Source organism: Leptopilina boulardi, unplaced genomic scaffold, assembly GCF_019393585.1.
Source record: "Leptopilina boulardi isolate dan_hultmark-lab unplaced genomic scaffold, ZJU_Lbou_2.1 LbouV2_362, whole genome shotgun sequence".
Lineage (NCBI taxonomy): Eukaryota > Metazoa > Arthropoda > Insecta > Hymenoptera > Figitidae > Leptopilina > Leptopilina boulardi.
Window position 1 is genome coordinate 4,263,907 of NW_026137932.1, and position 144,179 is coordinate 4,408,085.

Below are 144,179 nucleotides of genomic sequence, written 5' to 3' on the forward strand. Positions count from 1 at the left end.
ATTATATACAAATATGAAACATTTTTCTGTTTTAGTATATAAATAATGAAATATCTAGGAAAAAAGTGAAATAAATACCTTCCATCTTTAATATTTCGAAGTAATATTAAGGAAGTTAAGAAAATTACTATTATTATTATTATTATTAATATTATTATTATTAGTTAATAAAGATTGAAACCATTAAAAAGAATTAAAAAATATTAATATGTTTTTCTTTTTGTTCGACAATGAAGGGAAAAAAATAAAATTAAAAAATTCGAGTTATTCAAGTTTGACTACACCCAGAGAAATAATTTCTTTGATTTAAAGAAACCAATTTTTACTTGTTTTCTTTCATTCAAAATAAAATTTTCTTTGAAACAAAAAAAATATCTTCTTTTTGAAGCAAGAAATTTTCATAAATTTCTGAAAGAAATTAAATTAAATCAAAAAAATTCTAACATTGATATAGAGTTAAAGAAAAATTTTTATTTGAATTAAATAAAAAAAATTTCTTTAAAACGAAAATAATTTTTTTTTTTTTTTAAATCAAAAATCATTTGTTTGAAACGAATAAATTAAAATTTAGAAAGAGAAATTAAAGAAAAATTTTTATTTGAATTAAATAAAAAAAATTTCTTTAAAACGAAAATAATTTTTTTTTTTTTTTAAATCAAAAATCATTTGTTTGAAACAAATAAATTTTCTTTATATTAAAGAAAAAAAAAATTATCAATAAAATTAATTTCTTTGAAGAAAAGAATTTTTTTTTCTGTGTGTGCGTATTTTTTTTTTAACAAATAAATTTTTTAACAGAAAAATAATAAATCTATTCTAAATATTTTCTCTAACTAATATTGTAAAAAAAAAAAATCGGATAATAAATCTCTAGAAAAATATAATTCATAAAAATATCAGGTTCAATTTTACACAGGCTGTACAGTAGAAACAAATTAAAATTAGAATACAAGTATTGTATACAATTATTTTTGCAATTCCTATTCTAAAAGTATACCTATATTATCATTTTCACAAGATCCATTAGGCCCGCGAAATATTATAACTTTTTACAAAAACGATTATAAAAATAGTTCTTGATACAAATATACAATTTATTCACAAAAAACAAATTTAAGAAAATCTGGAAAACACGAGACATTTCTCGTATATTGTCGAGATCTTTTGTTTAACAAATACAAATTATCTAACTAATACAATAAAATATAATGCAACTAAATTAGTGGAAAAGAAAATAATATCAACTATTATATAAAAGACTCTAAGTACGATGATAATTCGTTAGGTATTCTCCGCATTTCTGCTGCGTCTAAAAATGAACATTTTCAAAAAAAAAAAAAAAAAAAAAATTGGAGGAAGAGGGGGCCTAATGGCTGCGAAAAAAAGGTATTTTTCACCTTTTCTCACATAATAACCTGATTCTACAACGAATCACGTAAGTATTTTCATTTCATTTTCATTTTTTTCTTCAATATTCATACATTATCCGAAGGATTGATGATTAGAGCTGTTACCGCAAAAAGTAAAAACACAATTCCTCCAATTAGAGTTACTGAAACAAATTTTTTTTTTTATTGTTAAAACTAACTTTCCTAACTTTTCTTAAGAATAATTTATAAGTTATTTCACAAATTTTTTAAATTTTAGAACTGTTAAAATTATAAAATACTGTCAACCGGGGGCTATTTTACTCACCCATGGGGCTATTATACTCAGTGCAAGTTTTTAATTAATCAAATATTTATATTGAAATAATAATTATTTAATTCTTTTTCTCAGACGCTAGACGAAAATTCGTGACGCATAAAAATCAATAATTCGAATGTTCATTATAAAGAATTTTTTTTTTTAGAAATCTTAATTATTTTTTAGACGAATTTTTATGTTTTCAATTAGCATTTGACAGAATTTCTCTTTTTTAATGAAGGTTTAATAAAATTTTTATTAATTCTTTTTTAACAGTCATTTTTTTTTTTACTTGACTTTTTATTTAAGAGAATTTTAATTTAAGAGCATTTGAACCTTCGTGACGTCACAAATCATGGCGCATGACACGCAAACTTCTCAGGTATGTGAAAAGCATAATTTTGAATATTTTAAAAAAAAAAATCTTTTGGAAAATGTTCAGACAAACATAGACTATGTCTGTTATGTGCGAAAAATTCAAAATTTTGCGTATAAAACGTTTTTTAAACAATGCCTACATATAAGCAATTCGTGTATTTTTCCTTACTTGTGACAACCAACTTAAACATTGTTTAAAAAACGTTTTATACGCAAAATTTTGAATTTTTCGCACATAACAGACATAGTCAATGTTTCTCTGAACATTTTACAAAAGGTTTTTTTAAAAAATATTCAAAATTGTGTTTTTCACATACCTGAGAAGTTTGCGTGTCATGCGCCATGATTTGTGACGTCACGAAGGTTCAAATGCTCTTAACAAAATTCTCATTCAATCGAATTTTACATGATTTGAATTTGTAAATTGACAAAAAATTCCAATTAATCTAATTTAAAATTCGTCTCAATTTTCATTTTTATGAATTTTTAATTCATATAATTTTTAGAACGCCGAATTTTCATTTGTTCGAAATTACAATAATATCCAAACAAACAATCGACAGAGAGATTTCGTCGCAATTTTTTAAAAATTGACCAATTAGAAATTTTACAACTAAAAAATTTTTTTTTAAATTGCGCCAAAATCTGTCTATCGATTTTTTGTTTGGTTATTTGTAATTTCGGACAAATTGAAAATTTGGCGTCTTAAAAATTCTATTAATTCAAAATTCGTTTAAATTAAAATTCGGTGAATTGGAATTTTTCTCATTTAAAAATTCGAATAGCATAAAATTTAATTGAATGGGAATTCAGTTAATATTGAAATTCTCTGAAATAAACAGTCATGTTGAAAAAATGATTATAAAATAATAATTCCGTAGCTTTAAATTTTGTTATGTAAAAATTCGTATAAAAAGAAAATCTGTTAAATTTTAATTCGAAAATTGAAAATTCGTTTAAAAAATAATTATTTCTAATAAAATAATGTAAAATAAAAATTACAAATTAATGATTTTTATGAGAAACTCATGTGTTTCTGCAAAAATTTTTTTGTCCTTTTGTGTAATATATTGAGTTGTTTTACTTAACCTAAAAAATGTTAACCTTTTTTTAATAAATATAGATTTTAGTAAAATATCAATGTTTAACTTTCAAATTTGTTAAATAATTTTTTTTCCTATTTTTTATCATAATCTAAACTATCTGCAAAAAATATTTCATTTATCTAAAGCTGTATAAAAAAATGTTAAGGATATTTTATAAATAAAAAAAAAAAATTTGCTGAATATAATAGCCCTAATATAATACAAGAGTAGAATTTTTTTTATTATTATTTAAATTTTGAATTTTGTTGAAGAATTAAGTAAAAAAGTAGCGTTTTTTTTTAGTATAATAGCCCCGGCTGACGGTAGTCAAAAATAATTTTTTTTTTCAATAATTTAGAATAATTCTGAATTCTAAATAATTAAAAAAAATAAATTTATCACATATAAGTAAATTTTCAAGGGTTAAAATTTCACCCTTCTCTTAAGGCAGAGAAATCGAAAAAAATTTGAAAACCTGTAAAGACTTTAAAAATATAATTCACGGGCGTGTTTTCAAATGTTGAGTTTTCTTTATCAAATTTCAAAAAATAAAAAAAAAATAAATAAATAAAGACAGACAGAATTAATTATATTATTGTTGCTAGAAAAAGCGTTTAGTAAAAAAAAAGAAAAACATTTTTTATAAGTACAAAAAGTTACCTGTTCGTATAGATATTTTTTGAGCTATCATTCGTCCACCAAGAACAGCCAATCCTGTACAAAACGAATGACCTAAAATTCCTCCAATTATAACGCCATAAACATCCTGTAATTATAAATATTTACAAGATTTATTATTATTATTATTATTATTATTATTATTAATATTTTTGAATTTACAAGAAAAATTATCCAATAATTCAAAGTATTTCGTTTTTTATAGTACTTTTTTTGAAATAGTCTAATGATTTTTATGAAATAATTGAGTAGCTGCCTGCAATAACTCGCCGAGCGCTTGGCCGATCGCTCCAACGCCAGTCAAACGTTCAAAAACGTGAAAAAAATGAAAAATGAAAATTTTGATTTTTGAAAAGTGCAATCTTGTAGGACATAAGATGGCGCATCTTTTTTTCCTTTGAGTTTTTTTTTATAGATCAAAAAATAGAGTTAATATATGCAAAACACTTAAAAATTTTATTTCACAAATTTCATTCAATTTTTAAACATAAATCATAGTATCTTTGACAAATTTCAATGAATCTTATTGAAAATTAATATACATACGTATTTAGGTCCATAGAAGACGACAACATAATCAAAAATATTAAAATCATCAATTGTTTATTTATAATTAATTGTAAATGAAGACTTGTCAATAATAATGTTTACTTACCTTTGTCGACATAAAGTGTAAAATTGAAAAACAATTTATCAACAACTTTAGAAAATATAGAACGTTTAAGAAAACATGCGCGACGCGTTAGCGAGTCAATTTTCAATAAGATTCATTGAAATTTGTCAAAGATACTATGATTTATGTTTAAAAATTGAATGAAATTTGTGAAATAAAATTTTTAAGTGTTTTGCATATATTAACTCTATTTTTTGATCTATAAAAAAAAATTCAAAGGAAAAAAAGATGCGCCATCTTATGTCCTACAAGATTGCACTTTTTAAAAATCAAAATTTTCATTTTTCATTTTTTTCACGTTTTTGAACGTTTGACTGGCGTTAGAGCGATCGGTCAAGCGCTCGGCGAGTTATTGCAGGCAGCTACTCAATTATGCGCTTCAAAAATATAATTAAAAAAACGATTTTTGTTTTCTTAATGTAAGGAAATGGAAAATTTAAGAAATTATACAATAAAAATGATTAAATACGAAATTAATTTAAATAAAATATAATTTTACTTCAAATCAAATCATATTTTAAACGTACTTAAATAAAATTGAAAATAAAATTCTAGAATTCAATTAAAAAATGTTGTATTATGATTATGTTATTAAAATGTTTTTTTTTTTTTAATTTTAAATGATTTAATTAAAATTGTTATTAAATTCAATTTTAATAATTAGAAAATAATTTAAATCATTTTAAATTATTGAAATAATAATTTAAATATTTAATTTATAACAAAAATCAATTTAAAAAAATTCAATTTATATTAAATTAAAGAAATGTAATATTGTAAAATAAATTTTGGAAAATTCTAAAAAATAAGTAACTTTTAGTAGCACAAGGCTGAAAAAATTAGTCAAACAGTAGCAAACTATAAAAAAGTAGCAAATAGTAGCTTTTAGTAGATAAATGCGAAACCCGTTATTATTATTATTTTTTTTATGTATAATGATAATAATAATTATTAATTATTAATTTTTTTTATTTATGAATAATAATAATAATATTATTTGTATTAATTACATTAAGGACTTTATTTTTTTAATTTTGTAGAGAATTTACCTCACGTGCTGCAAGAAGAATTGTTGTGAGCTGAGAACGATCTCCCCATTCGGCAAGAAATGTTAATGTAAAAGCTTGTAGAAAAATCCTCGACAATACCATCAATGCATTTTTCTTTTGTGTTTTTTTTATGATTCCAGTTTCTGGATCTTGAACTAATGTACTTTCCGCATCTTTCTCAAACTATAATTAATATTTATTTATTAGAATAATTATTTTATTTTATTTTATTATAAATAAATAAAATAAAAAAGTGGAAAAATTACTTCATCTTCTCGTTTTCTCAGATCAGATTGAACCTCTTCAAGTTCTTCTTGTCCCTCATTAGGTGACATATAATAACTATCTCGAAGCATTTTTAAACCAAATAAAGCAAATAATGCTGTCGAAATATAATACGTATAGGCTCGGGGAATTATCGTTGCTGCATATCCAAATACAACTGTTAAATCAAAATTATTATTATTAATTATTTATTTATTTATATTTAACAAATTGACGGGAATATTATTAGTGTATTTTTTTTAGACATTTAAAAAATATTAAAAACAAATTTAAGAAGGTAAAAATTATTTTAGAAAAAAAGTTTGTGTTTTTAAATTTTATTAAATTAAATAATAATTAAATAATTTAACTAATTAATTTAATTTAATAATTTAATTTGTTCAAAAAAGTTTTTCTTTATTGTTTTTTTTTTATTTTTCAAAAATAAACCGTTTTTTTTGGTATTTAATTTTTCCATAGGAAAAATGCATTTTGTTTCAAGAAATAAAAAAAATATTTTTTTTTTTTAAAACAAATTGTTTAAAGAAGTCTAAAACTTTTTTGCAAAATCTTCTTAGTATTTCCAGGTAAATGTATAAAAATAAAAAAAAAGTAAAAAAATCGGTTCCAAATTTTAAAAAATTCATAACTTGAAAATTTATAAAATTAGTATTTTAAAAAAGATACTATTTTTTTCTACAAAAAATTTTTTAAAAAAATTATCCGAGTTTAAAAGGTCATAGGTAAATTTCATGTGGAATCGCCCATATATATTAATATATATATAGAAAAAAGATTAGATCCCAGAGAATCTTTATTCACTGTAAAATCAATCTTATCATACAAATTTATTGTTGATATAAGTAGATCAAGATAGGATTTAACTTTATGATAATGTATTCACATTACGTAGATCAATAATTATTATTCTAGAAAAATCATAATTCTGTATTTTTTTAAAATTTTTATTAATTTCTTTTTAGATGCTTAAATTAAAAAGAAAATTGGAATTTTTTTTTTTTTTAATAATTCCCAACGACTTTGTATGAAATATAATAATATTCTGACACATATTTAATAATTTATAATTTTTTTTATTATTATTATTTTTTATTTTTAATAATTTAATAATTATTTATAGAGAGTTAAAAAAAAACAATTCTAAACAATTTAAACATAAAAGAAAAAAAATTTAAACTACACATTTTTTTGCTCTAAAATCCAAGAAGTAATTCGCCAAATTACGAAAATTTAAAAAAAATAAAATTAAGTAAATAGCATACTTATTAGTTTTCAATTGCTCTCTACTATTATAAATAAAACGCATCTACTTCCAAGAATTTTTCAAATATCTCTTTTTCATTTTTTTTTTATTTTGCATAAATAATTTATTAAAAATACAATTATATAACAATGATTTATGCACTTTAATACTTTTTTCCATCACAATTATTATTGTTAAATTTTACTTTTCAAATAAATGTGAGAATTATTAAAAAAAATTAAAAATCTAAAATTTATCAAACAGTTAATTTACATTTATTTATTTGTTTCTTGAAATAAATTCAACAGTTAAAATGTTAAACGTGTTAAATATTGAAATTCATATATTTAAATTTCAAAGATATTTTGTATTGTCGTGCGGAATTTTGTTTTAAAAGTAGTTATTGAACAATCAATAACTTTTGAAGCTAATTTAAAAATTACATAAATTATTTTTGAAGTTTAATAATATTTTTTAAAATTTAAAATCTTTAAAAGTATCCAATTTTTCAATTTTCTCAATTATTGGATGTAAAAATTTGAAAAAAAAATTTAATTTTATTAAAATTGTAAAAAAATAAAATAAAATAAAAATTTAATTCAATTAATTTAAAGAAAGACACTAATGAATAATGATAAAAGTTAATTTATTAGAATGTTTATCCTTTTTGTCAAATAATAATTCGAATAAATAAAAAATTTATCTGAAAGAAAAATCAATGTAAAGAAATTCTGATGAATAAAAATTTGTTTTAATCGTTATTCAATTAAATGGGAAATTCGAACAAATATTACGAAAATTCTATGAAAAAAATTTTCGATTAGGATATAAAAATTCTGTAATATAGAAAATGTATAGATTGAAATATTATTTTTGAAATTGTTTGTATCTTTCAATTTTTTTTTCTTTTTAAATTTACAAAAAAAAAAAAAAATTAAATCCTGGTCCCGTTTAAAAAAAAAAACAATTTTTTGTTTTTAATTTTTTTCGAAAATTTAGAATATTTTTCAATATTTATGGGTTTATTGCATTTTTTTTTCTTTTGAAATTATGAAAAATTTTCAAAAATTCCAAAAAAATGTTTAAAATTTTTTCTCTATGACGGAATCAAGCTTAAAATTTTTTGTAAATAAATGAATAAATTAAATTAAATAAACGTTTGAAATTAATCATAAAATTGTTAATCAAATAATTAATTTCCAATGTTATGATTAAAATTAATATATAATAAATAAAATAAAATTAATAATTCAAAATATCTTCAATATTGCTATTTTTTTTGTAAATTAAACCATTAAATGCAATTTAACTAAATTCCAAAGAATTCAGTCTTCTAATCAACTTCGAAGAATTATAACGGCATCTTTGTAACATAAAAACTAAACCTTGAAATGAAACTTATATGTGTGTCAAAAAAAAAAAAAAAAAAATTGCAGTAAAGCAACTTGCTATTAGTTTTAAATAGTACTTCGTTAATTATAAGAAATAAATCATTGTTCACAAGTAAACTATGAATTTCATTTTACTTTTATTAATACCGCGTAAACGTCATATTTTACAGATGAATGATATTTTTGGTAATAACAATTTTTTAATTAATTATTCAAAAATAAAAATTTTTTTAAAAGATTTAAACGTTGAGATAAAAAATAGTTTTCAAAAATATAAAACGATATTTAGACTATAATTTATTATTTAAGAATTAAATTTATTGCTTTATCAGTCGATTGCAATTACTATCTGATTTGTTCTATATACCAGATGCAAAAAAAAAAAAGAATTAAAATCAGGCGAATCTTTTTCAAAGATATCAGTAATGTAAAGAATCAATGATTTATTTACACTGCAACTTCGTTTAATTTTAAGTAGTTTGGAAAAAAATATATTAATAAATGAAACTACTTTTTCAATAATAAGTTATTTAAGTTAATGGGTTTTTTTTAAAAATTTTTTTATTAGCAATAATAATTACCCTAATAGTAAATTAGTCGGAAATAAAAGTTGCTTTTATCAAAAGAGAAGAACAATTTTTATTTTTTTAATAAAAAATTCTTTTAATGTTTACATCGTTATAAAGAAACACATTTCGATCAAAGACGTTGCCGACTAATTTAAAAAAATGATATAATACTTTTAAAAATAATTTTATTTGTTTCCAGAATACAAAAAAAAAAAAAAAACAAATTCACATGAATTTCTAAAATTAGAATTTTTATTTGATAGGAATTTCATTAGATATAATTTTTTTTTAGCCAAATTTTTATATGTTCGAATTATTTTTTGACAAGATTTTCATTAAAATAATTGTCGATATTAACAACATTTTGATAAAAAAAAATTTACTTCACAGAATTTCCAATTGTTCGAATTTTTATTTATCAAAATTTTTATTTGTTCAAATTTATCATTTGTCAAAATTTTTCTTTTTTTTTTCAAATTTTCATTTAACAGAATTTTTATCTGATAGAATTTTCATTTTTTCGAAATGATTTTTGTCAGAAACTTTTTTGGACAAGAATTTTAAAATTAACCAATCAAAAATTATACATAAATTTTTTTTTTATTAATTTTAAAATTTAAGTGAAAATGTTTTTGACGAATGTTTATTTATTCAAATAAATGTAAGGTCTGTCAAATAAAAAATCGAATAGAATTATTTTTAAATAAATTTTTGGTTAAGTAAAAATTTTCAAAAAAAAAAAAAAAACAAACAAACAAATCTTGTACCAAATTGTATAAAAGTACAATTTTATTTATTTTATTTGTTTTTATTTATTTTATTTATTTTATTAATTTTATTTATTTTATTTATTTTATTTATTTTATTTATTTTATTAGAATTAAAATTAGAATAAAATTTATATAGAAAAAAAATTTTTTTTATTACCTGAAAGGATAGTCATAAAAGCGAGTGCACCTATTGCTCCGGTAAAGACGGTAAGTCGAGGATATTTCATCGCCATAATTGCAGCGATAAAAAAAGTTTTGTCTCCCAATTCAGAGACAACAATTACAGAAAGTGAAGCAACGAAGGCATGAAGAAAGCCCAGGTTGCCCTGGGCTTCCTGCCCCAAATTCGTTGTCGCCTTCTGTAAATAAAAAAAAATTTCAATAATTTAAATTAGTTAGTCACTGAAAAATGGCAGGGAATTTTTTTTTTCGTTTTCATTAATCGCCAATTTATAACGTTAGTATTTTTTCAAAAAATGCTGAAAACCTGTTTTAAACAGTAAAAAAAAAGAATAATTTTTAATTAAATAATAAGAATTTAATTTTTAATTTAATAATAATAATAATACAAATTGAATAATTTTTTAATTTAATAATTTTTTAATAAAAATAAAAATTTTGTATTATATCAATTTATTTTTTATTTTTACGTATATCTTTCTTTTTTCAAAAAACCGAATATTCATTTATTTGAATAAATTTATGTATAAAATTGTAAATATTTTCATGGTAAATAAATAAATGATAAAATACGATTATTAAAAACATGTAATTTTTTCAGTGTTTAACGTCATGTGTCCTTCGAGAAAAAAATAGATTTATTGAATACACATAAATAGTAAAAAAAAAAAAATTTCTTACCTATACGAACAACCGTATTAAATTCATAAAGAAATGTTGGTGATTTTTTTTCTTTTAACTGTAATTTCTTTTTATTAAAAATCATCCTTTTTCCAATTTTTAAAAGAAAAGTAATATTATTATTATTAATTGATTAAATAATAAATTAATTAAAATTTTTAATTATTACCAATTTTACATACTTTTTATTTTAATATTTTATATTTAATTTATAAAAAATTGAAAAAAAAGAAATGAAAATAAAAAATGTAATTTTAATAATTTTTTTTTTATTGTTTTTGCAAATTTTTGAAAAAGTCAATTTCGACAACGAACATTTTTAAAAATCATTTAATTTTTCTAAAATAAATAATTTCCTCAGGAATTAAATTAAAATAATAATAAGAATCTAGTTTCAATAATTTGTGTTCGTTATTGTGAATAAATTTTGTATTGGTTAATTAATATTTTACTTTAAATAACTAATGTTATTAGATATTAAATTAATTTTATTAATTTTGTAATGAGAATAATTCTATAGATATAAGAACATTATCAAGAATTATTAGAAATAATTGAATTTTAAAAGATTTTGTTAATTTTCAGAGAATAATTAAATTTTACAGATATGAAAATAATTTATGTTTTAGAAAAAAAAAATTGATTTCACACAGTTAAATTTTCGAAAAATTAAATTTTAATTGTAATTTATTACTATTGAAAATTTGGAAAATAATTGAATTTTAATTAATTCAGAATTGAAAATTTTGAAAATAATTGAATTTTCATTAATTTGAAATTGAAAATTTTGAAAATAATTGAATTTTAGTTGATTTTGAATTGAAAATTTGGAAAATAATTGAATTTTAGATAATTTTAAATAGAAAATTTTTGAAAATAATTCAATTGTAGTTAATTTTAAATAGAAAAGTTTGAAAATAATTGAATTTTAATGGAAAATTTGGAAAATAAATGAATTTTAATTGAAATTTTTGAAAATAATTGAATTTTAGTTGATTTTGAATTAAAATTTTTGTAAATAATTGAATTTTAATTGATTTTGATTTGAAATTTTTAGAAATAATTGAATTTGAAAAAATTTTTTTTTTTCAAAAATATAAAAAAAAAGTCGAAAAAGTCACATTTAATTAAAATAAATCGAAAAAAGTCGGAAAAAGTCGAAAAAGTCGTATAATCCAAGGCCTGCGTATTAAATAAATTGTATTTGAACCAATAATTGTTGTATTTGAAACAAATACCATTTTTATTAACTCAAATAAAAATTATTAGGTTCAAATAAATATTTATTTGATAATAGTCAAGTAATTAAGTATTTAAATTAAATAAATTTTCTTTTTCAGTGAAAAATTATAGAAAATTAAAGAAATTCCCTGACTTTTCCCTGACCGTTAAGCACCCTGATTTTAATATTTTATATTTAATTTACAAAAAATTGAAAAAAAAAAAGAAATGAAAAATATACAATATTTTAATAAATTTTTGAAAAAGTCTATTTCGACAATGAATATTTTTAAAAATCAAATATTTTTGAAAAAAAATTATTATTTGCCATTAAAAGGAAATTCAAATAATAGAAAAAAAATAGTTTTAATAATTTTCGACAAAAAAAATTTTTTTAAATTATTTAATTTTTTCAAAATAAATATTTTCCTTAGGAATTAAGTTAAAATAATAATAAGAATTTAGTTTCAATAATTTGTGTTCGTTTTTTGCGAATAAATTTTGTATTATTTACAATTTAATAAGATTTATTTAATTTTTTTTTTAAATCTTGATTGTAATTACGAATTTTTCATTTAAAAAAATTTTTTTTACTAAATAAAATTACTTTCAATAATAATTGATTGAGAAAAAGGATATTACAAAAAAAAATATGTAAGAAAACAAAAAATATTTAATATTTTGTAATTGCGAAAGATGAAACTAAATTTCTCAGAAATTTTTAATTGACATATGTGCAACTTTTTACAATAATAACAATCGAAAATACATATAATTCAAAAAATAAGGTTAAAATTTTTTTTATTTCTATTTATAGTGTAAAATTATCAAAAAAAAATAATTTACGTTGATTAACTTGAAAAAAATACACAATTTTTCATAGACAATACAAAATATATGCAATGGAAATTATTTATTAAAAATAAAAATTTAATTGATATCCTTTTGTTTACATTGGATAAATGTTTATTTTTCAAGAATGGATAAGGAGAATTTGATTTAATTTTAAATTAATATTTAAAAGAAAAAAATGTTTAACAATCTTTTTTATTTTCAAATAAATTAACATTGGATTTATCAATGAAACTTTAAATGTCAATATAAATTATAGAATTCTCTCTTTTAGTTTAAATATATTATTTCTTTTTCGACTTAAAAGTAAAACAATAATTAATATGAAGTTTCTATTATTATTATTATTATTATTTTTTTTCTAAACTCACCATCGATGTTGTAAAAGAATTTTGAAATCCTCCCACATTAAGGGATAATTTATCAGCTGCTGTTGCACTACTCATTAAACGATTCATCAGTAGAAATAAGGCAAATAAACCAAAATAAGAACAACCATGCAAACTGACGTATTCAAAACAGAAGGGACAACTAATTCATAGTGTAATTTAAAAAACACTAATATTACATCACTAGATAATTACTAGGCTCAGGAATGGGTATGTTTAATGTAAACAGTGATGGGTTGTAATGCTATGGTTTTTTTCTACAATAGAACCTCCAAAATGTTACATCGTATGTCGACAGTTTCATGTATTTTTATCTACATAACCCTGACAGTAGGAGATCTATAATTCTTATATGATCTATGGTTCTTTTTTTACTTCTGTGTTTATTTTTAATTCAATGACAGAAACTAACCTTATTTTAAACCACTGAATGTTCGTTTTTTGTTCTTATAAATTCATATATTTTGTAATTATTGAATAATTGACATATGTTTATATTATAAAAGTGTTAACAAGTGATTGATAAAATGCAATTTATCCAGCATTTATGTAGGTACATTTTTATTTATTAAATAATGACAATAATTTTCTTATTTGACATTTCCACTTTTGTTTTGATTTTTAAAAATTAAAAATTTTGTCATTATTTAGTAATTTACATTATTTTTTTCCAATAATAATGAATAATTATTTATTATTTTTAAATTTAAATTGCAATTGATAGGAAATTGAATTTTTTTTATAAAATTTTTTAAAAATTATTTTTTCTGATCTTTCTAGCTATTTAGTTTCATGATAAAATATAGTGAGGTTAAATTATTATTCATTTTGTTAATTATTTTTAAATATTTAAATATTTTCTCTAGCTCACTGTAAATATAGATGTTAAAGAATTTTGACGAATTTAGGTTATGTAGTCCACTCGTCGAAATGTTTTCCCTTTGTTTTTATAATAAAAAATAGTTTTATTATTCTTAGGTAATTTCTTGTACTTAATTATAAATTTTTAGTTAAAAATTTGTTTTATTACATAAAAAAGAACAACTAATGAGAAATACCACATTTATTTTGATTTCTTTAAATTTTAATGATCGCATTTTTTTTTTTTTTTTTTTTTTTTTATTGAAAACATTTGGGTTCTAAAAACATATAATGTGATTAAAATAAAGAAAATTTTACTTTTTTTACCGAAAAAAAAATAAGAAGTCTTGAAAATAATAAGATTTTTCAAAATTTTCACAATTCAGGCCTCGAATTATACAATTATTTATAATTTAAAAAAAAAATCAAATAAAATGACAAAAAATTTCAATTTAAATCCTTTTAAAATTTAATTATTTTAAAAATTTTCTTTCTCAAAATTTTTGAAATTTAATAATTTCATTTATAACTTTTATGAAATTCAATTATTTATTTTTTTTAAATGATTTTTATAATAATCTTCGAAAATTCAATTATCTGAAATCACTTTTTCGATTAAAAAATTAAAAAATTTTTTTTTTTTCTTTAGTTTTCTTTCGCTAAATTAATTATTTTCAGTAATTTAAATAAAATTCTTCAAAAATTCAATTATCTAAAAATATTTTTCAATTACAGATTTGTTTGATAATTTCAAACCAAAAAAAATTTAATATTTCAGTAAATAAAATTAATAAAAATTTCCATTCATAATCACATTAAATTCAATTATTTCAAAAAAAAAAAAATTTTAATGAAATTTTTCAAAAAACAATAATTCAAAACATTTTTTTAATTCAAAATTCTGCAAAAATTTAACTATTAACAGAAATTAAAAAAAATTTACAGTAATTACAATTTTCAAAAATTTAATCATAAAATTTTACGAAATTCAATTTTTTTAAAAAAATTTTATCTAAAAGTAATTGTGTAAATTATTGTCAGCCAATAATTTTTATCAATTTAATGTAAAATAGTTATTAACCAATTAAATTTAATTAAAATAAAAAAATTAAATTATTTATTTAAATTATTAAATTTGTCTAAAATTTAAAAAAAAAATTCTTGAATAATTATAATTTTGAAAAACTTAAAATCTTTTGAAATTCATTTATTTCTAAAAAGTTTCAACTGTATCTCTTTCAAAATTCAAAATTATTATTTCAATTAAAAAAATTTTCAAATACAAATTTTGTCTGTAATTTCTAATAAATTCTTTTATCAACAGAAATCATCAAAAATTTTAATTAAAAATCACTTTAAGTTGAAATAATTTCAAAAATCTGTAAATTTTTCGAAAATTCAATTATTTTTAAAAAAATATTATCAACAATTTATTTGATAAATTATTTTCAATTCTGTAAAATTTAATTATTGTTTGAAATTTAAGAAAATCTTTTGAAATTTAATTATTTCTAAAAATTTCAAACTTTAATCTTTCCAAAGTTCAATTAGTTTTAATAATTATTTTAATATTTCTTTAAAAATTCAATTATTTAAAAAAGTTTCAAATAAAAACTCTAAAATTGAATTGTTGCAAGATTTTTTTTTTTTTTAGAAATTTGTTCTACTTAATTAAAATTTTTTAAATTTACGACTTCTGAAATATTGGAAATAAATTATCTTAATAATATTCCTATAGAATTATTCTTATTAAGGAATTAATAAAATGGATTTAATATCTAATAATAAATTAATTAAGTTAATAAATAAAGAAATAGGGTCAACTGGGGTAAATCCGAACGCTTTTAGTAAGTTTCAACAATAACATAAGTTTTTTCTTTAAAAAAAAAATACTTCCGGTATTCTGGTGCATGAAGTTGTTACTTTACTTCCATAGAACAATTTTATAGGGTAGCAAAAATTTTTGATAAATTACAATCGCAGGAAACTTAGCGTTCGTATTTACCTCGATACTTTGCAACTTTCCTAAAATATGGGGGTAAATACGAACGCCACTGTATTTCAGAAAAATCTTAGGGAAAATAAATTTAAAGTATTGCAATTGTTAAACTTATATAAAAACTCAAAAAAAATACGATAATAAACCTATTATGTAATAATGCATCATATATAAATACAAAAATCAAACAGGTTAAAAATTAAAATGCATTACACAATTAAAACCTTCAATAACTTTATCAAATCATAACGGATTTTTGCAAAACTTGGTACAGAAAGTATTTTGGAGTGATTGAATGTAAATACAAAAATAAAAGTCAAATTTTTTAAATTCAAAATGGCGTACTTTCCTAAAACTTATTTTTAAAAATGATCAAATTTGCTAATCCTGAAACCCCCCGAGTAACAATTTTCGAGCGAATTCAATGAATTTTTTAATTCTCGTCCGCCATTTTGAATTTTGAAAAACTGACTTCAAATTGGTAATTAGCGACCCCAAAAACCGTAGAATACCAAATTTTATTAAGATCCTGTAAAACTTTTTTCAACAAACCATTTGGCAAAAAAAAGTGGAACACTCCTTCGAGAGAACAGAGATTAAGTTTCTGCTTATTAATTACTAACGAGGATACGTATAGAAAGAAAAACTTTTTTCTATGTACTTTTATAATGTTAAAATAATAGTGTAATCAAATAAAAACAATTTTGTGTGGCTTTGATGTAAAAAAAATTATTAAAAATACCGTTCGGATTTACCCCAGTTTTCCAATTTTTTTGGGTAAATACGAACGGTCTGATATTATTAATAAAATTTTACAGAAGGCAAAAATGAAAAATAGTTTCTGTTCTAGTATTCATAACAAACAATTATAAATAATAAAATGAATTTTTAGCTTCTTTTTCTTCAAATACGAGACAAAATACTGAAAGAGTGTCATCTTTGATTTTCAATCTTTTTTGCAATACTTGTTATCTTTGTTTATGCTGTTGCTAATTAACAAACAAAAAATGGGATAATACTTAGAATCTCTTCAAGAGGATCTGAGGTAAAAATTCTCATATCGAACTTATTTTTAAAAATTTTAATTAAGCTGAAATAATTAGCGTTCGGATTTACCCCCCGTTCTGATTTACCCCGACTGACCCTAAATAAATTAATATTAGTTATTTAATGTAAAATAGTTATTAACCAATTAAATTTAATCAAATAAAAAAAATCGACTTTTTCGACTTTTTTTTTTAAATGTAAATCTATTAAAACGACTTTTTTTGCGCTTTAAAGTCGATCCGAGGCTTGCAATTTGGAATATTTTTCATTGGCAATTTTTTTAAAATAATTTTTTAGAATCTCACATTTGGATTTCCAAAAAAAAAAACACATTTAAATAAACGTGTAAAAATTTAAAACGTATTTAATTTTATAAACGTGTAAATTTATAGAAAGGCAATTTTATGTTTTTTTTATTTATTGTGAAATTAATTGTTAATAATGAAAATGAAGCAAAGAATTTTGAATAATTTAAATTGTTTAATTTAATTATATTTTATCTAAAGTCATTACGGCCTAATTTTAGAAAATTCTTATAATTTCATAATTATAATTTTTGATATTTGTAAGTATAAAAAATTTTATTAAATAATTTAAAAAAAAATTAATAGTGCGGCTATTTATATAATTTGTTTTAATAATAATTTTTTTTTTATATGGAAAAAATAAACGTTTACCTATTTTTTTTTTTTAATTTTTATCACAAATTTCGTATTTTTCGGTTTTTTGTTCAAAAATTTTGTATTTTATTCAATTATTTATAATTTAAAAATAGTTGATCGTTTATTGAATTCTCAATTTGTAGAATTACAAATTTTTATAAATTTATTTATAATGAAAGGTTTAATTTTTGAATTAAATTTATTTTCAGAATGGAATTGAAATAATTGAAATGTCTAAGATTTCAAATGGAATAGAACAAAAAAAATAGTGAATTTAGTTGAAAATGATAAATATTTTAAAAAATTTGAAATGATAATGTCTTCCACTTCTATAATGAACAAAGAAGAATACACCAGTACATGCGGTGGGAGTAATTCAAAAAATAAATGGGAATGCCTTAAGAAATGGATTCACTGCATATGTGTTGTGGCATTTGATCTCGAACTAGGACAGGCAATTGAGGTTTCATTTTTCTTCTATTATATTTTTACGTTTTCCAAACCTATTAGCTTTACAGTATTACATTACTAGACACGCAGGGTAAATTTTCATTGCAAAAATATATATATATATATATATAAATTAAGAGCATAAAACCTTTTAATTTATATTAACAATAAGATAATAAATAATTAACTGTAAATACTTTTGAACGTATAGAATTGAAAATAAAAATAATAATGAATAATCTGTATAATGTTTCAATATTAAAAAAATTTATAAAATTATTAAATTTTTATAAAATAAATATATTTCACTTAGGAATTAGAGTAAAGTAATACGAAAAATGTAATTTTAATAATTTTTGATCATTCAAAAAGATGATTTTGAAACTGAAAATTTTTAAAAATCATTTATTTTTTGCAAAAAATTATTTTTTTTATATTTTTAAATTAAGTTAAAATATTTAGGTAAAATTTAATTTCAATAATTTTTTCATCGTTTTTTGGGGGAATTTTTCAAAAAGATGATTTTGAAACTGAAAATTTTTAAAAATCATTTATTTTTTTTCTATTTTTAAATTAAGTTAAAATATTTAGGAAAAATTTAATTTCAATAATTTTTTCATCGTTTTTGGGGGAATTTTTCAAAAAGACGATTTCGAAATTGAAAAATTTTGAAAATCATTTATTTTTTTTCTATTTTTAAATTAAGTTAAAATATTTTTAGGAAAAATTTAATTTCAATAATTTTTCATCGTTTTTTGGGGGAATTTTTCAAAAAGACGATTTCGAAATTGAAAAGTTTTGAAAATCATTTAGTTTTGTAAAAATTATTAACATTATTATCAAATAGTTACCTTAATAATAATTATATAATTGATTATATTGAAGGAAATTTTGAAAATTAATATATTTTCTAAATTACTTCAGTGATGTTATAAAATTAAAAAAAAATTATAATGAATCGAAAAAAAAAAATGTTAGAAAAAAATAATTTCTAAAAATTGTTTACAGGCTATTTATCCGCCTCATATTAAACTTTCTGAACAAGAAAGATCAAATGTTTGCTATTTGGCATTTCCTGATTCAAATTCAGGATGTATGGGCGATACTCAATATCACGTAAGAATTAGACAAAGTGGAAATAATTCACAGGAGAATTCCACTTTAAAAAATTATGATAAAAATGCTCCAATATTTTTACGCTCTGACGCTTATCATTATTGGGGCTATGTTTATTTTCGTCAAGTTAAAGATAGAACACTGCCAAGAGGATACTTTCAAAAAGTAAGTTGATAAATTAAGAAAAAAAAAATTTCACATTATTTAATGGAATTTTTTTGTCTATTTAATTAAGTAAATATAGTTTAAGTTTTTTAATTTAAATTGAAAGTTGATTTTGATTCATATTAAAAAAAATATGAAGATAACTTTTTAAAATATGAAATTATTTTCAAATATCTAAATTATATTTTTTTTTAAGAAATTTAAATTAAAATTTTTTTAATCAAATATTAAAATTTGCAGATAAAAAAATCATTGCATTTATTGCTGTAAAAAAAATTGACTGCTAATTTGATAAAATTAAATTTTTCGATAAGTTTTATAAAATTCCCTTCACAAATTTAAGCTATTATAATATATTTTCAAATATTTTAATGGAAATTCTTTAAAATAATCAATTATTTTAAAAAAATTTGCAAAATCAATTTTTACAAAATTTCAATTATTTAACATTCTTGTAATGAAATATTTTCAAAAAATTAATTATTTTTATAATATTGTAAATTTAAAATTAAAATAATTCTAAAGAAATTCTTTGAAAATTTATAATTACTTTTGAAATTTTTATTTTTAAATCATTTAAATTAACGTTAAAACATTTAACTGCAACTATTGCAAAATAAAATTGTGAATAGTGAAAAAATACAATAATAATAATAATAATAATATTAAATAAATAAAATTAATTGATTACTTTTAAATATTATTTTTTTTTTGCAATACAGTTGTTATATTTTTTTTTCATTTAATTTGTAAATAAATTTTATCGTAAAAATAATTCATCATTCATATTATAAAAAAATACTTAACATATTTTTCTTATTTATTATTTTCCGTGTAATAAATTTTGTTAACAATAATAATAACAATAATAATAATAAATTTTACAGAGTGTTATAGTGATATCAAAGCTTCCATTTGTAAATTTTTTCACTGAAGTAGTTGCGTTAATAGCTCCTAAATTTTTTGAAATGGGAAATAGTGCAATGGAGGCAATTGTTAATGAAATTGCCAATTGGCCGTCTCCAGTTCCTGGCGATGTTATTAATTTACCTCTTATGGGTGTTTTATTTCAAGTGAGTTTTTACTATATAATTGTCAAAAAAAAAAAAAAAAAAAAAATACTTACTGACTTAAAGAAAAAAATTGATTTGTTTCTTTTAAAAAAGTTTTTTTTTTAAATTTATTTTTACAGGGTGTCTAACGGTCAGGAAAAAGTCAGAGAATTTCTTTAATTCTCTGGACTTTTTTTTAGAATAAATTAAAGTAACTATTAGTTTCAATTTTTTTTTTACTTTTTTCCCGAAGCAAATGCAAATTAAAAAGTTGTCCTTTACACTCAATTATTAAGCATGTGATATATCTTATATTCATTAAGAAAATAATTATTTACTACTATTTATTGAATCTAATAAATGATTTTTTAAACTTGGATAACAATTAATTAATTTTTTTTAGTGAAATATTTGGTTTTTTTTATAAAAATAAAAATTATTTGATACAATTTTATTTTATCGGTTCAAATTGAAATAAAGTAAATTATTCATTAATATACGAATAATTTATTATTTAATGCTATTATCCAAATTTAACTTATAAAAATTTTTACGGCGTCGAATATTAAATTATCGAATTTCTATTTAGCAAAATTGTATAAAGTGGATTTTATATTATGCAAAATTTTCAATTTACATTTAACTAAAATTCGATTTAAAAGAATTTCTATTTAGCAGAAATCTTATAAGGCATTTTTTCTAATACTTTTAAAAAATTTTAAATTAATATAATTTCAATTTAACGAAATTTATGTCTATAAAAATTGACAAAAAAAGAACTAGATAGAATTTTTCTTAAATGATAAATTCTGTTAAATAAGAATTAGTTGGAATTAAAATTTTCTTTAATAAAAACTTTGTTAATTAAGAATTTTGTTAAATAGAAATTTTATTAATTGTGGATTTATTCAATGACAATTCTGTTATGTAAATATTTTGATAAATCGAAATTTACTAAAATAACAATTCTGTTGAAAAAATATTTCTTTAAGCAATTTTTCTTGAAATAAATTCCGTTAAATTTAAATTGTATTAATTTGAAATTCGATGTAGGGTCAACTGGGGTAAATCCGAACGCTTTTAGTAAGTTTCAACAATAACATAAGTTTTTTCTTTAAAAAAAAAAATACTTCCGGTATTCTGGTGCATGAAGTTGTTACTTTACTTCCATAGAACAATTTTATAGGGTAGCAAAAATTTTTGATAAATTACAATCGCAGGAAACTTAGCGTTCGTATTTACCTCGATACTTTGCAACTTTCCTAAAATATGGGGGTAAATACGAACGCCACTGTATTTCAGAAAAATCTTAGGGAAAATAAAGAAAGTATTTTGGAGTGATTGAATGTAAATACAAAAATAAAAGTCAAATTTTTTAAATTCAAAATGGCGTACTTTCCTAAAACTTATTTTTAAAAATGATCAAATTTGCTAATCCTAAAACCCCCCGAGTAACAATTTTCGAGCGAATTCAATGAATTTTTTAATTCTCGTCCGCCATTTTGAATTTTGAAAAACTGACTTCAAATTGGTAATTAGCGACCCCAAAAACCGTAGAATACCAAATTTTATTAAGATCCTGTAAAACTTTTTTCAACAAACCATTTGGCAAAAAAAAGTGGAACACTCCTTCGAGAGAACAGAGATTAAGTTTCTGCTTATTAATTACTAACGAGGATACGTATAGAAAGAAAAACTTTTTTCTATGTACTTTTATAATGTTAAAATAATAGTGTAATCAAATAAAAACAATTTTGTGTGGCTTTGATGTAAAAAAAAATCATTAAAAATACCGTTCGGATTTACCCCAGTTTTCCAATTTTTTTGGGTAAATACGAACGGTCTGATATTATTAATAAAATTTTACAGAAGGCAAAAATGAAAAATAGTTTCTGTTCTAGTATTCATAACAAACAATTATAAATAATAAAATGAATTTTTAGCTTCTTTTTCTTCAAATACGAGACAAAATACTGAAAGAGTGTCATCTTTGATTTTCAATCTTTTTTGCAATACTTGTTATCTTTGTTTATGCTGTTGCTAATTAACAAACAAAAAATGGGATAATACTTAGAATCTCTTCAAGAGGATCTGAGGTAAAAATTCTCATATCGAACTTATTTTTAAAAATTTTAATTAAGCTGAAATAATTAGCGTTCGGATTTACCCCCCGTTCGGATTTACCCCGACTGACCCTACTAAAAAATCTGCTTTATATAATTTTACTAAATAAAAATTTGATAATTTAAGATTTGACGCCGTAAAAATTCTTTAAAATTAAAGGTTGAGAATATTTATACGTCCCCCCAATTAGTTTATTTATTTCACTTAAATATTTTATTTTTTACGAAACATTATTTATTTAGTTCAAATACATGGATGATTCTTCGCGTAGCGCACGATTTAGTGTCTGAAACTTTAAAAATATTTTTTTATCAAAATGATAAATATCAATATATATTTTTGAAGATAAAGTATCAAGAAATAAATATCCATGGTGGGCCGAAAAATTTTTTTTATAATTTTTTAATTTTTTTAAACAAATTAAGAAAAAAAAATTCTTTGCTTTTTGAATTCTATAAAATAGTTGAAATTTGATTTAAAATGTTTATAGAAATTTTTGGGGTAATTCACAAAAATATATATATAGCGCGAATGACAATTAAAAATTTTGATTTCGGTAATTTACGGAAATTTTCGAGGTAATTTATGGAAATTTACATGGTAATTTATAGAAATTTTGGCTATAATTCATAAAAATTTGTAAAGCATGGATCACAATTAAAAATTTTAATTTTGGTAATTTACAGAAATTTCAGCGGTAATTTATGGAAATTTTCGCGGTAATTTACAGAAACATATATAACGCGAACGATAATTAAAAATTTTATTTCGGTAATTTATGGAAATTTATATGGTAATTTATAGAAATTTTGGCTATAATTCATAAAAATATGTAAAGCATAAATCGCAATTAAAAATTTTAATTTCGGTAATTTAAGAAATTTTTGGGGTAATTCACAAAAATATATATAGCGCTAACGACAATTAAAAATTTTGATTTCGGTAATTTACGGAAATTTTCGAGATAATTTATGGAAATTTTCGCGGTAATTTATAGAAATTTTGGCTATAATTCATAAAAATTTGTAAAGCATGGATCGCAATTAAAAATTTTAATTTTGGTAATTTACGGAAATTTCAGCGGTAATTTATGGAGATATTCGCGGTAATTTACAAAAACATATATATAACGCGAACGACAATTAAAAATTTTATTTCGGTAATTTATGGAAATTTATGCGGTAATTTATGGAAATTTATACGGTAATTTATAGAAATTTTGGCTATAATTAATAAAAATATGTAAAGCATAAATCGCAATTAACAATTTTAATTTTGGTAATTTACGGAAATTTCCGCGGTAATTTACAAAAACATATATAACGCGAACGACAATTAAAAATTTTATTTCGGTAATTTATGGAAATTTATGCGGTAATTTATGGAAATTTACATGGTAATTTATAGAAATTTTGGCTATAATTCATAAAAATATGTAAAGCATAAATCGCAATTAAAAATGTTAATTTCGGTAATTTACAAAAATATATATAGCACGAACGACAATTAAAAATTTTATTTTGGTAATTTATGGAAATTTAAACGGTAATTTATAGAAATTTATTTGGTAAGTTATAGTAAACTTACCGGAGCTATGATAGTTTATAATAAATATTTTTAATTTCGTTTGTTTCATTGTGTATTAAACTTGCACTTGTGACGGTCGAAATTTTTTTCCTAGCAGTTGTTAGACACCCTGTTTTTTTTTTTGTTGAAAATTGAAAATATTTTTGTTTAAAAATACGTTTGCTCTTTATTAATTTTGAATTTTGTTTTTCCCGTTCATTTATTACAGACTTATATTCCAAATCATTATCGTAAATTATCAGTGTCTGATGTGGCATCAAATTCTACTAATCCACGTAAAGAATCGGATAGACTACTTGTTTTAACTTCAGTGTATGAAGATAATATTTTTCAAAGTCTAGCCGTTGTTGTTACTCATATTCATTTATTGTGGGAACTTGTTTTATTGGCTGAACCAATTGTTGTTATGGCCTCGTCTCCTACAATGTGCTCAAAAATGGTTCAGGCTCTAACAGCGTGAGTGTCGTATTTTTTTTTAAATCCCACTCTACATATATATATTTCTTAATCAAAAGAAAAGTAAATAAATTTGAAAAAATATAATTTTTTTCTTTTAACAGAATGATAACTCCATTAAAATATAATGCTGATCATAGACCATATTTTACAATTCATGACTCTGAATTTAAAGAATATACAACTGACACACAAAATCCACCAGCTGTTATTCTTGGTGTTACGAATCCTTTTTTTGCCAAAACACTACAGCATTGGCCTCATATTGTTCGAATTAATGATACCGAATATTCTGGTAAATAGTTATAATTTTTATTTATTTCCTTTTAGTAAAATGTAAATAAAAAATTTTAATTCAAATTTTTTTTTCTTAGAAAATTTTAAACACAGAATAAAAAAGTCTGAGAACCTGAAAATACTCGATTCAAAGCCAGGTGTTTATACCGAGTACAAGCCATTTTTGCAAAAGGATAAAGCAATTATCAAAAAATTACTTAGGGGAATACAGACAAAAAGACCGGGTGAGGCTCAAACAATTCTTCTAAGACGACATTTAATTGAACTTACTGAAAGTTTTATGATTCCCCTTGAGAGATATATTGCGAGTCTTATGCCATTGCAGAAAAATATTTCACCATTTAAGGTAAAATATTGTTATTTTTGTTTTTATAGAAAAAATTTTAATGTAATTTTTTTCTATAAAAAAAAAACACATTTTTCAGGCAACACCAATACCTAATTTATTTGAACAGGAGGAATTTTTATCTACATTAAGTAGTTCTGGTCCTCAATTGACTAGCGGTATCAAGGGAGATTGGGTGGGACTCTATCGACGTTTCTTTAAATCTCCAAATTTCTCTGGATGGTTTCATACGAGATATGCGGAATTGTCACAAAAAATTGAGGCAATTCATCTTGAAACACTTTCCCAGGCGGTAAATAAATTTTTATTTCATAATAATTTATTATATAATAGGAAAAAAAAGCGCGAGTAGCTTCTCATTTCATTTTTTCATACTTAATAATTATGAGATTTTTTTCCAAAAAGATACGAATTTATTTGCAAAATTTTTATAAAAAAAATACGTATTTTATACTCTTATTGGATAAAAATAACGGGAATAAAACCGAGAAAAAGCAGGGACTGAACTATTATTTCAGAAGAATTTTTTTTTTGGTTCCACCTTTATTGATTTCTTATTTTTTATTTGAATATAAATAATATATATTATATTTATATAATATATGATTTTGCTTAAGCGGATCACGGTATTCAGAAAATAACATCACGAATTACGCGGAAATTACATTACGGTTTTCGCAAAATTAAAATTTCGATATCCGTGAAATTAAATCACAGAATCGTAAAAGTAAATCACGATATCCGCGAATTAAATCTAGATTTCCGCGAAATTAAATCATGGATTTCGACAATGTAAATAACTGTTTTCGGGAAATTACATTACAAATTACGTGAAATTACATCACTGTTTCTGCTCAATAAAATCACAGAATTGCATAATTAAATCACGGATTTCGGGACATTACATCACGAATTATGCATAATTAAATCATGTTTTCCGAAAAATTAGATAACGGTTTTCACGATAGAAAATTGCGAAATACGTGATATTTCATCACGATTGCCGCGAAATTAATTCACGAAATTGCAAAAATTTAAATCACGGATTTCGGGACTTTGCATCACGAATTGGGTGAAAATACATTACGGTTATTGCAAAATGAAATTATGATTTCTACGAAATTAAATCACAAAATAGCATAATTAAATCATGATTTCCGCAAAATTAGATAACGGTTTTCGCGAAAGTAACTCACGGATTTCACTAAAATTAATTACTATTTTCGGCAAATTACATAACGATTTACATGAAATTAAATCACTGTTTTCGCAAAATTAAATAACGGTTTCCGCAAAAGTAAATCACGAACTATGTGAAATTACATCACGGATTACGCAAAATTAATTATGATTTCCGCTAAATTAAATCACGGAATCGTATAATTTAATTATGATCTCCGCGAAATTAAATCACGATCTACACGAAATTAACAGGGATTACTCAAAATTAAATTACGATTTCGGCCAAATTAAATTACGATTTCCTCGAAATTAAATCACGCATTTCGGGACATTTCATCACGAATTTCGTGAAAATACATTACGCTATTCACAAAATTAAATTATGATTTCCGCAAAAGTAAATCACAGAATTGCATAATTAAATCATGTTTTCCGAAAAATTAGATAACGGTTTTCGCGAAAGAAAATCACGAAATACGTGATATTTCATCACGATTGCCGCGAAATTAATTCACGAAATTGCAAAAATTTAAATTACAGATTTCGGGTCTTTGCATCACGAATTGGGTGAAAATAGATTACGGTTATCGCAAAATTAAAATTTTAATTAATTTCCGCGAAATTAAATAACAAAATAGCATAATTAAATCATGATTTCTGCAAAATTAGATGACGGTTACCGTGAAAGTAAATCACGGATTTCACTAAAATTAATTACTGTTTTCGGGAAATTACATTACGAATTACGTGAAATTACATCACGGTTTTTGCTTAATTAAATCATAGAATTGCATAATTAAATCACGAATTTCGGGACATCACATCACGAATTACGCATAAAATTAAATCATAATTTATGCGGAATTAGATTACGGTTTCCGCGAAAGTAAATTACGGATTTCACCAAAAATAAATGACAATTTTCGGGAATTTACTTAACGAATTACGTGAAATTACATCACGCGTAACGCAAAATTAAATTATCGTGAAATTAAATGATGCATTTCGAAAAATTCAATTTACGTGAGAGTCAATTACGAAATTCGCGAAATTAAATTACGGATATCACTAAAGTAATTGTACGTTTTCATGAAATTAGATCACGAATTATGTGAAATTACATGACGGATTACGCAAAATTAATTATGATTTCCGCGAAAGTAAATCACGATCTCCGGGAAATTACATCACGAATTATGTAAAATTACATCACGGTTTTCGCAAAATTAAAATTCCACAAATGAAATCACGGAATCGCATAATTAAATCATGATTTCCGCGAAATTAGATAACTGTTTCCATGAAAGAAAATTACGTAAAGTAAATTTAAATTTAAATTTAATTAATTAATTTAATTAATTTAATTAATTTAATTAATTTAATTAATTTAATTAATTTAATTAATTTAATTAATTTAATTAATTGTAATTTAAATTTCGCCAAAGTAAATGACGATTTTCGGGAAATTAAGTCACTATTTACGCGGAATTAAATAAGAAATTTGCGAAATAAGTTACGGTTTTTGTGTAAGTAGGTAAAGGTTTTTGGCAAAAATTGATCACGGATTCCGTGAAACTAAATCACGGTTTTTGCGAAATTAGATCACATATTTTGCAAAATGAAGTCACGGATTTTGTAAAATTATGTCGCAGATTCTGTGAAATATTATATTACTGATATAGCGGTTATTCACGGTTTTTGCAAAATAAGATAACGAATTTTGCAAAATTAGATCACGGATTTTGGGAAATAAAATACGATTTTTGCTAAATTAATTTTTATAAAATAAATTTTTTCTTTTTCGTTTGGTAGAATCATTTTCATGATCAAACAGAATATTTTATTAAAAATTTTATTAAACAAAAAAAAATTAAATTTTCATGCTGATTTCACGAATTCTGATCCAACTCGAATTTCACATCTTTCGACAAAAAAAAAAAAAAAATATTTCATTAACGTAAAAATTTAATATTAAATTTTGTATTTTAGGATTTAACAACATGGGTTCAAGGTAAACAAGAAGTTGAATTAGTCGATATGATTCTACGAATTAGACAAAAACTTCAAAAAAGCCATGAATATGATGTACCTGTAGGACATTCCGTTCAAGACATGTTGCGAGAGAGAATAAATGACATTACGCGTACACTGCCCGATGATTTGAAAATAATTCTCAATCACAATTCTTGACATTTCAGTAAAAATTTACTTTTTTCTATTATATTATCTTAACCCAATTTATCATTTAGAAAAAAAGAATTTTTATCCTTCACAATATAAGTGAATCTTAGAAAATTTTAGAGAATTTTTGGAAAAGGATTCTTTTTTAATTTATTTTTTTTACTCTTTTTAAGCTTCCTCTTTTTTTTTTAATTTTTAGAACGTGTGTGTGATAAATTTCTAATATTTTGATGAATTTACATAATTTTAAAAGAATTTTGATAGTTGGGAAATGGGATTAGCAATTTTTTAAAAAAATACTCTACTCTTATTTAAGAGGTAAGATTATAAGTCATTTACTCATTTTTTTAAAAAAAGTTGTTTATTCAACTTATTCATTTAAAACTGCACCTTGGGTTCTTCCATATAAAATAATGATAATAATAATAATAATAATAATAATGTAAAAATTGTAAAAAAAAGGTTGTGAAAAACTTTTGTTACTAGGAGATTAGTTCAATATAGAGTGAAGCTTCTCTTTAAAAATCAGCTCTAAAATGCAGTATTTATCTATTAGGTAACTTGATAAAAACGTAATATTTTTTACGTAAGTTGCTAAATTAAAATTAATTGTATAAATGAATCTCAATGTTAGTTATAAATTGTATGGCAAGTAGATTTTAAATTTAAAAAAAAAGTTTCTGTACATATATTTGTACGCGGTTCAACGTTTCATATTATTTTGTCCATAAATTATTGTAAAATGTCATAAATCAAGGGGAAAAAGTATATCATCTATCGTTAAAAATCTTTCTTTATGGAAAGTAATATTTAGAATTTAAGTGTCAATTTCTGTATTTGTTAACAAATATATTTTTCATAAAAATTATTGTATAAATACATATATATATATATTGTATAAAATTTAAATTAATATAAAAGAGCAACAATCATTGGAATCAAATTTTTATTATTTTTTGTAAACTAATACATTTAACCCTAGACAGATTATAACAAAAGTACCCCAAAAAAATTCAAACTACGGCCCTGGCTCTGTTGGCTTAACTGTCATGGCGGCATTCTAATCTTAATTCAGTTTAGTTATAATTATTCTTGTTTAATAACAAATCTGTGCATACAAGAGGAATTACGTAGAATATATATCCGAAGTGAGAAACATTATGACAAACCTGAATTAAAAACTAAACGTAGAACATTAACCAATCGTTTAAGAGTTGAGCAGTTACTTAAAGAAAGAATTGACAACAAATCGTCAGTAGGAGACAAATTTCGGCAAGCTTCTTGAATCAAAGGGAGAAATAAATGCATATAGGTTGGACATGTTAATAAAATGTGATACAAATCCTCATTTACCAAATTGCAAGCAGGACATAATGAAACCGGATGAAAAGAAAATTTTTTACAATCAAAAATAATTCGCGAAACATGATTATATACAAAAGTCTGATTTGAATAAAGAATTTTTTAAAAGATGTAATTTCAATTGCACAAACCAATTAAATTTGTTATCAGGATTTTTCTTTTCCAATTTCAATAACTTAACCAAGCATTGTTTAGGTAACCGAGAAATGTCAATTTTTAAAATTTTATTTATCCAAGACAAAACAAACTTAAAACTAATTAAAAAAAGGTGCAAAGAGCCAGTTTCCAATCTGACAAAACGCTCAAAAATAGGCTCTCAAACAGTTCGGAACATGTATCTGCTTGGAAAGAGTGTATTAATTTTAAGGTTGAACTACTTATGGGGCCCTTATGGATCGCCCTCATGCCATGAGGGGCGCATATGGATGATCCATAGGGGCCCCTCATGGAAACGACATGCTCATCGATGAGGGCGCCCGCATTAGCGATCCATGAGGGTGCCCCTACGGGCGCCCTTATGGGCCCTCACGTTTGCCCTCATCTTGCCCTCAAGTTTGCCATAATGTTTTTTAATCAATAATATTAATAATAAAAGTTAATTAATAATAAATAAGCTTAAGTTATGAATAAATAACATATTTATTTAATAATTATTCAATTTTAAATTAAATTCTTACTCAAATTCAATTTATTAATTAACGTTCTAATTAATTAACTGTCGGATATAATTAAAAGTAATAATAAATTAATTAATTAAAAAATTAAAAAATATGTAATTTATGCATACTATTAACGGATATTTTCATTTTTCAATTAATTCATACATAGAATTAATGATTAAACGCAAACCTGAGAAATAAATAAATCTAACGCATGGGGGGAATCGAACCTACGACCTACAGACTATGAGTCTAACGCTTTACCAACTACGCTACGCACGCTACTTCAAAACGAATGCTAACTTTTTGATGCTATTTAAACTTCAAAAATACCTAACAAAGAAAAGTGCTTAACATCATTTAGTTAAAGTTAAGATATTAAATTATATTTTCCAATCAAATCCAATTTATAAAATATAATTAATTATATGCTTTATGATTATTATCATGAATCATCTCAGGTGAATTTTCAAAAAAAGTGTAAATATATTTTTATTAAAAACGCGTTTTTCGTTGTTCTGAATCATTGGAAACATTCATTTTGTGTTGATGAAAAAATATTTGAATTTTGGACTTAGAAAATTTTGCTAATCGATGATGAGGGCGATCCATGCGGGGCCCCTACGTTGCCCCTCATGGATTCGCCATATGGATCAGCCCTCATGGGCCCTCGAACTCTTGAGGGCAAGATCGTGGCTTTTTCCACACGGGTATTTATTAATATTTTAAGCCTGAATTCGCATTCAATAGCTTGGAAATATAATCGAATCGAGTTGTATAGAAAAATTAAGAATTTTATTTCAAAGATTAAAGCTAATTTTCAATTGCTAAACAGAAGCTTAGATCATCTTAGGATACAAAAGGGGGAGTCTAAAGTTCAAGCTATTTCTAATAGATCGAGGCAAAATTCACTTTTTAAACGAATTTTCAAAATTACATTAAATTATTTATAAAATACATAATTTTATAGGATTATTTAATTATATAAAATTGAAAAATTTAAAATTTTGCATACACACATTTATATACATATAAAAGAAAAATAATTAAATTTATTTGTATATATAATTAAATGATAATAATTATCAAAAACTTTTTATACACATAAAATTCCTTTTACTTATAATCTAAATAGTCATCATTCTTATATAAAATTATAATAATTTTTAAAACTTCAAAATTAATTTAATTTCTTAATTAAAATTTAATTAGAATTAATTTATATTCTTGTAAATTTATTATTTAATTGTGAATAATAAATTAATTTGAAATTTTAAACATTAATATTTAATTAATTAAATAATTAATTAATAATTAATTATTAATATTATTCTTTTGAAATATCAATTAAATGGTTTTGAAATTTAATTTCTTTAGGTTTTCACATCGAGTTTCATAATTATAAACAAATTATAATTATATAGAGATTTAATAATTTGATGATAAAGATTTTAGGTTCATTGTATTCAGCCAGAATTAGCCGTGTCGGGAACATGATTACTTATCCAAGTACGATATGTATATACATTAGTATATATTCCTGGAATATTTAATTTTCCACAGCCAACACCCCATGATGTTAAACCCACAACTTGAAATTGACCTTCAGCTATTTGACAAACAAGGGCTCCTCCACCATCTCCCTAAAATAAAAAAAATATTTAAGGAAAATTAAAATTTTATCTTTACGTTAACAATCGCTCATATCTAAATTGCCAGCTCTCGCTGGTGACAGATGTTTATCAAGATTATTGTAAACAAAGTTATTAAAAAAATTTTAAATTCACATCATTTTATCAAGTCTAATTCTTTTAGTTTTCCTTGTATCATTTTGAATCACATTGTAAAATGACAGACTTTTTTTTATCACTGTTAACACACTAACAGACTGTATACATCTTTAAGCCCCTGTAACTGGATCTATAATTTTAGTCTCAATTAGATTAAAAATTGGAAGTTATGAAATTTTCGGAATTATATTTATTATAATTCAAATTATAATTAATATAATTAGTAATTAATTACCAAATGAGGATTGGATTAAATAAAGTTTAGGTGAAATAGGATTTATGTTAAATGAAGATTAGTCTACATCAGAATTAAACCCTGGTAAAGATTAGGCAAAATATGAATTGGATTAAGTACAGATTGAGATAAATACGAATTGATACAGGTAATTAATTAGGCCACATGAAAATTAGATCAGTTATAAAATTTTGATAAATAATCATATCGAATGGAGTTTATGCCACATAAGAATTAATCCAACTGACGGTTGGAACAAATATCAATAAGATTACTGTAAGATTAGTTCAAATGAGGGGCTGAATATGATAATTCAAATGAAATGAATCGCCGATGGAATTCCTTATTGATTTACAATTCATATATCGATTTAATTATTTTAAATTTTCTAAATGATATAACTGTGAGTTTAGAAGATGCAATTTATGAATAAATAAATGAATGACATTAAGAATTATTGTATATTATTAAAAATTTAATTACAGTACAAGCATCTCTTCCAGGTTCGCCTCCAGCACATATGAAGCTACTTCTATCTAAGGTGTAATGAACTCCAAGTCTTGTACCTCTCAGTCTATATTCACATGTTGAGAGTTCCATAATAGGAACTTCAACTTCTCTTAGTGGATTTTGATAGTTATCACTGTTAAAAGAAGTTACTCCCCATCCAGCCGTCCAACATCTGCAATGTTTAAGAAAGCAAACATTATGGAATATTTAAATAAAAATAGAACAGCATTAAATGAATTGAAGTTATATATTAATTTACCATTATTTTGAAATGAAAATAAGGCCTTATAAGTTATATGATTCCTGGCGAATTCAGAAAACCTGATTTTGAAACCGAATGCAGTTCAAATTTGGTTACCTGTGGTTAAAAGTTAAATTATGCTGCTAAACTATTACATGTTCAGAAAAAACAATTGATACTAATTAATTAATTAAAGCTTAATTTAACTGAATCTTTGGCGAATTTAATTAATCTAATAATAATTTATCAGTATCAATTGTTTTTTTCATCACATTTCATCGGATTAGCAGCAAAATTTAATTTTGAACCAAATCTGAGCTTGACTACAAACGCCACTGACTGGGCGTCACATTTCTGAGAAATGTGATGGCTTTGTCAGATTTGTGATATTTTTCAATTACTAAAGTTACATTAGAAAATATAGACGGTGTTTTTAGAAATGGCACAACTTTCAAATTTCGCCTGGGTTTAACCCAGTCAGTTCTCTCGAGGGTTAGGAATAGGAAAAAAAGTTTATTAAATTAATTTAGAACCTTGTGCCAGCAGCTGGAGTACTGGTTGGAAGACATGCAGTATTAATATTAACATAATTAGTAAATGGAACTGGTCTATCAAGTTGAATAATAGCAATGTCATTTTGAAGAGTAAATCGATTAAAATATCCATGTTGCATTGTGAACACGGGATTAGCCTCAAAGTATGGGTAAGTGTTAACTGATAATGTCCATAGGCCAAGTCTAATTCTGAAGTTATTATTTCTGAAAAAATAATATTATTTATTTATTTAAGTTATACACGGGTTTACAAAATTATACCCTTTAAAAAGATAAAAAAAAGACATTATCTAAAGAGAAAAGAATAGAGATTACAATACACGAGCGTGATCATTACATTTAATTCATTTGACTTATATAATCCGAAAGCTCTTGCGAAAATCTGCTTTTTGAATTATTGAACAAATCGATACATTGAGCATGATTTGCTTCACGACAAAGACGTGTGAGAGGTGAGTTGCTACCAAGATTTGTCCGGTAAAAGGGCACTTTAAAAGTAGATCTATTTTTTAACGAGATGTATGGAACCGACAGCGAGATTCCGGGCAGTAATGTCGGACAATCTACCTCACCATTAAGGATCTTATAAAGGTAACTGCAAATCAAGCTTCAAAAATCTACTTTGAACAGAAGGTATCTTCATAATCGATCTCAATTCCGAATAATCATGACTAAAATAGTCGTAAGTTATACTGAGTTGTCTGGCAGCAAATCTCAAGAAAATTTTTGTGAACTCTCTCCAGCCTCAATTTCTGGCAATCATACTGAGGAGAATAAATAATAGAAAGAATCTCAAAATGAGGCCTGACAAGAGAAAAGAACAAACTCTTAAGAACGCGAAGATTAAAAAAGACTGAATCGGATCTTACAATTTGACCAAGAGTGTTTAACGATTTTCTGATAGCAAGTGCAGTATGATCATTATAGTTAAGGGCAGGATCCAACATAAATCCCAAATCACGCTGTCGATTAACTCTCACAAGCGGTGTTCCACAAATTATAAAATTAAATAACTGTATCATAAAGAATTTATAAAAAAAAATTATTTTTCAATTCTTTTTAATTTTTCGCTATTCCTACTGAGAATAGATGCGGATTTTGATGTTCAAATAAATCAGGAGATTGAACCAACATTTGTCCAGTTGTGTAATTATTTATAAAGTAATTAATAATACTGCTTTTATTTTACTTACAACCGAAATACTTTGTGTGCTGCTGTTAGTATAAATGTTGAACTAATTACAACTCCTGCACCGATGTATTGATCAGTTAGGCGTTCAAACATTGCGGCCTGCCATGGATAAGCTCCGTATGGTGCTACATTACGAACTCTACTAGTTATTAATACTTTTCTTCTTCCACATACTGGATTTGTTGGTTGTGGTACTCCCGAACAGCAAAGTATATAATTAGTTGGACATGAATCAGAACCATCTGGGGCCTTGAAAATAGTTTTTAATCATAGCGATATACCTGCTAAAAATTCCGGACTGTTTCCCGACTAATTTGGAATTAGTTCGAAACAGTCCGATTTATTGTCATTCGGAATTAGTCCAACTAAATCCGAAATTTGCCTGACACATATGTTCGACAATTATGATAAAATATTTATCATTCAATTTGAGTTAGTAGTTTAATTTTGTATAGAAAACACTCATTTTAGAATTAACAAACTTAACAACTACTTAAATAATGAATAGAAGATTTATTTAATGGATGAATAATATTCAACAATAATTAAGCATGTAACGCGATAATTGATTACGAGTTTCCGTGAAAGGGTCTTCTCTTCAATACGATCCACAATCGACTGTCTAATTGACCGCCAACTTCCCCTAGATCCCCTGATCCATGAGAGGGGCGCGTTATTTTCCTTCATGGTCACCCCTATCGCTCCATCCTTCTCCCTGGGTGATTTTGTCGGCAACTTCTCGGAAAACCTAGATAACGACCTAGATAACCAAACAGCTGACTGATTAAGAGGTGGCAAAAACGCTAACAAATACCAACCAATATAAGTAACGATTTATATCGTTACACAATTTACATGGCTAATTATTCATTTATATCCCACACTCTTTCGTTTCCCACTATTACTCATCATTTACACTCATTCACCTTACGTATCATTACACAGTGAATCCGGAATGAAGATAAGTCAAAATCAGTTCGATCAAACGTAACGTGAATGCAGATTCTAGATTTACTGATTAAACATGCCAGATTAATTTCCGATTAGACTGGATTTACTTGTCATTAACCGGACTAATTCCGGTTAACAGAAACCCGACTCTAAAGCAGACTGTTTCGGATTAATTCCACATTCCCAAATATTAACCAAACTAGTGTCAGTACTTAATCCGGATTGTTACGAATAGTTTACATAAAAATTCTGAATTATTCTGGACTCATTTTGAATTGTTTTTTTTATCTAATTAAAATCAATTTGTTGCGGGTTAATTGCGGATTTATTTCATGTCAATTTTGGACTATTCCTGACTGATTTCGGATATATTATTTCATCCAAACTGATTGTTAACTAATACGAATTGTTTACCTACAATTTCTAGATTAATTTGGATTGATCTGTCTGTATTTAATCTGAAATCAGTCCGAAATTTTAACCAGGAATATTTTTAACATTAACACTGTTATATTAAATACGTTTGGTTTTTAGATTTAATTTCAGTGGGTAAAAAAACGCCTAATGTTCCAATGACGTGCCTAAATCATTTTTAGCAAGTACATGGTCATGAAACATTTTCAGAAGGTTAATTGAACAGATGTTAACTTCCTAAAAATGTTATTGGAACATAGAACATTTTGTGTCAACTAGGATCAGTAGTGGGATATTCTGATCGTTAACAAGATCACCTAATTAAAGACTTTGTTTGACTCAAAATTTTATTTGTGTGCACTTAACAATATATGTAAATATATAACAAAATTCTACTCACATAATTCACAATACGAGTATTAAAGTTGTCCTTTCCTTGTATTAATGGTGATCCAGTACAAGTAGAAGTCAGCATACAGTAACATTGATTATCTATATTGATGATTTGTCTGTCATTATTGCTTAAAAATGGTGCTGGAAAATAAAAAAAAATAATATATTTTATAAGTCGTGATGTTAATTTAAAAAGGCGATATTCGCGCTATTTAAGATTTAATTATAAATAAAATAGGGACATAGACTTCTTTTTTTAAGTGTCTGATGATCAGATTCATTGTTGGATAGAGCCAATTTCTAAAATATGAAAAAGTTGTAATTTAAGTTTAGAAAAATTTTAATATTTTTTTAATTAAAAATTTGCTTTATACATACTCAAATCATTTCCACTTTGAGATCCAAAAATTGGTGGTTCTTGAGGATTTGTATTTTGTAATCCAAAAATTGGCGCAATCTGACCAATAACACTTTGACAACGAAAATGCATTAACATTACAAGTACGTAATAGTTCATTTTATTGATATATTAAGATATTTTCTATATTCTAGATGAATTTTTTAAATTTTCAGAACAAATAGTTTTTTTTAACTAAGCTTTTTAAATTTAAAATTAGCCATAATCTTATATTTATTCTCAAATATGTGCGCAACGTGAAAATTATATATATAGATATATATCTCTATGTAATTTACGTTTTATTATTTTTTTTAATTTAAACGTACGTGACATTGTCTCGAATTATGAGCCGCGACAAGAATAATGATCGACCTTCCTTGTTAACAAATTATTATTTTGACACAATGTAATGTATATTGACGAATAGGTTAAAACGAAAATTGTTTCCTATCATTAAATTAATTTAAATTAAATTTTCTCATATCTGCTTGTCACTCTTCTTGTCGCTGTGTGTAGATTTCCCAGAATACAATTTCATGATTTACTATAATCTTCCATTCAATAGAGTAACATAGAGTATGAGTATAATGAGCGATACAATTTTTGATGAATAAAAAACATCTTTATAATTATAGATAGGATGTAATTAAAAATTTTAAAATTTATAAAGGATAAAATCATTTATAAAGGAATACCTTAAAAAAGTATACTTTCTCATGTACATATATTTCCCATAAATTTTAAGACCCAAGGAGGAAACAAAAATGAGAGTACTTTATAAATTTGACAATAAATTTGGATTAGGCTGAAATTAATTATTTATATAATTTAGTAGAATAGTAAATATATATTTGTATAAAATATTATCCTTAGCAGTAGATTTATAAACTTTTATTTGCGAGCTGTAAAGTTGAACGATCTTAAGGAATAATGTGTAATTTAAATGTAACATTTTGATTGCATTGTCCGCTATTTAAATTCAAATAAACATATAATATATTTTTAAAGAAAGAAAATCCGCTTTGTTTTATAAATGTTTATTCAAAATAAAATCAATTTTTAAGTGAAAAATAATGGTACACTGGAAAGGATAAAATCAATACATCAATTTTGTTTTTATTTTCATCAAAAAGTTACATTTTTACAATAAGTAATACAGGAAAATGTTGAATTCTAAAACAAATTTTTTAATTTTTCAACTTGTTTGCTTGAAACATAACTTTTCTATTAATTTCATTATTAACGACAATCATTTTATTATAATTTTTTTTTGTATTTGATTTTTAAGTTATTAATTATAATAATAAGAGTAATTATAATTATAAAGGGCGAAGTTGAAAAGTATTCTTTAACTTTTGTGAGTTTAAAAAAATACTTTATAAACTTTTGATGGCAAAAATAAATATCAATTTAAAGCTAAATTTTAATACAGTTTCATACGAAATAATACAGAGGTTTTGTAAAATTCGGCTTTTAGGATCAATTGGCAGGTTATAATGGTAGACTTTCGCGTGTTAATAAAAACCCGCGTGCGCCGTCCACATTAATCGAACACAAAATACTTAACTGAAATTACGCTGAAATAACCAAAGGGAGATTTCGACCAAGAAAACCCATCGGTGCATAAATGATCCCAAAACAAGATTAACCAAGAAACCACTCACCAACGTTGAAATGACGACACTAAGGCGACGTTGAATGACGCTGATAAATATCAATAACAAATACAATTACATATAGTTTAATTAACATATAGTTCCTCATTCCTTTGGAAAGCATTGGTTTCAAACTGGAATTTATAAAATCTTCTAAGGTGTCCATTTTAATCTCAGTTTCATAGTTAACGTTTAAATCAGTACAAACCTCGAATATGCCCATTGACAAAATCATCGATGTGATTAACAAAAAAACATAAATAATCTGATCAACAGTTTTTTTCGGCTCTTTGGCATCAACGATTGTGAAGATCATTCTAAGAAGGACAAATAATTGCCATACATCTTTTTCTAAGTTCAGAAATCTTGCTAGAATCAATAGGAAAATAATCCTATATTTTTCTAAATGATTTTGATTTGACAAGAAGAAACCAACTTTAACTTAAATTGTTTATATAATATAGTAAAATAAGTAGTATCATATATGTATTGTTTTATAATATTTAGCAATAGATTTATAAACTTACATTCCAGGTGAACAGTTAAACGATATTAGTGGAATACTGGAATAATGAATTAAAATGGAACATTTTCATCGGGTTGTCCAACATATATTTTCTTATAAATATATATTTTTAAACAAAAGAAATCCGCTTTGTTCTATAAATGTTATTTCAAAACAAAATCAATTTTTAAGTGAAAAATAATGCTACACTTGAAAGGTTAAAATCAATAATTCAATTTTGCTTTTATTTTTATCAAGGAGTGACATTTTTACAATAATACAGAAAAATTTTAAATTCTGAAATATATTTTTAAATTGTTCAACTCGTTTCTTTAATACACCTTCTTTATTAATTTTATTATTAACGACAAGTATGTTATATTATAACGTTTTTTTGTATTTATTTTAAAAATTATTCATTTTGATAATAACAGCAATTATACTGAGTGACGCATTAAAAAATAATCTTGTAACATTTGTGAGTTCAAAAAAAATTTCATAAACTTTTGATGAAATGAATAAATATCAATTTAAAGCTAAATTTTAAAACAATTTCGTATACGGAATAATTCAGAGGTTTTACTAAATTCGTCTTTTAGGATCAATTAGTAGGTAATAGTTGCAGAGAAAAGTAATAGTTAAGAGTTACAAATTTTGATTAAAAATGTAAAAAGAAGGACTTTCTTTTTAGCAACTTCTTCTTGTCATGAATATCTCAAAAAGAAAGACAACAGTTGTCAAACAATTTCCGACAAGGAATACAAAGAAAAAAATTCGTATCAGTTTACACATTTTTTCAAGTTCTTTTCTCCCTAAAACGAAATTAATTGGTTCATTCAAGATTTTTGCTTTTTCCTGAAAGTGTTTTCGAATTCCAACTTCCTGGATTCTCAGAAAAAGCTGATTGAATCGTGTTGCATACGGCGATCCTTGTTCAAAAAACATGTAAAACCATGAATCGTATATAGGTTCTGGAATAAGTTTCAAAAGCGATTCACCTGACTGATCTTTGTATTTCTTCATAGCATAATCAGCAGTGACAGAATTAACAATGCAGCCGACGTTACGATACTTTACTAATTCCTCTAAACAAACAGCCTGTTGATTTATATCTCCGGTTTTAGCATTTTTTAAAATGATTCTTACCGATCCATTACTGAAAGGAAACATATAGTCCCTCATTCCTTTGGAAAGCATTGGTTTCAAACCCGATTTTATAAAATCATTTAAGGTGTCCATTTTAATCTCAGTTTCATAGTTAACGTTTAAATCAGTACAAACCTCGAATATGCCCATTGACAATATCATCGATGTGAGCAACAAGAAAACATAGATAATCTGATCAGCAGTTTTTTTCGGCTCTTTGTCAGCAACGAATGTGAAGATCATTCTAAGAAGGGCAAATAATTGCCATACATCTTTTTCTAAGTTCAGAAATCTTGCTAGAATCAATAGAAAAAGAATCAATGTAATACTTGCGGCAATTGTAAATATCATTCTTCCAGTAATAATCCAAGTTGAAACCTTGATTTTCTGAATAGGCACAAGTACTTTTAAGATAGCATGATCTACTTCTCTGCTCATCTCAGTCCAAATATAATCATTTACAATTTTTCCTACAAGACTATTAGCCAAAATATTTAATTCATTTCTAGATAACATTGTCGTTAATCCCTGACGCTTTTCGGATTTAGGATCCTTAATATTGTACGGTCCCATACTCGTATAATTGTTTGGAATTAATTCCAGGGAGAAGTTTATTTCTCTTGCCATAAATTTGATGATATTTGCATCTACTCCTGAAGATTCAGTTACATGTCCTGAAGCATTGCGTGATACATTGGCCAGAGGAAAAAAATTCTGAAGTGCTACCATCAAACGGCTTTGATGCAAATTGCGAAGTTTGTCTGGAAACCACACTGATTTTGATGACAGTCTCGTTTTTGTAAATGCTCTCGAAAATGGATTGTACTGGATAATTGTTGCATCTTCAATCATGCTATCCAGAAAATAATTGTCCACAAATGATTTTTGGTCAATCTTGAGGATAGTAGCATCCAAAACTTGATTGTTCCACATTTGGTGCAACAGTTTCTTGTAAGAGACTTTGTTTTTCTCTGTAGAAAAGATAACTAGAAATTTTGGTCGAGTTCTACCTTTTGATAAGGTGATCAAGAAATCGATTACATCGATAGTTTGTCGAATGCATTTTGATACGTTCCGTGATGGAAGGATGATATTCAAATTTGTTTGTCGTGGATCTTCGGGAAACTGGTGATAATTTTTCAAGCAATTTGTTCTAGATTCTTGCAAGCAATTGAAATTGACTAGCTGAGTTGGAAAGTGTTTTGCTATTTTCAAAACATGATTTGTTCTATTGTCAAGGTCATCATTGTTAGAGATTAGGAATACTTGATATTTCCTTGAATCAATTTGAATGTAATTTATTAATTTCTGAAACCATTCAGTTTTCGTTGCACTGCTTTGGAAGTAAATTATAATGACGTTGTATAGCAATAATTTGCAAGCCCACATTTTAACAGGAAATCTATTCTTCAAGTTAAATTCATTGAAATTTATTGGTATGTCGAATCATTGTTAGATATTTGCATCTGTAAAAAAACACAATGGTAAAAATACGTCAGAAATATCATAATTCTTATGAGTTTTTCGGATTAATCTGTAATTTGGTGATACTATAGTGTATGTTAAGAAAAAAAATTGAAGGATTAAAAAAAAATAATGTTAAAAATTACGTTGTATTTCTGGGCCTTGAATGTTAATAAAAATTGTGCTTGAATTAAGATACCGCAATTTCTATTTTCTGTTGTTTGTCAAAAATTTTTAAGAAGGTTGTCTATTATCAGTTAATGGTGTTCCTTAATGGCAGTGGTTGTCTTTCAAAAATTGTCTACTCGTAGGTGCATTTAATTTAAAAGAGATTTTTCTCTCAACTAGGATAGAAACCGAAAAATCAAAAAAAATACCAGTTATCCTGAAATGTTGTACTTTCATTTACGCACAAGAAATTGAAAATTCATTACGATAAACGACATCAGGAAGTAAAATAAGAAATTTTTTGTAACCGTCAAGTGCTGCCCCAGACGGTAAATTTCTGTACTACTCAAATGTTTATACTCTTCCTATTTTACTTCCTGTCGTTTTGTATGTGAATAAATTTTTAATTTCTTGGAGGCAAATGAAAGTACACAAACTCAGGATAACTGGTACTTTTCCGATTTTGAAATTTCTGTCCGAATTGGGAGGATAATATTTTTGAAATTAAATGTACCTCATCTTTAAAAGACAACCACTGCTTGCCATTACGGAACACCGTTAAATAAAGTACCCAGCACAAAATATATAGTTTTTTTTTTCGGTGAAATTGGCTAATACTTGAATATACTGTAGTTGATGTCATTCTGATCAAATGTTTCCTCTACCAAAATTAAAAAAGAATGATAACTGTTGAAACTTGATAGGTTATATGGAAATAATAACACGTATAAGATAAAAAAGATAGGGAAATTACATCAAATGAATTAACACTTTATTTAACATTTGAAAAATGGCTTATACACTTAAACAACTTAAAATCTGTCTTGAACTTAAAATAAATCTTAAATGAACCGTACAATGTGCAAACTGCAAGACCCTTTTCGTACGACTAAACCCAAAATGTGCTTAGGTACTCCAAGTACCTGGCTTTTCCCTTTCCCTTGGATTTTACTTTAACTTATTTGCTATATATATGAAAATAACATTATCGTTTTAATTCCAACAATAACTTTTAATGTTATCCTCGATAAAAGGTTGGAAACTCGTGCAGTATGGTTTATACAAAAAGTTAAATTAAGAACGAAAATAACAGATATAAAAAGTTCCATATGTAATTATTGATGTTTAGATGGATGAATGAATGGATCGAGGGATTTATTGATGTATAGATTGAAGGATGAATAAATGGTTGGATGTTTGGAAGAATAGATAGATGGGTGGATGGATACTGAGGTAATTAATCTTTGGTTATCAAGAAAAATAAATATAGAATTAACTTGACGCGACCGCTACGCCGAAAACCGTAAACATTCAGGACTGTACCATGAATAAAAAAGATGGGGGCTCTCACACAGAACGCATAGTAGATAAAGCAACTAATTGTGACTTATGATATGGTACATTTAAAGTAGACACTCCTGAATATTATTTTCTGAATGTACCCAGTAAAAAAGGATTTTTTGAGATAGCAGTTCGGACAATTGAGCAAGCCGTTTGCTCAATTGTCTAAAATGCATTCGGACAATTGGAGTGTTTGTTCAATTGTCCAATGCATTATGCCCAATCATCCGCAATATTTCTCGTGTCTAAAAAGCTGCTAAAATAATATGAAAAACTATTGAAGCATTGAAAAAACGGTAGAAAGTGCATAATTCTTGATATATACAGAAAAAGAAAGTATAACAATACCTCGATCGAGGAAAAGGAAAGAGTTTTCCGAAAAATCACTTTTTAACTGACAGTATACTGCTGTACTTGACATTTTATGGGTAAAGAAGAGAAGATTATGATAATGAGTGACACTTCATTATCGACTCTCAATATTTGTCGAATGGTAAAATATAATAGTATATTTCTTTCTGATTTTTTAAAAAAGGAATAATTATTGAATTAATTGAATTAAAAATTTTCTTACTTTTATATTTCATTTATTGTTATGTTTTTATTATATGTTTATATTTTTTTAGTACTAATTTAAATATTTTTATTTAAATTTAAATTAATTAAATTAAAAATTAGTTTAATTATTTCAAATTATTTAGTACATAAATATAATTATAATTATATATTATTAATAATTAATAATATTATATTAATATTATTTTTATTATGTATTATAATATATATTATAATTATACATCAAATAGATAAAATTTTAAAAATTTTTGGAAATAATATATATATATATATATATAATTTAAGAATGAATAGAAATATTTAAAGAAAAATGATACTAGTGCAGCATAAAAAATTGTAAAAATTGTAAAAAACAATAACTTTTAATTTGCTTAATTATTCCTTTTTTTAAAAAATCAGAAAGAAATGTACTATTATATATTACCATTCGACAAATATTGAGAGTCGATAATGAAGTGTCACTCATTATCATAATCTTCTCTTCTTTACCCATAAAATGTCAAGTACAGCAGTATACTGTCAGTTAAAAAGTGATTTTTCGGAAAACTCTTTCCTTTTCCTCGAGCGAGGTATTTTTATACTTTCTTTTTCTGTATATATCAAGAATTATGCATTTTCTACCGTTTTTTCAATGCTTCAATAGTTTTTCATATTATTTTAGCAGCTTTTTAGACACGAGAAATATTGCGGATGATTGGGCATAATGCATTGGACAATTGAACAAACACTCCAATTGTCCGAATGCATTTTAGACAATTGAGCAAACGGCTTGCTCAATTGTCCGAACTGCTATCTCAAAAAATGTAAGCACCTGAAAGGAAAACGGGAAGGGACGTTGACCACGCGACTGTTAGCGCCGATTAATCATGTGCATAAACATTTCTAATAAGATTTGACAAAAGTCACACTTCACAAACATTGAGCAAAAGAAAGAAGAGAAAAACCTATTCGAGAAGAAAGACAACCACTTTGAAACATTGGAAATTCATTTTATTTTCAGGGAATTATAAGCTGTAACGACTTATTTCGTCACAATAACAATTTGAATACTCACTTTCAGATCACATTTGAAGGGATCAAGTAATTATTTAAATATTTGTGCATTTTTTCTTCAACAATATAATTTCACAAAATTGCAAATTAATTCGAAAACCACATGCAAATTTAGATATTTTTGACGTATTCTTAACAAGAATTAAAAATAATTATAGGTTTACCTATGTTTGTACAGCATAAAACTTAAGATAATATTTACGTACCTTTGTGACTTTTTTCCCTTGCATGTATTCCTGGAACTTAAGAATGTTATTGACAATCAATCGAAATAAAAGTCTATTAATATGTCAATGTTTTGATTAATTAAATTTTGGTAGTAACATGATTTTTACAAAACGTCGAAGTAAAAAAGATTTCAGTAGTATTAGACAACTATTCTGACTTAGGAATTCATTTAAAATAAAGGCATTTCTGTAGCTCCTATCAAAGTATTGTATAAGTATGAATGCTATTTTACTTTTTTAAAATTTACTTATACATTAGAAGATTTCATCGCTCTATGGTAAGTATTATTGGATTGTTGATAAGAACTAAATAAACATAGTGTACACATAGAGAAAAAAGTTATTGATTGTAGCTTAATATGTGAATAAGAAAAAAATTTATTTCGCACAAATTAATATTTTGTTTGAAATTAATAACCATACAACATAAGAGTTATTTTTTCATTTATTCTTTAATATTCCTTGCAAATAAGTATTTATTGATTTCCGTATTTTTAAGAAATATTTTTGTTTTACCAAAAGAATTCTTTGTAATTGAATTTAAATGTAAAGTAAAAAAAATATTTTTTTACTATTATTTTTATCTAATTAAAATTTTTTTTTAGACATTCAAGGTAAACAATTAAACGATATTAGTGAAATAATGAATTAAAATGGAACATTTTCATCGGGTTGTCCGATATTTAAATTCTTATAAATGGGCAAATCCACGAAACTTTTAACTTTTATGACACCTGAATCAAACACTTAAAAGTCTATATTATTTTTAATTAAAACTTAATATAAAATTTTTTCTTGCTAAATTATATACAAAGTAACATTTTTGTACAATATTAGAAGAAAATATTAATTTGTCAATTAGTTTTATAAGTTAAAAAGTGAAAAAACACTGAAATTTCATGTGACACCGTCAGAAAAGTTTACATTCTTAACGAATTTTCTTTTGCGGCGTGTAAAATATCGCTTCAGCTGCAAAGGAAATATCTAACAGACATCCCAAGTAGAAATATCCGTAGCTCGCCGTAATTAAACACCGGCATGGTACTGATCCAATACTGGCTGTCGGTATTGACTTTCAGTACTGGCAGTGTACTGACTAATACACCGAATCAGTACTATGTCGGAGGTAAAAAAATATTAAAACCAGTACTGGCAGTACACTGTCATTCACACCGAATCAGTACTATGTCGGTGATAAAAAACATTAAATGAAAAAGTCTTTAAATTATTTCAATAGGTAGAAAACGATGATTTTTTATTTTAAAAAATGTATATTAATTTCTTTCGAATACTTTCCCTCAAAATTTTGGATGTAATTGTAATGTATTATTATATACCTATATAAAATATATTTATGTTTTTTTAGTTATTTTAGTACTCATTGAAATATGTGCATTAAGTTATTTATCATGCATACAATAACAATAAGTTGAGAATTTTTTTCTAATAGTTTTAAAAATAAAGCAAATGTAATTTTTTCACTGTAATTTTTAAATATTATTAATAATTAAATATTAAATTTAAAAAATTTTTCACCATTCATATTTTACAGTCGTCTTTTATTAACTTATTTTTAATTATGTAATTCATCAATCATTTTTGTCTGTTTTAATATTATTTACGGTAAAAATAATTTATTAAAAATATTTAACTGAAATTGATATCCAGTTTTATTTCATTAAATCTTTGTAAAAATTGAAAAAATTTTATGAGTTTAAAAAATTTAAGAATAAATTCATTTTATTTTCGTGATCAATAGATAATACAAACTTTGAAATCAAAACTTTTGTATTAGGTGAACTACTTCAAGTCAGCACTTCAAGCCAGCGCGGCTGTGCGGTATGCGTATCTGACTTGCGTTCTAAGGGTTTAGGGTTCGATCCCCCATGCGTGCGAGATTTTTCGTTCTTAGTTTTAAGTGTTATAAGTACAATATTTGTTCATGTGTAATATCAATTATTAAATAATTATTAAATTAAGTATAAGTGCAAAGTAAAAAAAATTAAATATTATGCATTTAAAAAAATAAAAAAATTTACAACACAAATTATTTTTTGTAAAATAATTTAATCAATATAAATGATAATTATTATTTTAATTATTTATTGTTAATAATATTTTATATATTCTAAATAACATTAACTATTATTGGCTTCACATTACCTGTTCGTGGTAAAAATGGGAGTAATAAGCTAATAAGGATGAAATTTGCATTGGAAAGCGTGTTTTAGCATTTTGTAAAAAAGTGAGATTTTAAGTCCGGATGAGTACTTTGCCAGTATTATGCCAGTATTATTCTAGTACTACGTTAGTACTGGTGAGCGGGACAAAATCAGTACTGGACAGCGTTACCAGCCAGGGTTGGTCCACTACTGGCCCAGTACGGCAGTCAGTACCGTTATACTGACTGGCAGTGTTGGGTCAGTACTATGCCAGTGGCACATTTCTACTTGGGATATTTTGTCAAAATTTTTTCACTATCCCATTAGTGTGCCCTCAATGTTAATAAAGATATGAAGGGTTGATTGAGTGACGCCACTTTTTGAGACAATTTAATTAAACATCTTCTTAAGGAAATATCTTGTGCGGCGTTCAATAAAAATAAAAGTTCAATGGATTTCTGAATAGAGAATGAAAAAACGAAAATTTTAAGACCTTTTTCATTGATGTGCCTCTAAATGTACTCCTGTAGGAGCAATTAGAAGATAATAAAAATCGTGATTTCATTTAAATTTATACATTTTTGAAAGGCACAACTGCATTTTTGCTTTAAACAGGTCAATCTATGGTGTGATCGAAACATTTTCATACATATATTTGAACACAAAAACGCCGCTTAAGTATTTTGAGTGAAACAAATTTTATTAAGTTAAGAATATGCTGAAAACACTTTTTTGGAGTCTTTACCCCCTCTTTTCTCAAAATCCTGACTTGCTAAGCAAATTTGGGTGCCAGAATCGTGTTCAGAGGACGAAAATACTTTGGAAACCACTCCGATATCAAAAATAAAAAAAATTGAATTTTTCAATTTTATATGTAATTTATTAACATTAAAGAGTTTAAAGAGTTAAAAATTGACGGCGCGAGCTAAAAATGAATCACGCATATAAATTTGTAGTGCTAAAATGTACTTAAACGTGTATACAAAGTGACATCAATGTGCCTGCAAATTAAAAAAAGAAATTTTCTTTTCTTGAAAGTTAAAAGTTTCGTGGATTTGCCCAAATATATATTTTTAAACAAAAAAAAATCCGCTTTACTTTATAAATGTTACTTTGAAACAAAATCAATTTTTAAGTGAAAAATAATGCTACACCTAAAAGGTTGAAATCAATAAATCAATTTTGTTTTTATTTTTATCAAGGGCGTTACATTTTTACAATAAGTAATACCAAGAAAATTTTGAATTCTGAAATATATTTTTAAATTTTTCAACTTGTTTGCTCGAAACAACATTTCTACTAATTTTATTATTAACGACAATTATTTTATTACAATTTTTTTTTTGTATTTATTTTATAAATTATTCATTCTGATAATAACAGTAATTATATTAGGTGACGCATTGAAAAATATTCTTATAACTTTTGTGAGTTTAAAAAAATCTTTCATAAACTTTTGAAGGAAATAAATAAATATCAATTTAAAGATAAATTTTTAAACAGTTTCCTACGGAATAATACTCAGGTTGTGTAAAAGTCGTCTTTTAGGATCAATTAGGTAGTAGATTATAGTTGCAGTAATCCTGATGAATATCACCAATCTGGACATTAATACGAATGTAACGTTCTATCAAATAAGGGACCTTATTTACTCTTGAGTTAAGGTCCCTTCTCTCGTTGAGCGTCACATATCCAGTTTAATCGTTGATTATAAATGCGAAATTTTCACATCCTTTTTTATTATTTCATACAAAAGATGATCAAACTTAACCTTTACATTCATATTTATTAATAGTTGAGAATTATAAATTTCTGATTAGAAATGTAAAAAGGACTTTCTTTTTAGAAACTTCTTCTTGACATAAATATCTCAAAAAGAAAGGCAGCAGTTGATAAACAATTTCCGACAAGGAATACAAAGAAAAAAAATCGTATCAGCTTACACATTTTTTCAAGTTCCTTTCTCTCTAAATCGAAATTCATCTGTTCATTTAAGATTTTTGGTTTTTCTCCAAAGTGTTTTCGAATTCCAACTTCCTGGATTCTCAGAAAAAGTTGATTGAATCGTGTTGCATACGGCGATCCTTGTTCAAAACTCATGTAGTACCATGAATTGTATATAGATTCTGGAATGATTTTTATAAGCGGTTCACCTGACTGATCCTTGTATTTCTGCAAAGCATACTCAGCAGTGAAAGAGTTAAAAATGCAGCCGACGTTACGATACTTTACTAATTCCTCTAAACAAACAGCCTGTTGATTTATATCTCCGGTTTTAGCATTTTCTAAAATGATTCTTACCGATCCGTTGCTGAAAGGTAACATATAGTTCCTCATTCCTTTGTCAATCATTGGTTTCAAACCCGATTTTATAAAATCCTCTAAGTTGTCCATTTTAATCTCAATTTCATAGTTAACGTTTGAATCAGTACAAACTTCGAATATTCCCATTGACAATATCATCGATGTGAGCGACAAAAAAACATAAATAATCTGATCAGCAGTTTTTTTCGGCTTTTTGTCAGCAACGAATGTGAAAATCATTCGAAGAAGGACAAAAAATTGCCATACATCTTTTTCCAACTTCAAAAATCTTGCTAGAATCAATAGCAAAAGAATCAATGCAATACTTGCGGCACTTGTACAGACCATTCTTCCAGTAATAATCCAAGATGAAACCTTGATTTTCTGAATAGGCACAATTACTTTTAAGATAGCATGATCTATTTCTCTGCTGACCTCAGACCAAATATAATCTTGTATTTGTTTTCCTGGAAGAATATTTGCCAAAATATTTAATTCATTTCTAGCTAACATTGTCGTTAATCCCTGACGCTTTTCAGATCTAGGTTCGTTTATATCATAAGGTCCAAAGTTGGTATAATTATATGCAATTAGTTTGAGGCAAAAGTTTATTTCCCTTGCCATAAATTTGATAACATTTGCATCTACTCCTGAAGATTTAGTTACATGTCCTGAAGCATTGCGCAATACTTTCGCCAGAGGGAACACACTCTGAAGAGCTACTTTCAAGCGACTTTGATGCAAATTGCGAAGTTTGTCGGGAAACCACACAGATTTTGATGACAATCTCGATTTTGTCAATGCTTTTGAAAATGGATTGTACTGGATAATTGTTGCATCTTCAATTGTACTATCCTGAAAATAATTGCCCACAAATGATTTCTTGTCAATCTTGAGGATAGTGGCATCCAAAATTTGCTTGTTCCACATTTGACGTAATAATTTCTTGTAAGAGACTTTGTTGTTCTCTGTGGAAAGGATAACTAAACATTTTGGTCGGGTTCTACCTTTTGATAAGGTGATTAACAAATCGATCACATCGATAGTTTGTCGAATGCATTTTGATACGTTCCGTGATAGAAGGATGATATGCAAATTTGTTTGTCGTGGATCTTCAGGAAACTGATGATAATTTTTCAAGCAAATTGTTCTAGATTCTGTCAAACAATTAAAACTGACTAGCTGAGATGGAAAGTGTTTTGGTATTTTCAGAACATGGTTTGTTCCATTGTCAATATCATTATTGTTAGAAATAAGGAATACTTGATATTTCCTTGAATCAATTTGAATGTAATTTATTAATTTCTGAAACCATTCAGATTGCGTTGCACTGCTTTGGAAGTAAATTATAATAATGTTACATAACAATAATTTGCAAGCCCACATTTTAAAGGGGAAATTTATCTTTCAAATTAATTTAATTAATTAAAACAACTGCAAAAAATTCACAATTTGAAATTATTTAAATTAGGTTTATATTTTTATAGCATAGAACTAATTTTGATTTTACATAAATAAATAAATATATATATAAGTATTCGCTTTGAGGAAGATATTTCTAAATCAATTACCTTGATGTGATTTGAATTTTCTTTTTATCAGTAAATTTATATTGTTACTATTTGATATTTGTAAAAACAACTTGAGTTTTAATTTTAAAGTTAGGAAAATAGTTCTTGAAGAGGACAGCTGTCCTTTTGAAATGTAAAAGAGAATTGTTTCTCTTTTACCCTATTTTACTGACTCGGAGAAATCTATAATATATATATCTGGCACGTATATTATTTAAATTATATACGATTTGTAAACTTTACCTTATGTTTATATTTAATGCCTTTAAAATTGTCGAATTGCATTTATTTTAATTTATCAACTTGAGTTATAAGTATGCATAACTTCATTTAAAAACATGACCATAAAGAAATATTTTATAATCTGAACCCATGAAGGAAATAATGCCAATATTGTTTGGTTTAATAATTTAAAAGAAATTGATTGATTTAAAACATCAATAGTTTGAAATAAAACATTTATTCCTACAGATTTTCAAGAAGTGTATTTTTATGGTTTATTATAAAAAATTATATTAAATTTTTTATGATATAACTAAATATTTGATAAATTCAATTCAACAACCATTTTTCAAATAATAAACTTGTAAATATTTTATGTAGCACAAAAACTTGATATTTTTATCCTATTTAATTTTTCACATTTGTTTATAAATAAATTAATAATCTCAATATTTGATATTTCATCAAATAGGATTTAAAGTTTGTGTAAAATTTTTAATTAAATTTTTCCGGTATTCTAAATTATGACCTGGGTCACTTCAACCTGGAATGCTTAATATTATATGGAATTAATATTATCGTTAAGTTGTGATTAAATTTCATAAATATTTTCCTAACATTGCAATTAGAATATTTCTGATTATTTATTATATATATGTACACTTTAAAGAAATTTTATCTTTAAGAATGTCTTAGACATTCAGGAATCTTTATGTTTATATTAATAAATAATTGATTTTGCTAACAATGAATAAATGATAGGACAGTGGCCTCGACTTGACACCTGTTTTCATGGGATTATAAATATGTTGCAATATTATATGATCCATGGAAACTGCATTCCTACTCCATGACAGAGTATTCATAAACCAAAGAGACAGGTAAATAGCTATTAAGACGATTGTAAGAGATCACTTTGAGCACGTACGTTTGGATAAGAAGAATTTTAAAAAATATCTGAAATTAATTCAAAGAGTTAGTGTTTCACTTATTCTTCATCGAAAGGATGACTCTAAATGAAAGAAGAGTTATTGTGCTTCTCAGTTTTATTGTCCTTATTGTCATTAATTATTCTGAAGCAAAAAATTCTGATTGTAAAAATACATTTTTGGAAATTATGTTAGAACTTTGTCATGGTTCACGGTTGAAAAGAGAAGTACATATTCCAAGGAAAAAATATGGTAATTTATTTACTGGACAGAAAGGAAGATATTCGTCAATTTTTATTTATTTTTTTTTTTTTTTTGAAAAACATTTATATATTCATCATATAATATAAAAATTCATCAAAATAATTAAAATTTTCATTATTAAGAAATCAGAATAATTTAATTTTTAAAAATGATAATCATATTTTATATTTACGATTGTTTATCTCATAACTATTTACTTACAGAAAGTGGATTTCACTTAAAATATCTTAGTATAGAAATATAAAGTAATTTCATCTCTCCTTTTTTATTTGCGTCTGTTTGATAAATTTTAGTAATTAATTATTTTAATATTTTAGGATTTAATTAAATCTTTTTGAAGGGGATACATTTTTTTAATTAATGGCCCCATTAACTTAATTGTTAATAATTAATTCATTTATTTAATTTGATTAATTTACTTAATTAATTTTATAAATTTTTTTAATTAATTTAATCAATTTTGTTAATTAGTTTCGTTAAGTAACTTAGTTAATTAAATTCTTTAATTTATTTGATTAATGTAATTAATGAATTTAATTAATTTAATTACTTTAGTTAATTAATTAAATTAATATTTATAATCTTCATTTACTTTCCCTGCCTTACTACTAATTAAATTAATTATGGATTATATTTTAATAAAACAATATATGTATGCAGTTAGCTATTTTATCATTCCTTTTTCTACATTTAGTATTAATTCTTGCATCCTCTTAAGAATTATATTATATATTAAAATAAAAACAACCCAAATTAAAATATAATAAATAATGCCAATTGGAAAATGTTTTAGTTATGGAAAAACGCTATAGAAATAAAAGAGAATCACTGGCTTACATTCGAGACAAATTAATCACATTTCAATTTACAAAACTTCCAATTGTAAGTAACGATATTACTATATATTCATTTTCTATACTCTTTCAATAAACGAAAAAAAATTTGTACATAGAAGTAAAAATTAAATTTTAATAAAATTAATGAATAACGCTTTATCATGCATGTATAGAATTGATTCTATATGATATTTCCTATTAATTTTTAGATAATTTTTTTGAATATCACTATTTACTAAAATATTTTGAAATATTTAAATAGGAAACGGGAATCGACGCTATTTTCAATTTAACTGAGGCGGAAACGGAGGAAATTATTGGAGAATATTTTACGAGAGTTCCGAGATCATCTTTCACCAAGCAAGAATTAATGGACAAAGTAGCTAAATGTTGTAGCAATATAGAATACTGTAGAAAAAATCCACTTCTTGTATGTAATAAGACATATGAATCGAAATAAAAGAATTTTTTTTTTTAATATCAAAGTTGGCTATTAATAATATAATTTATAAATAGAACATTTTGTTAAAAAGTAATGTTTATTTACATTTTCTGCATAAAGTACAGTTTAAGGCACCAAATATACATTACATTCCTTACATTAATCATTGCACAATTATATTTTTTAACTTAATTGCAATTCTTATCCTATAATCTAAATAATAATTATTTTACTTTACTTCAAACCTTTAGATTCACTCGCACAATATTTTACATGAAAAACAATAGTTCCCGTGCCTCATTAAAAATTACTTAAAAAATATTCAGTCATTATTTTTATATATGTCATGGAATTTGTAAAGTCGACAAGAGACACGAATTTTCCCACGAAATGTTTTTAAACTATGATTTTAAAACTGATCTCCGATTTTCTTTATTTTCTCACAATCAGTTTAGATTTAGAATCATAAATAACTTCTGCAATTTTTTTTCCATCATCCAAATTTTTATCCGTTTCGAATAGCTTGAATTAACGCCTTTGGATTCTCATCTTTTATTGCCGCCCTACATCGATTGATTGCATTAGTCGCAGCACTTCCAACTAGAATTAAAATTCAAAATATTATCAGTAAGTATAGAAAAGTCACGAGTATTGTTATCAATATTCAATTTTTATTTAATAATGCCTGTTTTTTGATGCCGCATGGCACTTTTTAAATATTAAACATGGGGGACCACAAAATATAATTTCTGAAATTTTTAATTTTTCTCTGATGATAGTAAAAATATTTTAAATCTAAATGATCACCAACGTATCTCACCAAATACTTTTAACATATTGTTGATTCTCTCTGATCCTCGCAGTATTAAACTTTTTATTTTATAATAATTCTTTCTTTTGCGATATTTTATTACCGAAATAGAAATCTACATTACCGACTGATGGTAAAACAGGAAAAAATGATGCCATAAAAAATTACCGACATAGAAATCTACATTATCGACTGAAGGCAAAGCTGTTTTACTATCAGTCGGTAATGTAGATTTCTATGTCGGTAATTTTTATATCATTTTTCTGTTTTGCCATCAGTCGGTAATGTAGATTTCTATGACGATGATAAAAATTATTTAAACTGTATGAATGTGCGACAAATTTGTTGCAGATTTATAGTTTCCGATCCCTCAGGAGTCATAAAAAGTTTTATAAAATGTGACTGGGAAAATAATTAATTAAACGATATATTAACTACATTATTTTATTTATCAAAAATGTTTTACCCTATTTTTTAATATACGATATTAATAATCTAACTTAAAACTTTAGATAAAAATTATTATTTTGATAATTCTAAATGTCTTTTACGTATTTACAATTTAATTTTTCCTATTTCTCTCATGATACGTTTATAACTTTCATACTTTTCAATACTTTCATGTTTGAGTTGAACTTTTAAAACTTTACCCATTCCTTCTATTTCTGCAACTACAGTTGATGTAATTTCAAATTTACTACCAGGTAAAAGAATTACTTTATTTTCATTAAATTTTTCAAATTCTTTAATTTCTTGTTTGATTATTGCACTAAAATAAGGATCGGTAAATTTTATTTCATAAAGAATATTTGTAAATCCATTTGATGCGTACGACGAAAATCGTGTGGCAGATGTTATACTTGTTGAAGTTAATGTAAATTTTTGCAAAATAATACGTTTTCCTGTAGACAGTTCATTGTTAACAATATCAGTAGATTTTGAATCGATTTGAAATAATGTGAATTTAAAATCCTGTATTAAATCATCAGATTGTCTTATGGCTAATTTATATAAAGCAAGTTTCATAAGTTTCGCTTCACGTGTATCACCAGTTATTCTCGTATCTCCTGATGTAGCAAAATTTCGTATAGCATAGTAATCTTCAAATGTGACCGAAAAACCTGCTTTTTCATCATTGAAATTTTTAATTATATTTTCTATCGATGTTCCCTCTTCAATCTTACATCTTTCTCTGTACGTATAAAGAGAATTAATTCTTGATTCTCCATCAATGATTGTTATATTGTTATTATCTAAAATTATATCATACCGAAGTTTATTGAAAAGATCGGAATTGTCTATTTTACAAATTTTACTCCAATCAGATTGCTCGAAAAATTTTCTTTCATGTATCCAATGTATAACAAAGTAATATACAAATACATTTTCTTTTGGTAAAATGTATTTCTTCAATTCATTACGTATTTCATCTTCGGATAAAACATTTTCACCATCAATAATTACATTATGTTTTAATAATTGTAGTGCATCCTCTCTTTGCTTAAGTAGTTTCATTAAACCCCAATGTCTTGAACATTCAGTAGAATGTTTTGTTAATTTTAAATATTCATTATCCAAACATTTTTCATTATTGTTATTAATGTCAGAAAATATCCCAGAAAACCGTATTCTTGGAATTATACTTCGAAGTTGATTATTAATTTCATATAAAAAATAATTAAATTCATATTCAAAAGTTACATTATTTATTTTAACATATTTTTTCCCATTTTTTGGAAAATCGAGAATCATTGTAGTAAATATTTTCTCTTTAGTTTCATAATTAGTTCTTAATATTGCAGTTCCCATGTCATAAATATTTATGAACTTATAGCCAAAACTGGTATTAAAATACAAACTATTTGCAAACAATGTTCGATCTCTATTTTCACCAACATTTCCAATGTTTCTGACATAACTGTATTTCATAATTTTCATTTCATTTAGAATATAATTAACGGATGTAAAATTGTAATTAATTTTTCCCCTTAAATCATCAATGAATTGTGATACTAATTTAATACCGTCTTCAGTTATTGAAATTGCTTCAAATTTAGGATCTTCTAGATGTAAAGAAATTTGATTATAATATACTTTAATATCTGTTTTATTTTGCAACAAAGCTTCAGATGCATTTTGTATTAGTACTGATTTTTCTATTACGTTAGTAATCATATCTTTTATAAATATTCCTTTGAGAGTTGTACCAAATATAGAAAGAAGAGATTGCGTATTTGGATGTGTTATATACGAAGATATATCTTTGGTAAATTTATTTAGAAATTTTAAATTATTTTCTTCACATAAATTTTCTTCATTATTATAATAGTTGACGATTTTTGATAAACAAGGATAAAATGGCACCAATGATAATCCAAATTCCTTCCACCATTCATTATTTTTTAAACTGTAGTTGGAAAGATTTAAATAGGATTTAAAACGTTGTTTTTTGTATTTCATTAATTCTTCAGAAAATTCATTTATTCCTTCATTCGAAAACTTTAAAATAATTCTATTTGCAAATTGTATAAATCGATAAAGAGATTGACCAATTATTTTCAGAAATAATTGTGGATCATCAAGCTCTCTGATAAATGTAACAGAATAATTTTCTCGTATTAAAGCATAATAATCTGATGTTTTATTATCAATGTAATAAAATTCAAATAAATCATAAGACAAATAATGTAAATTATTAAAATTATCATTTACCAATTTATCATTAGTAACTATTAATTTTATTACTATACCAGTAAGATTACCAATTAAAATTTCATTAAAACATTTTTTTGTTAATTCTAAATCATAATTTCCGTATGTTTCACCCAAAGTATGAATTTGATCCTTATACCAATTATTTATGTTAGGTAAAACAACTGCAGGACTACAATCGTCAATTGTAAAATTTCCCAGAGTTTTATTCTTCTCATTCAAAAAAGTACAATTTAAATCTATAATAGATTTTGCCATTGCAGCTCGATTTTGAAAATGCGAAAATTCTAAATGCATTTGATATGTATAGTCATTAATTAATTGATGTTTTATTTGGTTGTAAGAATTGATTATGTATTCAAAAAAATTTTGATAAGCTGTCTCCCAATGAAGAGGATTAAAAATTACATTTGTTATAATTTCGTGTTTCACTTTATCTTCAGTAGAAATATAATAGAAAAGAGCTGGTAGAGCAAAAACTCTTAATGTCAAATGATCAATTTTCTCATAATGAACTAAATTCTTTATCATGTGTCCTACTATTATATATTCATCAAACAAGTTTTCATAAGAGTATCTAAAATTATTGTCATTAAAATAGGAATTATTAATTCTTCCAAGTCGAAGATACATTGAACCAGCTTGTGCAAAAATATAATCAAGTGATAATATACTGAGTTTAGTTTTTGGTTCAGGAAAAAATGGCATAATTATATCTGTATATATTCTATTAACAGATAATTCAGTAAGAATTGAATCAGAACCATATTCATTTTCGAATGTTGCATTTGCTAAAGTTTCTTTCATTGCTTGTAAAATATAATCAAATTTAAAATTTTTAACATTGCGAATTGTATCAGCCAAAAATCCATAGATATTTCCATATTTTTCAAATACAAGGGAAGTAATGATGTATTCAAACATTGTATTAACAAAAATTTCATCAACTTTTTCATTTTCTTCTTCTCCGTATAAATCACTGTCTTTTAACAAATTTCGAATTAATTTTTCAATCATAGTTGAATTATCATGATACTCTTCCAAATATTCATAGAGTGCATTAACAATTGGTATATGTTTATTTTTATTATCTGGTTGCAATTTTTTTTCAGTGAATAAAAAATTATTCAACATCGTTAAGTAATTAATGATTGGAATAAGTTGTACGGCTGCTAGTGGACTTCTTACAATTAATGTATCCATTTTTTTTTATTATTTTCTTTTTACTCGCTAATAATTTAATATTGAAAATTGTTATTAATGTACTGATTATTCAATTTTCATATCTGTGGGTAATAAAAGAAATTTTTGTTAATTAAAAAACTGAATAATTTAAACCATAAATAGCTAAATAAGATTTTCCTACCTGATGTTTTTCTTATATTAAAACATTGTACATGTTGAGAATAAAATTTGTGTATTTAACTTGTTCGATACAAAAAAATTTCAAATATGATATTTAACGTGAGTTATTGTTATGTATTACAAAAGTTATCCCAAATTTATAGACGTTTTTCTTATCAATATATTAATATACATATTGATACAAGTGAAAGTAACTATAACATAATAACCATTAATTTTATACGCGTGCACTTAATTAAATTGGAAAAATTGGTAACACATTTTTTGTGTTTTATAAAATTAATCAATTCTTTTTATTAATGTACGCATATAATTATGTTTCAATTTACTTAAATTTTTTAACTTCATTTACTTCAGAAAATTATATTAGTAATATTTTCTTATTCTAAAATAATAATATGTTGAAATAACATATTTTTTGGGAAAATTTATAAAATAAATAATATTTGTTTAAATTAAACACCTGCTGTTACTCATGAAACTTGCACAATAATTACTTTAAGCGTCCTTCAAATAGATTATACACATTGTATGATTATAATGTTTACCATATTTTTTTAAAGTCAATAAAATAATGTTAGAAAACGAATAATTATATACAATTACGTTCATTTAATCTTTTATTAAATATTTAAAAAAAAACTCCACAAAGTTTTAATTTTAATAACTGGACGATAGAGGAATAATTCTGTTTGATTACTTGGCTTTTAAATTAATAATTATTAAAATGAAAATCGTTAATTTTATTAAGGAAAATTATATTATTAAAATAATATATACATAATATGATTAATAGAAATTTTAAATGTTTTTCATACCTCTTATCCTGGAAGCATTCTGTACACCAGAGTTTAACTCTTTAAGTGCTGAAGTAAGTTCTTTATAATTGTTATCTCGGATCTCATTTTCTCTCATAAAATTTTCTCCAACATTTTGTAATTGTGTAATTCTTTTTCTCATTCCTTTTGCATCGTCAAGAATTCTTGAGTCTTCCAAACGAATCATCAGAGCTTTTAATACATTTGTAACTCCTGCCGCTTCAGTTTGTAGTTTTACTTCAATTTCTTTTAATTCTAGAAAATGAACAATAGAATTATAATTTTATATTCTCTTTCTAAATAAAACGCCATGATTTTCCTGCATCGCGTCGTCCTGTGAAATTATTTTGGTGATAGAAAAAGGCAATAGTTAAGAGTAACATAATCGGTAGGTGCAAAAATTATTCACAATTTAAAAACCGTATTGACAGTCTCAATATTGCCCTCGAAAATATTCTAAACAATTCCTTGAAACATATTTTATTACCTTTAACTTTTTCTAGAATTTCAACCATTCTTTTTTCCTCTGCTGGAAAATTAGCTTCCGAACTAAGTTCTACAATACCAAGATAATTGGCTAATGATTGAACAACGTCTCCAGCAAATGTTGGATCTGTAGTTAACATATTGACTCTTCCACTTGCGTTCACACTTAAAAAATGTAGTTTATTGTCTCTTAATCCACGCAAGCAGAGATCTAATCTTCCAGCATTTGGACCATCCACGTCTATTTCTAATTCTTCCGAAATAGCCAAACTTCTATTTAACCACAATGCAATTCGTTGTGGTCTGTCGCCAGTCTGAATAATTAAAAGTTTTTAATTAAGATTTAAATTATTTTTTCAATGAAGTCATGAAAATAATAATAATCCAAAATTAAAACCTCAAACTTAACACCAGTATCTTTTAAATCTTCAATTTTTGCATCAGCTGGATTTATTATTTCATACATGCAAAAGGAGGGTAACTGTTGCATAAGCTCATAAACCTAAAAAAGAACATAAAATAAATATGTATTTAAGAATTTTATCCAGAAATTACATTTTTAAAGAAATTACTTGTAATAAATCTGAACCAGGACTTCCTACAAAAGTTTTCATATGAATATCAATAGGACCATCTTTTGGTGGACGAAGTTCAATTTCCAATTCACCAGTCGGTTTTCTTGGATGAGCTACAAATGTTTCGCCCTCAAATATTTCTTCTGCAAAGACGATGGCACAAAATATCTATAAAAATATTATAGTATTTTTACTTTTTTTATATTCAAGAGGACATCATTAAACTATTACTATAACTTAACAAATAAAAAATACTTTATTCTTTTCGCTTGCTGTATAATTACCACTAGTCCAGGACCAGATGCTAAGGCTAAACGTACAGCACCTCTCGTTGAAGTTAAATTAACTGCTAATTTTGTGCCCATAAAAAGACTTGGAGTAGAAACTTGTCGTTGACGAATTTCCACTTCAAGTGCTTCTTTTTTAGTCAAAAGATGACGATAAAGTTCACCTGGTTCTGAAATATCCATAGTCGTTCCTGATAGATATCCACGTACTGAAACATATAAACATTCGAAGATTATGAGCGTACGTCTAAAATGGGAGTAATTGCAAAGTAGTACTTTGGCTAAATCCTTTATCGATTTCAAATGTCAAGCACTTGCCTTTTGGGACGTAACGGCCAGTGCAATTTCAGATCGAGATAAAAAACTTAAATTTAAAATCAAAATTTGAGTCTCAAGTTCTATAAGAACTGATCACTGTCGGCGTAAAAGACATGTTGCCTTCTGACCAATAGTTACTACTTTGGTTAATATTGAGGAATGTGGAATTAATCCGAAACAGTCCGCTTTAGAGTCGGGTTTCTATTATCCGGAATTAGTCCGGTTAAATCCAAAATAGTATTATTTGTGTGACTAGTAAATCAGGAATTAATTTGGTCTATAACGAAGTATATCGTTATTTAGATATAAGTCCCCAATATTCATTATATTGTTACGTCACCGTAACTTTAATATTCATATTATAAGATTACTTAAATCTATACCGAGTTGCGTTTTTCTTGCGACAAAATAAGGGTGAAAAATATATAGTACGACAATAAAATTTTATCTATTCTCTTACGAAAATTCAGTATAAAAGGACTACATTTTCACGGAGAGACCAGTTCTGAAATCCTCTTCATACGTATAACATCAACCTCATTCTTGGTACCAGTCGACGTCTTCTAGTTCAAGTGCATAATTTTCTTATACGAAAGTGAAAATCAAGTGTCAAAATCCTCTACATTAAACGAGGATCTTTACTTCTCATTATATTGGGCAATTATCCATTCTTCCTTTTTTTGGAAGAGACTCATTATTGGGAGTTTCATCACGCCTAATAGAACTCCGGACTTGCGGTTATACCTGGGCCCGTCAATCTTCCGGACGTCATAAACTCACGCTGGTACCAGCTCTTTTCCTGTGACAACAAAGGACACAGCAGTGGTACTTTTTCTTTCAACACACCTACTACTGAATTTTAAGTTGAATGCAGAACTCTCTATTTCCTGGATTGGTTGGTTCGAGATTCCCTCTCTCTCTCATAAGAACGAATTGTTGTAACTAAAAATACTTGTCTAAATAAATTGTAACCTAATTATAAAATTAATCACTATTCTCTTTCTTTCCTGTACCCTTAGTTCAGAGCCTTCTGCTTTGTAAATGCAACAGGAATTCACTGAATTAATTTTAAGAAGATCTTTTTTTTATTAAATTTGAATTTTCACACTTTTTTAATTTGGACCAAATCGACATCAAGATTCATGAGAAAACCTTTTCACCGATCGTCGAATTTATTTTTTGTCGCGATTTATAAATGTTCTTTTTGATATTAATTTTTTTTTTTTGGTTGGTAACGAAATCTCCTAGGAGAAAAACAAATAACATCTTTTTGTTCATTCTTTAATGTGATTTTGTATAAATCAGACGTTTTTGTGTCTTAATAATTTCTTTTAAATATTGGAATCTTCATAATAATTTTGAAGAAAATAAAGTATAACATCAATTCGTAAAAAGAAATTTAATATAATTAATAAAAAAGGAAATAAAGAAATTAATTTAATAAGAAGAAGGAATTGTTTGGAAATCTCTATTGGAAATTCGTTGTCAACGGCCATTTTAATTCAATTAATTTTTTGAATTTTCTGGCAAAATTTTATATTACATAATTATGAATGTTATTTTAAAATTGTTCTTTGCTTGATTTTTCTAATAATGAATTTGATTTAATTTTTCTTTTGAATTTAATATTAATTATCATTAAGTTTAAAACTTTTCAAAAATGAATTTATTTTTCTAAATTAAATTAACTGAAATATCATTCATTTGATTTATATTTCAATTTTTCCTTTCATTCCTCGAATTAAAAAATCCTTATTCTTGAATAAGAATAATTAAACCATTTTTTTTCTTATGAATATAATATTTTGATATTATATTGAGTCTAAATTAAATTTTTATCATGTTTAAAAATTAAATAAAGAAAGTTATTAATCTTTTTCGAAAATTTTATGTTTTATTGAATATAAAATAGAATAACCTTTTCGAATATGGTTTTACGAACAGCCCTCTCTACTGTTAACCAAAAATTGAAATATTTTCCAGACTAATTTAACGATTAGAAAAAAATTTATTTAATTGATTTAATATTTAATTCTTTTATTCCTTAATTATTTATTTTTTTTATTTTATCCCAAAAAAAGGACTGGCGCCCAAAAACAATTTATTCAAGTAATAATTTATCTCTTAATTATCTTAATTATCGAGTCTTCCCTTCTATTCTTGATTAATTTTTTTATTAATTCATTAAATTAAATTATAACAATACCTTCTCCGTTCTCAGATACAATGACTAAATCTGCTCTACCAGTTCTTCTATAATCGGCTTCAACAATTCCTGCAATCGCCGAGTTTAATTGAATTCGAAAAATAATTTCACCAGTTGAACAAATTCTTGCATCAACTTTACCATTTGTCCAACCAGTAATTAGTTCCAAAACACCATCACCATTTATGTCAAATGTTTTCATGGACGTAATTTTATGTTTTGACTGTAAAAAAAAATTACAAATTAAAGTTACAATTCTTAACTCAAATCAAAATAATGTAAAAATTATTTTCATAATTTTTTTTTAATAAATGAAAATTTTCAAAATCATTTAATAAATGTGAAACTCGCAATGAATTATTGAGAAATTAAAATAATTAATTATATAATTTTATAACTATATTCTATATTTTTATTTCCCATGTGGAAAATAGTCATGGCACTATAACGATACTCTCTAGTTTTTCTTGATACTATACTGGCGCGACATAGATAATCTGTACAGAAACTATCTAAAAGTGTAACGATTTGATAGGCTAGTTACTATGTAGTTTTAATATATAGTTAAACTAGATAGAAACTATATCGTAAATCTAGAATTATCTAGCAGACAGGAGAAATCCATCTCTACTATTGGTCCTCAGCAAGTAATGGACAAACAAGAAATGGAAAAACCAATGAGAAGCTTCATTTATTAAAAAGTGTAGAGGGAAAGAATATTTTATTTAAAAAATAATTATAATAATGATATAAATATAATAAAATTATTATTATTATTGTTATTATATACTTAAGTATATTAAGGAAATTAGTATTTTTTTATTTGGAAGCAATATAATTAACAAAAAAAATTCAATAGTAAAAATATTTTTATATTGCTTTATTAAAGTTTTCTTATTATTAAGCATTTTATATAAGCGCGCTTTTTTCGACCTATAAGAGAGTTGTCGTAACGCAAGCGCAGTAGCGTTTAGGTAGGGTCATTGGCAACTCTGACCGTGACGCAAGCGATATTTTAGGTTATGATGATTGTTTTTGTTAGCAGTGTTGGAAGAAAGTTAATATCAATAAATCACTTTTCAGAAGAGTTACTAAAATAAAAGTAAAATTGTTGACAAGTTTATATGAATAAATTATATTTTACTGAATTATTTGTGTTATTATTTGTCGTTCAAAAAGTATTGGTCAGAGCATCAACATTGCCTAAGAAAATAGTAATTAATTTTAAAAATACAAAATTTAATATAATATCAACTGTCTCAACCTGCATACATCTCCCCTATAAAATAATTAAATAATAATAATTTATATTACATAGTTGTATATAGTTTACGAATTTATAAAATTAATTAAATATATATGCTAAAGTAATAATAATTATAATTTTATATGTATTTCATGTATATATTTTAAATAATAATTTATTAATTATTCTAACATATAATATTTATAATATAATATATTCTTAATATTGAAATTCTGTACAGTTTCTATACAATTTCTATACAGTTAACTACAAGCAAAAAGGTTATGTTAATTCTGTTTAAACTAGGACTTTTCTAGATAGTTTTGTCACAATTTAACTAGACAGTGAAACTAGATAGTTTCACTGTACAGATTCATGATAATATCTGTATAGTTGTACGTTTCTTGTTAAACGTTACAAAAACTTTATAGATAATATGTCGCACCCATTGCCAGTCTTCCATGATTATTTTCTACATGGGTTGTGTCCTTATTTTAACTTTTACATTTTATTTTTATTCCTCTATATTTTTCATTTCTTTACAATTTATTAAATTTTTTATTAACATTATTAACATAATATATTTATTATTAACATTTTTTTTATTATAATTTTTTTTTTAAATTTAACAATTAAATAATAAAAAAAAACTTTTATCAGTTAACTGCTATTTTACCCCCATTATTTTTATTCTAATGAAAGCAACGTACAAAATAATGACAGAAACGTCCTAAGCTAGGATCAATTATAAGCCAATAGAAATTTTGCTCCGCCCTTGAAAAATTTTAAAATCATCTTCCTTTGATTTTAAAACAGCTTAATTTTCTATAAACTTCCGCAGTATTTTTCTAATGTTCACAAATTAAGAAGGTTCTAAACATTCGCAAGTCATAATAAGTTTTAGAAGATTCAAAAAAAAAAAATTCTAATTTTAATTTATTATATTTATAAATATTACATTTTAAATATCAAAATAGAAAAAAAAATATTTTCTTTTGTTAAATATTTATATTTAAAAAGAAAAAAAAATCATTAAAACTGTGATAAATATTATAAATGCTGTGATTCAATTGTGATTAAATTTATATATAATGAAGTGTATGAAAATATTCTATTTGTTTACATTGATATTCATCATAATGAAGAGTGACAATACATTTTCAATGCCAATAAAAAAATTTAAATACAAACTCAATCAAAAAATACAATTGTGCTCATATGCACTGAGCAATTTATTATCAATGTTTTGTGAAAATACAGGATTTAATTCACCATTAGAACAATTTAGAAGTGCTGAAATTTATTATCCTAAACAACAAACAGGAATAGTAGATGAATGCTGTCGAAAATCTTGCACTATTGAAAATTTATTATTATACTGCAATTAGAAAAAATATAATATAAAATAAAAATTTAAACGTACGTTAAGTAAAATTAAATTATTTAAAAATTATTTTTCTTTATAATTAAAAAAATTAATTAAAATTAAATTATTTGAAAATTATTTTTCTTTCTAATTTATATTATTATTCTATAGTTAAATTTCATTTTTCCTTCATTACTATTCTTTCTAAATTAAATTTTTCATTTATTCTATTTTCCTTAATTGTCTTTTCTCAAATGGTTTTTAGTTAATTGCCTATAAATATTATTTTTCCTAATTATCATTTTTATCCTAATTAGCATTAAGCTTCTTCAATTGCTTTCTCGCACAGAGAATTTAAAATGCAAATTTCTTACATTATTTCTTTTGACGCATGTTTTTATCTAAAGAATTCGAAATTTTTTTTTTGAAAATTCAATTTCTTTTATAAATTTCTATTTCTATTATTATATTTTTATAATATATATTTGGTATATTTATATTATTATATTTTATATTATTTTTTTTATTTGTAAATTATTTTAAAGGCAGTGGGAAAATTTTTATTGATAAATTATTTTCATCTTTTTCAACTGTAAAAATAAAACATTAATTCTTCTTTGGAAAGAATTAAAATTTCAGAAAAAAAAATTCCAAACAATAAATAAATTATTTTTAATTTAAAAAAAGCCAAAAGTTTATAAACATTGCAAAAACATTTAAAAAAATACCAAATAAATGCTAATCATAAATATTATATTTTTAAAATTTCAGATATTAAAAAAATATAAAACACATCTAGCCCTTTTGGACCAAAAAAAAAAAATTCCATATTCAACGAGTATTATTATTTTTTAATAAGGAAAATGGAAAAACAAAACTACGTGTGAGAAATTGTGAATTTGAAGATTCAACATTACTATATGTATATATGTATATTGATAATATTTATTGACGATATTTTAATATCCAACGATTTTATTGATAGAATTTATTATAAAAAAGAAAACATTGTGATAAATATAATATATATATAAAAACAATAAATTTTATAATTGTAATAAAATTTTTATGCTACATAAGGATAAAAATTTATTTCAATATTAATTTTGTTTTATTCATTTTTTTGTTGATGTCCCTGAAAAAAAAAATTTTTTATTTATTTTTTTCCAGTTGATCTTTATCAATTGAATTTTAACTATTGCTCTTCCGAAACTCAATTATTTCTCAAATTTTTAACTTCAATTTTTTTTTTGAATTAATTTAATAACTTTAATCAAGTTTTTCAAAAATTCAGTTTTAATTATTAAATCTTTAAAATTAAAATTTTGTTTAGGATATAATTTTTAAAAAATTTCAAAAATCGAAAATTCAATTTTTTTAAAATTCTCTAATATTCTCTATATAATTCAATTATTTCTAAAAAGTTTATTTAAAATTCTAAGCTAAGTAATTTTGTTAATTACTTTAATACAGTTTTTCAACAATTTTAGAAATGAAAAATTTTTAATTTTAAAAATACTCTAAAATTATATTATTCTTTAAAGTTTGTAAAAGAAATGTTATTAAAATTTCTTAAAATTTCAATTTAAAATCTTCTGAAATTTAATTAATTCGAAAAAAAATTTAACTTGAACTCTTCGAAATTCAATTAGTAATTAAATAATTAATTGAAGTTAATTAAATTGAAAATTCTATATAATTCTTTGTTTAATAAATTATTTTAACAGTTTTAATCCAATTTTTCAAAAATTCAATTATTTGGAACATATTTCATTTGAAAATTCTCTAAAATTCAATTATTGTCTGAAATTTGTAAAAAAAAAATTCATTAATTTAAACTTATAAAAGTTACAATTGAAAATCTCCTGAAATTCAATTATTTCTAAAAATTTTTAATCAAACTCTTCCAAATTCAATTATTTAAAAATTTTTAATTAATAATCTTCTAAAATTCAATTATTTCACAAATTTCCATTTAAAATTAATTTTTTTTCAATAAAATTTTTTAATAAAATTCTTCGATTTAATTATTTAAAACATTTTCCGAAATTCTGAATTCAAATAATGTGCATTAGACTTGAAAAATTCTTTTTGTTTTTTTTAATGTAACTTTCAATTATTATTTTTCAAAATTTGTTCTGAATCTGAATTGAAATCTTGAAAATTTATCTCAATTTAATTCGGTGGTTTAAAAAGAAAAATTGTTGAAAATATTTTCTGTGAAACATAAATAAATTTTATTTAATTTATAGTAAAAAATTGTTAATAATAATAAAATCTTTATCAACCCAATTAAATTTATTGAAAATAAAAAATCGGACTTTTTAGACTTTTTTTTTTGTAATGTAAATCGACTAAAATGACTTTTTTTTCAAAAGTCAATCCGAGGCCTAGAATTATAAAAATGTAAGACAATAATTTTTAGAAGTAAAATTTTGAATGGAAAATTTCAAAAATTATAATTTTTTAGTAACATTTTTAGAAATTTGATATTTATCCAGTACTTTTCATAAAATTCCCTGACTTTTCCATGATTTCCCTATGACATGTGACAATTCTAAAAAAAAATTTTATAAACAAATTATTTAAACAAAAGAAATTATTAGTTCTACTCTAAAACTTTTTGTAAAATGTTCTTAGTATTTCCAGGAATGTAAAAGTAAAAAAAAAAGTAAGATTTGCTGGAAGTTAAAAAAAAAATTATTTTGTTTATAAAAGATCGTTATTTTTTTTTTAAATTCAAAAATTTTTTTTTTTTTTTTGTTAACTTTTCTCAAAAGAGGAATGAAAAACTGAAACATTTTTTTTCTCACAGGTATAAATTTCACGTGGTATCGTCAATATTCATAATTATTTTGCCTTTAAAAAAAAAAAAAATTATGATTTACTCACTTTTCCTCTCCAAATTCTTGTTCCATTTTCATAGACACCAACAGTTCCGTTTGCAACAGCATAAGCAAATTTCCTCCCTGGCAAAGTAAGAAGTGCTGATACTGGTGAAGTTTCCTTTACTTGCCACATAACTAATGTTTCTTTTTGAGCTTTTATCTCAGAATCTTCAGTTCCAATCAATAACTATATAAAATATAACAAAATTTAAATATAAATTTATTTGAAAAAATTTTCGAAATTTATTATTTATATAAATTTTATTTATCATACAAAAAAATTATTATAAATTATTATTTATTATTTATTATTATTATTATTATTATTATTAATAATAATTAGTACTTTTTTGTTTCGTTTTTTTTCTACTCTTTAAATTAGTTTTTTTTCTAATTACGTTATATTATTAAAAAAATTAGCAAAAAAAAGAGGCAAAATGTTAAAGATTTTTGAAATTTTCGAAAACAGTAATTATTATTAAATTGTTACCTCATTTTGAGCATCTCCATCGAAATCAAAGGCGATTATTACTTTCACAATTCCACTTGCAATTGTCCAGTAAAGCTCATTTCCTTCATGATCCATAACAGTAACAGAACAATTTCCTCCTACAATAATTACTTGTTGCTTGATCCATCCTAATCTTTCAGTTGTAATATGATGTACTCCGTCCCGCATCTTTTTTTTTACAAAAAAAATATAAAATTATATAAATTTATAAAAAAATTTCGTTTTTAGTTTTATATACATTTATAGGCGATATGACTTTTTTGATTTTTTCAAATTATCTTAATAAATTAATACATTTTTGTTTTACAGAATTTATTTATTTTATTATGATTATTATTAATATTATTATTATTTAATTTATTTATTTTACAGAATCAGACATTATCAAGAATTGATAATTTCAATTTTGAATTTGGTTTAATGAATATTTTAAAATTCGTGACGAAATCTATATGCGTCGATTTTTTTTCGGACAAATGAAAATTTGACGTTTCAAGAATTCAATATATCAAATAATAATTTAAGCAAATAAAAATTCAAAAACAAATAAAGATTCGATGAATTAGAAATTTTTATATTAAAAACATTTTGTATCACTTAAAATTCTATTTAATGAAAAATTATGCTAAATTAAAATTGGATTAAATTATAATTCTTTGAAATAAAAATTGTTGATAAAAAGAAATTATGTTAAATGCTAATTCAAAAAATAAAAATTATTGTAAAAAATAATATCTAATGAAATTCTTTAAACTGAAAATTCTAATTATTTTTATGAAATAATCATGCGCACTGAAACAATGAATTTTTTAGTGTAGGAACTGACGCTCTCCAAAAATTCAATTATTTTGAAAAAATCATAAAATAATATTTTTAAAAAATTTACAATTAAAAAATTTTAGAAAAATTTAATTGTTTAAAATTCTTTTAAAAATGTTTTTCAATTCGAATTTGCAAAATTTTCAAATCAAAAGTCTCTTGAATTTTGATTAATTCTAAAAATATGCAATTGCAGCTCTTTTGAAATTCAATATTGTTTTTTAAAATTTCTATTTTCGAAATTCTTCGACAAATTACCTAATTATTTTTAATATAATTTTAACAAAAATTTTTTAAAATTCAATTATTAAAAACATTTTTTTTCAAAAATATTATCTAAATATTTTATAAATATATATTTAAAAAAATTTATATTTCCAATAAAAAAAAAAGTAAACAAGGATAAAAATAAATTGAAAAATTTAAAGAAAAAGCAAACCGAAGATATTATAAAAAATAAATTAAATATTGATTTTAAATTATCAACTGAAACAAACTCAAAATTTCAAAATGGAAAAATAAAAAAAATATTTTATTTTCAATATCATATATTTTTTAAAATAAATAAATAAAGAAACAGGAAAATCGTTTTTTTTTTTTTAAATAACAAATAAAATCATATAAATAATCGCCAATTTCATTTAAGTCTATACAAATTGTGAGAAATATTTGTGAAATATCAATTTCAAGTTTTATTTCGAAGAGGACATCTAAGCAGAAAAATAATAATTAAAAAAAAGGTAAAATTACTTTAATAATTAAAATGAAAAATTGAAAAATTTTGAATAATTAAATTATAAATTAAAAAAAAAAAAAATTTTGTTTAATTAGATGAAATCTTTTACTCTACTACTTTTGTGCGTTGGACTTTTTGTCTTAGTCGTCGAAGGTGATCGACGATGTTCAGACGAAGGTGGATTGGTAAGTTATTATTATTTATTATAAATATTAATCCATTATTTTTATTAATTAAAGTAACCATCGTTAGATCCACTTTTTTAATTAATTTTTAAATTAATTTAAGTTAAGCATAAAAAATACAAAATTTCATTTAAAATTTGAATTAGTAAAAATCCGTTCACTAATTTAAATTACTGAAAATTTCTACTAATTTTTAGTCATTTTTTCACTAAAAAAATTTAGTAAAAAAAAAATTTTTTTACAAAATCAAATTTTAATTTAATAAAAAATTTGTGAAAATTTCGACTAATTTTTTAATCATTTTTTCGCTAAAACTTTAGTAAAAACAATTATTTTTAAATCAAATACTAGAATTTTACTAAATAATTAGTGAAAATTTCTACCAATTTTCAGTCATTTTTACTGAAATTTAAAATAAAATTCTTACTAGGAAATCAAATAATAATATTTCACTAAAAAAAAAAAGGTAAATTTTTAGCTAAGTTGAATTAATGAGCGAATCCTAATTTATTCAAAATTTAGAAAGTAAAGTTATAAAAATAAATATTCGATTTAAAAAATATTATTTTTGTTCTTTTTATTTTATTTTCAAAAAAGTGGAATTTAAAAAAAAAATTAAATCTCGACTTTCAAGTGTGGCAACGATCGTCAATGCTGTCGTGATCTTCAATGTAATGTGAGGGGAAGATGTGAAAGAAGACAAAATTGTCTTCAAGAGACACAAGGAGTAAGATAAATTTTAAATTAATTAAAAATTAAAAAGAATTATAATAATTATAGTATATTTTATTTTTAAATATTCCATTTTAATAAATATATAATAATTATATAATTGTCATCCAAACATTAATATTATATAATTATTTCATCTAATAACAATTTATTAAATAAATAAATAAATTTAACAAATAATTAATTTAAAAGAGATATTTTTTATCAAACACAAAAAAAAGTGAAAATAATTTTACGATTTGTTTTAAAATTTTTAATTTGGAAATTGTAAGAAAAAATTTTCGAAAAATAAGATTCTATTCATTATTTTTACAAAAATTATTTTATTTTTAATTTTTATAACAAAAAAAAACAAATTTAATTTTTTAATTTCAAGTGCCTAAACGATCGTCAATGTTGTCGAAATCTTCGATGTGATGATAAACAAAAAAGATGCGTAAGGAGAATCATTATTATTGGAATATGCCGACGAGAGGGACAAATTGTAAGAAACTATATTGTAATAAAATAAAAAAAAATTAAGTTCAAAAAGAATAAATTTTGTTTCTAATAATTTTGATTTTTAAACTAATATAATTTAAAAAATTTAAATTAAAAAATTATAAATTTTTGCTATTAATAATTTTGATTTTCAAACAAAATATAATTCAAAAATTAATTAAAAAAATTTTGCTTTCATTAATTTTCATTTTTAAACTAATATAATAATTAAAAAATAAAAATTCTTATTTCAAGTGCCGAAACGATCGACAATGCTGTCGGAATCTTCTATGCAATGACAGGGAAAACAAATGTGTGAGAAGAGGCAGTCCTGAAGATTGCCTTCGAGAGACACAAGGAGTAATAAAAATTTATTAATTAATTATTTTTAGAAAAAAATTTTTTTAAAAAAAATTAATTTTTTTCAAGTAAATTGAAATGTACTGATATGAGGTTTCAAAATTAATTTTTTATTTTATTTACAGTGTCAGAATGACAGACAATGTTGTCGTAATCTTCGCTGCAATAAAGAAAAGAGATGTGAAAGGCGAATGTGATGAGACATTGAATTTTACCAATCAATTTTGTTCACGACTGGATGGCTTAATGTTGGTCAAATACATCAAAAAGTGAAGAAACTTCAAAATTCAAATATTAAAAAAATAATTTAAAAAAAAAAAAAAAACAGTAGACAATATGAAAATCTATTTTTTTGCCCCTAGAAGTGATTTTGTAATACGAATATTTCAAATAATAAAGACAATATACTATTAAATTTGCCTTTTTAAATTTTAATTTACTTTATATGACACAATAATTCATTTACTCGTTTTCAGAGAAAATTCAGAGACACTGAAAAAATTCTAATCTTATCAAATCTTTTTTAAAAATTCATTTTTAAATGAAATAAATGTGTAATGGCAAAAAAATTAAATAAAATATTTTCAAAATTAAAAAAAAAAATAAAATAAAACTTAAATATATATTGAAAAAAAAAAATAATTCAAATATTGAATTTAAAAATTAAAAAATATAATTTTTTAAAAATTTTTATTTGATTTTGAATTTCAATAATTTGAATTTACTTAGAATTTTTATTTTTTATTTCCTAGATTTATTTTTATTCAATGAAGTTTTTATTTATCAGAATTCGAGTTTGTTCGAATTTAAATTTTTCAAAAAATTCATATTTATTATAATTTTTTCAATTTTTCAGAATTTGTCTTTGTTCGAATTTCTTATTCGTCAAAAATTTTTATTTCTTTTACAAAATTTATATATTTTTTTTCACATTTTTTTTTTTGTCAAAATAATTATAGTTAGAATTTTAATTTCTCCGAATTTGCATTTGTTAAAATTTTTATTTTTTAACAGAAAAGAATATTAGAAAAAAAAAATTTTTTTTTTCTATAGTTGAATTTCCATTTATTCGAATTTACATATACCTCAAAGATTTTTAAAAACGACGAATTTTTATTAATTGTTAAAATAAATATCCTTGGTAATAGAAAAATTTATGTGCGCAAATTTTCATTTCAATTTTCATTTTAATAAACATTTGATTACTTTTTTTTTAATGAAATAAATATATGTAATGGCAAAAAGTAAATAGAAGGATATAAATATTTTTAAAATTAAAAAAAATAAAAATAAAATAAAACGTAAATATAATTAAAAAAAAAATAATTCAAATATTGAATTTAACTTGACAATTGATATATGCTAAAAATAACAAAATAATACGGAAAAAAATAAAGAAAAAAAACAGTCCATTTTTAAAGCAGGAAAAAATTGCTTTTTATTGTTTTTTTATCAAGTGGCGATTAGGTTAAATAATAAAAATTACGTAACATGAAAATTAGGATAAATGCGAATTATATAAATTAACGAATAGTCCAAACATGAGGATTGGATTAAATAAAGTTAAGTTAAATAAAAAAATTTTTTTCAAATGGAAATTTAAACCATATTTAAAAATTAGAGCACATCAAAATTGAAATAAAAAAATAAAAATTATCTCGTTTAGAAGGCTTTTATTAAAAAAATAAAGGAAATTTTCAATCCGAATCTATAAATTTTAATCTTTTTTAATTCTGAATCAATACGAATTAATCTGTTTCCAAAAGCCATTGGATTTATAGAAAACAAAAAAATTATAGGATTCATGATTCAAATTCATTTTCGGAATGAAACGTATTGATTCAAAATTGACGAGGAAAGAATTTTTTTGTTGAGTAACATATACAAACTTATAGATTCGGATAAAAACATAATTAACCTTTGATATAAATTTTAAAATATTCATGATAGGTCGAACAAATTAAAAAATAATTTTATACTAATATTTTTAATTTTTTTTTTTTTTTGAAATATTAGAATTTTGTATTCTTATTTTTTATTAAAAATTATTTTAAATATAAAAATGAAAAATATTGAAAATTACATAATAAAATAATAAATAATAATAAAAATTTCAAAAACGCTATATTATTTCATAAAAAAAAATATTTTTAAAATAAAATAATACAATGAAAAGTACATAAACAAGGATAAAAGTAATTTTTAAATAAAAAATAAATAAAACTGAAGATATTAAAAAAAAAATTAAATATAGACTTTATAATTTATTAACCGAAATTCTTTGAAAATTCCGAAAAGGAAAAAAAATTGAAAAAACATTCCACTTTTAAAACAGGAAAAATGTTTTTTTTAAAAAAAGTAATAATTCAATGATATGAATAATTATCAAATTTTTGGGAGTATATAAATTGGGATAAATTTGTGTTCAACATCAATTTCAGATTTTTGTTTTGAAGAAGACTACCAATCTGAGCAAGTAAAAAAAAAAAGGTAAAATTATTTAAATACCCATTTTTTTGGCTCTTTTTAATATTATAAATAAATTAAATTATCATAGTGCGTAACATTAGTAATTTATTAATTATAATAATTATAAATATTCAATTAAAATGTAATACGAAAACTAAAATAATTTTTATTGCTAAATTGTTATTTGATAGAATTCTTAAAACGTCGAATTCCGGCCCATTTGTCCGAAATTACAAACGCCACAAAAAAAAAAAAAAAAAAAATTGACAAAAAATTTTTCACGAATTTTAAAATTAATCGAAATCAATAATAATGAAGAAAATTTTTGATTGGTTATTTTTAAAAAATTCGCGCCATAATATTTAAATCGATTGTTTTTTTCGGACATTTGCAATTTCGGGCAAATGAAAATTTGGAATTTTAAAAATTCTATCAAATAAAAATTTGGACAAATGATGTTTGGATATGAATTTAAAATTCCGTTGAATATAATTCTGCTAAATTAATATTCGGTTAAATTAGAATTTTTTAAATAAAAAGTTGACAAAGAAAAATTCTAAAAAAAAAATCGGTCATATAAAAATTCGGTACCTACAAAATATTGTAATATAAAAATTCGTTTAAAAAGAAATTCTTTCAAATGACTAAAAATCGAAAATGAAAATTCGTTAAAAAAATAATTATATCTGATAAAATACTTTAAAATAAAAATTTCAAACATTAATTTTTTATATGACATTTATTTTAATTTAAAAAAAAATTATGATAAAATATTATAAAATTAATTATTCTTTAAATGACATAAATTTTGTTTAATTAGATGAAATCTTTTACTCTACTATTCTTGTGCGTTGGACTTTTTGTCTTAGTCGTCGAAGGTGATCATCGATGTTCAAACGAAGGTGGACGAGTAAGTTATTAATTATTATTATTATTATAAATAGTAATCAAGTGCCATATTGGTTTTATTATAATAAAAATAAACAAAAATAATTCATATAACGAAAAAAAACTTTTTTGATTCAAATAAAAATTATTTGTCTTAAGTAAATATTTATTTGATAATAGTCAAGTAATCGAGTATTTGAATCAAATAAATTTTTTTTTTTTACTATATTATAATAAAAATGCCAATTTTCCAATAGAAAAATTAATAAAATGTTAAATTCACATTACTTTTGTAATTATTTATAAAGAACATAAAATAATAATAAAATTATTATTAAATTAAAAATAAATTTTATAATTTTTATTTTTAAAAGATTTAAATTTAAAAAAAAAAACAAAATTAAATCTTTAATTTAAAGTGTGGCAGAGATCGACAATGCTGTCGTGATCTACAATGCAATGTGAGGGGAAGATGTGAAAGAAGAGAAAATTGTCTTCAAGAGTCACAAGGAGTAAGATAAATTTTAAATTAATTAAATTGCGACATAAAATTCAAATCCAATAAACAGTTAAATTATTTGATTGAAGCATAATAAAATATTTTTCTTTTTTTAAACATCAAAAAAAATTAAAATAATTTTATAATTAAAATTTGATTAAAAATTTTTAGTTCCATGTAAAAAAAAAAATTTGAAGTTATAGAAAAAAATTTTTTTTATTAAAAATAAATTTTGACTCAAATAACTTATTTTTATTTCCAATACAATGTAATTTAATAAATATATTTTATTTTTCATTTTAAGTGTCAAAACGATCGACAATGTTGTCGAAATCTTCGATGCGATGAAAAGGAGAAAAGATGTGTAAGAAGAGGAGGAAATTGCCTTCAAGAGGACCAAGGAGTAGGAACAATTTTAAATTTTATTAAATTATATATAATTTAATCTTATGAACATTTATTATTATTATTATTGTTAAATTCATTATGTAATAATAATGATAATATTTTTAATAATAATGATAATAATTTGAAAATTTATATAATAATTAATATAATATTATTATTTATTATATGTTTATTAAATTATTTTTTTTTGTAAGTAAGAATATTAACAATTCTAATCGATTTATTTCTGTTTTTTTAATTTCCAGTGTCAGAATGACAGACAATGTTGTCCCAATCTTCGCTGCAGTAAAGAGAACAAAAGATGTGAAAAACGAAGACGCCATTGAGCCTTCAGAATTTAATAATTCGACTTAAAAGAAGTTTGAAAATGGAAAAAAAAATTCAAAGTTAAAATTAAAATTTTTCATAAACACTATATAATAGAAAATAAAGAATGTTGCCTTTTTTTCTCTAAAAGTCGATTATAATTATTGCACATATATAATAAAAAAGACAAAGTTTATTCAACAATGCGTTATTTACTCGTCAACCAAATAATAAAAAAATCGAAAAATTTTTTTCAAATGATATTACTATTAAATTCTGATGATAAAAAGTCATTTTTCTCATTTGACGTACTGATCTATTTTTTTCAAAATTTTTTAAAAAATCTACTTCTTTTTACGAAACTTTTACGCCTAGCCCGATAATGGGCACTGATTACGAAAATCATAGTGACAATATCTAAAAATTTGATTCTCATAGTGAAAACCATAAAAAAAAGTCCCAAAATTTATGGTTTTTACCATAAGTTATGAGTATTCAAAGATTCAAAAATTAAAAATTAATGAAAATTCTCCAATTTTCAAAAAACTTTTCATGAAAGCTAGTCTCAATTAGTACTGAAAGAAAAAAAAATCGGAGATGCAATTGCAGATAGACTTTCACTTTGGCATAGAATACATCATATATATAATCGTCTATATATAGCCGTCTTCGTTGCTTCTTTTCCTTTTTCAATTTCCATTTTATTCATTTCATTTTAAAAAATGATTTAATTTCATCTTGTGTTTTTTATTTCATATCGATTCAAAATGTAAAAAAAATTATGAATGTGAAATAAAAGAGATTGATTTACGTTACAATCTCTCTTGCACTAATGATTTTCTGCTTTTTTTATTTATTTTAAATTATACTCATCTTTATGCTACTCCGTACTAATTTACTTATAATTGTTTATAGTCTGTTGATTAAATACTTCATTAATGGATTTTATTTAAGGGTTCTATTTTATAAACTTTTTGGATAAATAATTTAAATTTCTGATAAATTGTAAAGTATAATGTAAATATAGAGAAAAGAAATTTTTCAGTCTCATAAAGTAGTCACAGAAATGGTTATATTTAAAAAATTACATTCTGTAAATCATAAATTCAAAAAAAATTTCTTTAAAAACAATATGAATAAATTTAATATATTATATAAATTTTTTAAGAAATTTGTATTTTAAATTTATCTAATCGAATTTTAACAGTTTTTTTTTTAATTTAGGTAACAATTTAAATAAAAAAAACTAAAAAATATTTTTCTAACAAAATAATATGATTATTTTATTTTTAAAACATTAAAATATATTAACTGTTTCATGTTTAATTTTATTTATATATCATGTTTTTAATTTTGATTAAATAGGAATATTATTTGAAATTATTAACATCATTAAAAAATTGTAATTTTACTACTTAAATAAATAAATTTTTTTTATATATTCAATGTCTTTTTTCTTGTAGGAAAATATATTAAGTTGAATTACACATTTCAAAATAAACGCGCGCAATTTTTTGCAGCCAATCGAGTGATTTCAATTTAGTAGGTTATGTTTCTTTACGTCATTAGAATCACAGAAACTTCTTTCAGTCAGATTTTAATAATTCTCATTATTAGTGAAATAGTAATATTTATATTTACGTTTTTAATAAAGTGTAATTAAGTGTTAACGAAAAACGAAAGTCGCCTTTTTTATTTATATATTTTACTTTCTCAATGTTTATCCTTATTTCAATTCCTTATTTCGATATCTTATTTCGATTCCTTGTTTCGAGCGCATGCCTCAATGTCTTTTTTAAGAAAGGAAAAATACTCAAGACTAAGCAAAATTTCAAATCCCTATCACATAAAGAACAAATCAAAATAGTTTATTTTTCGTGAAAAATGACATTTTTCAAAATCAAGACACTTAAAAAATCCATTTTCCATAAACAACACGAAGATTTTTTCCCCACAGCGATTCTCATAGACTTTTTGGCTAACTGTTTTACCCTTCCAATAAAATAATCTTTTGATCGTTTCACAGAATTTTCTTCTAATAAATTTCATTCCGACATGATAAAGGTGCTTTTATACCTCAAATTTCGATCAGATGAACATTATTTCTGGACCGTGAAAATGCGTGAAAAGTCATTTTCACGGCGGGTATTTTTGAATTGTTTTATACAAAAAATGTTTTTTTAAGAAATATAATATTAAATAATTGTTTTAATATGTAAGAACACTTTAAAATAGTGATAGAGAGATGATTTGATTGAAAAATTTAGCTAATTTTGCTTTAAAACGTTTTCTGCTACAAGAAAGTGTAAAATGACGATGTTTGTGAAATGGTTTGTACAGTGCTTCTTCCTTGTGAGCAAACCAAGAAGACTAGAGCTTGAGCGGCGCCTTAAGGCCAGGTCCAAGTCGTATCAGCTGTTCCATTGAAACTTCAAAGGAACAGCTGACTCGACTTGGACCTGGCCTTAACGCGCTCGACCAAGGGAGGCTAACAAGAAGGTTCCGTACAAAGTTAAGAAACAAGTGGAGTAGCGTAGATGTTCTCTTACAAAGCAACGCAGTAGAACTATTATAAGTATAGCGCTATATTGTCACAATAAAATACAGCAAGTACTCAAGTACTTTATATTGAATTAATATTGATTTATATTAAAAATGGATAACAAAATTTTATATTAGTATTATTTGTTTACAAATAAAATAATTATTATGCATAAAAATTATAACAATAATATAATGTCATTATGAAACTAAAATCTTGTTTTTAACGTATAATTATTATTTTAAATAATATTAAAACGTAAAATGTCTTAAATGTTCAATAATATCAAACATGCAGAGTATCAATTTGTATTTTTTAATAAATCCAAATTTAATAAATTAATAATAATATATTAATAATTTAATAAATAATTTGTAATATAATTTGAAATTTTTAAATAAGTGACTATTATTAGAATAGAAATTATTTTTATAAAGTATATAAAATTTCAAAGATATATAAGCTGAATAATAAATAAAAAATAAAACATTCTGGTTAACTCAAAAACATTTCTAATATAAGCGTATATATAAAAAGACCTATTCTACATAAAATATGTTATGTCCCACGACCTACATTGAATGACCTGCAGGAAAACAATCTCAATCCTATGTCATATCCCTGGCGGATTCGATTTGCGTAATGTCTACTTAACTAAGCGGACTTTAGGTAGACATTAGGTAGACATGTAAAAAAACGTATAGAAAAGCTATTAATCGACTTATTATGATAAAAAAAAGTTGATAAAAGGGTAAATGAATGTTTATAGAGTAAATTCGTACAAAATTTGTAATTAATAAAGCATTAAATAATTAATAATGAATGGAAATGTGCGCAAGGTACCTGATCAGTTCAGCTGTACAATTATTTTCGTGCTATTTTAATGAAAAGAATATGAATTAACGGCAAAAACAATTGATATTTATAAAAAAGTGTAAAATTGATTTAATTTTATTGTTTGCAATACGAATTATTAAATAATAATTAAGTTTTTATCAAATGTGAATAGTGTTGTGAAAACCTGTGAAAACTAATGAGTTACTACATTACCGATCGCATATGATAATAAAAAGTTCTCGATGAGTGTAACAAAAAAGCTGCAATCATGTCCGTAATTTTGGACGAGAAACAATTATGAAATCAATAATTATTTGTATAACTTTATTCTGCATTTTAAAATTCACTTTTTATTTTCTTTCAAAGCAAAAGCTTGGAAGAAAACATGCTCGCACTGTATTGTAAGAAATGGTGGCGCCATCTCTGGCATTCCCGGAAATTATGTACTTGGTTAAATTGGAGCTTTTTTGTTACACTCATCGAGAACTTTTTATTATCATATGCGATCGGTAATGTAGTAACTCATTAGTTTTCACAGGTTTTCACAACACTATTCACATTTGATAAAAACTTAATGATTATTTAATAATTAGTATTGCAAACACTCAAATTAAATCAATTTTACACTTTTTTATAAATATCAATTGTTTTTGCCGTTAATTTATATTCTTTTCATGAAAATAGCACGAAAATAAATGTACAGCTGAACTGATCAGGTACCTCGCGCACATTTCCATTCATTATTAATTGCTTTATTAATTACAAATTTTGTACGAATTTACTCTATAAACATTCATTTACCCTTTTATCAACTTTTTTTTATCATAATAAGTCGACGAGGGGGAATTTACTAGTTAAAAACGTGTACACTTGACTACCGGTATTACACACCTCATATTACCCTTATTACTCAGTTCCCTACTAAAAATAAAATCAGGAATAACCAAGAATGTTCAGGATTTCTGAACATTTCTAACCATTCTCACCACTTTTGACGTTTCTCACCATTTCTAACCATATACTTTCTAAGCTCCTCCCATTTTACTCCTACCATTTTTAAGCTGTGACTTTTTCTGAAATTTCTGAAGATTTCTGACAACTGTGAACATTTCTGATTTATTACATTTCTTGTACATATAAAAATTTAAATGTATCTATTAAATTTATTTTCCATTTTTAAAAATATATTAATAATGATTTAAAATTGTATTTTTTTTCAAATTTTTTTTTAAATATTTCTAATAATTTTTAATTAATTAATAAATAATAATTAACAATAACAATTTAAATAAGTGAATATACACTTATGCGTAAGTGCATATATACACTTATTTTTTATGTGGAAGAGTTTCGACTTACAATTAGTGATTGTATTCACTGTATTCAGATTTAGAGAGTGTTGTACGAAGTCAAAAAGTCAATAACTGACATTTATCTTTAGGTTGAAATTCCCGTACTCGTGTAACCAAAAATCAACTTAAAAACAAATGAGTATTATATTTATAAACTTTTAAAGACAATATAAAAAAGTTTTAGACTTTTTTTGCTTAGCACGGCAGATTTGTTATAATTTTTATTAATATTTATAACTAATAAATAATATAATATAATAATTGTTAAATCCTATTATTTCTATTAATTTAATTTATATAAAAATTTATTTTTGTTAAAATATTTATTACAATAATTAACATACAATATAATAAATAGTACATATTTTAATTTTTTTTTTGTTATTAATTATTAATCATTTTAATATCCATAATTAACATTATAAATAAAAAGTAATTATTGAAAAAGCGAAATTAATTGTTTAATTTAATATAAAACACCATTAGAAATAAATTTATTAAGCATTTATTTTACATATATATATATATATATGGTTTTATAATTTAATATTATTTTTTTTAATTAGCATTTTTGAAATTAACGACTACCGTTGTTACCGACTAAAGTTTTAAAGATTTAGGCGACCTCACAGAGTGGAACACTTTCCCTTACAACTACTTTAAACTTTTAGTGCATCGTCGGTAATAGGGAGTTCTGTAAATAATTTTTAAAACAGAAAAAATGTATCAAATTCTTTTTTGCTGAATCTCATATGTATACATATATGAAAAGTTTTTTTTTGGGTAGATGGCCTCTTGCATAGCAGGTAGCCAAACACATATATAATACATAATTATATATGATAATTATTAATATATTAATATATTAATTTATAATTATTTGTCTCAGAGCCTATTAGACTTTTAATTTAATATGAATAAAAAATTTTATTTGGCATAAATAAATTATAAAAAATAAATTTCATTTCTTATTTAAATCTGAGTGTTAAATGTTATTTATTAAAAATTATTTAATTAAAAATAATAATTTAATTATTATAAATATTTATTATGAAAAATGTGTAAAATGGTGTATAAAGTAAAAAGATAATTGCTTACATCATGATCTTTGATGAAGAATATATTAATTATTATTTATTCAATTATAATCATTATATAATCATACAAAATTTTAGGACATTCCGTCAAAGCGTGTTTTAGATAATCTGCGAATAAGATTGTTTGATATACAAACATATACATCTGTATATTTGCTTACAAATTGTGTGAAATAAAAGAAAAATGGATTCATTAAGGGTTAGTTATTGAAACTAAAACATTCAATTTCTTGATAAAATCGATTTATTATATAATTAATTAAATTCATTTTCATATTGAATTTAACGTTGCTAATTTTTTATTTAATTAAATTCTTAATAAACAGAATTTTTTCTGTAACATATATTGTCATCCATATAACAAAAATATTAACGAATAAATTGAAAAAAACTCTAGAGTAATTTATAAGTTATTTATTAAATTTGTGTAAAAAGGACTTTAAAATATATAGTAATTTTTTTTCTTTAATTTCAGTTTTTAGCCATCCTATTAAAATATTATTAAAATAATTTATTTAATAAATAGAACACTTAATAACTAAACTATCAACTAATTTTAATAATACAATAATAATAAAAATAATATAGTACTTAAAATACATGTACTTTAAAAAAGTACGTAAATAAAAATAATTTTTATTAAATAACAAATGTAAATGTTATAAAAAATAATGTAATTGAATTGTTAAAAGAAAAATTGTTAAAATTTGTCCTCAAAAATATTATTTATAAATTAATATGTTATAAAAGAGTGCTATAATTCGTCAAGACTCTCGAAAGAACTTTAAACTCATAAAAAGTTTACGACGAAGAAAATATATTAAATAACGTTGAATAATCTGAAACTTTTTGTTTAGACAAACACATTTTAAAAAAGCACGGCACTTAGACCTCCTCAAGACAGAATATTCGGTGCAGATTACCGTAATGAAAAGAGAAGTGTAGAATATACACACCTACACTCAGAGAAATGTTTTATTTGAATTTAATATAATTTATTTGAGTTAAATAAACGTATATTTGTCTCAGAGCCTAGTACACTTTTTATTTAACTTAAATAAAAAAATTTATTTGTCATAAATAAATTTTATTTGACGCAAATAAAATTTTTATTTAAATCAAATAAAATATATTTGCAACAAATAAAAATCTATTTGGCTCTGAGACAAATATACTATCATACTTATATATGATACAGTTTCTTATTTTTTACTTTATAAACATATGTATCAATTAATGAATTGAATACCCGGATCAAATAACTCGACCGACGCTCGGACGCACGCTCTAATGGTAGTCGGGTAGCAGTGAGCCGCCCACAGGCTGTCACTGCTACTTGACTGGTAATAGAGCGTTCGTCCGAGCGTCGGTCGAGTTATTTGATCCGGGTATTCAATTTAAATCTTAAATAAAAAAAATTTTCTCGAATTGCATTTCACTATTTTAAAAACAAACTAATTTAAAAATGTTTTGATAGTCTTGTAATATAGTATTCAAAAATAATTTTACATTCTATAATAATTTCATATTTTATATAAAAATTATTTTATATTCCGTTTCAAAGTCTGAGTGCAAAACCTATGAAAAAAATGACACTAAGTTAAAAAGAATTTTATTTATTAACAATTATTATTTAATTAAAATAATAATTAATTATTATAAATATTAATATTTATATTTAATAAAAAAAATAATATGTGTTAGGAGGTGTATAAAATGAAATGCTAATCGCATATATGATGTTCAATGTAGAATATTAATTATCATTTATTAATATTATTATATAATAATTAATTGCTTTTTGGTAAAACCGTTTATTTAATAATTTAATAATAAAAAGGCCTAATACGGTTATTTGCTATTACATTTGTGTTGTTTTATTACGAATTAGTTTCGAACTCATTATAGTTCCTTGTCAAGGTTTTAACGGAAATCACAAATACAGATAAATCAAATATAGTGTATAAAAAGATTACAAAAGGTTATGATTTCAGATCTGTAAATATATAAGAAAAAAAAATATATATATATATATATATATATATAAATATTATTATTAAATATATTTAATATTAACATTTCTTTTTTCTTAATTTATAATAAAAAAATAATAATAATATTATCATTTTTTTCTAAATCTTCATTATATTTATTTATTTTTTATTAATAAAAGTATTTTTAAAAATTTGACAATTAAAGGTTATACTTTTATTAATAAAAAATAAATATAATGAATATTTTTAATAAAAAGAATTTTTTATAATACTTTAACATATTTTAAATAATAACCTTTTGAAATATTTTTATACACTTTATATGTTTCACCTGTATTTGTAAACCTTGTTAAGGAACAATATGAACAATAATGAGTTCGAAACTATTTATGGTAATAAACAACACAAATGTAAAACCAAATAACCATATTTGGCCTTTTTATTAATAAATTATTATTAATAAATATTAATATTTTAATTGAGGAGCCTGGAAGAAGAACTCGCTGAGCGTGAGGAAGAAAGCTCTATTGGTAGTCGGGTATCAGTGGCGGCCCATTGTCGCTCACTGTTACCCGACTACTAATAGAGCGTTCCTCCCCTAACAGCATCCGGATATTTATGATATCCAACGGACGTCTTAGTGATATCCGGAATACAGGATATCCATAGGATGTACCAAGGATATCCATAGATATTCTGAGGACATCCTAGAGATATTCAAATTTCTGGATACGGCTAGGACGTTCGTAGGATATCCTAAAATATCCGTTGCTGTTTGGGATTATTATTATTTTATTAATATTTTTTTATTTAAAATTAAAATATCTATAAGAAAAAAAGTTTTTTAGAAAAATAAGAAAAACGGTTTTTTTCAAGGATTAAAATAGTTTATAGATTTGGATGAAATATGAAGTTCGAGGGGAAATTTACTCAATAATCAAGTGTACACTCTTCTTGTACTAATCTTGTAATAATCGTCTAATACTGTGTAATAATGCGTTATTACGTAATTGAAATAAGCAAAAACCAATATAATACCACTGTAATAACCCGAAATACATGACAATAACTATAATAATAAGTGTAGTCAAGTGTACCCATTTTTAACCAGTCAATTCCCCTTACTGTTTTCTTGAAAGGTTTGTCGCGTCTTTGTCACTCTCATGTATTCCCTCTCTTTCTAAAGAGAAAAGTTTCGCACTTCATTCTCACTTTTGTATAATTATCTTTCGTTTCTCACTGCGGTGTATAAGCATTCATGTTGGCTAAAAACAGTTGAAAAAACTGGAGAGTTTATTATTTTTAAAAAGATAGATAATGATAATGATATATTTTAAGAATATAACATTATTAATTATTTATTAATAATATACATATTAATAAAAATGAAAGAAAATAATATTGATATCTAAATTTCAGGTAAAACAAATATTAATATTTAAATCGAGAGCTTTTACTTTGTCTTTTTGACCGAATGAATACATTTGAAAGTTAAATTATTGAACCTCAACTGTACTTGGCATTGTACAAACATAATATGTTTTATTCTGTATCGCAATGTATACACAAGATCCTAATATTTCATTTGGTTCAATAATTTTTACAACTCTGCCTTCTGTTTTATGTACTTCTCTTATATGAGAGAATGTGGTACTTCCTATTTTTTTTTCTTTTGTATTCAAAATTTCTACAATAAAAAAGCATTTGTTTTGTACCTCAAGTATTCTTAAAATTTTTGCAAAATTATCACTCAATATTTGTATAATACTATTGTTTCGCTTATAGTTTGTACAATACGAAGATGTTGAATGTTTATTTCCATTATAAATAACGTTTCTAAATTCAACTAAAGGTTCGTTTTCAAAACCAGCTGACTGCACTGCCATATTTTCTCTTTCGGAAAATATACAAGCTGAAAAACCCCGACCTAGTAAGGTACAATTATTAACAGTCTCTTTTCCAACGTGAGGAGGATGACCCAAATACATTATTTTTAAAGTATTTTTTACAGGTTCTGTCATTTGAATATTTTCTGACAGATGCGGTAACGAATCATATCTTGCTATTCTTTCTGCAATTTGAAAACATACGCCTTTTGCAGAGTGAACGCACTTTTTCAGCACGCACATGTGAGATTCATACGGAAAAGTTGAAAAACACCACAATGGTCCACACATCCTTACTGCTTTTGTTAAGTGTAAGAGAAGATGGACATTAAACGTCATTTTTTCAGCTCCGTACAATTTTTCAAACTTTTTAACAAATTTTAATAATAACTTTTCACTTTTTTGCAAATCTTGTTGTGTTATATTGCACTTTAACAATAAGCCCACTGCTTCGACCAGCAAGGCAAAATGTTTTAAATATTTAGTTTCAAGAACATCTGTCAAACAAGGAATGCTGTAATAAAGAATAAATGATTTCCATTCACTGGCTTTCCACATTCGACGGTCATTTACTGATCTGCTTAAGCGATGTATTTGCGATGGTGGTTTCAGGCTGCTGAAAGCAGAATTCAATTTCCTTAATTTTGATGGTGAACCAATATAATAGGGCAGTCGATAGCCGGTAATCCACATGTCTAACATTAAATATACAACTCCCAATAATACGCAGTGCATCCAATCAGGTGGAAATCCCCATAAAATATTAAACCACTTGACATTATACATAGGACTTGGACCTTTAAAGCCTTTGTATGATTTCTTTCTCTTTTCTCCTTTCACTGCCGGTTTATTTTGTAAGTTATAACCTTCCTTCATTTCTTTTCGTACGTCATTTTCTTTTCGTTCTTGATATATATCACCTTCTTGTGCATTTCCCGAGCATGGATATTTCCAAGTTCCTTTTTTCTTTGTTTCACCTTCTTTACTTTTCAGTGTTACATACCTCCCTGGGTTGTAGCAATAGGGACATCCAAATTCTCCATTAAATTGAACATTATTTAGTAATTTTGCTCTCGCTACAGAATCCGCACAACAGCAAAGTGGAACAATTTTACTGATGACTTCTTGTCCTTCAAAGTTAGTCCAACTAATTCCTTCCAATAGAGCGTTAAAACTTTGTTTTAAAGGTTTGAATAAGGCATGGGTTAATGGTTGCTTAGGACCAAACCATAAACCACACAATAAAAGTTTTTTAAATCTTAATTCTTTAGGCAATTCATTTAATGATAAAAGAATAGGCCAACAAGAACGAGTACCAGATTTAAAAAACGATGCACCATCAAGAAAAAAGTTAAAACTTAAATTAGACGCTGATTTTAATATTGTTTTTTTCAAATTTTTATACAACTCGCCATCATAAATATCTTCAATGTTACTTCGGTCAGACATTCTATATGTTTCATTATTTTTCAATGCTTTACTAATTTCGGGAATTTCTAAAAATCTTTTTAATTGAGTTTTTAAATCAAACATTGCAAAAAAATAACCATCATTAATATCCTTTTTCCACTCATGTCCACAAGCTGTACAAACAATTTGAGCTATACGATTTACTCCTTCTTGAACTTTTACAACGTCATTGCAATTTGGACAAAGAGTATAATATGAAATTATATTTAGAACTTTGGAAAAGATTTTCTTTATTTTATAAATTGTTTCAGGTAAACAATTTGGACCAATTAGGATATGCAAAATATCAAGCAAATATTGAACTCCTCTGTTACTTAATCCTGTTCGAGCAGTAAAAGTTTCTATAATAATAATAGCTTCAGCTAATGAAACAGTACTTCCATTATATAAAGGTTGTTGTAGAAATTCATAGTCAAAAAGTGTATTTTCATTCTCATCTACATTTTCATCCTGATCTTCCGCTTCATCTTCATATTCTTCCTCATCTTCAGCATTGCTATCTTCCACTTCCTCATTGTTATCTTCGTCTTTTCTTTCAAGAAGTTGTACATGTTGTATATCTGGGTCTATATCTTCAGCAACATTGACATTATTAATGTTTTCTGCATTTTCGTTCTCTGTTTCTTTATCATTATCTTCAATATCATTTTTTTCTTCTTTTTTCTTTTCAATACTATTCTGTTCTATTTCTTTACCATCATTAGTAACAGTTCTTCCAGTGAATAATTGTGAGTTTTCCATATCTACTTCAAAATGTTCTTCATAGTCAATTTCATGTTCTTCAATAATTTTTATACTTTCGTTTCTGCTGACCTGAAAAAAATATTCTATTCAATTTTTTAATCATTTTACATATGCATATGGTTTATTAAAAATTTTAATAATAAAAAAATATTTATTTAAACAAAGTAAATATGTACGCTTAATGAAGTAATGTAAGTAAAAAATTTTTTCCTTGTAAGGTAAGTCCAGTTAGAACTACTGCCAATTTTAAAAAAATTGAATAAAAAATCCAATTCCAGTAAACTTCTTTAATTTGAACCTTTTTATGTGAGCATGTGAAGTAGTTTTAGTTTTTTTCAGTCTTTATAATTTAAAGACTAATATTAATATTTAGAATAATATTTATTGTTAAGACGTCTTTAGACAAACAAAATCTAATAAACACAGTCAAGATTTTTAGTTATAATCAGTTAGAAAAACAAGAAAAAAGGTTTCTTTTAAAAACTAAAATATTTTATAGATTTAGGTAAAATATGGACCTTATGTAAGTTAATTAAATTGTTTCAATGCGTGAAATAAGTCTTTCAACAAACAAATTTATATTTGGAGTATAAAAAACATTTCATCAAAAAAGTATTTTTGACGTTTTGAAAAAAACCAAAAATTTGTTGATATTTTAGGAAATTATTGAGTCCGATTTTAGATACAAATGAATACCCGGATCAAATAACTCGACCGACGCTCGGACGAACGCTCTATTACCAGTCAAGTAGCAGAGACAGCCTGTGGGCGGCTCACTGCTACCCGACTACCATTAGAGTGTGCGTCCGAGCGTCGGTCGAGTTATTTGATCCGGGTATTCAAATGTTTACAGTAAGCATATAAACAGAACAATTATTATTCAAAGCGTGTCAGGTAATGTGATCACAATATATATATATAGATATTTATTTAAAACTTTGAATATACATATATGCATTCAAGATGACAATGAGTCCATAGAATCTATTTATTGAAAATCGAAAATTGTCACAAAATAGTTTTTACACATTATTACAGTGAAACCTCTGTATATCGAATTTGAAGGGTCGAAAAAAATATCCGATATGGGCAAGAATTCGATATATCCAGGTCAAAAACTTAGTTGTAATGATTCAAGGGACCGAAAAAAATGTTCAGTATGAGACTGTATAATTCACATTGTTTTTTATATATTAAAAATTCTAAAATAAGGAATTAGACTAACTTTTGTTCTGATTATGACTGATTATTATTTAACATCTTAATATTCATAAGTGTGAAAATTTTAAGTTTAATTCATCACATAAAGGTATTAATTAGTCGCGTGACTACAGCGATGGAAATTGATGCTATTATTAAAATACTTTTTACATAATAAATATGCAACAGTAATTTATTATGCCTATTATTTAGTGCTATTTACTATCTTATCTGAATAATAAGCTTGCTTTCGATTAATATTGTTGAATTTCAATGGGAAATTTAATAACAATTAACTTTTATTACTTTTTCTAATACTCTCGATCGTGAGTTTTTTTTTAAAATGTTGCAATTTTAATTACTAATGGCTTATTTTATTAAGAAAAAGGTTCTCTACAACTTCACAGTGTTAAATTTTTATATATATTTATACTAGAAAAATTTAAAATAAATGTTGTACATTTTTTCAATACGTACATTTCGAGTTTTGTCATTTTCGTCGACTTTTGTTTTCTTAATCATCGAACTATCTTTCATATGTTCATCATCTTTGTTTTTGACTTCCTGAAATTGAAAAAAATGTATAATAATATTACTCAAATCATATAAAGTTCGCCAAGCAAAAATTTCTGTAACATGCCGATATTGACAACAGGCGCAGTAATTCACAAGTACTGGCAGCCCGTACTGGCTCAGTACTGGTAACAATAAAAATTCGCGTTAATAAATTAACGCGTAACATTACTGTAACGTTACTGTCATATTACCATCAGACGGACATTTTAATACGTCAGTAATATGACAGTAATATTACGTGTAACTTGGAATAATAATTAAAAAATTCCTTATAAATACGTGAAATTTTATAAATTTTTTTACTCACCATATTGTTTACATTTTCCCAACATCTACGAAGGATATGCCTTGGTAAAGTGTCCACAACACCATGCTTTTTAAAATACTGTTTGTACTCCTTCTTTTCGTTCTTTTCAATTATTTCTTCTTGATTTTCAGACATTTAAGTAAGTTGAATACACTTTTTTATACTCAACAACACGTTTAACAAATTTTGTTCTGACTGTTACTATAGCTACACTGCATAAATGATACTGCTTGCAGAAATACTTTCTCTTTCTCAATAGAAATACTTGTAGTTCTTAATTACATATTAACTAATTAATAACTCATTATAAGCGCATATTTTACTTCCAGGGCTAGCTCTATCATTTATTTTGGAAAACTTCATGTTCCTTACATTGCTTAAACTTGTATGGAAAAATTTTAGGGAACTGATCGTGTGCTTACACTGAGAAAAATATGCTATTGAATCAATACGCCGCATATTTAAGATCGTTTAAAAGTATATGCTATTAAATTGATGAAATATTCAGTTCATTTTATATCACTGCTTTTGACTCAAGAGCAGTGCTATAAAATCAACTGAATATTTCTCGTTCCCAATGTCCAAAAATAATGTCACTATTGCAACATCTTTTATTCTTTATAAGATATGCCATTTTTTAATTGTAAGTATTTTTTTTTTAAATTTTAGGTATCCGTAATTGATAGGACTTCCATATTTAAAATTGAAACTAATAATTTAGCCAGAATTGAACGGAAAAGAATGTTCAGCAGAATGTTTGTTTTCGAATCTATAATGAAAATTAGTAACCACAGCTAAGTTATTCATCATAAAAGCGAACAAGTTTGATGTAATAAACAATTTTTTTTATTAATTATAACCAATGTATAGAGAAGCTATATTTGATTTAATTTTTTTTTATGATTAATACATTTCTTTATTGAACATATTGTGTTTTTTCAGGTGACAATAATTCGTTGTTTTTAATAATTTGCACATAAATTGGTATGGTCATTTATACAAGATTCTGTCGGAAATTTGAATTTTTTTATTTAAGTCAAATAAAAAGTCTAGTAGGCTCTAAGACAAATATACGTTTACTTAATTCAAATAAATTATATTTGGTTCAAATAAAATATTTCTCTGAGTGTGGGAAACAAATTTATTTGATTAAAATAATTGGTTATTTAAGTATCATCAAATAAATATTTATTGAAATTAAATAATTTGTAAATAATTAAATAATTATTATATAATAATTCAAAAACTAAATGTTTTTAAATTATCGTAAAATAATATTATTTATAAATATAAAATATTACATTTAAAAAGGAATGCAACATTAAACAATACTGTATGTTCCTTGACGTCATAAATTATCGAATGCATAGAAATACATTCTTTTGAAAAGGCTCGAGGATTGAGCCTCTAATCTGAAACACATGTGACAAAATTGGTCATGTTTTTCCTCAACAACACAAATTCCATAAGAAAAAGATTTTAACAAAAAAAATTTTTTATTCCTCTTCTTCTTTTCTGCCTTTTCCCTTTTTTTCTCTTCTTTTTCTCTCCTTTTTCTCTTCCACTAAAAATCAACAAATGATGGTTGCTGGCATATGTTTAGAAAATTTAGTTTTAATATATGTGAAACATAATTTTATGACAAAGCAAATTTTATTTCGTTAAAATTATTATTTATTAAAAGTAATAGGTTCACGTCGTGATTTTGTAACCTGAAATGTTGCACTTTTTTAGGAAACGTTATTATTAAAAAAACTATATAATATTTATTGTATATTCATTAACGACATCTTACGAACAAATTTAAAATTATGCACACTGGATAATATAATATTTGATATAATTATTACTTAACAGAAACATAAATCAATTTATTCTAATAAAAAATTATTATTATATTATATTATAATTATTATTATTATATAAAATGAAATTATTGTATAAGTAAGTAATTTTTAGATATTGATTCGAATTTAAAAATTTTTCCAGTTACAAAAGTTTTACAATTTTTTGAAGCTTGTAACTTTATTCTGGAATCTTCAAAAAATTTAAGGATCACACATATTTTAATATTAATATAATTAACCTTTTTATGTAAAAATTTTTCAAAATTATTTCCAAAACGAAGGAAAATACCTCTGCCAAATTTTAATAGCAGGAAAATTATATTAATATTAAAATATGTGCAAAATCCTAAATTTTTGAAGCTTACAGAAAAAAGTTACAAGCTTTGAAAAAATGTAAAACTTTTGTAACTGGAAAAATTTTAAAATTCGAATCAATATCTAAAAATAAAATAATTATACAATAATTTCACCATTTTTCATGTAGAATAAATTGATTTATGTTTCTGGTGAATTATAATATCAAATATTTTATAGTTTTTGAATAATAAAGTTTCCTAAAAAAGTGCAACATTTAAGATTACAAAATCACGACGTGAACCTCTTACTTTTAATTAATAATAATTTTAAACGAAATAAAATTTGCACGATTATATTATGACCAATGAACTTCGAAATTCATCTAGTTTCACATATATTAAAACTAAATTTTTTAAAAATATGACAGCAACCATCATTTGATGATTTTCAGTGGATTGACCCATAAAAGGATTTCATTTAAAGAACAAAAGAAATCTTTTTTTCTTTAAATTATTTTTGTTTTGTCAATAAAAGTCTAACATTTTTAAATTTAAAAGATTCCTTTTACAATAAAACTAATTCTCTTAACCATTAAAGGAATCGCTTTAAAAGGAAATTAGTTTTATGTTTAATAGATCATTTTTCTCAGTGTACATATACTCTCCTAGGTCCTAAAAGAAGTCGGTCTTAGTAGACTTTGATTCGACTTTAAATTTCGACTCGGGATATTGCTAAACTTACTCTTATGTCTCCAATGTTTCTGTAATATTTAAGAAATATTAGCAAAATTGAGGCAAGTTTGGCAATATTGCTGCAAGTTTAGATGCTGTAGGGGTATACAAATTTTCCAAATGCCCTTTTTTGTTTTTGAGATATTCAACGTTATTCGAAAAATTTTCCAAATAAAAATCAAACGCTTAATGCATAGTGCGCTCACTGATAGTACCACTTGACAGTTCTTTGGTTGCGAAGTCTTGGTAGTTCTGTCCGGACAGTCGTACTGAAAAGACCAGTCGCAAGTCCAAAAAATTAAGCGGAGTGCAGAAAGTTGTTATAAGATGAATATTTCGTCAACGGAATTTTATGCTAAAGTGGAAGATGAAAAAAGGGAGCAGTATATTGTTCCCGTGAAAAATATTAAAAAATTTAAAGTTGAAGAGTGGAACAAAAATCAATCAGAATTAAAGTTGAAGTATTTTAAAGTAAAAATACCAATTGTAAATAGTGAAGGTGAAGAAATTATTGAAAAGAGAAAAGCAGTGGTTTTAAAAATTTCAGGTAATTATTTACAATATTTTATTAGAGTTTTATTTTCTAGTGTATTTTATTATTATCATATATTTTATTCCATTATTATATTTTGACCATTGATGTAGATGAAAAATATTAAAAAAAGTACTATACTTTGCTGAGTAATCATTCTGCTTGTTTTTGGAATATAAAATAAAAATACCTAATTTTAAAAATAATCTAGCTTAAAAATTATAATATATAAGCATCTTGTTAAAACTAATTCTTTCTATGTTCTTAGGCCTTTTCATTTCATAATTATTAGATCTTAAAAATTGTACTTTTCTATATGTAATTTGTTTAAATTGAATTTAGTTTAACACGATTTAAATAATTTTTTAACACTCCTGTTTAAAATTTAACTTCAATTTTTATAAACATTATGTAATATACTATTTTATATTATGCATTGTTTAATATTACATAAACGTATTGCTTTTTCTAAATTTTTGTAGACAACCAAACTTCCCTGGAAATTAAAAGATGTGCAGCCCCCCCAGCTCATCTTATGAATGATATTTCTGATTTGACGAATAGTGATAGTTTTGAGGACATTGACAACAATGAGGTTTCAAAGGTTAGTATTTTTCAATACAATATTTAATAATATATATTAATATACAATATATTAATAATATCGTTTCTCAGTTATATTTATTATTTCATACCACGACACTCTATCCTTTCATAAAAGGAAAGAGTTAGTTTTCATTATTTTTCTCGCGAGATTCTCGGGTTTTCAAGACTCTTTTTTGTTAGTTTCCCCAATGAAAAATTTCCGTATTGTGCCATTACTGACAACTGGCGCTATACCGCGCCATTTATATTTGCCGACACTTGGTGTGCCGGAGTTGGCGCGGTATTGGCGCAATACTGTATCAGTATTGCACCAGTATAATTATCCCAGTAAAGGTATTCCAGTATTGACCCAATGTTGGTGCAATACTGACTGACTGAAATTCAAACATCTTTTTGAAATTATGAGAAAAAATTTCTTTAGTTAGAAAAATTAATTTAATCAAATAAAACGTTTTATGAAAAAAAATAATAAATAGTTCCTATTGAGATCCCATTATCGGACTAGGCTTAAAATTTGTTAAATCAGTGTCACTTTTTGACAAAAAATTTTGAAAAAAAATTATCCGTACACTCATTGTTAAAAATGACAATTTATGTTTCAAAATTCATAAACTTATAGTAAATTTATTTAAAAAATTTTTTCGATATTTTTTTTTGAAAAGTACGTTTAAAAACAAAAATATTTGTAAAAAAAAGTCCAATTTGGTAAATTATTGACCAAGTTATAAGCATTTCAAAAAATAATATCTTGATTTTTCTCGGTTTTTCAAAAGTCTATATCTCTTTAATGGCTTTATAAAAAAAATTGAAAAAAATCATGAAAGCTTGTTTCAGCAAGTACTAAAAGAAAACAAATAGTTTAAAAAAATCGGAGATGCAAAAGCCAAATGGTCTATATATATATATATATATATATATATATAAAATGTTTGATTTAAACTGCAATTATTCTAATTATGTATCCAATTAAACTCTACGAATCGTCTAGTTATCTTATTAAAACTTATTAATATAGCAAGATGTAGTAAAATATATTTAAAACTTTTAAATTTGCCGTAACTCTTGTCGATATATTCTAGTTCATTTCAAAAATTTAATTTTTTTTATTACATGTGTGTGTTTTTGGTATCTTTGTGCTCCAAGAGCTTTGACATATCGAGATTTCATATCAGACGGAATAACATAAACAAAACTCGATCGGAGTAACGAAGGTTTTTTGTTGCCTAAAAAGTAGAGTCTCATTATCAAGTTTCTAAGAAAGTAAAAGTTAAACTAAACTGACACGTACTAATTTAAAGAACGAAATATATATAATATTTTTCAATAAAAAATTATTTTTCAAAAGTGAAAAAACAGTCAATTGCATATAAAAGATCATGTGATAATAAATTGTTAATAATAATAAAACATTATAAACTTTTTAAAGATAATTGTAAACTATTAATAATTTAAATATGTATATGCAGTAAACCCACGTATATCGAATTTGAAGCGACTAAAGAGAATAACCGACATATATAAGCGGAAATTCGATTTTTGCGATTTCGGTATACGTATGTTTTGCTGTACTTTAATATTTTCCTCTTCAATGAAGAGTTTCTTATTTAATGTCTGAAACATTAATATTGACTAAAATTGAGGCAATTTTGAGACATTATTAGTATCTTAGCTTAATATGACACTTCTTTTTTTACGTGTTGTAATAAGATATACATGAAAAACTTGTTTATACTTGCAAGTTCATATAAAATCTTTGAATTTTTACTTTTGTAGTTTATATTTATTTATTAATCTCAAAATTTGAATCACTGAATATGTCACTAATGTCAACCAGTCTCTAAATTCCAGCTATTTGAATTAGTGGTTTTCACTGACAATTAGTGCTATTTCACTGGAGAATCAGTTATTTTTAATGCAAATCAGTTAAATGGCACTGATTTTAATAGCTGGAATCAGTGAAAAGTCGCTGATTCCGAGGTATAAGTATGAGACTAATCCAAATAGCGTATATACCAGCAAATATATGATATTTCACTATACGCTGTTTGAAAAAGTGTTATACTTACAGCTGGGAATCAGCCACTTTTTATTTATTTAAATTAAGAGAGCAGGTAGCATGTAAACTAACTCTCTAAATTTGAATCAGTGAATTTCACTGCTAACTAGTTATAAGTATACCATCCAGTGAAATTTCACTGATTGGTGACAACGCAATGTTTACATGTGATCTGAATTTTTAAAAATTTAATTATTTTTTAGAGAAATAAAAAAAAGAAATCATCAACGGAGAAAGACATGAATAGAAAATTTATGGAGGAAATAATGGATCAAGAAGATGAGGAGAGTAGTCAAGAGCAATCTAATGTAAGAAATTGGGAATGTTTAAATCACTTTTTTTAAATGTTTAATTAAAGTTAAATTACTTATTTCGCTCAAGCAAAATAATCATAATAATGAAATTTTTACGCACACTCCTTATGCTCTAAAGATTAATATATAGTAATTGTTTTACAGACACAGGAAACATTGGAAACGTGCAATTCAAATCATCTACTAGTTAAAAAAATTTCAATACTGAAAAAAGAATTAGAAGAAGAAAAAAGAATAGGAAAGCATGCCATCACATTTTACGAAAGAGCCAAAGCAGAAATAAAAAAACTGCAGGAAGACAATTTTCTTCAGCAAAAGGAAATTAAGAGTATGTAGAAAAATTTTTTAGACATGTATTAAATGTTATCATATTTTAAGTAACTTTATTTTTTCCAGCATTAAAAGAGACAAAAATAGAAATGAAAAAGCTTCAAGAAGAAAATTGCCTCAACAAAAAAAAAATATGTGGTACGTTAAAGAAAAATTTTTTCTATTGTATTTCATACATTTTATTTAAATGTATTTTAATTATTTTTACTATTTTTACAGAATTGGAAGAGGCATTAATTAATCAAGAAAATTTTGATAGTGAAAATACTTCATCGCATATAGTAAGTTTGATATTATTAAAAATGTTTAAAAATTATTTAAAAAATAAATATTTAAATTTCAATACAATAGGGCAAACGTTTCTATTGTGCAGAAATTTTGAATCAAACATAATGTGACCCAGTAAAAAAAAGTATTGGGAGTGAGGGAAAAGTATAGGTACATAGTTTAGTCCCTGTGCGGTTTGGCGTGAAAACCGTATAGGGACGTTACGGCCAATACTTTTTTCTTACCGTGAATACTTTTCACCTGGATTGTTTAAATTGATGTTTGTTGATCAAAGTTTGCATTATAAATGAATAGAATGCATGTTCCAAAGTGTCAAAATACCGATTTGGAATAAGAAATGTGAAATTTTATTAAAAAGAAAAAATGTGAAATATGACCGATTTATCGACAATTTTATCATGTAAGTACTGTTCATATGATAAATTTACCATACGAGCACTACTCACATGATAAAATTGTCGATAAATTTGTCATATTTCACAGTTTTTCTTTTTAATAAAATTTCACATTTCTTATTGCAAATCGGCATTTTGACACTTCGGAACATGCATTCTATTCATTTATAATGCAAACTTTGATCAACAAACATCAATGCAAACAATCCAGGTGAAAAGTATTCACGGTAAGAAAAAAGTATTGGCCGTAACGTCCCTATACGGTTTTCACGCCAAATCGCATAGGGACTAAGCTATGTGCCTATACTTTTTCCTCACTCCCAATACTTTTTTTTACTGGGGATATAATGAAAGTATTATAATATATTCCATTTCTATAATATATTTTATTGCATTAGAATATAATATATTCTATGGTATTATCATAGCATCCGGATATTTAGGAAATATATGGAGACCCATGAATATTTCACACATTTAACTTATAAGAAAGCGGCGTTGAATCTTAAATTTTGGCAAGTAAAAATTGAGTTAAATTGATTTACGGTGAAATAGAAATTCTCTCACAATTTCATCTAAACAGATTTTTTTGTTAAATGAGAATTGTGTTAAATAGAAATTAGTTCAAATTAAAATTTTCTTTAATAAAAGCTGATTTCAGTAAATTTTGCTAAATATAAATTCGATTGTTTCAAATTCAACAATGCAAAAAATCTATTAAGTTAAATGTAGGAAATATTGATGCATTCCAATATATGACATTTAAAAGTGATTGCATAAATTGTTTAAAATAAAATATATTTAAATTTTTTTGGTGTTAATAATTAGCTATATTATAAAAATATATTTTTTTAGATTTTCTTAAACGACCGTGTTGGTGTCAATAAAGACAAATATAATCTTTTAAAAATTTCGACAAGAAAGCCATCAGTATTTATCGGCAATTTAGCGGAATTAGTTTTTGGTGCCGAAGTACTAAAAACACATTCCGTTCACGGCAAGGCCAATAACAAATCTAAAGTAACTAAAAAACCGCGACTAGAGGAAAGCAAATTACATGCAGTTTATGGTAAGATTTTGTATATTTTAAATACAGAAATAATAAATAAATAAATTTTTTATTTTGGTATATTTTAAATATATTTACTAACTAAGAATGCAGGGGACCTATACTATAATTAACAAAATTAAAAATAATTTTCGATTCAGTGTCGTTCAACATAACAACAGCTCATAAATTATTTTTTTCTTGAACCAAAAATTATAAATGTTCAAAAATTAAAGAAAATAATTTTTAAAATTACGAATTTTTGCAAGTTTTGTAAAAAAACAATATATCAAAAAATATTTTTATTAAACTATTTTTCATTTTTAGTTGGATTTTCTGAATGGGCTGAAGAACAAAGATGGACTTCCGAAGTATTTGATAAGGAGTCAAAATTCTTCTTTAGATATATAAATTATAAGAGAACATCACTTTTAAATAAAAACAGACATTTAAAAAAAAATGTGCCAAAACAATTATCAACAAATCAAGCTGTAAATGAAGAAAGAAATATCGAGTTAGACAGCGAAATAGAAGAGCAGAACGAAATAGAAAGAAGGCAGGAAGAAGAACAGAACAACGACGGAGAAGGACAAGAATATATAGAAGAACATAATGAAAACTTTAAATTGCAAAACAGATTTGACGAAATATTTCACAATGAACTTGATGAAGAACTAATTAGAGGAATGCAAGAATCAGAAATGCATGAATCCTTTGATGATGAATTCGAAAAAATGGAACCAGTTTATCAACAAGGTATAGAATAAAGTACATAAACAATACGTAAACCCAAAGTCCTAGTTCTTTTTCAAAGGAAATATTTCATTTAATCAACGAATCTCAATGATTTAAATTGAAATTGATAAAGTAATTTATAATTTTAATTCGTATTATAAAAAAAATGTTGTGCCTATTTGCAAAATTTTTAAAGCTGCCAAAATAATTTTTAAAAGTTGTTACATAAATTTACGTTAAATAGAATGCCTGACATGTAAAATTTGAAATTTATTTAAAATATGATAACATTCAAATTAATTATGTTTTATAATATTCAATAGATGGACTGCAAATTGTTGAGCCAGACGAACAGGAAATTATACAAAGAAAAAGGACAGCAAAATTCGAAGAAAAAGAAAATTTATGTAAAAGGCCGCGAAAAAAATTATTAGCAGTGGAATCAAAATGGCAACAATTACTAGGCAATAAAAAGTTGGTTGCCAATATTGGTCCCCGTTTATAATTGTACTGTTTAGTATGTACGTGCGTGATTTTAAAAAATTAGAAAACTTTGTTTTTCTAAATACTATAAAATAAAGATCTCAAGATAAGACTTTTCATATATATATATATATATATATATATATATAAAATTTTATCTAGATATCTTTATTTTAAGCAAAGAAATTAGCTCACGTACCGCACGTACGTACATCCTTAATACAATGTAAATGGTATATAAATATATATGGTATATGGTATATATGGTATATATAAATATATATAATATATATAAATAATATTTATATATCGTGTGCGTTTAATCGACTCAAACCAGGAGAGAGATTGCGAGTATCAAAGTTGCTATGATAGCAATTATTGCTATTTAGAAAATAAAAGTTAGGAAATTTATATGAAATTTGTTTAAAGCTAAGCCCACAATCTTGTTTCAATGTCAGTTTGTTGCAATAATTGTTATCATAGTAACAATGTTACTCGTACTCCCTCTCCAGGAGTCGGTAAAGTCATTTTCTATTTCTTTGTTATAAAAACGAACTGTCGATGTAGTATATTTTAGTTAATAAGTATTACGTAAGTTATTTTAATGAAGAAATATTTCAGACTAATGGTGGATATAGCATGTAGTTTAGAAAATGGTATATAAATTATACTATTTTATCTAACATTTGGAAATTATATGACATCTCGATAATAAGGCTGATTAAAAAATTAAATTTGATATTAGAAATTCTCTGATATTTTTTATGTTACATATGTAATAGAAATAACTAATTTCTATTTTTTTTAATTCCTTTTGAGAAAAATGAAAAAAAGAATATAAGTCTGTGAGAGTAACCAATTATGTACTTAAACTTAGAAATAAAATAACAAAATTATTTTTTTGAAATCAAACAGAAATAAAATTAAATTGAATAGATAAAAATTTATTTAAATAACTAAAAATCTATTATATTATAGAAATAAACTTTAATTATTTGCTTATGGCATTAAAAAAAATTTTAAAAATTATAAATGAATTCTACTTTTGGAATAGAAAATTTCCTGTTTATTGACTTTAGAAAACGAATTGTTTGGAAATGAAAAAATCATAATTGTGTTCTCTTTTACGGAATTTATTTTCTAATGTTCTATCTAATTTAAGGGTAGTGAGAAAGAAAATTTTTGATATTAAGTAGAATAAATAAATTTCAAATTTTAGGGAATACGAGATAATAATATTTTTAATTGAAGCCTTTTTACTGCGGTTCGAGTAATGTCATTTACTTTCTTTCATTTTTTCCATCAGTACATAATAGTTCAAATAAAAGTAAAGAAAGTTCATTATAAAATTAAAAATCAAAATTTTACAATTAAAAATAAAATTAGAGAATTATAATTCCTAAAGTATCATTATTATATTATATAATAAAATTTAAATAAATGAATAACTATATATAATTTCTTTTTCAAAGTAATATGGTTTCCATGACAAGTCTGAAATAGCATTTTTGTTTATCCACCAAGCAATTTGTTAAGAAAAATGTAAAATCTTTTATTTCTTATTATTATTATGTGTAACCCTAATCTAAAGTAATGTAATAATTATTTTGTATAAATATTTAATGGAATTTAATTTAATAAAAAATGTTGAACATTGAAACGCAATATTTATTTATTTTAACTTCAGTAGTAGTAGTAGTAGTAGTAAAATAACTGGTGAGAAAGGGTCAGAAAAAATTCAAATATGGACACAAAAAGTCAAAAGTTGTTCACAAAATGGTCAGGATATATATTACAAATGGTCAGGATTTACGTGAGAAATGGTCACAGCTATGGGCGGGGCTAATAGAGAGGAGGGGATCCTGACCATTTTGAGCAATACCCTGACCAATTTTAGTCATTTTCTGACCAAATTCATCCAGAAACGTAAGAAAACTGGATTAAAATGGTCAGGCAGTCTGACCAGTTTTGTGAACTATCCTGACTTTATTTTTAGTAGGGTTATTACACGTAATTACAGAGTATTACACATTATTACAGAGATATTACAGCACCGTAATAATGCATTATTACACGGTATTACACGTTATTACACAAGTATTACAGGAAGAGTGTACACTTGACTACCTGAGTAAATTCCCCCTCGTAAGTCGATTAATAGCTTTTTTATACGTTTTTTTACATGTCTACCTAATGTCTACCTAAAGTCCGCTTAGTTAAGTAGACATTACGCAAATCGAATCCACCATTTTAAAATGGTGCCGATATAAATATTGCAAATAAAATTGAAGAAACACCACTTCATGTCGCCACTGAAGTAAATAACATTCAGCTTGTTGATATTCTTTTAAAAAATGGTGCAGATGTAAATATTTCAAGTCAATATGGAGGAACACCACTTTATGTTGCCACTAAATTAAATAACATTCAATTTGTTGAAATTCTTTTAAAAAATTGTGCCGATGTAAATATTGCAAATCACTTAAGAGAAACACCACTTCATGTCGCCACTGAAGTAAATAACATTCAGCTTGTTGATATTCTTTTAAAAAATGGTGCAGATATAAATATTTCAAGTAAATTTGGAGAAACACCACTTTATGTCGCCACTAAATTAAATAAACGTTTAGATGTTGTAAAACACTTGATAGAAAACGGCGCAAAAGTAAGCCGTAAACCTGTCCTTGAAGAAGCACTTGTCTTTGGCAGTTTGGAAATATTTATTAACATGCAATTCAACAATAATTGCAAAAACATGTCCATGTGATTCTGAACTTCATTCAGCTGTGCGCGAGCGAGTCAAGTAGAAATTGTTGAAGAAATCATAAAAAAAGAAGCGAGTAAAGTAAAATCTGATCTTAGATCTTGCGGATGTGCAGTTTATATTGCTGTTGAAAATGAAAACGAAGAAATCCTTAAAATTCTACTAACAGCGGGTTTTTCAACTAAAAATTTTCTTGGATTAAATCCGCTTCATGTGGCAGCAACATTCAAGCATACACGCTTAGTAGAATTGCTCTTGAAATTTGGTGCCAACATTAATTTACAAACAGATGAACATAAAATCACCCCCTTGGATTTTGCAGCAGCTGCAGGTCATGCAAATATGGTTAAATTTCTTTTAGATGTCGGTGCTAATCCAATGGTAAACAGGATTTCGGATTTGACTTCACTTCATTATGCACTACAAAGATTACCAGACAACGCTATAATGAAACGTGTGTTACTCCTTTAATGTTTCAAAATTTGTTAAAAATTACAGAAATTTTATTAATTGCCGGAGTTAATAAAATCGACGAAGATAATTATAAAAAATTAATAATAAATGCCATTAAATTAACAGTTTCTAGCGATGATGAACAGAATTTATCTTGTTTTAACTCAAAAGAAATATCAAAGGAAGGGAATATAAATGACGAGAAAAATAATGAAAAAGGAGAATTTCGTCCCGAAATTATTAGATGCCTGCTGAATTATTTAAAAGAAAATAAAGTCAATGGTGTGTTAGATAATTTGTCATATTGCAACCCAAAAATTAGTTCAAAAATTGCAAATGTTATTATGGAATACTATGATTACAGAAATATATCTCTTTCGAGCACAAATTATTGGATAACTGTACACGTGATCGATCAAATTGAGGATATCCATTATCTTTTGAACTTTATACGCTCTGCTCCAATCAATATTTTAAAGATGTATGTTGCGCGACTAGAGCTACTTCCTTGCGATCAAGAAGCGGAGAAAAAGAAAGTCAATTTTTATAATCAATCCTCCGAATATCTCGATTGGCGAAATGAATGTCAAAAACAGATAATAAATATGCAAAACTCGGGGACAACAGGCCACTAAACAAAACCAAACCAAACCAAATATGCAAAAAACAAAAATTATCGACGAATCAAATGTGACTTTTTACGATATTTTAATGAAATCTATTAAGAAAGTTTCGATTAAAATAAGAAACGAGAGATTATTAAATAGCTTAGAATTATCGATCGAGAAATTTCCAATTTATGCTGACTTTTTTAAGATACGTGTTAGTAAAGGTAAACAAAGAAATGAATTAATTGATATGTGCGTAAATGATATGTTTCATCTTATTGAAAAGAATTATAAAATTACATTTTGTCCTGAAGAGGTATCCAACAAATTTTACAATATCTTTCAGTAAGCGAACTTCGAAAATTATCAATGGCGTGTTCATTATTTTCGTGATAAAAAAAGTGGAAATTTTAATTCTTTTTTTTTTTTAATTTGTCGTATTTACTACTTATATTTTTGTACTCGAAATTATATTTAAGAAATTAAAAATAACGCTTTAATTTACCCACCATCGAAAAAGATGACAAAAATTTATAATATTTCGTTGAGAATAAATATTATTTTTGAAATAAAGAATCTTTTATAATTTAAATAATGTTACAATAAAATTGAAATTAAGAATTTTCAATATTAGAATAATAAATTTATTATAATAATATTAGATTTATTTTTATTTCACCTTCAAAAATTTAAGTCATAAACCATTATGTAACATAAAAACAAAAATTAATTAATTGTAAAAGCTGTTTTAATTTTTTTTATATATTGTTTATAATTATAGGTATAATATTTATTATACAGGGTCATCAAAATGTATCAGATTTCACTCTTGAAAAAAATAAATCGACTTTTTCTATATTTAAAACACAACAAACGTTCATTTTTAGAATATTTTTTTGGGGTTATCTTTGTGTATTTTAACTCTAAAGTGACAAACATAACCTAAAATTTTTTTTGCCAATAAAGTCCCATTCACCGTATGAAGAATTAAAAATTATTTTTTTAAAAGTTTTTTGTATAATTTAATTTTAAACGTTACTATGTAAGTAAATACTTATTTACACCTGTTGTTGGATAATTTAACATAAAATATAAACAATGATTTTTTTTAACTTTATAAAAATAATGAAAATAATATACAATAAAATTGATTAGTAAAAAAATGTTTTAAAACATTTTATTATTTCGAAAAACAAAATTTTTATAATTATATAAAAATGTGTTTGGCAAAAAGTAAACAAGGATAAAAGTAATTTAAAAATAAAACGAAATAAAAGTGAAAATATAAAAAATAATAATTAAATATAAATTTTAATTTAACAACTGAAATGCATACTGAAAATTCCGAAGGGGAAAAATTTTAAATAAACATTTCATTTTTAAAACAGGAAAACCTTTTTTTTCAAAAAAAAAACAATAATATAATAATTTAAAAAATTGTCAATTTTTCGTGAGTATATAAATTGCGAGAAATTTGTTTTCAACATCAATTTTAAGTTTTGTTTTCAAGAAGACTAACAATCTGAGCAATAACAAAAAAAGGTAAAATTATTTAAAGATTTTAAAAAATTTTTGATTAATTTAAATTTTAATATTTAATTACATATGTAGATGAAATACACACTCATACTATTGTGCATTGGACTTTTCGTCTTAGTCGTAGATGCTAATCATGATTGTGCAGGCGTTGGTGAACGTGTAAATAATTTTTTTTTAATAATAATCAACCCTAAATCGTTATTTTTAAATTTTATTTTATATATTATATGATTTTTATTTATATATTTTATTGTACTTTGGAAATTTATAAAAAAATTTAAAGAAAACAAATTTTTTTCAACTTATAAAAACACATATGTAATTTTAAAAAAATAATTTCTAATTTCAAGTGTCATAAAAATCGACAATGCTGCCGTAATCTTCTATGCAATGACAGGGAAAAAAAATGTGTGAGAAGAAGCAGTCCTGAAGATTGCCTACGAGAGAGACAAGGAGTAATAAAAATTTATTAATTAATTATTTTAAAAAAAAATTATTTTAAAAAATTAATTTTTTTCAATTGAAATTTAGTGATGATTTCAAATTAATTTGTTATTTAATTTACAGTGTCAGAATGACAAACAATGTTGTCGTAATCTTCGCTGTAATGAAGAAAAAAGATGTGAAAAGCGAAGGGGATGAGACATTGAATTTTACAAATCAATTTTGTTCACGACTGGATGGTTTAAAGTTGGTCAAACAGACCAAAAAGTGAAGAGATTTCAAAATTCAATTATTAAAAAAAAAAAAAAAATTATTTAATAGACAATATATAAAAAAATCTACAACTTTTTTCCCCTACTTTGTAATTCGAATATTTAAAATAAAGACAAAATACTATTAAATTTGCTTTTTTAAAATTTAATTTACTCTGAATGACAAAACACTCGTTGACATTCGTTAATCAGAAAATTCGTTGAAATAATGCCTAAAATTAATTTGTTAAAATTTTTATTTGCTAGAAAATAGAATTTCATTATAGATAGAATTTTCACCAAATTTTTTTTTATCAGAATTTCTAATTTCAATTTTTCTAAATATAGAAATTTGTTTAAATGAAATTTCTGATAAATAATAATTTTGGAAAATTAAAAATTTCACTAAAATTAAATTATATATATATGAATATTTATTAAATGGTAAATTGTAACAAATTAATTTTAAATATTCATGCATCTCAAATTTTCCCATTCTCCTTGTCTTCGTAAAAATTTTATTTCCTCATGCTTTTTTTTTTTTAACAAATTAGTTAAAGTTATTCTTCGAATTTCGTAAAAATTTATTTTTTATCGTGTTCGTAAAAAAAAAATTTTTTAATTAAAAAAAAAAAAATAGAAACTAAAACAAAAATAAAGACATATTTACTTGTATAATATATCTCTGTTTCAAAATTCGAAATTGAAATTAAAGAGAGATTTTAATAAAACTTAGTATAATATAATTTTCTTGAATAAATTATTGTCATTCAAGTTTTAAGCCATTTTGAAAGAGAAATATTTATATATAGAGAAATTAATTTTTTTTTACCTCTTTATAAAAAAGATCTGCATTGTCTTCAATTTGATAAGCAAGAATATGTGTATGTGTTCCAACAAGAAGAAATTCTCTTTCATCTTCTTCAAGTCGTCCAATGCATAATGCTGTGACCTATAAAAGCAAAATAATCATTATTTATTAATTATTACAACATGGTTGCCAAGGATCAGGAAAATCATTGAAAAGTGAACAAAATTTTATAAAAAGTACTGGAAAAATATCAAATTTCTAAAAATGATACTAAAAATAATAATTTTTTAAATTTTCAATTCAAAATTTTGCTTTTAAAAATTATTGTCTTACATTTTTATAATTGTAGGCCTCGGATTAACTTTTGAAAAAAAAAGTCATTTTAATTGATTTACATTATAAGAAAAGTATAAAAAGTCCATTTCTTTACTTTCAATAAATTTAATTAGTTGATAAATATTTTATTATTATTAACAATCTTTTTTTATTAGAAATTAAAAAAAAATTTATTAATTTCTTAATAAGAATGTTGCACAGAAGTATTTTCAAGAATTTTTCTTTTTAAACCACCGAATTAAAATGAAACAAATTTTCATGATTTCAATTTAGTTTCAAAACATTATTTTCAAAAATAATTTAAAGTTACATTAAAAAAAAAAAAAAGAAAGTTTTTCAAGTCTCGTTTATGCACATTATTTGAATTCAGAATTTCAAAAAATGTTTTAAATAATTAAATTTTCGAAAAAATTTAATTAAAATATTAAAAAAAAATTAATTTTAAATGAAAATTTGTGAAATAATTAAATTTCAGAAGATTTTTAATTAAAATTTTTAAATTAATTGAATTTGGAAGAGTTTAATTTAAAATTTTTAGAAATTAATTGAATTTGAGAAGATTTTCAATTGAAATTTTTATAAATTTGAATTAATGAATTTTTTTTACAAATTTCAGACAATAATTGAATTTTAGAGAATTTTCAATTGAAATATGTTCCAAATAATTGAATTTTGAGAGAGTTAGAGTTAAGATTTTTAGAAATAATTGCATTTTTTGAAATTTCAAAAATTATAATTTTATTGTAAATATAAACATTAATTAAAAAATGATTTAAATAATTGAAGTTTTAGAAAAATTAGATTAAAACTGTTAAAATAATTAATTAAACAAAAAATTATATAGATAAAAATTTGGGAACAAAATTTTCAATTGAATTTGCATTCAATTAATTATTTAATTACTAATTGAATTTGAAAGAGTTCGAGTTAAAATTTTTTTTCGAAGTAATTAAATTTCAGAAGATTTTAAATTGAAATTTTCATAAAAATTTTCATTGTTAACATTTTTTTTACAAATTTTAAAGAATAACAGAATTTTTTAGTATTTTTAATTGAAATTTTTTGTTTCTCTGAATTGTTGAAAAACTGTATTAAAGTAATTTAAAAAAAATAATTTAGCAAAGAATTTTAAATAAAATTTTTAGAAATAATTGAATTATAGAGAATTTTAAATTGAAAAATGTTTTAAAAAATTGAATTTTCGATTTTTGAAATTTTCTCAATATTAAAATTTTAATAAACTTGAATTATTGAAATTTTTTAAAAATCATATAAACAAACATTTTATCTTAAAGAATTAATAATTAAAAAACGTTTTATGTAATTGAATTTTTGAAAAATTTAATTGAAGTTATTCGAAATAGTTAATTGAAAAAGAAATTAAAGTTATAGCAATTTTAGAAATAATTATGTTTTGAAAGAGCAATTGTTTAAATTTTTGGAACTAATTGAATTTCAGGAGATTTTTAATTAAAATTTTCGTAAATTGGAATTTCTTTAGATATTTTATAATCATTAAACAATAATTAAACTTTGAGGAATTTTGAATTGAAAAATGTTTGAAATAATTGAATTTTCGAAAATGTTGATTAAAATATTATATAATAATAAAATGCTTGGTCTGTCCTTCTGTCCTTCTGTCCTTTTTCTCATTTTTGCCAAAGTTGTATAATTGTGTTTCCAAATTTCGGAATAAGTTTCTTTAAAATTCCAAATTCGAAAATTCAATTCACGAAGCTGAAGTACACAACGTTTACCAACGAAATTTTTTTTAAAGTTGTATATTCATTCAAAAATTCTATACAAAAAATTTATGATGAGAAAAAAGATGCGCCAGGAAATTTCGTACAAGATAGTAATTTGAAAAAAATTTATTTTTAAAAATTAATTTTTAAGGTACCAGGGGCCAACGAATACCTATTAAATAGTAATTATAAAAACACAGGCCTCGAATCAACTTAAAGACACAAAAAAGTCGTTTTAGTCGATTTATATTCCAAAAAAAAGTGGATTTGTTTTTTATTTTAACAAAAATATTTTACAGATATTTAAATAAAAAAATTTTTTTTTTAATAATAATCCTTTTCGAAGGGTTAAAGTTGAAATTTTTAGAAATAATTAAATTTCAAAAGATATTGTTAATTTTCAAACAATTATTAAATTTTACAGAACTAAAAATAATTTATCAAACAATTTTTGGAAAACATTTTTTAAATTTAATTGAATTTTCAAAGATTTAAAATTGAGATTTTTGAAATTAATTGAAACTTTAAGTGTTTTGTAATTAAAATTTTAGATGATTTCACTAAAAATTTATTAGAAAATGCGGACAAAATACAATAATTTGAAAATCATTTTTAATTGAAAAATAGTTTCAGATAGTTGAATTTTCAAAGAATATTATTAAAATAGTTAAAAATAATTGAATTTTCTTAGAGTTATAATTGAAATTATTAAATTAAAAAAAAAAATTTTTCGATGGAAAATTTTAGAAATAATTAAATTTTAGATGCTTTTAAATTCAAATTATTGAAAATTCAATTAATTTTGAATTCAAATTTTGGAAAATAATTGAATATTAGTTAATTTTGAATTGAAAATTTGGAAAATAATTGAATTTCAGTTTAAATTTTGGAAAATAATTGTACTTTAGTTGAATTTTAGTTGATTTTGAATTGAAATTTTCGAAAATTATTGAATTATAGTAGATTTTAAATTGAAATTTTCGAAAATTATTGAATTGAAAATTTGGAAAATAATTAAATTTTAGTTGATTTTGAATTGAAATTTTCGAAAATTATTGAATTTTAGTAGATTTTGAATTGAAAATTTGGAAAATAATTGAATTTTTATTGATTTTAAATTAAAATTTTTAAAAATAATGAAATTTTATTTGATTTTAAATTGAAAATTTTTGGGAAATAATTGAATTTTAATTGAAATTTTGAATAATAATTTAATTGAAGTTCATTTTTGATTGAAAATTTGGATAATTAATTTTGAATAGAAATTTTAGAAAATAATTGAATTTCAATTAAAATTTTTCAAAATAATTGAATTTTAAATGATTTTGAATTGAAATTTTTGAAAATAATTGAATTTCAATTGAAATTTTTGGAAAATAATTGAATTTTAGTTGATTTTCCATTGAAATTTTGGAAAAGTAATTGAATTTTAGTTGACTTTGAATTGAAATTTTGGAAAATAATTGATTTTGAATTGAAAATTTGGAAAATAATTGATTTTAAATCGAAAATTTTGAAAATAATTCAATTTTAGTTGATTTTGAATTGCAAATTTTGAAAATAATTGAATTTCAATTGAAATCATAGAAAATAATTGAATTTTAGTTAATTTTCAATTGAAATTTTGGAAAATAATTGAATTTTAGTTGATTTTGAATTGAAATTTTGGAAAATAATTGAATTTTAATTGATTTTGAATTGAAAATTTTGGGAAATAATTGAATTTTAATTGAAATTTTGGATAATAATTTAATTTAAGTTCATTTTTGATTGAAAATTTAAATAATTAATTTTGAATAGAAATTTTAGAAAATAATCGACTTTTATTTCATTTTAAATTGAAAACTTGGTAAATAATTAATTTTTAAATTGAAAATTTTTGATAATTATTGAATTTTAATTAATTTTAAATTAAAATTTCTTGTAATAATTGAATTTTGGTTTATTTTGAATTGAAATTTTTAAAAAATAATTCAATTTTATTGTGATATTGTTTTTTTTAAATTATAAACAATTGTTAAATTTCATAAAAATTTTAATTGAAAAATAATTTTGATATAATTGAATGTGTGATGTATTTCATTAAAATTATTAAAAATAATTAATTTAGTGAAGAATCATTTTAGTTCAAAATTTGTTAAATAATTGAATCGAAGAAGATCTGAAGAAGATCTACATTTTATACTAAAAAAATGTGTTTTATTTACATTTTTTTTCAAAAAAATGTCGCATTTTGTTAAAATAAGTCGATAAAAGTTGTATTTTTGAAAAAAGTCGGAAAAAGTCGTATAATCCGAGGCCTGTAAACATATAATTTTCATTATTATCATTTAATATGTAATAATATTCTAATAAATTAAATTATTATTGATAATATTAATCTTTAATTTCTTTATAACAAACAATTAAATAGTCAATTTGGCGCGCTTGCGCGCGTTTAATTTTGCTAGTTTAAAATAAAATAATTCAAAAAATTTCAATTTTAGATAGAAAATTTAAAAATAATTTTATTTTAGAAGAGTTCGAGTGAAAAATTTTAGAAATAATAATTGAATTTCCTCAGATTATTAATTAAAACTTTCATTTTGAATTGGTGAGATTTTTTTAAAAAATATAAGACAAAAATTTAATTTTATTGAATGTTTAATTGAAAACTATTTTTAATCATGTAATTTTCGAAGAATTTGTTTTAAATTATTGAAAATAATTAATTTTGCAAACAATTCAAGTTAATATAGGGTAACTGCACCAGTGGTGGATCAGTTAAGCCCCTTAACTTTCTTATTTTGACTTTGAAGTTCTGTATAGGTTGTTTTTAGACAAATTCGAGGTTATTCTTTATAGTATTATGGACCAGATAGTTCCAATAGACATTTCCTTCAAGGTTAGACTTAATTTTGACACCTACGTTTACTTTAATGCTCCATCAAAGATAATTTTCAATGATCCTATTCTGGATCACTGTTTGCACCAGTCATGGTTATAGATTGCTCCAGTGGTGGATCACTTAAAAAATCATACTAAAAAACATTGCATTTTAAAATTACGAGACTGAGACGTTTTGCAACTTTTATAAGGCTTTACGGACAGATTTTCAAATTCACTTTCCTATCCATATCCCCTCCTCTTTCATTTCTATAACTATAATGTGACTAAATATTAATTAATCATCTTTTTATTAGAATTTTTGGTAATAAATAAAAAGAAACTCTTAAAGCTTCAGTTTCAATGATAAATAACATTTATTAATTCTGGGTATTTTAATTCATCAAAAATTTAACAATTTGAAATCAGGGGGTCTATTACGTAACTTTCCCACTTCCCACATCTCACTTCCCACATTTTACATCCCACATCTCACTTCCTACATTTTACATCCCACTTCTCAATTCCCACATCTCACTTCCCACATTTTACATCCCACTTCTCACTTCCCACATTTTACATACCACTTCCCACATCCAACATCTTGTGGGAAATGGGAGAGATGTGAGAAGTGGGATATAAAAGGTGGGAAGCGTGATACGAAAAGTGTAATGTACAATGTGAAGTGTGAAAAGTGAAATGTGAGAAGTGGGATGTGAAATGTGGGAAGTGAGATGTGGAATGTGAAATATGGGATGTGGGAAGTGGGATGTGGTATGTGAAATATGGGAAGTGGGAAGTGGATATGAAATATGGGAAGTGAGAAGTGAGATGTAAAATATGGGATGTGGGAAGTGGGATGTAAAATGTGAGAAGTGGGATGTATAATGTAGGAAGTGAGATGTGGGATTTGGGAAGTGGAATGTAAAATGTGGGAAGTGAGATGTGGGATGTGGGATGTAAAATGTGGGAAGTGAGATGTGGGATGTGGGAAAGTTACGTAATCGACCCCCAGGTGTTAACAATTAATAAACATTTGAATTAGTGTTAATTAAAATTTAACTCATAAAATTTTCAATAAAACAATGCGTCAACAGGCGAAAAGTAGGACTGATCCACCACTAGATTTTGTTACTTTTTTGGTTCCAGTCGTGGATCACCCGAAAACAATGGACACGCGCTACTTACAGACGTAAATATTGTTCTCAGGGCTCTATGGGGATGAAACGAAATGCCTCCTATTGTGAAAAGAATTAAAAATTGTCCTAAAATGGCTCCAAAGCTTTCTATTCCAAAATATACTCTTAACTTACATGTTAAGGAAAACTCTTGTTTTCTGTCACCACTTTAGTAATTGTTGTCCTGCTTTCTTTGCGATGAATTTAAAAAATTTTTTAAATTGTAATATTGATCTGTATAACTTTCTTAACAATTACCGACACTTGCGGTTCATTTATTTACAAACGTGTAAACACAAATGACCATTTTTCTCGCAGTTGATCCACCACTGGTGCATGATCCACCACTGGTGCAGTTACCCTATTTTTTAAATAATTTAATTTAAAAAAATAAAAAAAGTCGTGCAATTTGAGGTTTGTTATTAAAAATCTCTTTTGAAATATTTTCATTATGTTCAGGGAAAAAATTTTAATTTTGACTGGAAATCAGGGAAAAACAAAATAATATTTTTGTATCAACCGTGTATTAATTTAAATTATTTATTATTAACTCTTTTTATTATTAATATTCTTAACATTTATATAAAAAATAAAAAAAGTTATTTATTATAGTTATTATATTATTATTATTATTTTTTTTTTGTTTTGAAAATAAGAATAATTATTTAAAAATTAATTAACCTGCTGGCCAATATGTAATTCTGCTATTTCACCGCTCCAGGATAAACGGCCGACGGATTGTGAATTTCCAAATAGTTCTTCTGATGATCTATGAGGACTGTGAACAATAATATTACCACCGGAAGTGGCTGCCGTTAAACATGCATGTGAACCATCAAATTTACCAGTTGCAATTAAACTTAATTCAACGCGTCTTTGTAAATTTAAAGAAAATGATGCCATTATATATTTTTTGTAATAAAAACACACACTGTCTATACTTTTGAACAGGTGCAACTGACAACATTATACCTGTTTTATTGATTTTCCCATTCATTGATTTTCTACCGCTATATGCGACAAGGTTATTTATATTATGATTTTTCACGATGGAAATTAATACCACGCGTTTTTGAAACTATAATTTAATTTCATTATTAAATTATTCAAACAATTTTTTTAAAATCATTGAAAATTTTTGTTTTATTCTTTACTTTATATATAAAAAAATCGTTATTTTCTATTAAAAAAAATTGAAAATTTTTTTTCCATATTTTAAAAATTCATAATTCGAAAATTTGGGCACTTATAAAAAAATTCAAAAAAAAATTATCAATACCACTTTTTTCTGCAAAGAACGAAAAAAAAATTATATTTATCCGAATTTAAAATGTTATAGGTTAAAAATAAATAGATTTTACAAATTTTCAAAAAAAAAAAGAGAATTTAAAGGGAAAGATAAAGAATTTTTTTCACGTTCTAAAAATAAAGAAGTTTTACAAATTTCCAAAAAAAAGGAGAATTTAAAGGTAAAAATTTTGTTATGTTTGTAAAAATAAAATTTAAAAAATTTCCCCTAAAAAAAAAGGAGAATTTGAGGGGAAAAATAAACAAAATTTCGTCACGTTTGAAAAAATAAATAAATTTTACTTAATTTTCCCAAAAAAAAAGGAGAACTTGAAAAGAAGAAATAGAATTTACAAAAAAAAAGAGAAATTTTAGTAAAAATTTTAATAAAAATACCAATTAGAAGAAAAAATTTCTCAAAATTCCAAATAAATAATTTTAAAATTCTCTTTTCTAATTTCACACACATATATATTTCACTTTATTATATTACATTCTTAAAATTAATAATTTTTTTGCTCAATACAAAATTCATAATATTTTTTCGCCAAATGAAATATTTCCAATTTTATATTTTTGTGTATGTATAGAAATTTTACAAAATTTATTAAACTATCTAATCTTATTTCTCCCTACAAAAAATTGTACAGTTTTGTTTGTTTTTATTTTTTTTTGTAAATTGAGATAATATGACAGTCAAACTTAAATATTGTAATAGTGACAATTTTACAAATGCAATTTTATTTTCTGATTGACACTGAATGACAAAAACATAAGTAGTTTCTTTTTTGTACAATATTTCACTATCGTGAACCACCGCCACCTGGACCACCTTCTGGATTTTGTGCCGACATTAATACAAATAAGATTAATCCCGGAACAATGAACATCCACTGAAAAGTAAGAAATTATTAATATACATTTCAATATTGATCGACTGATTTGAAAATAAATTGAAATTTGTTATATATATATATATATATATATATTTTTTTTTTTGCAGTCAAGAAAGAGGCGGTAAAATTTTAACTCATCTAAATTTCTGTAAATTAAGGGCAATAATTTTTTTTCTATAATTTTTTATGGAATTTAAAATATTACTATTACTATTAAATAATTTAATTATTATATTGACCAAAAATTAATAAAAGTAGAAATAATTAATTTACCAAAGAATTTTCGAAACAAATAGAAATAATTGAATTTCATAAGATTTTTAATTAAAATTTTCGTAAATTTGCATTGCAGTTTTTTTTTTTTAATAAGCTTCAGACAATAATTTAATTATAGACAATTTTTAATTGAAAAAAAAAATTTTAATATTTTAATTTTCGAAGAACTTGCTTTAATTTATTAGAAATAATAAATTTAACAAAGAATTTTTAGAAATAATTCAATTTTAAAAAATGTTGAGTTAAAATTTTTAGAGATTTTTCATTTAAATTATTGTAAATTAGAGTTAATGAAAATTATTAACAAAATTTTAAACAATCATAGAATTTTAGAGAATTTTAAATTGAAAAAATTGTTTTAAATCATTTTTTTTTTTACTGATTTCAAAGAAATGTAAATCAGTGTATATATGTAAAAATAAAAATATTCACAAATTCACGGGCTTTTTTTTAAAAAAATTAAAAATTAATATAACAAAAATTATTTTTTTAAAATACTAAAATATTAATAAATTAGTAAAAATTTGTTTTACCGTCATTCAAGGCTATTTTACACATCTAGGGGCTATTATACTCAGCGCCAGTTTTTACGGCGGTACGAATTCAACACAAATAAACTCTACCCAAGAAAATACTGCACCGCTAACTGTACACGAGTAAATTCTCAATAAAATAAAATAAAAATATATTCTACACAATTAAATACTACATCGAAAAACCCTACACAATAAACTATTAACTAGAAAATTATCTGCATAAACTCTACACAAATAAACTCAGCACATTAAGATTTAGAATTAGAAGAAAAATGAAAAAATTTTTTTTTATAATTCTACACAAATAAATACTACATCAGTAAATTTTACACAGCTATAAAAAATAATAAATTAAATTCGACACAAAAGGAAAGATTATTTTCATGTGTTGAATTTAATTGTGTCGAATTTAATTTATTATTTTTTATAGCTGTGTAGAATTTACTAATGTAATATTTATTTGTGTAGAATTATAAAATTTTTTTTTTCATTTTTCTAATTCTAAATCTTAATGTGTTGAGTTTATCTGTGTAGAGTTTATGAAGATAATTTTCTAGTAAATAGTTTATTGTGTAGGGTTTTTCGATGTAGTATTTAATTGTGTAGAATATATTTTTATTTTATTTTATTGAGAATTTACTCATGTACAGTTAGCGGTGGAGTATTTTCTTGTGTAAAGTTTACTCGTTTTGAATTTTATTATTTTTATTTAATATGTTGAATTTAGAATGTGTACAGTTTATTTGTGTGGGATTAAAATATTTTTATTTGATGTGTAGAATTTATAAATGTAGAGTTTAATTGTGTAGAATTTTATAAATAATCGGAAATAAAGAAAATATTATTTTCATGTGTAAAATTTAATTGTGTCGAATTTAATTTATTATTTTTTATAGCTGTGTAAAATTTACTGATGTAGTATTTATTTGTGTAGAATTATAAAAAAAATTTTTTTTTCATTTTTCTAATTCTAAATCTTAATATGTTGAGTTTATTTGTGTAGAGTTTATGAAGATAATTTTCTAGTAAATAGTTTATTGTGTAGGGTTTTTCGATGTAGTATTTAATTGTGAAGAATATATTTTTATTTAATTTTGTTGACAATTGACTTGTGTACAGTTAGCGGTGCAGTATTTTCTTGTGTAGAGTTTATTTGTGTTGAATTCGTACCGCCCCCTAGTTTTTAATTAATATAAAATATTTATTATTGAAATTAGTTTTGTCACAGAGGGCACTAAATGTTATTACTCAATTTAAATTATGAATTTTTGTGAAACACCGAGTACAAAAAGTAGCGCTTTTCTGAGTATAATAGCCCCAATTGACGATATGCATTTTATTTTATATTTATTTTATACCTATACAAATCAAAGAAAAAATTAGTTTTTTTTCAAATTTTTCTTTAAAATTATATTAGAACGAAAAAAAAAAATTCTACTACGAAAAAATTATATTTCGAAACGGTAATGAAATTTTTATATTACTTTAACAACAGAACATCGAATCACTCGATTTCGAGCCGATGCGTCAAAAAATTATTAACGTCAATTGACGTTATATTTTGAAACTACTTACATATTTAGCTAAAAATGATCTATTGTCTTTGGTTTCTCCTCTTTCACGAGCCTCGCGTTCCTTTTCTAATTTGTGTATATAAGTTGCCGTATCGGGAATTGGACCCCCATCAGGATATTTAACTTGTACATTTGTTGTCCACATTTTAGTCGATGGCCCTTGTGTAATACAAGGTCCACGTGATACTAAATTTACAGCTACCGGTTCCGCTGCACTGTCAAGCCATACGTGTAATAAATCTTCTAAATCCATACCCAATAAATTGCACTAAAATGAAATACAAAAAAAATTTTTTTTTCCTCCAAATAATGTATCACAAAAATTTATTAAATATTTATACAAGATGATTTTTACGGTTCCGGACCCCCTCAAAAAAAATTTTTTTCGCTTTTTAAATAAAAAAAAAGTGGAATTAAAAAAAAATTTTCGGTGGTCCGGAACCGTAAAAATCATCTTGTATAAATATTTAATAAATTTTTGTGACAAAAACAAATAAAATAATGTAAGAAATTTTTCAATAACAGAATCAATTAAAATAAAAATATGTAAAAATAAATTGATACTGCCTGTAAAAATGTTATAAATAATTATTGTTAATAAAATAAAAGGGATAATAATTAACAAGGTGTCTAACAACTGGAAGGAAAAAAATTCCCTGATTTTTCACTGACTTTTTCCTGATCAGAATTACATTAAAAAAATTTTTATTTTGATCAAATAAAATTTATTTCGATACAATTAAATTATTTACCTGTTTAATATCCATTAATTTCATAAGTATTTAAACCAAATAAATAATGTTTTGTAAAAAAATAAAATATTTAAGTAAAATAAATAAACTAATTGGGGACGTATTAAATATTCTCAACATTTAATTTAAAACAATTTTACAAAGCTGAAGTACGCAACGATTATGATAAACAATTTTTAAAGAAATAATCTTTTAAATTGAAAAATTCTATAAATTTTTTGCCTAAAAAATAATTCTTGCAGTTTTCATTAATCAACAGATTATAAAAAAAATATTTTTTAAGCAAAAAAATTTATTGAATTTTTCAATTTAAAAAATTATTTCTTTAAAAATCGTTTATCATAAACGTTACGTACTTTAGTTTCGTAGAATTTTTACTGCGTCAAATCATAAATTATCAAATTTTTATTTAGTAAAATTATATAAAGCAGATTTTGAAGCAAATTAAATTTGATTAAAAATTTGATTAAAATTAATTTTTGATTTATCAAAATATTTACTTAACAGAATTGTCATTGAATAAATCCACAATTAACAGAATTTCTATTTAACAAAATTCTTAATTAACAAAATTTTTATTAAAGAAAATTTTAATTCCAACTAATTCTTATTTAACAGAATTCTCATTTAAGAAAAATTCTACTTAGTTCTTTTTTTTTATCAAATTTAAGTAAAATTCTACTTAGTTCTTTTTTTGCTAATATTTATAGACATAAATTTTGTTATATTGAAATTATATTAATTGAAAATTTTTAAAAAGTATTAGAAGAAATGCTTTATAATAAATAAAATAATTATTTTATAATATTTTATAATATTATTTTATAAATAATATGCTAAATAGAAATTCTTTTAAATCGAATTTTAGTTAAATTTAAATTGAAAATTTTGCATAATATAAAATCTACTTTATAAAATTTTGCTAAATAGAAATTTGATAATTTAATATTCGAAACCGTCAAAAATTTTTATAAGTTAAATGTGGATATTAGCATTAAATAATAAATTATTCGTATTAATGAATAATTTACTTTATTTGAAGTTGAACCGATAAAATAAAATTGTATCAAATAATTTTTATTTATATTTTAAAAAACCAAATATTTCACTGAAAAAAATTAATTAATTGTTATTCAAGTTTAAAAAATCATTTATTAGATTCAATAAATAGAAATAAATAATAATTTACTTAATGAATGTAAGATATATCACATGCTTAATAATAGAGTGTGCAAACCAACTTTTTAATTTGCATTTGCTTTGGGAAAAAGTAAAAAATTTTTGAAACTAATAGTTACTTTAATATATTTATAAAAAATTTGGAGTGGTCCGATATTACTCAGGTATTTCTCCTATATTGACAAATATAATATAATATATAATATTATATTAATATTTGTCGATAGTAATAATAATAATAATAATAATAATAATAATAATAATAATAATAATAATAATAACGTTCAAAAGCCGAAAGGCATATAAACTATGAATAATAATAATAATGTTTGTTAACTTATAATGTTGACTTATATATATTCGCGGTTTGTGAATTTTGGGAGTTTGATTCCAAAATAAATTTATAAAAAATTCCAGAAAATTAAAGAAATTTCCTTATTTTTCCTTGACTTTTCCCTGTCTTTCTCTGACTTCCCTGATCGTTAGACACCCTGTAAATTAAGATATGTTAATTTTTTTTTTTTTTACCGCAAGCACAGAAGTGAGGAAAGTTGTTTCACTTCCTGAGGATGATCGAACAATGGCTTTTAATCGATATTTTTCTCCATTTTGAGCGAGTTTTTTCAATTGAGTCACTTGTGAATCTTGCAAGCCAATTTGAACAACATTTGCCGATCCATGACGTACGCTTGATATGGAAATATTTCCTCTATCTATGAAATTAGGTGTTGGTGAATCGTCAAAAGAATGCAAAAGTCTCAATTGTAACCATCCATCGTGATCTAATTCATTCTAAAATTAAAAAATAAAAAACAACTTAATCTATCGTCTATTGAATTATGAAAAAAAAATCTAATATTGTAACTTCAATTTATTTTTAATTAAATAAATTAGAGGCTTCACAGCATATTTGCTAAAAAAAAAGGAAAATTTTATTTGAAAAAAGGGGAAAAATATTGAAAAATCTAAATGTATATTTTTTAACCAAAATGCTTTAAAGTTGTTTTAAATTACCCTACCGGTGAAAATTTTGATACCACCCATTTTCTTGATGAATAAAAAATATTTTAAAACAGAAAGTATAGAAATCAAAATTTTTTTTTCAAAATTTCTTTAAAAGATGATAAATTTATAGAGAAAAGTCAGATTTAAAGGAGAGATTTTCCCAGTATAGTAATTAATTTTTTTTAAAATGTAATTTTCAATGTTTCAGACCGAATTCATTTCAAATCAAACAGGCTTGACTTGGTCGGAGCTGAAAATAATTTTCACCTTCAAAATGTTGTTCTTCAATGAATTTTAGACGACACGTATTTTTTTATTTTGCTGAAAAAAATTTTTTCTTTAAGTTATAAGGAGTTTAAATATATAAGTCGAGAACTTCGTTTTTTTTTAAAAATGAAGAGAAAAAATCTTAAAAGTGATGTAACTTTTTGAGTAATTAAGATAATTCACTTTTTCCTTTTGTATCTGAAAGGACTTTTATTCTTCTTTCGAAATCCATTGGAAAATTTAAAAAATATTTAAAAATAACAAAATGGCGGCCATTTTACTAAAAAACTTTCATTTGAAATTACTCAAAAACCCCACCCTTTTTTTTTGCTCAAAATTTTTTTGGGAATTGTGTTCATAGGGAGGAATATTGCCCACAAGAATTTAACTTGTTCCCGATTCTGGCACAAGAGAAAAAATTTTTTTTATATTTTTTAAAAGAAAAACATCATTTTTCTCAAAAAATACACTAGATATAAAAAAAAATGTCTCAGATAAAAGTTGTTCCTCGTTAAAAGACCTAAAAGACCTTTTCATATTTAAAAATAATAATAGTGACATTACAATACAAAAATTATATAAACATACCTTATTTTGCTTTTTAAAAAATAATAACTGATTCTTTAATTTCTTAATATTAATACTCGCTATTATTTTACTGAACACAAAAAATTAACAATTTTAACCTCTGTGACAGTAAAGATTATTAATTATTATTTGATTGTTGCTATGGAAAAAGACAAAAAAGAACTATTTCAAAACAGATTTATGAAACTATTTTAAATGATATTTAAAAAGCAATAAATGTGAGCTTTTAATCCATGTTTTGCAAATATTGTTGAAGAAACACAAGATGGACAAAAATGACAAGAGACATTTTTTTAGGTCTTTTAACGAGGAACAACTTTTATCTGAGACATTTTTTTTATATGTAGTGATATTTTTTGAGAAAAATGATGTTTTTCTTTTAAAAAATATAAAAAAAATTTTTTTCTTGTGCCAGAATAGGGAACAAGTTAAATTCTTGTGGGCAATATTCCTCCCTATGAACACAATTCCCAAAAAAATTTTGAGCAAAAAAAAAGGTGGGGTTTTTGAGTAATTTCAAATGAAAGTTTTTTAGTAAAATGGCCGCCATTTTGTTATTTTTAAATATTTTTTAAATTTTCCAATGGATTTCGAAAGAAGAATAAAAGTCCTTTCAGATACAAAAGGAAAAAGTGATTTATCTTAATTACTCAAAAAGTTACATCACTTTTAAGATTTTTTCTCTTCATTTTAAAAAAAACGAAGTTCTCGACTTATATATTTAAACTCCTTATAACTTAAAGAAAAAATTTTTTTCAGCAAAATAAAAAAATACGTGTCGTCTAAAATTCATTGAAGAACAACATTTTGAAGGTGAAAATTATTTTCAGCTCCGACCAAGTCAAGCCTGTCTGATTTGAAATGAATTCGGTCTTAACATAAAAATTTAAATTGCATAAATCTAATAAATAAACGCTTTTTATTTTTTAAAATTATTTTAAAATTAATTTTCCACATAATGAAAATTACTTCTAAACTAATTTTTTTGCTTGAAAAATGCAAGTAATTTTGTTGTTTCATCAAACTGAAAAGCGTCTTGTAAAATATAAAAAAAACTTGAATTTATTTATATTTTTCAAAGAAATTGAAATTTTAAATTTATTTAAATTAAATTTTAGAATTAATTTTTTCTTAAAAAAAAAAAAAAAGAATTACAATTTTCCTAATTCATGGCCTTGGATTGACTTTAAATAGAAAAAGAAATCGATTTTCCATTACAACAAAAATCAAAAAAGTCTCGAGATATTTTTTATTTTTAATAAATTTTATTAATTTAAATATTTCATTATTATTGACATTAATTATAATTATTAGAAATTAAATAATTTTTTTTTAAAATTCTATAATAAGAATGTTTCAATTAAATTATGACAAATTTTCAAAATTTCAATTCAGTAGGACAAATTTTGAAAAATAATTTAAAGTAAAAAAAAAAAAGAAAAAAATTTCCAAGTTATTGTACAAATTTATTCGAATTCAGAATCTTTGGCAAATGTTTAAAATAATTAAATTTTCAAAGAACTTGATTAAAATATTATTGAAAAAAAAATTAATTTATTAATTTTGTAAATTTGAATTGAAAATTATTTGACAAAATTTTAAACAGTAATTAAATTTTAATTTAAAAAAAAAAATTGAATTTTTAAAAAATTGAATTAAAATTATTGAAATAATTAATTTAGCAAAGAATTTTAGATATAAATTTTAAAAGTAATTGAATTTTGAAGTGATATATATATATATATTTAAGTTTTTCAGAAATAATTAAAATTCCAGGATATAGAAAAAGAATTTTGGTAATTTTAAATTGTGAAAGATTTTTTTACAAAGTTCAGAAGATTATTTACAACTACTTTAATCAGGAAAAAAAAATTTGACAATTTCCTTATTTTACGTAAAGAATAATTAATATTTACCCCTAATGTTAATGCAGATAAGGCAAGCAAACAAATTGCCACGTAAGTTATATACATTTTTGTTTTTCGTTAAATAAACTTTAACACTATTTAATATTTATTATTAAAATTTTCTTCTAAAGTTACAAAAATTGAACATTTTACGTTAACATTTTCTGTTTATTTATTTGTAACTTTATACTTATTAAGTTTATTGAAATTTTTATTATTTTGATGATTTCTGTATTTTGGATTCAAGTCATAAAACTTCATATTAAACACAGAAGGGAATACATAATAAATTTAAGTAGAACATTCCAAATGTGAAATGTCTCAATCTTCGAACTTTGATATTTACGGAGATTCTGCAAATCACACTTTCTCAACCCTGCTTTATTTTCAAGTTCCCATCCTTGACAGCATTTGGCGGTCTAACCTAACTTAATCTTGCTGTCAAAATACTACTGTATTTCGGTATTTTCAGAATATAATAAATATTAATAAATAAATTGAGTTTCTGATTTATGTGTACTTTGTATGTAAAGAAATTTTAATTTATTTTGTAAATACCAAGACTTATAATTGTTTACATTCAAGGAACGAACATCATATCTAATTTTTAAGGTACGTAAAAGTTTAAAAATAAAATTTATGTTAACGATGCTTTTGTAATAAGAAAAAATAACTTTTTTATATCAATTTTTTAATATTAACAGTGTTTTTAGTTTAAAATAAACATTTAAATAGTAATTTTTTTTTAAATTTGAAGAATGTTCAATACTTAAACATAACCTTAAACTAAAAAATTCTTTTATAAAAATATTCCGAAAGAAATATATTCGAAAAAACAATTACAAAATTTAATAAATTAAAAATAATTATATTATTCTTTCGAATTAAAAACAACATTTTTAAACAGGCCATTTCTTCAAATTCACAGAAAATTAAAAGAAAACGTTTTTTAAATTAAAAAAAAAAACACTAACTCACTAATTTTTAGGACACTTGACAATAAAATTGAATTGTTTAAAAGATATTATTATTTAAAAATAAGGTAAGTTCTATTTTTTAATTATTAATTACATAAAAAAAATTTTAATTAGATTCAAGTATTTATTGATGATATTTATGATGAGAAAAAAGATGCGCCAGGAAATTTCGTACAAGATAGTAATTTGAAAAAAATTTATTTTTAAAGTACCAGGGGCCAACGAATACCTATTAAATATTAATTATAAAAACACAGGCCTCGAATCAACTTAAAGACACAAAAAAGTCGTTTTTGTTGATTTATATTCCAAAAAAAAGTGGATTTGTTTTTTATTTTAACAAAAATATTTTACAGATTTTTAAATAAAAAAATTTTTTTTTTAATAATAATCCTATTCGAAGGGTTAAAGTTGAAATTTTTAGAAATAATTAAATTTCAAAAGATATTGTTAATTTTCAAACAATTATTAAATTTTACAGAACTAAAAATAATTTTACATTTTTTAAATTTAATTGAATTTTTAAAGATTTAAAATTGAGATTTTTGAAATTAATTGAAACTTTAAGTGTTTTGTAATTAAAATTTTAGATGATTTCACTAAAAATTTATTAGAAAATGCGGACAAAATACAATAATTTGAAAATCATTTTTAATTGAAAAATGGTTCCAGATAGTTGAATTTTCAAAGAATATTATTAAAATAGTTAAAAATAATTGAATATCCTTAGAGTTATAATTGAAATTATTAAATTTCAAAAAAAAAAAAATTTTCCATCGAAAATTTTAGAAATAATTAAATTTTAGATGCTTTTAAATTCAAATTATTGAAAATTCAATTAATTTTGAATTCAAATTTTTAAGAATAATGAAATTTTATTTGATTTTAAATTGAAAATTTTTGGGAAATAATTGAATTTTAATTTAAATTTTGAATAATAATTTAATTGAAGTTCATTTTTGATTGAAAATTTGGATAATTAATTTTGAATAGAAATTTTAGAAAATAATTGAATTTCAATTAAAATTTTTCAAAATAATTGAATTTTAAATGATTTTGAATTGAAATTTTTGAAAATAATTGAATTTCAATTGAAATTTTTGGAAAATAATTGAATTTTAGTTGATTTTCCATTGAAATTTTGGAAAAGTAATTGAATTTTAGTTGACTTTGAATTGAAATTTTGGAAAATAATTGATTTTGAATTGAAAATTTGGAAAATAATTGATTTTAAATCGAAAATTTTGAAAATAATTCAATTTTAGTTGATTTTGAATTGCAAATTTTGAAAATAATTGAATTTCAATTGAAATCTTAGAAAATAATTGAATTTTAGTTAATTTTCAATTGAAATTTTGGAAAATAATTGAATTTTAGTTGATTTTGAATTGAAATTTTGGAAAATAATTGAATTTTAATTGATTTTGAATTGAAAATTTTGGGAAATAATTGAATTTTAATTGAAATTTTGGATAATAATTTAATTTAAGTTCATTTTTGATTGAAAATTTAAATAATTAATTTTGAATAGAAATTTTAGAAAATAATCGACTTTTATTTCATTTTAAATTGAAAACTTGGTAAATAATTAATTTTTAAATTGAAAATTTTTGATAATTATTGAATTTTAATTAATTTTAAATTAAAATTTCTTGTAATAATTGAATTTTGGTTTATTTTGAATTGAAATTTTTAAAAAATAATTCAATTTTATTGTGATATTGTTTTTTTTTAAATTATAAACAATTGTTAAATTTCATAAAAATTTTAATTGAAAAATAATTTTGATATAATTGAATTTGTGATATATTTCATTAAAATTATTAAAAATAACTAATTTAATGATGAATCATTTTAGTTCAAAATTTGTTAAATAATTGAATTGAAAGAAGATCTGAAGAAGATCTACATTTTATACTAAAAAAATGTATTTTATTTACATTTTCTTTTCAAATGTAGAAAAAAAATGTCGCATTTTATTAAAATAAGTCGATGAAAATCGTATTTTTAAAAAAAGTCGGAAAAAGTCGTATATACCGAGGCCTGTAAACATATAATTTTCATTATTATCATTTAATATGTAATAATATTCTAATAAATTAAATTATTATTGATAATATTAATCTTTAATTTCTTTATAACAAACAATGAAATAGTCAATTTAGCGCGCTTGCGCGCGTTTAATTTTACTAGTTTATAATAAATTCTTTACCAAAAAATTTCAATTCAAAATTAATTTTCAATTATTTTAAAAATATCTGAATTATAAATTTTTTGATAATTCAATTACTTTTAAAAAAATTTTCTCTAAAATTATTTGATAAATTATTTTCAATTCTGTAAAATTTAATTATTTGTCTAAACTTTAACAAAATCTTTTGATATTTAATTATTTCTCAAAAATTTCAACTATAACTCTTCCAATGTTTTGGATTTTAATTTTAATTTTAATTAATAATTTTATTTTAATAAAATGAATTCAATATCTAATAACATTAATTATTTAGAGTTAAAAATTAAACTAAAATAAATAATATAATTAAATTAATTAAAGTACATAAATTTAATTAAAATAAAAATATCGACTTTTTTTGTCAATGTAAATCAATTGAAACGACTTTTTTTTGCTCCTTAAAGTCGATAATAATAAGATTATTATTAATTATTACTTATTAATAATTATAATAAGTCGCCTGTAATTTTATTTTTATATTTTATTTTTTTTTTAGTTTTTCATTCAAGAACTAATAATTTATTTATATATTATTATTTTTTTTATTATAGAATAACAATTTACTCAAAATGTCAAATGAAGATCCCACATGTGTTATAAAAATGCTAAAAGATTTAAGATCTGGAACAGAAGCATACAGACGTAGTACTGGAATTCCATTACGTTTGTCAAGTGATTTATCACCATCATCAAAAAGCATCAAGGAGGAGGAGTGTAGAGCATCTCCAAAACGTGTGAAATTAGAAGATTCTTTTAATTCTTCCTCCACAGATTTGGTACCTAAAAGTCCTTGGGAATGGAGACGTTTAAAAGCCGAGGTAAATTTATATTCACAAACAGGGTGTCTAACGGTCAGGGAAGTCAGGGAAAATTTTAGGGAATTTAAATAGACAGGGAAAAGTCAGGGAATTTCTTTAATTTTCTGCAATTTTTTTTAAATAAATTAAAGTAACTATTAGTTTCAAAAAATTTTTTTACTTTTTTCCCCCCCAAAAAAAAGCAAATTAAAAAGTTGGTCTGCACACTCTATTATTAAGCATGTGATATGCCTTACATTCATTAAGTAAATAATTATTTACTGATATTTATTGAATCTAATAATGATTTTTTAAACTTGAATAACAATTAATTAATTTTTTTCAGTGAAATATTTGGTTTTTTAAAATATAAATAAAAATTATTTGATACAATTTTATTTTATCGGTTCAACTTCAAATAAAGTAAAATATTCATTAATACGAATAATTTATTATTTAATGCTAATATCCATATTTAACTTATAAAAATTTTTACGGCGTCGAATATTAAATTATCGAATTTCTATTTAGCAAAAATTGTATAAAGTGGATTTTATATTATGCAAAATTTCTATAACGAAGAATTTACATTTAACTACGAAGCTGAAGTACGCAACGTTTATGATAAACGATTTTTAAAGAAATAATTTTTTAAAATAAAAAGTTCTATAATTTTTGGCCTAAAAAATATTTTTTAATCAAAAAATTGTAGAATTTTTCAATTTAAAAAATTATTTCTTTAAAAATCATTTATTATAAACGTTGCGTACTTCAGGTTCGTATTTAACTAAAATTTAATTTAAATGAATTTCTATTTAGCAGAACTCTTATAAAGCATTTTTTCTAATATTTTTTTTTTTAAATTTTAAATTAGGGTCAGTTGGGGTAAATGGGGGGATAAAATTGCTATTTTTCACAAATTATGTAAGTTTCATTCTTTAAAAGGTAATATTTGCGGGTTTATTTTTTTTTAAAGTTGTTATTAAAATTCCCAGGATTAATTTTATGCAGCAGAAAAAAATTTAAGTGAGCTTTAAACGTATGAAACAGACTGTCCCCATTTACCCCAAGATTTAGAAAATTTTATAAAATTTGGGGTAAATGAGGACAGCATAGTTTCTAAGAAAGTTTTAAGAAAAAATTTTCCTTAAGTATATTTTTGTAGTAAGGGATGAAAAAACTTGAAAAAAATTTGTAGTAGATATATAATAGTTGAATAGTAGTTAGACACTTTGAATATATATTCTTTTTTAATTTAAACTTTAATATTTATCTTTAATAAAAATAAAAGAAAAAATACAAAATCTTAACCATTTTTTAAATAGATTTTTGTTAAAAAAAGAATAATTTTATTTCTTTCAATTTTACCAATTTTTAAATTTTTCTTTTTTTTTATTTTTTATACTTCAAAATATAAAGTACCGCAAAAAGTGAAAAAAATGTTGATAAACGTTAACTGTCTTTTTGTAAACTCGTAAATAAATAATGTTTCGATTTTTAAAAAGTAAAAAAATTATTTTCTCTCTAAATTTTTAAGGAATTTTTTTTTTGTAAAAAACAAATTTTACTATAAATTAGGCTGTTCTTATGGAATAATAATAAAAAAAAAACGAGAAATATAGATAAATTTTCAAAAAAAATTCAGGATAATTGATTTATAAAGAAAATGTTTGGAAAATAGTATTTAGAATAAAATTTATAATTTTTCTTTACAGATGATTTCATTAAAAGCCAGATTATCTCATCAAGAAGCGACAGTTGAACAATTACATAAATTACGTCGAGAGATGGAAGAGGTTTTTGATAAAGAAAAACATATTTTAGAAATGAAAATAGATCAAGACAAGCAAGTTATAAATCAATTAGAATTAAGAATAGATGTTGGACGACGAAATTTACAAGAAGCACGTGAATCACAAGCAGCGGCCGAGAAAGATTTACTTCAAGTAATTATTTCTATTTTTTTCTTTTTAAAATTAAAACATGTAAGAAAATTTATAACAAATTTATAGAAATAGAACTTTCTAGAAATTGCTAGAATTTTATACAAAACTTTCTATAAATTTAAAAAATTTTCTACAAAATTTGTGGAACTTTCTAGAAATTTATAGAATTTTCTACAAAATTTATAGAAATTTATAGAACTTTTTTTAGAAATTTATAGAATTTTCTAGAAATTTTCTAAAATTTTCTAGAATTATTTTTAAAATACTTTTAATTTAAAGTTCTATTTTTTTAGTTATAAACAAAAAAAAAATAATAAATAAAAATATAATGTAAAAAAATTTTTTTTTTAAAAATAGAATGCTTTTATTATAGCGTCCTAAAAAGTAATAAATAATAGAGAAAAATGTATTTTTTATTTAACTATTATTGTTTTTGCCTTGGAAATATATAAATTACTTTAAATTTTAAAACATAACTTAGAATTTTTTAAATTATATAAAACAATATTTATAGTTTAAAATACTATATAAAAATCTCAGAATCTAATTTAGACAGTTAGTTTTCAAAATTTTTAAATTACGAATTAAATTAAAAATTAAAATAACAAAATTTTGTTTTCTTTTTAATGACAGGTTAAATCGAGATTAGAACATGAAATTGCTGCATTGCAAGATGAAAATTCGGAACTAATAAGAGAATTGAGAGAAATATCAGAGAGAGAATCTTCATTGTCACCAGAAAAAGACAATAATGAAATGGAAGAAATGCAATTAAAAGTGGAAATATCTGAAACAAGAATAATTGAACTTGAATTGAAATTAAAAGAATCAATTGCTACTGAACAGGAAATTGAATTGCAAAAAGTTGAAATACAAAATTTAAATAATAAAATAGAAAAATTAGAATCGGAACGTGCACTTTGGGAAGAAGGAAAACAATTAGTATTAAGAGCCGCTAAAGCAAGTGATCTTGAAAAGGAATTAAATTTAGCGAGAGAAACTATTGCAAATTTAAGAGAATCAATAAGAGGAAAATTAATTCTCGAGGAGCAGATTTCAACTCTTAATCAAAGGTATGTTTTTTAAAAAAATCTATGATTCATAATTTTTGAATATTTTTAATAAAAATGTCGGAAATTAAAGTTAAATTAATAGAAATTTATTAACAAGGTATTTAACGATTTTTGAAAATCATAAAAAACGTTACATTTAAAAAACAAATTTTTTTTTTAATTTCACATAGTTTATATATTTCATTAAATTAAGTTAATTTGTATTTGAATAAGGTAAGGTATTATTTTTGTTCTTATTATTAATAATTTATTTATTTATGTAAATGAATTATTTTTTATTAAAATTAATGTAATTCTTCTTAAATTATTCGAAATTCTTGAATTTTCTAGAACTTCAAGAAACTTTTTGGAAACTTTTTGTAAATGTCTAAAAATGTCTGTAGAACTAAATTTCTCTTTTAATTTTATTAAATTATTTAAACATAATATTATATAATATATATATATATAATTATAAATAATATATAATATAATATAAATAGTATAATAATTTTATAAAACTTTCTAGAAATTTATAGAACTTTATAGAAATTTAAAGAATTTTCTAGAATTTTCTAGAACTTTCTACAAATTTTATAGTACTTTCTAGAAATTTATAGAATTTTCTAGAATTGTTTTTAGAATGCTTTTATTTAAAGTTCTATTTTTTTAAATTATAAACTAAAAAATAAATTTTAAATTTAAAAAAAAAATTCACTTGATTAATACAAATTTTTTATTTTTAACAATGAGAACAAAAGATGTGGAATTTGCCACAACTTTTTTTAAGAATAACCTTGAAATTGAACATTTTTACCAGATTTTATCGTGAGAATATAAATAAATTATAAAAAAAAGAATAAATCAGAATTTTTTTTTCATTTTGAAAAAAGATATTCATTTTTTCTAAATTATTTAACTTAAAAAAAAAAAAAAATTCGCGATTGAATAAACGTAACAAAGAATGAGAAAACGGGTGAGAAAAATTAACAATAACAAAGAAGCCAAGATTCTCGGAGCTGCTCGAATCATACCGATCAATATATGTATATTTAGAATCTAGAAACTTCTTGAAGCGTCTAGAGAAAATTTACCGTCTGAAAATTAACCAAAAGAACGATGTTAAAAAAAACTGTTTACTATATATTCATTAATTTTAATTAACGATTTAAAAATAGTTATAAAAAAAAAATTAATGAAAACACAACCAATAAAAATTTGAAACTTTTATTGGAAATCGAATTCTAAAAACTATCTCTTGGAAATTTTTCGTCGAACCTTCTCGAAAAGTCGAGAAATCGAAGCGAATAATATATTTATTAATTTATTATTATTTTTTTAATTATTTAATTATTATTATAATTATTTAATTTGAATATTATTTAATTTTTTTTATAATTATTTAATAATTATTCGAATTATTTTAGTTATTAATAAATAATAAATTATCTTTTTTTCAAATATGATAAAAGCAATTTTTTCTATAAACAAAAAGTACAACAAAAGAAAGTAATAAAAGAAAAATATATTGTTTTTAAGTAGTTTTTCAAAATTGTTTCAAAAATAAATGTTTTGTTTATTTTAATCGGGCACAAATATTCGAATATATGCAAATTTTTTAATAAATTTTCTAATTTGAAAATGTGTTATGTTATAAATTTAAAACATTTTAATTTTTCTTTTAATCATTCAAAACTCATATATAAGTTTTATTTATTTCTATTAATTACGGGCTTAAAGCTCTTTGATACAAAGTACTTAACAATAATTTTAGATATAAGAAAAAAAATTAAAACTCAAATTTTAATTTATTTATTAAATCATTATTATTTAATAACAAAATAATAATTTTTATATTTTTAATAATAATATTAATAAAAATGAGTTGAATAATAAAATGAAAGCGCGCGGAATAAAAAAATATTTCTTAAAATAAATATTACGCTCGAGACAGTGCCAGAAGTTTTGAGTGGCTTCGAGAGATGCCTCGAGAAGTTTCGAGAAAACGACTCGTGAATGTATATAAGCAGTGAACGCGCATGGTGCCGGCAGTACATGAAAAGCAATCAAACGAATAACACATCGTCTAGTAACGCAAAGTTTACTAATAATTTTTCTAAAACAAACGTGAAAGTGACAAAAGCAAATACAATGTCTGCAATTGGAATTGATTTGGGAACCACATATTCCTGTGTTGGTGTTTGGCAACAGGGAAAAGTGGAAATAATTGCCAACGATCAGGGCAATAGAACAACACCAAGTTACGTTGCATTCACAGACACTGAACGTCTTATTGGCGATGCTGCGAAAAATCAAGTGGCAATGAATCCGGCCAACACTGTTTTTGACGCAAAACGATTGATTGGTCGAAAATTTGACGATCCAAAAATTCAGAGTGACCTGAAACATTGGCCCTTCAAAGTCGTCAATGATGGAGGTAAGTTTAAAAAAAAATACATATTTTTTCTTTAAATTATTGCATTGTAGAAAAATTATTTGTTTATTCACGAATTTATTGGATTTTATTCTTCTTTTTCCAATAAATTTTTCTTCTTAATTTCAAGAATTTTATTTCTAATTTTTGCACAAAATTCCATTTGTATTTTATGTTAAATTTATAATAATAATAATATACTTTTGTTGATAATTATTATTTTTCTCTTTTTTTAAAAAATATTTTCATGTTGTAAGTTTTTACAAAAATTAAAATACAGAAAAAAATATTTTTCGGTTGATTATTATTTTCGACAAATTTGTTTTCTTTTTTTTTATTTGAATATCTTATTATTTTACAGTATAAAAATAATGTTTCTCAAAGTATAGAAAAAAAGAAATATGTAATTAAAGAAGGGACAAAAAATTTTTATGCAATGCATTTTACTATTTGAAAATTTATAATTGTTATTTTTTATTATTATTTTCATTTTGTAAAATTAAAATTGTATTTTAGTTTATTTTTTCAAAATGAGTAAAGTAAAAAATCATAGAAACCGAAAAATATTTTGTATTAAATACAATTAACAATTACGTAAAAAAGGAAATTTTTAATTTACAAATAAAAAGAAAGTGAAATAAAAATTCTAAATTTGTTTTCTTTTTTGCATTTCCAGGAAAACCAAAAATTGAAATTGAATTTCGCGGTGAAATAAAGAGATTCAATCCAGAGGAAATAAGTTCAATGGTGCTGACAAAAATGAAGGAAACAGCAGAGTCATATCTTGGGAAAAAAGTAAAAGACGCAGTTGTGACAGTACCAGCATATTTTAACGATTCCCAACGTCAAGCGACAAAAGACGCCGGTGCAATTGCTGGACTCAATATTTTGCGAATAATAAATGAACCAACAGCCGCTGCACTTGCCTATGGTCTCGATAAAAATCTCAAAGGCGAAAAGAATATATTAATATTTGACTTGGGCGGAGGTACATTTGATGTTTCGATATTGACAATTGATGAGGGTTCATTGTTTGAAGTGAAATCAACAGCAGGCGATACACATTTGGGTGGTGAGGATTTTGACAATAGACTTGTTGAACATTTGTGCAAGGAATTTGAGAGGAAATTTAGAAAAAATCTACGTCAAAATCCAAGAAGTCTACGACGATTGCGAACAGCGGCGGAGAGAGCAAAACGAACACTATCGTCGAGCACTGAGGCGAGCATTGAAATTGATGCACTCTACGAGGGTTTGGATTTTTATACAAAAATATCGCGCGCACGCTTTGAGGAATTGTGCGCCGATTTGTTTCGTGCAACACTAGAGCCTGTTGAAAAAGCGTTGGCTGACGCTAAAATTGATAAGAGAAGAATTGATGAGGTCGTACTTGTTGGTGGTTCAACGCGTATTCCAAAGATTCAGAATATGTTGCAAAATTTCTTCTGCGGAAAACAATTGAATTTGTCAATTAATCCCGACGAGGCCGTGGCTTATGGTGCTGCGGTTCAGGCGGCAATACTCAGCGGTGAGGGAGGCAATAATACAACACTTCAGGATGTTCTGCTGGTGGACGTGGCTCCATTGTCTCTTGGTATCGAAACGGCAGGCGGAGTGATGACAAAAATTGTCGAACGCAACGCACGCATTCCTTGTAAACAGTCGCAAACATTCACCACGTACGCCGATAATCAACCGGGCGTTACTATTCAAGTTTACGAGGGTGAACGTGCAATGACCAAGGACAATAATCTCCTGGGGCGTTTTGAGTTGAGTAATATTGCACCGGCGCCACGAGGTGTGCCAAAAATTGATGTCACCTTCGATATGGATGCCAATGGTATTCTTCATGTTACGGCTAAGGACACGGCAAGTGGACGCAGTAATAATATTCGCATCACCAATGACAAGGGACGATTGTCGAGGGAGGAAATTGATCGTATGTTGTCGGAGGCTGAACGTTATCGCGATCAAGATCAACAGCAACGTGAAAAAGTTGAGGCTCGCAATAAAGTTGAGAGCTATGTCTTCAATGTGAAGCAAGCCGTTAATGATTGTGGTACAAAATTGAATGATTCGGAGAAGAAAACAATTTTGGATTATTGTGAAGAGACGATACATTGGCTTGACAATAATACCCTCGCCGAGAAGGAGGAATTTGTTCATAAATTGAAGGAAATTGAGAAATTGTGCTCGCCACTTCTGACAAAAATACATCAAGGAGCAGGAGGTGAGAATTGTGGAAGTCAATTTAGGCAAGGACAAAATCCCTATGGAAATTCTTTCGGTGGCCAAAACTCGGGACCCACTGTGGAGGAAGTTGATTAATTAGTTAATTTTTCAAAACTGTTACAAAAAAACTTGCAGTATTTTGTAATGAAAATGTTTGAGACTGATATATATAATTTTCATTTAAGATTCTTTTATTTTGCTCGCTAGGCTATTTAACTAAGTCTACATTGTGATAATCGTTCGTAAATAAAGTTTATTTATTGTTTCTATACACAAGTATTATTATTTCACTATCCTATTCCGTCGAATTTTTTTTTTATATTATTATGTATTGTAATTGACTTTTTAATTAACGAAAATATTTTTCTCTAACAATTTATAAACAATATAATAACGAAAGTTCAAATTTGTAAATAAATAATAAATCACGGAAAGAATTATAAAGAAAAATTAATAAATAATGCAATTCCACAAAGAAATAAATAAAGTTAAACAAAATTTTTAATTTTTATAAGAAATATCAATAATTTAAGCCAAAGTTTCTTATTCTAAGACAATTGATAGAAAGAGGGAGATAAGAAGAAAGCCAATTCAAAACTCTGTAGCGCTAAACTCAGATAAAATTGGGAGCAATTTCATTCTTAAAACGGTTTTCTTAAAAACAATTAAAAGCAAAAATTAAAAGATGAATACTAAAACAGATTTGCGTATATGAGATCCCAATACAACATTGGCTTGGTAGTGTTTGTTATTCCTTGTAACCGTTTTTAATAATTTTAATTGATAGAAAGCAAATAATACAAAATTAAAGTTACATTGACTTTGCTAATCAAAAATTAATAAAAATTAACCGCGGGTTCCAGGTCGCTAATTATACGAATTAAAAGTCCGTTTTTGAAAATTCAAAAGTCAAATCCGAAATATTCTGAATCAATCTTATGTATGTGATATATACATATGTGATAACACAGGTCTACATGGTTTTTTTTGAGATATCAGAGTGGTTTCTAATGTATTTTTGTGTGCTGAACACGATCGCAGGTTCCAAAATTGCGTATCATGTCAGGATTTTGAGTAAAGTGAAGGAATTGTCTCCAAAAACAGTGTTTTTGAGGGTTTTCAGTATCTTTTTTTCTCCTTAACCTGACGTGAGAGAGATATTTATATATAAGCTTAAATTAAAGCCTATATCTTACACTTTTCGCTTCATATACGCAAGATAAAAAAATTTTTAATTTACAAAAAAAAAATGGGTTCAAGTCACCGAAAAAGATGATTACGGTCATTATATCCATTTTTTCAAAATTTCAAAATTTTTTTTATTATGCGCATATGGGTCTTAAAATATACGTTTTAAACTATAATTTAAGTCCATATAGAAGCCTTTAGCACGTCAGGTTAAGGAGAAAAAAAGATACTGAAAACCCTCAACACTATTTTTGGAGACTTTATCCCCTCTTTACTCAAAATCCTGACGTGATACGCAATTTTGGAACCCGGGATCGTGTTCAACACACAAAAGTACATTCGAAACCACTCTGACATATAGGTAGGGGAGAGTGACAAACAGTAGGACACTTTAATTTTCTGAAAAACTACTTAAAGAAACTCGACCAAAATTTAAATGTAAACCATGTTTATGAGACTCCAAGAATTTTAGCCACATTGATTCATTATTTACAAAGAAAATTGAAAAAAAACTGTTTTTGACGTACCAGAGTAAATTTTTTCTTGAAATACAATGCTGATTTTTATATAGATAGGACAATTTTTTAAAAAAAGTGTAATGTTACTTTGTTTACTCATGTTTTTAAGTATAATATCCAATAGTTTAAAATATTTTAAAATTTCACAAACAATTTTTATTTAAATAATTTCTTGCGATTGCTTAATTTAAATAGAGGGACATTCAACACTGGGACAGGCAAAAATTTAAGTTTATGAAACGTGGATTTTGGCAACACTGATTATAAGTTGTGTCAGCTACACGCATGCGCATTTATACATACACAGCGACTAAAAATGGGATTTTTTTATGCTAAAAAACAATAAAAAATTCAAAATTTATAATAATTAATAATTATTACAATAATTGTTCAACAACATTTAAAAAGTAACACTTGATAAGAGAACGACTATTCAAATTTTGCTCCAAATTGTTTTTAGGTTATGACCAAATTATGTCTCATGATCAGCAGTACTGTAAACGTGAAAAAAAATAATAGCAATTTTTTATATGAAACTTAACATCGTATTATAAAAATGTAAAATATTATTAAATTATGAGTGTTTTGCAACATTTGTTAACATTATTTAATGCAAAATATATATATTTACAAAGTATGAAGAAGAATATTATTATTGTAATAATTATTCGGTTCTTAATAATAGGTGTCCCACTGTTAAACACAAACCTTCAAAACAAGAAAAATGTATCAAGTTTGAAAAATTTCAAATTTTTTTATTTAATCACAATATAATCTAAATAGAATATGTGCATTGTGTAGAAAAGAGTTCAAACTTTATGGTAATACCAAAAAGTGTTCAAAAATATATAAAATTGACATATTAATATGTCTTTGAAAAAAAAGTGTCCCACTGTTTGTCACTCTCCCCTATATATAAAAAAAGTCTTATTTTGTAGACCTGTGTAATCAATTCCATAGAAAATATATAAAAAGTATAGAAAATCTCAAATATGAGCAAATCTCCAGAACAGGACGATTTAACGTTATAAATTTGAAAATTTTTAACTTACAAGCATCCATTTGATTTATACATATAAATTTTCGAAATATGTTTAGAAACAATAATTTTATTGCGTGATCCATTTTTCTTTAGTGCTAAAATAATTATATTTAAAAAACTAAAGCTAAATATTTCTTGGCTAGAATCCATTCTTTAAAACAACAAAAAAAAAGACGACAATTAAACCTTATAAGATATGTTCAAGTCAATTTTTCTAATGATGAAATTTAAAAAAATATTTGTTTTCAATAGTTTTGAAATGTTTTTATATAGAGTAAAATGTAGCATTTAGAAATTATAATATTAATAATTATTTTTAACATTTACAAAAAGATTCGTCCTATTATTTTTTAACCTGTGATTGTGCTTTTAAAGAAATTAGAAATTCAAAGTCGTTCTCACTTGAACATTAAAACAGACAATTATTGTTATATTATCTTTATTTTTAAAGCCACATGGTTTAATAATGTCTTAATTTATTGGTTTTTTCATCCGTAATATGTTTATTCAAAAAAAAAATTAAAATTGCGTCACTGCTGAAAGCACAAAATGAAAAAAACTTGATGAATTTCTGTTATTCAAAAAAGTGAGTAACACTTTTTTAATAGATACCATTTAGTTTTAATTAAGGAGCATATGTTTTATATATTTTTCAATGTTAGAGCTTTAAATTATCATCAATTTTAGATGATTTCGTTTTATGCTAAAAAAATTATAATCATGAAAGTCAAAAAAGATACCCAAAGTAACAAGTGAAATTTGTTTTCTTAAGTTCATAAATGATTTTTTATTTCAACTTAACTGTGTAAATAATATAGTGACTTAATAAATTTTCTCTATTAAATATGTTCGCAAATGGCACGGATATCAATAAACAATATATTTATTTATTTATCTGTTATTGAAATGGTTTCTGTCATACGTAACATGAAATCGCCTGGTTTTAGAGATTATTGCCCATATGTATCTTGAAAAGTACAAATGTTCGTAAAAAATGTTCAAGTCAAAAGTTATTACAAACAAAAAAGATATACATTTTTGAACCCAAAAAATTGGGCCGCGGGCCCAATATTAGTCTCTACAGTGAAAAAAGTACTGACTTTTTTAAAATATAATGAAAATTTGAATAAACTGACATCAGATTCGTAATTAGCGACCCCAAAAACCCCCGAGTAACGAATTTTATGCAAATGCCCAAAATATTGGGTCCAACACTTCACCATAGGAAATTTTTGTCCCTTGTAATTTGAATAAAAATAAAAATTTCTCATTTTCTTTATGAAAATTGTAAATTAATAAATAAAACCTGATAATAACTATACATTATTTGGTTAATTATATAAACAAATAGGTAAGTATAAATATAATAAAATGAAAATTATTTATATTTGACAAAGAATGAATTAATGAGATGATATTGTTATGTACAAGGACAATAAATGTAAAAATTATCTCACTTTTGAGACGTGCTCAGACACGAGAATCTATCCCTATTTATTTTTACGTATTTGGAACGAAAACAAAATTCTCAAATAATTAATTTTATTAATTATTTTATTAATAAAATTAATTAATTATTATATAACCATTTTTGTTCCCTGGCACAGGCACGGAACGGAAAAAAAATTACATTTCCTAATACATGGCCCGGAGCCGAATGTTGGGCCCTACAATGAAAAAAGTAGTTTTCTTAAATGAGACCACTAATTTTCAGTATCAAATTTGTAATCCCCATGAAATTCTGCGTTCAGACATGTGTTATAAGTGCCCGAAATATTGGGCCCAATCCAAGATATTGGGTACGAAATTTATCAACAGATAAATAAATTTTAAAAAATCGCATCTTGGAAAAAATTTGTGATCACAGGATTAGAAATTGGAAGCTAATTTTCAAATTGGGCATAGAGCCCAATGTAAGATTCCGCCGCCCAATGTGAGGGCTTAATATTTTTGGAATTTGTACCACAAGTCTAAGCCCAGAATTTCAGAACGATTACGAAATGGAAGGAAACTAATTTTTTTACTGTAGGTCTCACATTGAGCTGCGGAATCTTACATTGGGCTCTATGCCCAATTTGAAAATTAGCTTCCAATTTCTAATCCTGTAATCACAAAAACTCCAAAAGATGCGATTTTATAAATTTATTTATTTGTCAAAAAATGTTGAGCCCAATCCCAGACATTGGGCCCAATATTTTTTGGCTTTTGTACTGCAAGTTTAAACGCAGAATTTCATAACGATTTTAAAATGGATACTGAAAATTAGTCGTTTTTATTTAAACAACTTTTGTCTTGAACATTTTTTACAAAAATTCGTACTTTTCGAGATATTTGCAAGTTTCCATACTCCTGGAACACCCTGTATATTAAATTATAAATGCAGCTTATTTGGTTTAGTGTTTCCTTTTTTTACCATCCTCACATAACCTTTCACAGTATTTTCTAAAATATTCATATAACTTTTTTTGAACCCTCATGGAACATTCTAGAAACTTTAGTACAATTTCTAGAAACTTCATAATATTTTTTAGTAACTTCAATAAAACTTTTAGAAACTTTATAAAACTTTCAAGAAAATTTATACAAAACTTAAGAAAAAAAGTTTCTGTAAATTTCTAAAACTTTTTAGAAATTTTATAGCACTTTCTAGAAATTTATAGAATTTTCTAGAATTGTTTTTTGAACGCTTTCATTTAAAGTCCTACTTTTTAAGTTATAAACTAAAAAATAATAAATAAAGAGAAATATAATGTAAAAAACTAAATTTTTTAAAAAATAGAATGCTTTTATTATGGCGTCCTAAAAAGTAATAAATAGTAGAGAAAAATTGTAGAACTGTTCAAAAGTGCAATAATAGAAAAAAACTTGAATGAATTTATGTTGGACAAAATAAGTTATATCATTCATTTATTTTTTAATTTAAATCCAATCCAAAAGATCATGACTTTTCTGAATATTTTTTGAAGTTGATCTTTTTTAGGTTCAAGAAAAATTAATTTGTAAAAACATTCAAATTTGAAAGAATTCATCCATTGTAAAATTTTAATTTTGTATGCTTTCACAAATTAATTTTTCTTGAACCTAAAAAAATCAATTTCAAAAAATACTCAAAACAGTCATGATATTTTGGAGTGGATATGAATTAAAAAATGTTTGAAATTATATAACTGATTTTGTCAAACATAAATTCTTTCCAGTTTTTTCTTTTATTAAACTTATCAACAGTTATACAATTTTTGTGTATTATTTATAAAATGTTAGAACACCATAATAAAAGCATTCAATTTTTTAAAAAAATTTATTTTTTTATCATTATATCAGAGATTCTTTTTCAATCGCCCCAGCCCAAAAAGTCAATGTTCTGGGATTGGCTTCATATTTTGGTAAATTGTTGTCCTATGTGATAGTAATAAATCCCTTAAATATAAACTCATTAAAAAAATATTTGTAGAAAGTAGAGGGGGTTGAAGTTTTGACGTTAAGGGTAAAATTGTCATTATCAAATCCGTATAACTATGACAAAAGTTAATGGATTTTAATTTATCCATAATGAATTTTAAAGCATTTTTCACGTACTTTTCAAAAATGTATAGAAAATTAAAAAAAAAAATTTTTGACCCCTTTTTTTCAAAATCAACCCTTATTTTTCGATTTTCACCCCTTCGGGTATTTTTTTTTCTTTTTTTTTATTTTCATTGGAAAGCTGAGGTTTTTTCCCATGAGCTATGTAAATATGGAAATGGGACAACAATAATTTTGTGAGAAACAGAATATTAAAGCAGGCGGTGCCTACCTAAATCCTCGAAGATGATCTTTAGGTATACCCGTTATCGGCACTGCCTACATTAATATTCTGTTTCTCACAAAATTATTGTTGTCCCATTTTCATATTTACATAGCTCATGGGAAAAAACCTCAGATTTCCAATGAAAATAAAATAAAAAAAAAAATACCCGAAGGGGTGAAAATCGAAAAATAAGGGTTGATTTTGAAAAAAAGGGGTCAAAAATTTTTTTTTTTAATTTTGTATACATTTTTGAAAAGTACGTGAAAAATGCATTAAAATTCATTATGGATAAATTAAAATCCATTAACTTTTGTCATAGTTATACGGATTTGAAAATGACAATTTTACCCTTAACGTCAAAACTTCAACCCCCTCTACTTTCTACAAATATTTTTTTGATGAGTTTATATTTTAGGGATTTATTACTATCATATAGGACAAAAATTTACCAAAGTATGAAGCCAATCCCAGAACATTGACTTTTTGGGCTGGGGCGATTGAAAAAGAATCTCTGATATATATATTTTTTTTATGAGCAAAATGAAAAATATTATTAACTAAATTTTTCTTAATTGTAAATATAAATTTTAAAAAAATTCATTTGATTAATTAAAACTTTTTATTTTTAACAATGAAAACCAAAGATGTGGAATTTTTTAGAACTTTTTAGAATAACCTCGAAATTGATCATTTTTACCAGATTTTATCGTGAGAATATCAATGAATCATATAAAAAAACGGAATTTTTTTCACTTTAAAAAAATATATTAATTTTTTCTAAATTATTTTTATAATTACTAAAAAAAAAAATTCGTGATTGAATAAACGTAAAATATAATGAGAAAACGAATGAAAAAAATCAACAATAACAAAGAAGCCAAGATTCTCGGAGCTGCTCGAATCATACCGATCAATATATGTACATTTAGAATCTAGAAACTTCTTGAAGCGTCTAGAGAGAATTTACCGTCTAAAAATTCACCAAAAGAACGTTGTTGTAAAAAATGTTTATTATATTCATAAATTTTAATTAACGATTTCAAAATAGGTATAAAAAAAAATTAATGAAAGAATAAAAAATTCGAAAACTTCATTGGAAATCGATTTCTAGAAATCATCTCTCTTATTTTTTCGTCGAACCTTCTCGACAAGTCGAGAAACCAAAACGAATAATATATTCATTACTTTATTATTATTATTATTTTTTGTATTATTTAATTATTTTTATAATTATTTCATTATTATTCAAATTACTTTAGTTATTAATAAATAATAAATTATCTTATTTTCAAATATGATAAAAGCAATTTTCTCATTAAACAAAAAGTACAATAAAAGAAAGTAATGAAAGAA

At 23.8% G+C, this 144,179-nt stretch overlaps 12 protein-coding genes and 1 long non-coding RNA gene across 19 annotated transcripts in view; 7 read left to right on the plus strand and 6 right to left on the minus strand.

Moving 5' to 3' along the window:
* The first annotated feature begins 847 nt into the window (after nt 1-847).
* Nucleotides 848-77,896, plus strand: LOC127286821 (egg protein CP422-like). Of its 3 annotated transcripts, none has more exons than XM_051313425.1 (5): nt 848-854; nt 76,410-76,501; nt 76,899-76,991; nt 77,283-77,381; nt 77,632-77,896. In XM_051313425.1, exons 2-5 carry the CDS (start codon nt 76,412-76,414, stop codon nt 77,710-77,712), a joined length of 363 nt encoding a protein of 120 aa, XP_051169382.1. In that variant the 5' UTR covers nt 848-854; nt 76,410-76,411; the 3' UTR covers nt 77,713-77,896. The 3 variants fall into 3 exon arrangements, with proteins under 3 accessions (XP_051169382.1, XP_051169381.1, XP_051169380.1); XM_051313424.1 differs by lacking the exon at nt 848-854 and adding an exon at nt 10,651-10,658; XM_051313423.1 differs by lacking the exon at nt 848-854 and adding an exon at nt 75,547-75,611.
* LOC127286817 (transmembrane protein 165) lies at nt 864-13,289 on the minus strand. Its single transcript, XM_051313417.1, has 6 exons — nt 13,113-13,289; nt 9,965-10,166; nt 5,816-5,991; nt 5,550-5,732; nt 3,810-3,915; nt 864-1,552 (listed from the first exon to the last, which is right to left on the minus strand). Exons 1-6 carry the CDS (start codon nt 13,197-13,199, stop codon nt 1,476-1,478), a joined length of 831 nt encoding a protein of 276 aa, XP_051169374.1. The 5' UTR covers nt 13,200-13,289; the 3' UTR covers nt 864-1,475.
* Nucleotides 13,513-29,604, plus strand: LOC127286814 (protein DENND6A). 2 transcript variants are annotated; one of them, XM_051313414.1, is made up of 9 exons: nt 13,513-13,679; nt 17,909-18,162; nt 19,158-19,430; nt 20,318-20,503; nt 24,402-24,649; nt 24,754-24,944; nt 25,024-25,292; nt 25,372-25,584; nt 28,464-29,604. In XM_051313414.1, exons 2-9 carry the CDS (start codon nt 18,010-18,012, stop codon nt 28,662-28,664), a joined length of 1,734 nt encoding a protein of 577 aa, XP_051169371.1. In that variant the 5' UTR covers nt 13,513-13,679; nt 17,909-18,009; the 3' UTR covers nt 28,665-29,604. The 2 variants fall into 2 exon arrangements, with proteins under 2 accessions (XP_051169371.1, XP_051169372.1); XM_051313415.1 differs by having other exon boundaries at nt 13,520-13,683.
* LOC127286818 (phenoloxidase-activating factor 2-like) lies at nt 32,013-35,796 on the minus strand. 2 transcript variants are annotated; one of them, XM_051313418.1, is made up of 4 exons: nt 35,200-35,796; nt 33,986-34,210; nt 33,185-33,383; nt 32,013-32,319 (listed from the first exon to the last, which is right to left on the minus strand). In XM_051313418.1, the coding sequence occupies exons 1-4, from the start codon at nt 35,289-35,291 to the stop codon at nt 32,143-32,145; spliced, it is 693 nt and encodes a 230-aa protein (XP_051169375.1). In that variant the 5' UTR covers nt 35,292-35,796; the 3' UTR covers nt 32,013-32,142. The 2 variants fall into 2 exon arrangements, with proteins under 2 accessions (XP_051169375.1, XP_051169377.1); XM_051313420.1 differs by having other exon boundaries at nt 32,218-32,319; nt 33,190-33,383.
* Nucleotides 38,061-39,605, minus strand: LOC127286822 (uncharacterized). The gene is made up of 4 exons (XR_007843793.1): nt 39,539-39,605; nt 39,220-39,380; nt 39,021-39,145; nt 38,061-38,161 (listed from the first exon to the last, which is right to left on the minus strand). It is a non-coding gene; the product is annotated as an uncharacterized LOC127286822 (long non-coding RNA).
* LOC127286813 (uncharacterized) lies at nt 39,795-45,685 on the minus strand. 2 transcript variants are annotated; one of them, XM_051313412.1, is made up of 2 exons: nt 45,471-45,685; nt 39,795-42,128 (listed from the first exon to the last, which is right to left on the minus strand). In XM_051313412.1, the coding sequence occupies exon 2, from the start codon at nt 42,049-42,051 to the stop codon at nt 40,204-40,206; it is 1,848 nt and encodes a 615-aa protein (XP_051169369.1). In that variant the 5' UTR covers nt 42,052-42,128; nt 45,471-45,685; the 3' UTR covers nt 39,795-40,203. The 2 variants fall into 2 exon arrangements, with proteins under 2 accessions (XP_051169369.1, XP_051169370.1); XM_051313413.1 differs by lacking the exon at nt 45,471-45,685 and adding an exon at nt 43,152-43,222.
* Nucleotides 52,658-54,244, plus strand: LOC127286820 (uncharacterized). The gene is made up of 3 exons (XM_051313422.1): nt 52,658-52,931; nt 53,737-53,825; nt 54,042-54,244. Exons 1-3 carry the CDS (start codon nt 52,757-52,759, stop codon nt 54,237-54,239), a joined length of 462 nt encoding a protein of 153 aa, XP_051169379.1. The 5' UTR covers nt 52,658-52,756; the 3' UTR covers nt 54,240-54,244.
* On the minus strand, nt 54,300-115,319 carry LOC127286812 (Bardet-Biedl syndrome 2 protein homolog). 2 transcript variants are annotated; one of them, XM_051313411.1, is made up of 12 exons: nt 115,035-115,319; nt 108,251-108,370; nt 69,790-69,978; nt 69,304-69,486; nt 63,941-64,022; nt 63,800-63,868; nt 61,273-61,484; nt 60,986-61,156; nt 60,811-60,915; nt 60,415-60,727; nt 59,928-60,182; nt 54,300-54,821 (listed from the first exon to the last, which is right to left on the minus strand). In XM_051313411.1, the coding sequence occupies exons 1-12, from the start codon at nt 115,254-115,256 to the stop codon at nt 54,727-54,729; spliced, it is 2,016 nt and encodes a 671-aa protein (XP_051169368.1). In that variant the 5' UTR covers nt 115,257-115,319; the 3' UTR covers nt 54,300-54,726. The 2 variants fall into 2 exon arrangements, with proteins under 2 accessions (XP_051169368.1, XP_051169367.1); XM_051313410.1 differs by having other exon boundaries at nt 63,800-64,022.
* Nucleotides 71,223-73,435, plus strand: LOC127286819 (uncharacterized). The gene is made up of 6 exons (XM_051313421.1): nt 71,223-71,369; nt 71,461-71,550; nt 72,185-72,277; nt 72,659-72,766; nt 73,018-73,122; nt 73,248-73,435. Exons 2-6 carry the CDS (start codon nt 71,461-71,463, stop codon nt 73,317-73,319), a joined length of 468 nt encoding a protein of 155 aa, XP_051169378.1. The 5' UTR covers nt 71,223-71,369; the 3' UTR covers nt 73,320-73,435.
* Nucleotides 94,678-102,354, plus strand: LOC127286816 (interaptin-like). The gene is made up of 9 exons (XM_051313416.1): nt 94,678-95,119; nt 95,587-95,708; nt 97,970-98,074; nt 98,225-98,408; nt 98,477-98,548; nt 98,630-98,691; nt 99,949-100,162; nt 100,469-100,897; nt 101,200-102,354. The coding sequence occupies exons 1-9, from the start codon at nt 94,900-94,902 to the stop codon at nt 101,379-101,381; spliced, it is 1,590 nt and encodes a 529-aa protein (XP_051169373.1). The 5' UTR covers nt 94,678-94,899; the 3' UTR covers nt 101,382-102,354.
* Nucleotides 115,320-116,084: 765 nt separating the features above from the next.
* On the minus strand, nt 116,085-124,883 carry LOC127286654 (ER membrane protein complex subunit 10). The gene is made up of 4 exons (XM_051313156.1): nt 124,630-124,883; nt 121,382-121,645; nt 118,924-119,190; nt 116,085-116,533 (listed from the first exon to the last, which is right to left on the minus strand). The coding sequence occupies exons 1-4, from the start codon at nt 124,684-124,686 to the stop codon at nt 116,444-116,446; spliced, it is 678 nt and encodes a 225-aa protein (XP_051169113.1). The 5' UTR covers nt 124,687-124,883; the 3' UTR covers nt 116,085-116,443.
* Nucleotides 124,884-125,015: 132 nt separating this feature from the next.
* The window catches only part of LOC127286653 (mitotic spindle assembly checkpoint protein MAD1-like), a 35,466-nt gene continuing 16,302 nt past the window's right edge, over nt 125,016-144,179 (plus strand). Inside the window, exons 1-4 of the mRNA XM_051313155.1 lie at nt 125,016-125,232; nt 128,382-128,648; nt 130,343-130,573; nt 131,207-131,646. Of these exons, the coding sequence (XP_051169112.1) occupies nt 128,400-128,648; nt 130,343-130,573; nt 131,207-131,646 (920 nt within the window). The 5' untranslated portion in view covers nt 125,016-125,232; nt 128,382-128,399. The remainder of the gene's footprint in view (nt 125,233-128,381; nt 128,649-130,342; nt 130,574-131,206; nt 131,647-144,179) is intronic.
* On the plus strand, nt 133,659-136,560 carry LOC127286652 (heat shock protein 70 B2-like). The gene is made up of 2 exons (XM_051313154.1): nt 133,659-134,062; nt 134,736-136,560. The coding sequence occupies exons 1-2, from the start codon at nt 133,681-133,683 to the stop codon at nt 136,385-136,387; spliced, it is 2,034 nt and encodes a 677-aa protein (XP_051169111.1). The 5' UTR covers nt 133,659-133,680; the 3' UTR covers nt 136,388-136,560.

Excerpts from the sequence above, each read along its gene's own strand:
- LOC127286817 (XM_051313417.1), bottom strand. The coding sequence starts at position 13,199 with ATGAATCGTTTAATGAGTAGTGCAACAGCAGCTGATAAATTATCCCTT. Across the intron at positions 10,167-13,112 it reads ATTCTTTTACAACATCGATG|AAGGCGACAACGAATTTGGG; the intron begins GTGAGTTTAGAA and ends TTTTATTTACAG. Across the intron at positions 1,553-3,809 it reads AAAAATATCTATACGAACAG|TAACTCTAATTGGAGGAATT; the intron begins GTAACTTTTTGT and ends AATTTGTTTCAG.
- LOC127286814 (XM_051313414.1), top strand. The coding sequence starts at position 18,010 with ATGATAATGTCTTCCACTTCTATAATGAACAAAGAAGAATACACCAGT. Across the intron at positions 19,431-20,317 it reads CAAGAGGATACTTTCAAAAA|AGTGTTATAGTGATATCAAA; the intron begins GTAAGTTGATAA and ends TAAATTTTACAG. Across the intron at positions 20,504-24,401 it reads TTATGGGTGTTTTATTTCAA|ACTTATATTCCAAATCATTA; the intron begins GTGAGTTTTTAC and ends CATTTATTACAG.
- LOC127286818 (XM_051313418.1), bottom strand. The coding sequence starts at position 35,291 with ATGTTTGAACGCCTAACTGATCAATACATCGGTGCAGGAGTTGTAATT. Across the intron at positions 34,211-35,199 it reads GCACACAAAGTATTTCGGTT|AAATAATAACTTCAGAATTA; the intron begins GTAAGTAAAATA and ends TTATTTTTTCAG. Across the intron at positions 32,320-33,184 it reads CTGGAAGAGATGCTTGTACT|GGAGATGGTGGAGGAGCCCT; the intron begins GTAATTAAATTT and ends TTTTTATTTTAG.
- LOC127286813 (XM_051313412.1), bottom strand. The coding sequence starts at position 42,051 with ATGTGGGCTTGCAAATTATTGCTATACAACGTCATTATAATTTACTTC.
- LOC127286820 (XM_051313422.1), top strand. The coding sequence starts at position 52,757 with ATGACTCTAAATGAAAGAAGAGTTATTGTGCTTCTCAGTTTTATTGTC. Across the intron at positions 52,932-53,736 it reads TATTCCAAGGAAAAAATATG|TTATGGAAAAACGCTATAGA; the intron begins GTAATTTATTTA and ends AAAATGTTTTAG. Across the intron at positions 53,826-54,041 it reads AATTTACAAAACTTCCAATT|GAAACGGGAATCGACGCTAT; the intron begins GTAAGTAACGAT and ends ATATTTAAATAG.
- LOC127286819 (XM_051313421.1), top strand. The coding sequence starts at position 71,461 with ATGAAATCTTTTACTCTACTACTTTTGTGCGTTGGACTTTTTGTCTTA. Across the intron at positions 72,767-73,017 it reads GCCGACGAGAGGGACAAATT|TGCCGAAACGATCGACAATG; the intron begins GTAAGAAACTAT and ends TCTTATTTCAAG. Across the intron at positions 73,123-73,247 it reads GCCTTCGAGAGACACAAGGA|TGTCAGAATGACAGACAATG; the intron begins GTAATAAAAATT and ends TTTTATTTACAG.
- LOC127286821 (XM_051313425.1), top strand. The coding sequence starts at position 76,412 with ATGAAATCTTTTACTCTACTATTCTTGTGCGTTGGACTTTTTGTCTTA. Across the intron at positions 76,502-76,898 it reads GTTCAAACGAAGGTGGACGA|TGTGGCAGAGATCGACAATG; the intron begins GTAAGTTATTAA and ends TTTAATTTAAAG. Across the intron at positions 76,992-77,282 it reads GTCTTCAAGAGTCACAAGGA|TGTCAAAACGATCGACAATG; the intron begins GTAAGATAAATT and ends TTTCATTTTAAG.
- LOC127286816 (XM_051313416.1), top strand. The coding sequence starts at position 94,900 with ATGAATATTTCGTCAACGGAATTTTATGCTAAAGTGGAAGATGAAAAA. Across the intron at positions 98,075-98,224 it reads GTAGTCAAGAGCAATCTAAT|ACACAGGAAACATTGGAAAC; the intron begins GTAAGAAATTGG and ends ATTGTTTTACAG. Across the intron at positions 100,898-101,199 it reads GGAACCAGTTTATCAACAAG|ATGGACTGCAAATTGTTGAG; the intron begins GTATAGAATAAA and ends AATATTCAATAG.
- LOC127286812 (XM_051313410.1), bottom strand. The coding sequence starts at position 115,256 with ATGGCATCATTTTCTTTAAATTTACAAAGACGCGTTGAATTAAGTTTA. Across the intron at positions 108,371-115,034 it reads AATTACATATTGGCCAGCAG|GTCACAGCATTATGCATTGG; the intron begins GTTAATTAATTT and ends TTGCTTTTATAG. Across the intron at positions 60,183-60,414 it reads AATTCTAGAAAAAGTTAAAG|AATTAAAAGAAATTGAAGTA; the intron begins GTAATAAAATAT and ends TTCATTTTCTAG.
- LOC127286654 (XM_051313156.1), bottom strand. The coding sequence starts at position 124,686 with ATGTATATAACTTACGTGGCAATTTGTTTGCTTGCCTTATCTGCATTA. Across the intron at positions 121,646-124,629 it reads TATCTGCATTAACATTAGGG|AATGAATTAGATCACGATGG; the intron begins GTAAATATTAAT and ends TTTTAATTTTAG. Across the intron at positions 116,534-118,923 it reads GATCATTTTTAGCTAAATAT|TGGATGTTCATTGTTCCGGG; the intron begins GTAAGTAGTTTC and ends CTTACTTTTCAG.
- LOC127286652 (XM_051313154.1), top strand. The coding sequence starts at position 133,681 with ATGAAAAGCAATCAAACGAATAACACATCGTCTAGTAACGCAAAGTTT. Across the intron at positions 134,063-134,735 it reads CAAAGTCGTCAATGATGGAG|GAAAACCAAAAATTGAAATT; the intron begins GTAAGTTTAAAA and ends TTGCATTTCCAG.